Below are 144,179 nucleotides of genomic sequence, written 5' to 3'. Positions count from 1 at the left end.
GCCCATTTACATAGATATTCCTTCCCCCCTTTATTGGATTGTGAAGTTCCAAGTAACTTCATATTTCTTTTTTTTTAAAACCCTTAACTTCTGTGTATTGACTTATAGGTGGAAGAGTGGTAAGGGTAGGCAATGGGGGTCAAGTGACTTGCCCAGGGTCACACAGCTGGGAAGTGTCTGAGGCCGGATTTGAACCTAGGATCTCCCGTCTCTATGAACTTCATATTTCTTGAAGCCTTTATTTAGTACAATATTAAGAAAAAGTAGTTGCTTCACAAATGGTTAATGACTAGGAAGTCACAATTCAATCCAATTTAATTGCAATTCACTCAACTCTTACATGTAACACTGAATGACAATATGAGAGGGGAAAAATGGTTAAATGACATTTCTCTGATTTCAGGAAACTTATAATCTAGTCCATTCCACTTTCTTCTTTTTTTATAGAATTCTTTATGGATATGATGGTTATGTGCTGAGGGTAGGGAATTTAGGTGGGACAGCTAGATGGATAGTACCAGGCCTTAAGTCAGGAAGATTCATCTTCTTGAGTTCAAATTTTATTTCAGATACTTACTAGCTGTCTGACTCTGGACAAGTCACTTAACCTTGTTTGCCTTCCTCTCTGTCAAATAAGCTGAAGAAAGAAATGACAAACCACTTTGGAATCTTTCATAAGAAAACCTCAAATGGGATCATAAAAAGTCAGACAAGACTGAGGGTCCGGGGGTGGGTGGGTTATGCTGTAGAACAACTCCTGGTATAGCTGTTTCTTAAGCCAGTAAATAGGAAAGCAGACTGTTACATAATTTTAAAAAAAGAAACATTTTTTTTTCTTTTTAAATGCTGGCATAAGAGTAATCCAAAGGTGAAGTATTACAAAACTATAGGTGCACATAGAGAAAATATTAGGAAAACCTTCATTTATTTCTGTGGACAATTAAAAGTGCAATAAAATGAACCGGAATTAATACTTAAATCTAAAATAATTTTTAAAAATACATAACTCTAACTAGAAGAAATCAGATAACTAACAAGTAAGATTGTGAACTAATGAAATCTCAAATCAAATCTGATAAAACAAAACAAAACAAAAACCTCATTTAAACTAGTAAATCACGATCAAGGAAAATGTCACCAGAAAATGTTATGGTATCCCATTCTTGAATAAATGTCCGCTTGCAAATAAGTCCAAATGCAGAGAAAAAATTTTCACTTTGGGGCTTACCTATTTTCAGATGAAGAGAAGCTCGGATTAAAAACTGGTTCCTATTTTTTCTCCTTTACTAGGTCTTACAAATCGCTTTAGGGTTGGATTGCTTAAATAAAGTACTGTTTATTTTCAGAAATTCTCTAAGGACTTCTAAATTTAAGTAAACATATTATTTTAGTATTATAAGTATGTGCATCTGTTTGAAAAAAGGTTCATTCTCCTTAAAATGACTATATGTGTAAATGTATAGCAATTATATATATTTATATACATATATTCATGAAAATATATCCTAGGGAAATATTTGGCTAGTGACAGTTAATTTGTTTGCAAATGTGGTTGTTTTTAATGTGCTCAGCATAATCCTGGCAGTCTATCTTGTAATATATTCAAATCTTTACCTTCCATTTGTCTTAGCAAGATGAACTGATTTTCAGCACTCATTTTAAATACATTGAAATGATTTTTTTAACCTTTGCTGTTTCAGAGAATAAACTGTAATTATAATTTCCCTTTCTTTTTGCATACATTTAAGATCTTTGATGTGAGTAAGGTGAAAATTGATTAGAATAAGTGAGATTTACATCACTTGCAATATACTCTCCTAACAGCTTTGCTGAAAATATTGTGATTTCTGAAATTATTTTCCTGAAAAAGGGAATGACTTGGTACATTATCTTATTGAGATGTCTTAACCTCTTCACTTTTCTTTTGGACTAATTTTATAGTCTATATGTAATGATCTATATCTATAAGAATGACTATGGAGATAGATATATACATATATATTTCTATCCACATATATATGCAAATAATATAGATATGTGTGGATATATCTATGTATATATATACATCAATCTCTATATAAATACAAATATATCTTATTTGTGTGGATTAATATATATATTGAAGATAACTTCATAAATACCTTAATGAGTATATATATACATATATATACATTAGAATGCCTGTTCTCATAGCACATACATATTTCTCATATATACACATATATTTAAATATACATAATCATATACACACAAATAAGCAGGTAATGAATAGATAAAAGGTAAATATGAATAAATGAGTCATGTATATGTTTAGGGAGAGAGTACTACAAAAAGTATAAAATGGATATTCTTATGGAAAGTCCATTAGAAATCATATAGGCAGAATTATGACTCAGTGAAGTCTTAGATGGATAAGAAGGGATTATAAATAGGGCCCAAATGATGGTCAAATGGATAATTTTGTAAGAAAATGAATCTCTCCCAAAAGTTTTGCAGTTCCTTAATATGAACTAATGAAAAACACAGGCATTAAAAAATGTGAAAAACTCAGCCTCAATTAAGATTAAAGAAACACTGTCCTAAGATATGACCTTTTGATTCTTGGTTTTGCCAGATGGGTTAGAGGAATGCATACTAGATTTTAATTTTATTCTGCTTAGAGGTTGTGGCTTTCTTCAAAGCAATTACTCTATAGGTGAAATAAAAACTCGAAAGGATGCATTTAGAATGAAAGCCCTGTCCAAAAGCAAGAATATATATTAGGGGAAAGTAAAGACTTCTTTTTTTTCCTCACAATATTTGTCTGATAAAAAATACTAAGTATCTAATTTATCTACTACAACCTAGTAAGTGCTTAGTAAATAATTCTTGATTATTCTACTTACTTAAATCTACTATTTTGGGGAAGAATTTGACATTTCCATCATTCAAATAGCATTTTTTTCTGATGTGCTCTTGTACTCAGTCTTTCCCTATAATTATGGCACTGTCCCTAGTAGATAGAATCTCTATTAGCAACATTTTCCTTCTGTCATTTTTATCTTGCCCACTGTCTTCCAAAATGCAGAGGTCTTGCCCATGTTGAAAAGTCCTTGATCTTACTATCTTTTCTAAATGCTGCCTCATTTCTTGTCTTTATTCCTTTTTTAGATTTCTTGAATGAGTGGTCATTAATTAAGTGCTCATCTTCAATTTTTCACCACCTAATTTACCACTTCAATTTTTTACCATCTAAACCAGCCTTCTCTCTGTGGATTATTTATATTTCATCCTGAATAAAACTGTTGTTTACATGCTATCTTCTCCATAGCCCATAAGCTCCTTGACGTGTCTTCTGTGTTTCTGGGTGTTCCCAGAATTTAGCCCAGCAAGAACTAGGCACTTAATAAATATTTAGTGACTAACTGAAATCTAGCTTCTTGTTTATCACTATATTAATACAGTTCTTTCTTAAAGGTTAAAGGTTAAAGACTTCTCTATAGACAAATCCTATGGATTTCTCTCTTCTTATTGCTCTATAAATTTCACACTGTCCTTTATTTCTTGAAATATTTCCCTTTCATTGATTCTATGACACTGTTCTATCTAAATTCTTCTCCTGGTTCCAAATCTTTTCTTCTTTCCGTTCTCCCTTCTCCCTCCTCTATTTTAATTGTGGACATTTTCCAAAGTTAATCTTGAGCCCTATATACTTATTTTTTTCTGCACAGTCATCCCAAGTGGAAAAGTCATTCCTTCCCAAATCTATAGCTTTCATGTCTATAATAATAACTTCCATATCTATATCTCCATTCATATGCCCTTACTGGGCTTCATTTTCCTCGTCAGTAACATTAGTGAGTTGATATAGATGTTCTCTAAGGTATCTATTCATCCAAAACATTGTATATCCTAAATTGAATATATTATCCCATGCTTAAACACACTATTCTTTCCAATATCTTGTATTTGTCAATAATGCCAACATTCTTCTAGGCATTCCAAACTCAAAATACTTTTATCATCTTTGAATTATTACTCTTTATCTCTCCTCCATTCAATTAAATTGATTAGTCAAACTCTCTTATATTTTGTCCTTACTGCTACCACCCAGAGGGCAGCCTCATTTTGTTTAGAATACAGCAAAGATTTTTAGAATATAGGATACTCTCCTGGCTAGCCTTCCTGACTTAAGCTTCTTTGCATCTTGCCATCTAATCTTTTTTGGACTCTCTTTTTAGCAAATTACTACTTTCAATGAGACTTTCAACAAATCCATGTTTTCGAGTTTCCATTCTAAATTCCTCTGCATGGCTTTCAAAATTCTCTCAATCTGTCATATATAACCTAGCTGTCTTTACCTCCACTGCTTCCCAATTCTTAACCTCTGTTACTCATTTTTTTTTGCTCAACTCATGCTCCATGATCACATCGTGTTCTTTTCCATCTCGATACCTTTTTTTCATGTTAGTCACTTTGCAGAGAGGCAGTGTGACTAGTGAGTTATTCTCAAAGGAAAATCTGTGTTTAATTCCCATCTCTGACACAAAATACCCATATGACTCCAGGAAAAGTCACTTAAACTCAAAGTACCCCAGACAATTGTCTCTTAGGCAATAGACTTCAGAGCACATGTTGCTCATATTTGAGAGAGAGGATTTCCTCCTCAGTAGCTTCCTTTCCCATTTAAATCATGTGTCCAATTAAAAAAAAATCTTTGCTTAGAAAGCCCACTTTTCCCCATTCAGATCATAATATTTTAAGACCTTCTAGTCAGTAAGAAAAATCTCAAGTGAGAAAATCAAGGGAATAGCTAACCTCTTTGCTGCCTGAATTAAAACATTACAGAAGGTTTGGCCCAAGTGAGACTAATAGTTATTTATATTATAAATTTGGAAACTTGCCACCTGCCTAACCTAACATTTCTTTCCTTTTTTAACTTAATGATAGAAGGATTTGAAGATTTGAGAATCCAGAATGATTATACTAAGAAGACAGGGATTTATAACCATTTTAGGGAGTCACAGACCTCTTTGTTAGTCTCAACCTTCTCTAAGAATAATACTTTTAAGTGCATAAAACAAAATATGTAGGATTACAAAAGAGCCTGATTTTATTGAAATAAAATTATTAAATTTTTAAAAAACAAGTTAAAAGATACCCTAGTTAAGAATCCCTACAGTACAGAAAGACTCTGATAAAAGATACAACTGCCTAACTTGTTTCCTGACCCAGATTTGGTATAATCACCATATCAAACTGCTTCTCTGATTGATGTGACTTCTGATAATTTAAATTCTTCTTCCCAGGAGTTTTATCACAATGTATTTATTATCTCTGACTTAAGTTTAAAACAGTTTAACACATTTTAAAGTTTAAAACAGAAGTGTGCCTTCTGGAAGGGAAAGACAGGCATTTTTAGAATAAAATCCTTTCAACATTTTTTTCTTCTTCATGAATTATGTTTTCTGATTTTCTTATTCTATCCAATCAGGAAATCTGAGTTCAAATCTAGCCTCAGACACTTACTGTCTGGGTGATCCTGAGAAAGTCTCTATTTGCCTCAGTTTCCCAGTCTATAAAATTGGAATAATTGCATCGACCCTGAAGGGTTATTGTAACGATCAAATGAAAAAAAAATTCATTTAGCACAATGTTAGGCAAATACGAGTTACAAATGTTTATCCAATTTTCTTTTTTTTTTAAGGACATACATTAAATTGTCCTTTTACTGAGTTAAGTACTTCACAGAACTTTTTAAATGGAGCAAATTTGCAACAATCTAAATGTAATCTGCTTGCTAATTAGGTAAGTCACTACTATGAAGAAAAGAACAAATGAAATGTATTGAGACATCAACTAAATGAATGACTCTATTTAAGCAGAGCTCTTTCTTTGGCCTAAATTCAGATTAACTAAATATTTTTATATTGCAAAAAATATCTATCCTTTTGAATAAAAGCACAATGACTTAGAGATAAGGAGACTGGATTCTATTCTAGGCTTCTATTATTTATTATAAATCCCTGGATCAATTGTGCAAGTTCTCCAAGTCTCTGACTTTTACCATCTATGATGAGAAAACTGACTACTTCTGGCATTGTCAGTCATTCCCTCCTAAAAAAGCACATTTTTTTTATTTTAAACACAGGAATATGGAGATGGGAGTGGTTTCAAAGGTCATAATGACCAACCCCACATTTTGTATATGAATCAGAAATGTTAAGTGATTTGGTCATAAAAAGACATACATGTAGAAAGTAGCAGAGCATTCAAATTTTAAAATATTCAAATCCAAGTTCTCTGACTCTGGATTCAGCACTCTATTCATCATCCCCTGAGGCCTCTACTTTGTTATTACATGGTTCAGTACTCTTATTGCAAAAGCTTTTTCATATTCTCATTTTCAGTAAGTGTTTGAAATATCTTGTCAGTTCTTTGAAATCCATAGATGGCTTAAAATTTATGATTTATCTAATTTGAAAAATGAAATAGACCTTTATCTTTCCTTAGAAATAGCTCAATTCTAAGAGGATTTTAAATGGGCACCATGGGAGAACTCTACCTTCAGCTTAATATTTTAAAACATTCTATAAGTACTTGGAAAAGGGCAGTGACTTATTAAAGCAATGTGATTTGATGATGTGAATCTTGTTCTATAGGTTCCTTTGAAAAGGCATTAGAGATGTTATACTGTCACTGTTGATAAGATATGTAAATTATTCTGCCTTCATTCATCAAGAGATTTTCAAAATGAAAGCACTGACATGGTATCCATTGATTTGACGACTTAAGGAGACTGTCAAAAAGAAAATAATTTGAGTGAAGAGAATTTCTGAAGCCTGAGCTGAATCATCTGAAAAAAAATATTACTTACCATTTTCCCCCCAATGAGGTAGAATAGTGGTTTTGTGTAGTAATTTTTTTTAAACCCTTACCTTCTTTCTTAGAATCTATACCATGTATTGGTTCTAAGGCAGAAGAGTGATAAGGGCTAGGTAATGATAGTTAAGTGACTTGCCCAGGGTAATGTGGTATGATAATTTAAAAAGTGGAATGCAACAGAATTTCTACAAGTCTATATATTATTTAAATTAGTTTGTTTATGAAAAAAGTAAAATCTTAAATCAAATTTCCCCCCAAGTTCACTTTTTATCCTATGACAAAATTGTCACATGAAATTCAAAAGACAAGACTTTAAAAAGTCTAGAGCATGTAGAGCAGTAAAAATGCCCAATTATTCAGGTTATGAAAGAATTTTGAAAGTTAGCATCCATTATGTAATTACTTCATTTGAACACATCTATTAGTGAATGTAAATTTCTAATTTTCAAAGTCAGTGATATCATACCTTCCCTAGAAAATTTTACTTTGATATGTCATAATAGTAAAGAAGACATTGTATTCTCACAATCTATGCTATAGGAACTCTAACTTTCGCACTTCTTACTGGTGCAGTGGATTGGTTGGGAATTAAGAAGACTGATCTTTCTGAGTTCAAATTCAGACACCCTTACAAGCTGAATAATACAGGGCAAATCACTTAACCCTGGTTGCTTCAGTTTCCTCATCTAGAAAATAAGCTGGAGAAGGAAATTTCAAGACACTTCATTGTATTTGCCAAGAAACCCCAAAATAGGGTAAAAAAAAGACTTGGGCACAACTAAAACTGACAGGACAGGAACAGCCACTGAGATAGAAAAATTTTGCATATCATGCTAGAATGGAGCAGTCCACGTAAATTTGGAGGGGCTTACTACCAAGGCTGACCAGAGAATGAAGATGTACTTTGTGGCCACAGGAACTCTGACCTCATACATGGGCTATAATCTGCATAAATATGGGAATATGACAATACAGAAATCATGCATCCATGATGTATTGATACAATCCATGAAGTGTTATATATAAAATGTCTCCCTAACATAGACGCTATGGACAAAAATCACTCAACAAGTTCAAAAATATATACACAGACTATGAAAAGAATTCTTATTAGGAAAATCCCCCAAAAAAAGTGGATTTTTATTTTTGGTCATGAATTATTCAGATCGACTTTCTGTACTGATTTAATTCACTGGATAATTGCTCAATTCACTTCGCCTGTGAAAACATGGTGAATACTTAGATTTCTGTGACCTGCATTTTCTACCCAGAAAAAGGACAAGGGAAAAAGATCTCCTAACTGACTGTCAACATTTAGTAGAGTGCTGCCTTATTGTTTTAACTTCCTTGTGGATTTTTACTATTTTATTTGCAAAATTGTACAGAACCTTCATGCTCCAAGAAACACCTATACAAATCAAACCAATGAATTCGACACAATTTTTTCTTCAATAAATAATAAAGTGATTTTAATCATTAAGCAAGAAAGCTAGAAATACAAAGTAGTTTAGTAAATGAAAAGCTCAAAAATATAAGGAAGCTTTATCACAGGGCTTCAAAATCTGAGTTGTTTGACTTCTCCTAACCTCTTTTTTTCCCCCTTTCTCTTTTCTTCTCTCTTTCTGGCTTCAACCAGAAGGGACCTTTTACTGAACTTGAAAAATACTTTATACCTTCCATTCTTATGACATTCAGAGTCATTGTTTTAAAGTTGTACTCATTCTTTATTTCTTATGTTAGATTGGAAACAGAGGCAATGAAGAGATGGGTTTACCTATCTGCTTTGGACTTGCCACCTAATGTCATATCATGAAAGTATTTAGCCTGGAAGACAGTTCCTCTACATCTCTGCCTCAGAGCGTCTCTTTTTTTCTTATATGGCTCAAATACAACCTCTACACTAAACCTTTCCTGATCCTTCTAACAGTTAGGGAGTGTTTTTCTTTCCAAAATAGCCTTGAATTTAATTTCTTTGTAATTCATTTTATTTGTATCTCTTCTATTGGGTATACCTGCTTCTTTGTCCACTGTATTTTCAGCTTCTAACGAGGTCTGGTATTAAGGTCATGCTTATTAAATGTGTTTTGATTTATATCAGAGCCTCAGTTCTTTTATCCATAAAAATTGGGTACAATTTTATTTTATTATCTACTTAACAATATTGTTGAAAGGGAAGAATTTTGTAAAATTAAAAGAGTCACATAAAAGAATATTATTATTTTCCATATTACTATTCAAAGTAGTGGGGTAACATAGTAAATTTTGTCTACTAACTTAATGTTTGTTGAATGTATAGATTAATATGCTTTCTTGAGTATAAGGTCATGGTTTCTCTTGATTTTAATTTTTGTTTAAACTGTTTCTTCATTTATATATCTTCAATTTATCTACTTTAATATATATGCCTAAAAATTAGCCCGAGTTTCCTCATCTGAAAAATGGGAGTTTCAATATATATATATATATAAAACACCTGCCCAATGACATTGTTACAAAGTTCAAATAAGATAACATATATAAAGTAATCTTTATAGAATTGGTTTTTGTTTGGTTTTAAAGAGGCAGCTTGGTTTAGTGGATAATACCTAAAGTCAGATCTAGAAAGACAAGAATTTTAGTTGTACTTTAGACATTTATGTGCTTTATTAACTGAGCAAGTTACTACTCCTACACAATATCAGTTTTTTATTTGTAAAATGGATAAAAAATAACACCTGTAGAGAATAAATATTGTACATAAGGTGGCATAAAAATCCTAAAGGACTGTACAAATGTTAATTATTATTATCTTATTCTACCTTTGTTCTTTATTTCCATATTGCTATATTTTGAGGATAGCCATAAAATAATAGTTTGAATCATTAATGTTTTTTCTTACAGTTTCAATGAGTCAAAATATCATTATTTTCCTTTACCAACTCTTATCGTTTTAATTCTCATGACACATAGAGAGAAAAACACCACAGAGGAAAAATTAGTATTTAGGGAAAAGTACTGATTAGAAATTATTCACAGTGAATAAGAATAACATGCACTGGATAAAATTAAGCTAAAATATTTTTGTTTTGTTTTGTTTTTTATTGAATAGTGTTATGTTCAAACCCTGGGAAATGTTGATCTCACCTTGATTGACAGGGGAGACAGTTGGAGAAATCAGAATATTCCCAGATGCCGTGAGCCAGGGGAAAAAGTTGGTTGGCCTAAGAGTATAAATACCCCTAACAGCCATCTGGGAGGGGCCTTTGATGACTGATCTTTGGGGATCCTGGATCTTGGACCATTGATCTTTGGGTCGCTGACCATTGGTTATTGGTTCTCTCTGAATCTCCCTAGATCTTTAGGTATCTGAATCATCTTAGCTTTTAGGTATCTGGGCCTGGGTGGTGAATGGGAGGAAGGGAGGTCTGAGAAGAAAAGGGTGGTTTTTTAAGGGTGGAATACTTCCTGAAGGCTGTGAAGGTTAACACATCACAAACTGATAATAAGGAAGCTGAGAGGAAATCATCAATACAGCTGCACCAACAGAGCAGTTTTGGCAGTGGCCAAGATGAATCAGAGGGTGTGTGAAGAACAAAAGCTCCAACTTTACTGAATCAATAGCCTCCAGTCCTGAGGGATTATAGTTTATAGATATTAGCTTGACAGGGTCTCCAATATCCAATCCCCAATCCGTATCCTGATTATCCTTTCCCTAATTAAGATCATAGATAAAGCATTTAATAAGTACCTTCCTGAGTGGTCATTATATCACGACCCTTGGGGAGAAAGAAAAAGCAGTCAGATGAACAACATGATCCAAGGCTAATCAGAGCCCAATATTAATACTTGATCCAACCCCAGGTGGGACTTGAAAGGGTTACCCATCCACCTGACCAGTCGGGGTCCTTCCTGGGCAACTAGAAGGGGAATTGTAACATCCAGCAAGGGTGATTGGGGTTGGTGTTCCCCATCACCAGCAACCTAGAGGAATATAGAGACACAGTTTCCCTCACCAATATCTCTATCCCCTAGGACTTAGTACCCATTTCTTTATAACAATAGCTATTGTTTACTATGGGAAAGAATAAAAAGGAAACACAATAAGAACAAAGTGAATTTAATCAGGAAAATGTGAATGCTGCAAATATCTTCCTGAGCTTCAAAATATATTTAAAATTATAAAAATATTACAAGTATTTATATTTTAAAATGCATATAGCAAACCTTTATCTATTAAAATCATATTTTATAACATCCAGAAAATCAAAATACTACTAATAATGACATTTAATTAAAATAGTTATTATTTCTAGCTACCTAAAATGATTTATCCAGAATTGGAGGTTAGAAGTGGGGAGGGGGGTAGCATAATATAACTCTAGGTGTGTTTTCATTCATATGAGTTGGGACAAGGGTTTATATCTTGGAGGAAAGAGGTAATTGATGATGATGATTCTGCAGATTAAATATATTATTAATAATAATAATACCTAATATTGTATAATTAATGTTATTCTTGTTATCATGATAGAAATGTTAAACAATGTAATATTTATAATCCTCATATCCTGCTAACTGAATTTATTGCATTAATGAATTATTTTTAAGCAGTTTTCCTGTTCCTCCCCATCCATCCACTATAGAATTCAATAAATATTTAGCTTTTATAACTCCAACATAGAAAAGTCTTTTTCTACCCACAGGCAGAGGTTTTTTTTTTTTTCTTCTTCCTACTATTGAAGCAAAGGTAAGTCAATCTCCTTTCATGTGTAAGAAAATTCTTCACAAGCATGGTTTTTGTTCCAATTCTCTGACATTCACTGTTTTTGTTTTGCTTCTTGGCAATGGAGTCTGGCTTTTGGAACCCAACCAAATGCTTAATTAAAAGTGAAATGAATATTCCTTCATATCTCACCTCTTTCATCTAAACCCTAAAGAAAAAGGAGTGGGAAGGTGACAAGATGATAAATTAAAAAGCAGACGGCCTGGACACCTCTTGGGATCTCTGTCCTCTGCAGTCATTCCCAAACCACAGAGCAATGCATCCCTCAAGCACTGCTCTGCACTTTTAGTGCTTTAGAGATGGAAACCAAGCATCAAGGGTTATCCTGTTTGTCAATTCTTTGTATAACATTCAATTCCCTCCCAACTTGCAATTTAACACATTTCTCACAAATACTAAGGTTTGATACCTATCCTGGTTGTTAGAAAATGACAGTGGACATGAAGGCTTGGGTTATATGCCAGGATATGGAATCCTTCTTTCTACTGGAATGCTGTATGTCATTCTGTTGACTTCCTGGGGAAAGTAAATGCAGTTCATCAATTGATCAAAGAACAAATCTATTTTTTTTCTTTTTATGTCCTTCCTTCCTTTTTTCTTTTTTTTCCCTTTGTACTTTTTAAAAACTAATAATTCTCATGTTAGCTTTGGAGGTTATTTTCCTTAATTCAGAGCTGAACATGTCATTTACCTGCTTAATAAAATCATTGGTTCCCTATTAATTCTAGGTTAAAGTACAAATTATTTTATTTGAACTTTCAATGTCTTTTACTTGATCCCATGCTATCTTTTCAGTCTCATTATTATTTATTTCCCCTCCCATAATGTATGTTTCAGCTAAACTGGCCTCTATCCCTCATAGATGGCAGTCCGTTTCTTCTTTCCATGACTTTTTATTGGTCCATTCCTCAAGCCTGGAATTTACTTCCTTCTCAACCCTCTTATATGCATTAATTCCTGGAACTGCACACTTCCTTCAAGAAATGACTCTCTCTTCATTGAAACCTTTCCTAATTACCTTCATCACTGCTTCATTCCACCTTCCCTAACTCTCTCTTACTTATTTTGTATATCTTTATGAGCTCCTAAAGGGCAAAAACTATCTTTTTACCTTTCTTTGTAATCCCTAATGCTTAGAATGGTGTTTGACTTAATGAGTATTTACTAATTGTCTGTGTACAAATATATATATATGTACATATATATATACATATACATAAATAATTAAATTTGCTGTGACCATGAGTTGGAGTTATAAATGAATCTTACATCTTTAAACTGATTTAGCAGCTTTTAGAGCTATCACATAAATTATAGAGTAATAATAATACTTGATATTGCATAGTTATTTTCATTCTTGCTATCATAATGGAAATAGCAAACAATGTAATATGTATAATCCTCATATCCTCCTAACGGTATTTATTGCATTGCTGAATTATTTTTAATTATTTTTAAGCTGTCTTCCTCTTCCTCCCCACTCATCCATAGTCTTTCAGTAAATATTTAGCTTCTATGACTCCAACATAGAAAATCTTTTTTCTACACAGAGGCAGAGGTTTTTTTTAAATAAATTGCATTTTATATTTATATTTATATTTATATCTTATAATTACATAAATGATACAAAGTATTGTGTTACCTATCCTAATGTGTAATTATAATGAATAGGTCATAGGAACATAGATTTCCTGTTCGAAAATACTTTACAGCTCCTCTAAGACAAACCCTAAATTTTAGATCAGGAAATTGAGACTCAAATTGCACAGGTAGATTCAAGCTCAGATCCTATTGGACCCTAGTAAACATTTTTTTTCCTCATTGAGCCACACTCTCCCCTTGTTCCCATATACTTATCCCAGGACAAATTCCCTAAGTTTCATCTTCCACAAGAAATTGTATAATGTGGGGATATGATTGGGGATGCTGACTTTAAATGATCACTCTATTGCAAATATTAGTAATATGGAAATTGGTTCTGAAGAACAATGCATGTATATCCCAGTGGAATTGTTCTTTGACTCTGGGAAGGGGGGAGTAAAGAGGGGAGGGAAAGAACATGAATCGTGTAACCATGGAAAGATATTCTAAATTAATTAATTAAAAAGTGAATGGGCATGTAATGATAAATTAAACAAAAATTTTAAATTAAAAAATGTTAATTTCTGATGAGCAGTTAAGTCAGGGAAGTGGGATATTAAATAATTTTTGAAAAAAAGAATCAAATGAAACACAATGCTTCCTCTTTTAGTTTCTTGATGTGAGAACTATTTAATTAGCAACTACTTAAAATCAGAATATTCTGATTTTCTTGTTTAGGAGAAGAACCAGGACCAAAGGTCAGAGGAATATGTTTTGTCAGTGAACCCTATAAAAAATGAAGACTGAAGCAACAGTCTGCAGATAAAAGACCTGAATCTCTCCTCTTTGTGGACCAAACTCAGACAAGGAGAAAGAGAATAGTTATATATTTACATAAATCATGCATTTTGGCAATGGCACAGGAAAAGCTTTCCAGGGAGGGAGAGCATCTGGAGGAAAGGTAAAGTAATGGACAAATATTGAATAGACTAGAATGGCAAGAATGGGCTCTGTGGGGAGAGTAGTTCCATAATAGAGCAGAGGGGAGAACAGGATTGGAAAGTCTGAGGGTGAGAGGAGGATAGTGTTAAAATGAAGTAACAACAATGTATGTATTATATCCCTATCTTACCATCTACTACAAAACATAATTTCCTATATAGATGCTCAACATATGCATTTCAAATGATATGTGTCTGTGACGTGACATCTGGCATCACTATTACAAAAATAATTGAACAGCTAAAGTGAACTAGCCATAGAGGAAAGTAAATGAAATACTTAAGTCTAAAGGTTTCCCAAAAGGTTAGTCACTGCTATAACTTCTTGTCAATTAACATATTTAACAATTTAGTTTTCTTCATTTTAGCAATATTTGTTTCTGCTTACTCTATAAGATATTTCCTCTGAGAAAATTTTAACTAAAAAGATTTTTCTCTGTTTACTAACACATTTATGTATTTTCTAACCATAAATTGTATGAAGTGAATGTTCAAAAGTTAATTTATTCCACATCTACCCCTAATAATCTGTATTGATTCAAATGGTTTCGTGTAACTTAGGTGGACAGTTTTAATGGGGTCCAAATATTAACTCTGGTAATTGAAATACTTGTGAATGAATTTTATTTAAGTTTACCACTTAGAGAAATTTATCTTCAAGTCATAAATTCAGGTTCCTGTCTACTATTTAAAAAAAATCTTACCTTCTGTCTTAGAATCAATATTAAGTATTGGTTCCAAGGCAGAAGAGCAGTAAAGGTTAGGTAATGGGGAGTTAAACTCTGGGTAACAGAGTTAGGAATTATCTTAGATGAGATTTTAATCCAGGACTTCCCATCTCTGGTGCTTGCTCTTTATCCATGGAGTCATCTAGGTGTCCCTCCTTTCACTATTTTAAGATAAAATGTACATATTTTCTAATTCTTAGAATTCAAAATCTGGGCTTGGCTTATGACAAAACAAATATGTTTTGCTAAGATAAATGCCTTATGAAACACTCTATGAATGAAGAGAAACAAATGTAGAAATGGAGATTTTTGAACCTTGGACTGAATCCCTCATAAGTCCCTTAGTATTTCCCCAAATTCCCTTTAATCTCTTCCATGCCTCCAGGTTTGCACAGTCACATTATGGTTTTATAGTTGGCTGTATCTCCTCCCTCTTCCTCTTTTGCTCTTAGGAGCAGACTGGGGACTGGTTTGCACCTTTTTAGTTAGTGTTCTTTGTTAGTTTATTATTAATAAGGCTTTGTAAAATATTTATTTATTGAATATTAATTTTAAAATCCACGCAAGAAAGTTGAATGATATGGGTCTCTTTTAAACCTATTCAAAAGTGCACCTAGATGTACTTCATTGGTAGAAAGCTACAAGAATGTCATATGTTTTCTAATATGGGAGGTCATATTTTTCTTCTTTTGTTTCAACACATTTTTGTTAAACTTTGGAAGATTTGTCTCCTCCATTTTGATTTATGGTTTTGAAAATTAGGGCTTCTGACTTATAACTTTTGATTTATAACTGTAATTAATATCTACTAACATTAGCCCTTGCTAGGCCTTCAGGCAAAGTCACAGAGAATCTGACATTGGTTCTTAATTCTTTGGAGGAGGGAGTCAGAAATTTAAGGATGAATGTAGAACCTTTGATTTTCTTACAATTCCCTTATTCTCATACTCAATCATTGCTCCCTACCCGTTGGTTCTTCATACTTAATGACTAAATGAGATTTTACTTGAGAAATAAAACTTCTAGGTTTTCAGTTAATTCTTCCCTCAAGGCTCTCAGTTCCTTCTCTAGATTTGCAGAAGTTTGTTTCCATTAATGGAACCAAGATGCTCCCTTCCATTCAGCTTCTCTTTTAAGCTAGTTAAATTGATAATAAAGTTAGGAAGTCATTCATGTTGCAGTGATCTATTTACATGGTTAATATAGTTGTACTAACTTTTAAGTCTTGGGCAGATCCCCAAACTCCATGCTGGCTGCAGAAATGGCAGCATATTTTTAGGGATATCGTGGGCCAGGACCAACCAGGAATAGCATTTTTTGGACAACTAGGAAGGCTCAAGGCTTCTTAATCTCAACAAAGACCAATGTATTCTGAAACTAGACCACATAAAGGCTAAATCCTAGCTAAGGATTAGATCTACAGTCTTAGACCAGATGATGCTTTTGTCGCATATCTAAATCTGATAAACCTACAATCAATATTATAATACATTTATATGACTTGTCTACAAAGCAGGTTAAATCCCAGTATTGATATTCTCCTTCCTAACCCATACAGCACTATTCTTAATAAAAAGAAAAATAAATTATCACCTAGGAAGTTTTTTAAATCATCCTCTTTTATAAAAGTGGTAAATCATATACAATATGATAATGTTTTTAAAAATATACCATGACTTCAATAAACTTGGTGGTTGCTAAGCAATTTATTAGAAAGCACCTTGGTAAGTTTACTTAGCAAACAGTATTCTATAATTCTAAAAGATGCTAGCTAACTCTCATGGCATAGCTAAGAGAGCTCACAAAAACTTCACTAACCTCTATGGTGGTCTTATCCTATATACATTTAAGAAAGCAAAAAAGATTAAATATGATCTCCTCCTTTAAAAAATATATGCTTTGCTATCTATTTGGAAACCATGATAAAAAAGAAAATAGCAGGGGTTTGTTTGCCTTCTTTTACATTTCCAGTGACTCAACTTTAAGGTAGAGACTTCAAGAATAATCTTTGTCTTCTCTGCGATTTTGTCCAAGTTCAATCCTGTTCAAATTCTGTGTACATGTTATTAATTCAACAAACATGAATCAAGATCATATGAAGGCATTATCTCCCCAGTGGCAGTTGGGATAAAAAGATGAAAAAAAATGTCACAGTCCTTGCCTTCAGGAGTTTATAATCCAATAAAAGTATAATGACATAAATAAGCATAATTTTAAAAATGACTAAAATGGAGGACAAGGATACAGCTAGAAAATAGTCTGGAAAAAGACTTCCTTTGTTTGCAATAAATCAATATTTCATTGAACAATTCATGCCATGACTTATGACAAAGTGGTAGTTATGATGGAAAGATTAACCCAATTTCAGAAGCATAATGAAACAAATATTGATATAAAGGTCACTTGGGATACCATTTTTTTTAATTGAATGTCAGGTCCTGGTGCAAGGGAGCCCAGGGGATTTGTGTGTGTCCATAGAACCATCTTAGTTTAAGTCTACAATAATCTATTAAACTCATGCTGATGATGGGACCAACACGAGGAAATAGTCCAATATCTAGGAACACAAAAAATAATTAGGAACAAGAAGCATAATATATTTAAACACTAGATAAAATCTATCTCAAGTTTAGGTAGAGAACAGAAAAGTTTAATGAAATTTTGCCTATAAACACTCTGAAGAAATGAGGACCTGCCAAATAAATATCTCAATGATAAGTATTGGTTGATAGATCATGACTTTAGATTCTATTAAATTAAATTATTAATTTTAATTAAAATTACTTTTTAAATTAAATCCTGACTAATAATAAAATACGTGTTCACGACGAAAAATTCCACACACACCCCAGGCCACCGCAAAGGTCTATCAGCTTTTTTCTGAGACCCAAATGTAATGATTACTATAGAGCAAGCCATTGCAGAGAAATTCATCTAACATACAATGGAATAATAGAGGTACAAAGGCATGTTCAGAATTTAAAAGTTATTCCTTGCTGAGTGTTTGCCATAGCTCTTCGGATTTGCAGAGAACATATATCATAAAATATAAGGTGTTCTGCTGCTAAAGGTTACCAATACTTTAGTTCACAGGCAGCATAGCATGAAAGGTGATTCAAGGCCAATGTCATTTGCAGCATATTTCAAAAGCCTTGGGATAAAAAAGATACCATTCGTTTCTAGTTCCCAGGCAAATAGCTAAGCCACCGCTTCAGTGCACTGTGTTATATACACAACTGCAGAGCCATAGAAATTTCCAAATTGTTTGAGAAGGGTCTGTGTTTTGGGAGTAGGGGGAAGACTTTATTTCTTCCCCTAAAAGGAAAGGGGCCCTAAAAAAAGGAATTTTAAAGAGGTGCCTATGGTCTAAAGAGATGGTCTTAGCAGCTGCATAGTGTAAGGAGAAGGAGAGAGATTTCTTTTTTTTTATTTTAATTTTGAATATTTTCCCGAAGTTACATATTTCATGTTCTTTCCAGGAGAGAGATTTCCACCATATCTACCAGAAAATTTCAAAGCTTCCACACACATCACTGCATTGTTTACTAGAGTGGTTATTATTTTTTAAGCCCTTACCTTCCATTTAATTTTTTTATAATTTTTTTAAAACCCTTACCTTCCATTTTAGAATCAATACCAAGTATTGGTTCCAAGGCAGAAAGGCAGTAAGGGCTAAGATGTGGGGTTTAAGTGACTTGCCTCGGGTCACACAGCTAGAAAATGTCTGAGGACAGATTCGAACCTAGAACTTCCCATCTCTTTGGCTAGCTGTCCACCCACTAAGCCACTTAGCTGTCCTGTGGTTATTATTTTTTTGAGTCCAGTTTAAATAATAAGGTGGTTTCTTTTTTGCTTTGGGTTGAGGCTTTTTTTTTTAATTAAGGTTAAAAAAAACACACAATCCCAACTTGTTTGATTTTTTTAGATATTACTGATTCTTGGACTTATTGAAAGATCTGAGCATTCACAGATTATATTCATGGACCAAATCTCAGCCTTTCCAACCTACTGTACTCTGAAAGTAGCCTGGGACCAGAGAGGATTAAAAACAGATTTGAGGCTAGTTTAAAAGGAATAGGGCAGCCAATGTCCAGCAGAGGGCAATAGATAGTTACTACTAAGTATAAGAGGGAGACCCAAACAATTCCCAGCCAAGGGAGCTCCAAGCAAGAGGGTTAAAGGATCAGCATCTGCTAAGGAAATACCCTTCTTTGACAGGAGAAAGCTCATTACCAAGATCAGAGGGGTTAGAGTCAGATTGACAGGCTGTTTGTGGGGAGCCAGGATGTCGGGTGGCTGGAAGGAAGAAGGAGAAGGATGCCAAGGCTGAGAGCCAAGGAGCAAGAAGAGCAGCCAGGGAGGAGCCATCGGTCATTCAGAGTCATTGGGGCAGGCATTGAGAAATGGGCCATAAAGTCAGCTTTGGATCTAAAGAGGCAATTAGTTCTGGGGAAAAGCACATGAGGACCAGACTGATTTTGAAAGGTGCATTGAAACTTCTTTTACTTGGCTCTTCAGTTTGGATCCAATTAAATACCACAAATTTTGTCCTAAGCTGTAGTTGAGCTGTCTCGAGGCTGGGAGATATATATGTGGGATGACAGGATCACAGATCTGGAATTGGAAGGGACCTCAAAGGTCATCTAGTCTAACTTCTTCATTTTATACCTGAAGAAAGTGAGATGAGAAAATGTATCTTTTTTTTCTTGTCTTCTAAGTTTGATGCCACATTGAATGGAATGGCATCATGAAAAGTAGGCATCCAGTCAAGAGATCATCATCTTTCTATAAGCATTCTTTAAAATAATAACAAAAAAATATCTTTTTTTGTGTTATGCGAAGCTCAATATTAAAACAAAGACCAAACTTCATATGGTTTTTGTCAAGTAGTTTCTATCTGTAATTAAAACTCTTCCCATCTAAATTATTTTGTGACTAGAGTTGTTGAAATATTTAGCTTTTGAGTTTTTCTTATGAAATTATGCATATAAAATATTATTTTTATTATGGCTTTAAGATTTTAATGCAATATTAGTTAAATCATTGTAATGAAATCGTTGAGTTTTTTGTTTAAACATTTAACCTATTGTCCCTTCAAAAGAGATATGCTATTTTTGAGTAGGTAGAGAATACAGTAGAAACATTATATATACATATATATGTCTATACACATATATTATGTGCAAACTCTTACATTTTTATTCTAGTCTTATTTTCAGAGAAAATTGACTTTTCTTTGATAAAATGAGGGAAAAGGTAAGAAATATATTTTGAAAAAGTATTAACATAAATTTTTAAATCATACCTCTGATCCTATGGACTTTTCACATTCTAGTTTTTATTATTGTTTTATCTCAGGATGGCTAGGTCAATAATAATTGAAATTTGGCTTGAAGTAGAATTACCTAATTAGTATCCCATTAAGATTTCTTTCTCAAAGCCCTATGAAGGAAGGCATGGAATGGTCAGGAGATGAGTTTACCAAATACACCAGAGATTCAGAAATTAGGCTTTGTTTTGCAATGTAGGGACAGACAACAACATAGTTACTGAGCGGCAGCAATATAATTGATCTACTGTAAAATAGAAACCAAATACAAGGAATAGCAATAAACTGTTTGGCAAGTACATAATCATCAGTTTTGGTAATTGGTGGACTTGGAGACTAACCTAAATAGAATGGGGGAAAAAAAAAGTTATATATGTATCACAATTATGTCCCAGACTTGTCTTAGTACCTAGCAAAAATTGCTATGCAGGGCAGCTAGGTAGCTCAGTGGATTGAGAGCCGGGCCTAGAGACAGGAGGTGCTAGGTTCAAACCCGGCCTCAGCCACTTCCCAGCTGTGTGACCCTGGGCAAGTCACTTGACCCCCATTGCCCACCCTTACCAATCTTCCACCTATGAGAAAATACACCAAAGTACAAGGGTTTAAAAAAAATTTGCTATGCACTCAGTAGATGTTTAACAAATTAAACAATTTATAGGGGAGTAAGTATATATTTTTGCAATGCTATTTAAGGGAGAAGGATCAAAAAGAAAGAGATCAGTACCTCAGGAGACAATGATAACGGGAAACAGAAACAAGCCTGAACTACTGATAACTTTGCTTCTGAATTTTTGCTACCAAAGAGAATGGCCTTTGGCCAGAAATAAGAGAACAAAAATGGCGTATGGGGTGTTGAAACCAAGCATTAATAGGAAGACTGGATGCCTAGGTACGCTTGATGCATTGAAGTCATCAGGCCCAGTCGACCTATATCCCATGGTGATAAAAGAACTGGTAGATATAATTGTTGACCTACTGTCCATGAAGTGTCAAGGAGAACAAAGGAGGTATGTATGTAGGACTAGAAAAGGACAAATGTTCTTAATTTCAGAAAAGGGAAGAGAGTGAAGTTTCATATAAAGTCTAGTGAGCTTGTCTTTGATTCTTGGAGAAATTTTAAAATATATTTGTAAAGGAGAGGGATTCATCAAGAACAGCTCATGCCCAACTAATAGCATCATCTTTTTGGATGAGGTGACTAGACCACAATTGAAGAGACCAGGAGGCTACTAAAGACATAATTCATTCAGATATAATCAAAGCTCTTGGACAGTCTCTCCTGTTCTTCTTGGATGGAGAGATGTATGTAGTATAGTTCAATGGTTTTTGAATTAGGTGAAAACAGTAGACCTCCTCACAGGTCTCATCACAAGTGTCTCACTCTCCAATAAGTCCCCATCAAGCAGGCAAATTGATTTTCCTAAAGCACATGTCTGATCATGTTATTTTTATATTTCATAAACTCCAGGACTACTGATTCCTTCAACGATCAAATAAATGTTTCCCTCCTTGGCAATTGAAAACCTTTACAATCACTTTGCCAAGCTTTTTTATACAACACACCCCTCTTCATTCTATAGTCAAGACAAACTAGCCTCCTTCCCGATTCTCATATAGGATACATCATGCCCCCATTATGGGCTTTTGCACTGGCTCCAATGTCTAGATTTCATTACCTCCTTCTTTTTTTTTTAACACTCAGGGGAATAACAGAGATTTTACTTGGAAAAACTGAGGTAGCAAAAAAAGAAAGATTAGGGAATTTACTGGCAATGCTTATAGACCAAGCAGAAATTGTGGGAACAGGGTGGGTGGGCTGGCAAGAATGGGAAGGGTGGAATTAAGTTATATAAATCTTAGGTTCTATAATGGGGAAACACCAGGGAAGGTGCCTTAAATATTACTTATGGGCTCACTGGGGTGGATAGGAGACAGGAAGGGAGAATGGGTGAGACTTTACAAGTCAGGGAACCAGGTTTAACTACAAGGGAAAGACCATTGACTGGAATGACAGTTAAGCCTGATGAACTGTCATTCAGTCCACCCAGCCTGGAATAAATACAGATTAATACATACACACAATGAGGACCTAAAATTACTAAAAACACACAGGGAATCAGTTTAATTATAATATGAGGGAATTGGAAAGGGGATTCGGTAAACTATGGCTAACAACCGAGGACTGGAGTCAAAGAGTAAGATCCCGGCTTCTGCCAGGCTTTGACAGTTTGACTAAGGACCTGAGGAAGAGGGCTTGAACTTGGGATCTCACAACTCTTCCAGGGATGTTACAGGACACCAGGAACCAACTCTTCCAGAACTGATGTAGCCAGGTAGAGATTGAAGTCTGTAAGCTGTCCACCAGATCACAGGCCACTTCCCTACTCGGTGCTGTCTTGCAGGATTGATGTCCTCTGCTTTCAATCTTCACCACTCTCCAGGATCCCAGGGAATCAGGGTACAGCTCCACTACCTCTGAGGTCTCCCAGGGTCAGTTACTGCTTGTCCTAAGCACCATGGAGTCCATCTCAGAGAGACAGCAAGCCACTTCCTGCTTCCCCATTCCATGTGGAATTCTCCAGCCCTTCCTGCTAAGTCTCCTGCATAACAACTAAATAATCTTCCTCACAACAATTCAAAAGGTTTTGTCCAAGATAAGGAGTGTCTTTCTCCAAAATTAACTTGTTTTATCCTTGTTTAGAGATAAATACCTAGGTATTGCCTTCCTTGCTAGACTGTAAACACCTTGAAGGTCAGGGATGTTTTCTTTCTTTCTTTCTTTCTTTCTTTCTTTCTTTCTTTCTTTCTTTCTTGTCTCTATATTTTCAATTCTTAGCACATCTATTACAGGGTAGGTGCTTAATGAATACTTATGGACTGACTGATTAACATTCATTGAGTTCCTCTTATATGCAAGGTACTCTGTAAGAGGTTGGGGATTCAAAGAAAATACAAAACATTTTCCATTTCTTCAGAGGGCTCCCTCCTAGAAAGTGGGTTCCATGTTGGGAGAACCTTGTCAATAGGAGTTGGTCTCCCAGTGGGGAGTCCCTAGCTCTAGGACATCAAGGCTCCTGCTAGCAACAGCAGAGACAGAGATCAAGGCACCAACTTGGGGCCATCCAAAGGAGGCCAGAGTAACAATGGAACCATCATTTTCAATCATTTCTGACTGATCTATATTGGGTAACCTTTATCTATTGCACTATACCTTTGGCCTGTTAACCTAGATTTCCAAGTCTTGGATCTCTCTATGATATTTTTTAAGCTTTAAAATTCACTCTTCTATTACTATGTCACTGAGATTTTTGGAAAAGTCAGTTAATTTCTCTGGGTCTCTCAGTTACCTTACCTCTACATAACAATGATGCTGTCTGACCTACTGACTTTGCAGGATTGTTGTGAAGATGTAATGAGATAATGCTTATAAAAAGAATCTTGAAAATTCTAAAGTCTCATACAAATGCTAGCTATTAATATTATAGCTCAAGTGACTCCTATTCTGAAAATTTGACCCAGTTTGACTTTGGAGTCACTTAAGAGCCAAGGAGTATACTGCTTAAAGGTTAGTGATTTAAAGGCATTCTCTTCAAATACCAAGGGAAGTACTTAGAAAAGCAAACATAAGTTTAACCTAATTTTATTTTAGAAGCTGCAAAAGCTGTGCTCTGGGGGATTAGAGTGTCTTACAGTTCAGTGAAATGGACACCAGTAAATCATAAAGTCATAGAGCTTGCGGGAGAAATTATGTCCCTGGAGAAGCTATTTATCGAGAGCAATTCAACCACTAGTACACTGGGACAAGTGGAAAGCTTATGTCCAAAGCCCTAAGCCACTGCTCAAATCTGGATGTTCCTCTTGTTAAGTCTGAGCACTGTTTGAACAGGTAAAAGATGGAAAATTAGTAGGAGAAGGAAGAAAACAACCTAATCCCTCAGAAACAGATATCTCCGGGAACAAGCACATCAAGAATGAAGACATTAAGAAGAGAATCTATTTTTATAGACTTCTCTTGAGAGAAAAGTCGGCTGACAAAATAGACTTCTGTGCCCTCTTGAAACCCAACGTTTGAGAAACAGGAGGATTTGAAATATTAAAAACTTTTTTGCTGATAAATTCAATTTTCTAACAAGTTAGTGTCTAGCTGTACAATCAGTAGAATTATTAAGTAAAATATTAACTTTATTTAAAGAAAAAAGATTAGATCCCTACTCACTCTCTAATACCTAAAATTTTTAATTGTTTTTAAAGTTTCTTTCAAAGTTTTCTCCCATTGACACTCCAACTAAAGAGCATACAGAATGTTAGAGTTCTCGAGAGGTAGGCCATTAACCTTTTCAACACTTTTCTGATTGTTGAAGACCAGGTTTTGGATAGGAGAACAGTCACTTAGATTTTAGAGTCTAAAATAATGATTTCTTAACTTTACTTTCCAAAACATTAGGGTATCTCCAGGTATTCCAACAGTAGTACAATTTTAAAAGTTACATTAATTTTATGTTGGAGGGGATGTGGCAAAATTGGGACACTTGCTGGTGGAATTGTGAATTGATTCAACTATTTTGGGTGGCAATTTGGAATTCTGCTCAAAGGGCTTTAAAAGTTTGCCTGCCCTTTGATCTAGCCATACCACTGCTGGGTTTATACCCCAAAGAGATAATAAAGAAAAAGACTTGTACAAAAATATTTATAGCTGAGCTCTTTGTAGTGGCAAAAAAATTGGAAAATGAGGGGATGCCCTTTGACTGGGGAGTGGCTGAACACATTATGGTATCTGTTGATGATGGAATACTTTTGTGCTCAAAGGAATAATAAACTGTAGGAATTCCATGTGAACTGGAACAACCTGCAGGAATTGATGCAGAGTGAAAGGAGCAGAACCAGGAAAACATTACACACAGAGACAGATACACCATGGCACAACCGAATATAATTGACTCCTCTACTAGCACAATGCAATGATCCACGACAATTCTGAGGGACTTATGAGAAAGAAGCTATCCACATTCAGAGGAAGAACTGTGGAAGTAGAAACACAGAAAAAAACTCAATTGCTTGATCACATGGATCGATGGGGAAATGATTGGGAATGTAGACTCTAAGAGATCACCCTAATACAAATATTAATAATATAGAAATAAGTCTTGATCAATGAAAAAAAAAGTTAAATTAATTTTAATTTTCTTTTTTTTTTAAAGAAAATGTGATTCAACACTTTTAGGAGGAGGGGAATTTCAGAAGGTTAAGCAATCAAGGCATTGCAATTTTGGAAATTATGGAAATCTGCTAATAATAATTATCTATAGTTTTTGTTATCTTGCTATTGAGAAATATGAGCATTCTCTTGAACACATGTTTTAACTGTACTTTTAGGACATTATATTTTTTTTTATAGGTTTTTTTTTTTTTTTTTTTTTTAGTTTTAAACCCTTAACTTCTGTGTATTGACTTATAGGTGGAAGAATTGGTAAGGGTAGGCAATGGGGGTCAAGTGACTTGCCCAGGGTCACACAGCTGGGAAGTGTCTGAGGCCGGATTTGAACCTAGGACCTCCCGTCTCTAGGCCTAGCTCTCAATCCACTGAGCTACCCAGCTGCCCCGACATTATATTTTATATTTAGAGTCCCGGATTCTTTTGGATTCTGAAACCTTCGTGATATGCTTTTGTTATTGTTCTTATTTTATTTTGGGAGTTTTTTAGAGTCAAACAAACACCAGATCTTCTTGCTGTTCTGACACCTGTTACTATTGATTTTGGATATTGCACTATGAAATTTTAGGAGTTCCTATACTAACTAGGAAAATAAATTTTCTGATTCAGACAAACAAGTAATTGCTTTATTTTATTGTATTCTTAGACTTTTTGGCAGCTTAGTGGTTATTAGGAAGAATTGTATGACTAGTCTACTTTCTATCAGAAAACAGGAAAAACCAAATGAAACCATTTAGAAAAACCTCTTTCACAAAATCCCTTTAAAAGATTTAATAACTTATTTGAGGAATTCTATTTTATTTGATGCATTCCTAGCTATATACCACTCTTCTTTGTGCATATTCATTTAACACAGTTTCATATTTATAATCCAATAAAACATTAGCTTATTTTGCAGATTATCCTGTGATTCTCAATATAGAGCAGAAGCCCTGAGTTCAAGGCTGAACTCAGGGCTTCTGCTCTATATTGAACACCCCGAGTGAACACCTGGCAATCATTTCCCTGCCTCAGAGACATCTTTAAAGACCCCTGCTGGGTCAATCAGCACTCCAAGTGTTCTTCTAGTGATCTAAGAGGCATTTAGAAACTCTGTTACCAATTACTATGTAAGTCAACATGCATTAATTGAGCAAAGTTGATCAGGCAGTTTTTCACACTTAAATGGACAATCACACATTCTAGAATGCAAATCACCCTTGCTGTAGTCTGGGGGGGAAAAGGGCTTCTACATGGTGGGTTTTGCTTGTGAACTCTGTACAATTGTTGAACAAATGGCAAACCAGTGTGACTGCTACTCTGCAACATCTCCTATGTTGTTTGCCTTTATACTATTTCTTTTAAATTATGACAAAATTATACAAAATTGTTCATTTAACTCATTTCTTTCAGAATCTATATGGGAAAATTAAAAAATATTCCATGTTATGATTTTTAAATTATTGCTTTTTGTTCAACTTAGTTTATTTTTTCTTTTTTTGTGAATATATTCTATAGAATGATTAAACAATGTGATGGGCAAATTATTTACACAGAGATGGTCATAATTTATATTTATATGTTAACTAATCATTTATAATAGAGGAAGCAAGCTACAGCCAGAAAAAGTCAACCTCAGAATCAGAAAACCCCGAGTTGAAGTTTGACTTCTGATTCAGAGCTAAAGGATCCTGGCAAGTCATTTAACCTTCTCAATACCAGAGACAACTCTCAAAAACTGTTAGTTGCAGACCAGATGCTGATATTCATTACCAGAAGATTTTACTAATAAGAGAGAGATGCCAATATAAACAAAATCACAGTGCAAAAATCAGTGGTTCAAAAAAGAAGTGACAAAGTGCATTCTATACAACTACTCTCTGAGAAATATAGTATAAAGTATGGTTATAGAGTAAGAAGTTTTATATATGAAATACTTAAGATTCAGGAAATTAAATGAATCCTTCTGGGTCACAGAGCTATTAAGAATATTAGGATTTCTTGTGGTTCTTATGGTTTGAAGAATCATTATTTCTATCATAGTGTTACTTGAAAAATATTTATTACAAATAACTGTGGAAATTAATTCAATAGATAAAGAGCAATTTTTTGATGTAGTAGTTATTATCCATTGCTGAATAATGAAAAAGGTTGTGCTTATATCTACTTGTCATTATGAAAAAACAACTGCTCCCCTTCTACTTTCATGTTCTAGGGGGAACAAGTATTTTCTCACTTGGGGTGTTTCAGAAATGAAATTATTTTATATTTGCCCTACAAGATCAGATTTTAATCATCCTTTCCAAAGCATACACTTAGTCACTGTTTTTGCTATTGGCTTTGATAGCTAGCTCCAAATCCATCCGATAAAAAAAAAATCTAAGTAGCTACATGAAAATCTATATGAGGAAAAATAAAACAAAGATTTGCAGAGGCAAATAAAATTTATTTTGCTGAAAAAGAAAAGAGTCTCTGCCTTCCCAGGAAAGGTCATATTCTTAGGTTTCTCTAGGATATGACCATGCACAAATCCTGGGAAACCAGGGGAATCAAATTTTTCAACTTCAAAGTCCCCTTTTTTATTTAAATCAGCTATGTGAGTCAAAGGAATAGATCATACTTGTAAGTTCCATCCTCCCTTAGAAGGTGGAGTTCAATCAGCACACTAAACCCTGTAAGAAAGGAAATCTCTTTCCATTGCCATCTCTCTCCACACCTTCCTTTCTCACACACACATACACAGAAACACAGATGCGTGCGCGCACACACACACAGACACACACACACACACAGAGTATCAGTCTAAAGAAGGGGATAGAACATTTGGCCATGTACAACAGAAATGTGCTGGCAATGCATCCCTCAGTAAATCTTCAGTTCATCTAATAAGAACACAGTATCCCAGCAGGGTAGACTGTTAGATCTCTTTAGCTCAGGAATACTGGGCTTAAGTAGGGTTTAAGGGATTGGTGCCCACACTAAGTGAAATAACAATAGGGAAATCCTGAACAGTAGACTAAGTAAGAAATAAGAAAAGGTCTAAGATTTTGTGGTGATGAGCAATGAGATAGTGGCAGGCTACTGAACTTCCAGACTGGGTGAGATGGGGAGAGCTAGACTCAGCATCATCAAAAAATTAGAACAGAGTAGTATGTAGAAATGATTATATGAGTAAAATTCTAGAAATCTAGAAATTCATTCTAGAAATGAAATGTAAGTAAAAACAAAAGACATTCATGTTTATTTGAAGGTACTAATTGGGTAGTAAAACAAAGCAAGATTGGCATTATGTCTATTGAAATAACACAAGGCAATATTTTTTAGATCCTGACAACACAAAAATATTCTTTCCATTCTCATGCCCACATTGGGAACTTTAGAGACCCAGACATTTGTACTAAGCTTAACTATCCTTCTGGGAGGAGTAAAGTATTAAACCCTTTAACATGAATTAGTTTATCCTACTTCTTTTCCAGTGACAGTAGGTTCTAGGGCTCCTGGGGAACAGTGTCAGCCTGCCAGACTTTGGGAAAGGATCTGCCAAAGCAAATATCCCAACTTCATGGTTTTCCTTTAGAATGAAACTGCCTGAAGATTTTTTTCATATTTGGCAAAATAATTGATGTCTTTTACTACTTAAATTAGGTGATAATTTGTTAATTAGCAGCCTAGGCTCAATCTTTGCCTTCTTAAGTTTTTATTGGAAACTTTCATTTGATGACTTTAACAACTTTGCCATTTGGGAATGGTCCTTTGTAAAGTTAGACTAGAAGTGTGGGTAATCTATTCTCAGAGGCTGCCACTCAGGGTTGTCAGAGTCAAGTACCCCTGACTTCTAAGCCTGCCCTAGAAATGCATCTCTCCTATCCCTGCCCTCAGTCATTGAGCTTCCTTACTCAGTAGAAATCAAAAAATAATTCTGAAGCATTGTCAAGAAGAGAGCACAACATTGGGCTCTCTCATAAGGAAAGTTACAGTGGTCAGTTTCCATAGATGTATGCTGAATTATTCTCTGACAAATTAGTTAATTAATTAGAAGTTCTTTAAAAGGAGAAATATATCATGGTATATGAATTATTTTTAAAATGTCAGACAAACTAGAAATCCATTGTAGATGTTAATTAACAATTTTATTAACATTTACTGAGTTCCTACTACAGTACATGTAGGTTATTCATTAGTTCTAATCATTAAGGGGAATGTGAAAATAAATGAAACATTATATTTTATTTCAAGAAGCTTAAAAACAATGATTTTGCAACAATGATTTGAAATTATTTTATGGTCCTTTCTTTTTACTCTATTGCAGACATTGTGCATAATTGTTTTATCTCTGCTTATTTCACTCTTCATCAGTTCATATAAATCTTTCCATACTTCTCTGCATTCATCATATCCCTCATTTTTTAGAGCACAGAAATAGTTTATTCATTTCCATTACAACTATACTTCAGTTTGTTTAGCCATTCCCTAATCAATGGGCATTTAATTTTTTCTCCAATTCTTTTCTACCAAAAAAGTGCTACTATAAATATTTGGGGACTTTCTTATCACTTGTCTTCTTGGAGTTTAAGTCTAATAATAGACTCTCAGGTTCAGCTTGGATAGCATTTTCATAAGTTTATTTGCATATAAGCAGTATTCTAATTTGCTTCCCAAAATGGTTTTACTTAATCAGAGGAGTTTACAATCTAAATCATGACTATAAATAAAGGGAGATTTGGAAATATCCTATAGGACTGTTCATATTCCTCCTATACTATATGTGGGTGAGAGGAAAGAGAAGAAAGAAGGCTTAAATAAAAGGTTTATTATCATTCCTTTGGAGATATAGGGGATTGTCAAGATTGTGTAGGGGGATGGCAGAAAATATTTACTTCTTGATTCAATATCTAGTCATTTACCTTCCCTTTCTTCTTTAATTAAGTACCTTTTACTTTGAATAAAACCAAGAAAATAAAGAGGGCACCTACTAATGTTATAAGATAGGAGTGAGAAGAGAAGAAAGAGTGGGAACTTCAGACCATGGGTTTTGTGAACCTTGAACTTTTTATGGGCAGGAATGCTCTTGGTGGGAAAGCAATGAGATGAAAGTCTGGGAAAGGATAACCTACATAATTATTTGTGTCTTAAAACCTTCTTTTGATTGTTTGCAGTATTTTCTCAAGAAATAGTACTGTAAATTTTGAAAAAAAATAATTGTTTCAATTTACTTTTCTCTCCCTAGCACCAAGCACATAGAATAGATGTTAAATATGCATTTTCTGAAATGAATTAAAATCAAATGAAAGAAAGTGATTTACTTTGGATACCTGTAAGTTTTAATCAGGCAAGTAGTAGACTGAGTGTCAGGTGTGAAGTCTAGAAAACTCATCTTTCTGAGTTCAAATACGACCTCAGATATTTATGAACTCTTATCCTGGGAAAGTCACTCAACCCAGTTTACCTCAGTTCCTCATCAATAAAATGAGTTGGAGAAGGAAATGGAAAATCATTTCAGTGTCTGTTCCAGAAAAACTGCAAATGGGGTCACAAAGAATCAGATAAGACTGAAACTACTGAAGGACAATAACAACAAGCTTTAAAAAGCCATAATAAAATTCACGAAGATAGGGGGTCTGAGCTATAAGCCAAAGCTTGATTCATAGGACTCCCATACTTCAGAAATGACCCCTAAAGCAAACATAAATACACAGAATGAATTTCTGAGTGAAAAGAAAATAACTTGTCAACAATAGAAATTATTGGATTAAGAAATAAATACATATACAGTGATCCCTTACCTATCATGGGAGTTATATTCCAGAGACGCCAGCAATAGGTGAAAATCCCCAAAGTAGTAGTTTTATATTTATTTTAATATTTGTGTATATTTTAAGGCTTCTCAACCCTTCCCACTCTCCTATAAACCTTTTCCACACTCTTATTTATCTACAGTCACTGAGCCAATCAGTGCCCAGGATACAGAACACAGTGCTGTGGTTGGTTGCCTTTCATTCCATCAGCCAAAAGTATGTCCTGAACAATCACAGGTTGGCGAACTTGCATAAGAGGTGCATTTCCTACTACATTTCCAATCTGTACAGTATGCCATTCATGTGCAAAATCTTGCAATATAGCGAAAACTCTGTGATACAAAATTAGACATATTTTTTAAAAAAAAATCTGTGATGCAGTGAAGCCGCAATAACTGAACCTCAATATAGCAAGGGATATATCATGGGACAATATAGATATAGCAGATTCTTAAAAATGCATTCTTTTCCATTGCTAATAAGCAATTTGTCTCATATTTTTGTGCAGCCAGAACCCTTTACTTTAAACAGAACTTCATTGAAACCTCTACAATAAATGATTTTAAAATGACTTTAAGAATATTGCCTACTGAAAAGAATCCATAGGTTCCCAAGAATTTTATAGCACCTATCTTTGGGGTGGCAAAAATTAGAAACTAGGGGAATGCTTATCAATGGGGAAATGGCTAAAAAAATTGTGATATATGATTGTGATGGAATACTATTACACCATAAGAAATGATGAACAAACTGATTTTAAAAAAAAAAGTGGAAAGAACCATATGAAATAATGAACGAGGAAATCAGGAGAACCAGGAGAACATTATATACAGCCATAGAACTAATACCAGAAGACTAAACCAAGAATGCTACGTCCAGAAAGATAAAACAAAAAAAGAAATTATAAGAACACATCAGCTTCCACAATAAAATCAATCCTTATGAGATGGAGGCAGGGAAGTTGGGAATTGGTTGGGACACCAGTGGACAGGATCTTTTATTAGAAAGGTGGAAAAGTAAGTGAAACATAGAGGAGATACATGATTTCCTTTATATCTTCTTTTTATATGTGAAAATGCTTGTTTTGTTTGGATTTATAAACATTTGGAATAATAAAAAAAGAGTATTCACTACTTGTAGTTCCAAATAACATCAAGTTAATTAAAATAGATTATATTGAACACTGGAGTCCCTTTAACTGATTTTTAAAAAAAATTAACTTCATTTCTTTCTGCCAACTCCTAACTTTCCATGAGGACCATGCCTAACTTACCCAAGCCACATATTCAGGACAAAAAGTCTAGGAAAGTATTTTTGTTTGTTTTTATTTTGTTTTTGTAAATGGAGATAAGTTATGGATGCAATGTAGTCCTTATTGTTGGAGTATAAACAACAAGAGAATGAGGAAAGGGACTCCATTTTTTTGTTTTGGGGTCCCCATGACTTACCACAATATATGGCACACAGTATGGTATTTAATACTTACTGAATTGAACAGAATAGATGGGAGAAAAAATCCAGTGAACTTCTGAGAAATTGAATGGGATTGAATATTTGAATTAAGGATTATCCTGAAATTTCTCTGAATCTATGATTATACCATTTTTGGCACACTTAAGAGGGAAGGGGTAGACAAAGGAGAATGTGGAACAAGGAAACAAGAGGAACTAGTAAGGAAGGGAGGAGGTTATTTAAGATGACAGAAATATAGAATACAGCAAAGAGAAAGAATAATACGAAGAATCCAGTTGAGGCAACACAGGAAAAGAGGAGTCCTGATGACCTCAAACTTTTGCTTCCATTTTACATGAGGCCATTTGAGGCCAAGATGCTCTTCTTGTGACAATCTACTTTTTATCTCCAGTACTGGGGTTATATTGGCAAAAGTTGGGCTAGAACATAGTACTGCAACTTTGATTGTAGTGGACTAGTACTGCTGCTGTTGATACCAATGTACAGGGAAGATTCAATTGGTCTCACTTGTGTAGATTTAGCTCCATTCCTATCCTCTATACCTGGCAGCACCTCTGACTAGAAGGCGATGGGTTTGGAATCCTGGTCCAAGTCATCTCAAAAATGCTGATAAACCTGTAATCACTTTGATAGATAGAGAATGATTTAAACCAGAAAACATAAAGATACTCTATGTGTGTTTGATTTCAGAGGGTTCTTTGTAGAACCTCTTTGAGACAGTTTCATGAAACTGAAGTGATCTATAGAAGAGGAAAACTATGGATTCTGGAACTCAAAAGACCATCTCTGATCTCCATGCTATTCTATAGGTCATTCTTCCATTCCTAGAATGTAGTTTCCCTTAATCACTGCTTTTTATCTTTGTCTAGCTTCTAAAACTACCTATTTCCTCAAGATAATGGGATTCTCTGCTTTCTTAAATATTTCTAGGCAACTTTGTTTGGATCTCTCCTTTTTGGTATCCATCATTAAGAGAGATAAAATTTCTTTTAAAAAAACAGTTTAGCCTAATGCCTGGCACATAGAAAGTGTTTAATAAATATTTATGAATGATTGATTAGTTGATTAACATACAATTGACACTGTATAGATGTTCATTCCCTTTTTTTTCTTTTTCTTTCTTCTTTATGCTGATCCATTTACATGTTTTATTCCTCCTGTTAGAAATTGCAGGATTGTTTCATTGTTGGTTTTGAATCTCTAGTGCCTAGAACAGTAACTTGCACATAATAAACACAATAAAAATTCATTGAATTGAATAAATTGTTTAAGAACTGCTAGTTTATTATTTCCCCCTCAGAATGTAATTTTAAATTAGTTTTATGCCCATTAATATTTGTTACACATTTGGTTTATTAACATTTCTCTAAATTATGTTTTTGGAGATGGGTCTGTCTTCAAACCAATATTCCACAATAGGAAATTTGGAATATTTGGGGCTTATAAATGCTAAAAGTTTAGAACTTCCTAGAAAAGCTTTGGGGTAGTTGATATTAAAGGCAAAATTTATTAAGGATAGTTCCAACTTATTATCATTTGCAGTCTGCTCTGAACCTGATCTTTTGAGATCTAAATATGACTTTCTAAGAACGATTACTTAGAATTCTCTAAAGAATTTTAAGGATTCTGACTTGTGTTACTTTTATGTGTATGGATAGGGAGAGGAAAAAGTAAAATGGGAAGAAGGGAATCAGAATATTCTGATCTTTGTAGAATTTTCAAGAAATAGACAAAAAGCCAATGATGTTCTGAAAATGAATCCCTATGGGGCACTGGAAGGAAATATTTCTTTCCTGAATCATATCTCTCTATCAACACATAAGCAGAGACCCCCTATAGAGACAATTGAATTGCAAAGCCATAATAGTGTATGTTTAATTTCGATGTACCTTGGAAGATCAACCTTGCAGAATATTTGTCTTTAGGATACTTCCAATAATCAAAGTATTTGATCAGGAGAATCTGATGGATGGAATATAAAATTCTACTTTTATTTTCATACCCCAGTGCCTTTTCCTATTTACAAATGCTTGTTACTTCCTATATGGACTGTGAATTGTGTGTGTGTGTGTGTGTGTGTGTGTCTATGGTGTGTTTGTGTGTGTGTGTGTGTGTGTATGTGTGTGTGTGTGTGTGTGTGTTAGTAAGGACTGTGCAATAATGTTATTAAACACCCTTGCATGCTAGTCTTTGAAAATTAAAATTGTCCCAGTTGTGCTGTATGTCTGGCTGCTTTGCTATTGGTGATGAAGGCAGCAGATTCCACAGCACCTCTCAGTGATTGCCAATTAGTTTTTACTAATTAATTAGACACTTTAATAGCACTTCTGCTAGAGCAGCAGCAAGCTCAATAATTGGCCCCTATTAGATCATTTCACATTTCTCAGCATACTAAAACTGCAAACATCTGCAAAGACATTGGTCCTCTTGTTTTGCTAGGTTGATCCACCAATGCAAAACAGTTCATTGCAGAGTAGAAATAAAATCTTGAATTGGATTTAATTATGTTGCAGATAAGGATTTCACATTAATTGCAAGTCACTTGCCAAATTCCATTCACCTCCAGATAGTCAAAGACTAGTTTGTCATTTCAATAGATCAATAGAGCTAATAGGCATAAATGTAGACAAGGTATCAATGTGCTCATAAATTCCCCAGAATAATAGTTACACTTAAAATGTATGCAAAAGCAGATTATAAGCAATGGTAGGTTTCAAAAAATGTAAGACAACATCCTGATTCTACTTCCTAAAGAATCTCTGCCATCTGTCTTCTCCTTTGTCTCCTTTCAGACTCACATTTCCCTTGAATAGACTGGCCCAACAATCTATTAAAGTGTCTGTCTGAATCCAGTTTCTATCCAGTCCAATCCAATAATACAGTCAATTTCATCTTCCTAATACATAGGATAGAGTGCCCAGCCTGGAGTTAGGAATACTTAATCTTCCCAAATTCAAATCCACTCTCAAATGCTTCCTATCCATGTGACCTTGGGCATGCCGCTTAGCCCTGTTTGCCTCAGTTTCTTCATCTGTAAAATGATCTGGAGAAGGAAATGTCAAAACATTCCAGTATCTTTGCCAAGAAAAACCTAAATGGGGTTGTGAAGAAGACTGAAAAATAAATGCATAGCTCTGATCACATCATTCCCCAATTCATTCACCTTCTGCCATTCTCTATTATGAATGAATGAAATTCAAATCCCAAAGACTATCAGTCAAAGTACCCAAAGGCTAATCTAATTTTCCAACATTTTCTCCCTCTATTACCCTCTGAATAACATTGATTCTTGCCAAACTGAACCACGGATTGTTCTCTGAACCAATCTTGATTCCAATTACTCTTCCTATGACTTTGGGCAAGTAACTTCCTTTTTCAGGGCTCCAGTTCCCTTATTTATTAAATAAAAAGATTTGACCAACTGATCTTAAAAGTTTCATTCCAGCTTTGAATTTTATGACTCTGTGATCTACTGTGCAATTCATTCCTACTTTTTTGCCTTTGTTCATACTAGCCTCCCCACCCTGAATTCTTCTCAAATGTTAAATGGAAAAGGTGATAGTGGATGTCTTTGTTTTATCTCTGATTTTATTGGAAAAGAATCTAGTTCATCTCCATTACAGATAACAGCAACTAATGGTTTTAGATATATGTTATTTATCATTTTAACAAAGGCTCATTTATTTCTATTTTTCAACCTAAAATTCATCTCTATCCCTTTAAATTTTACCCATTTTTCAAAGGCCAAATTAAATACCACCCTCTCCTTACAACCTGACCTGATTGACCCTATCCACATCCTGCACTTAGAGAAAGAATCTGTGATTTACTACTTTGAACGGGAAACTCTGGTGAGGAAGACCTTTACCACTGTAGGTTTATCAATGCAGATCAGAACCTACCATGCAACTTATAGTTTCATTTCATTGAGCAGCAGAGCCAAGGATGGGGCTCTCAAGTGAGATAGGACCCAGATTAAATTATAATTGGGAACTATTTATCAAAATAAATAAAAATGCAATAAAATATGTTTTTTTTTTCAGGCAATATATGATAGCAGGGATCCTCAAGAATGGTTTGCTGGCCCCTTCCCTATCTATTTGAGTTTGACATCATTGACTTGGAGCACTGACTGAGAGGTTAAGTAATATCTTCCAGTCACACAGCCAAAGTGTGTGAGACATAGGATGTGGGTCTAGGTCTTCCTGACTTCAAGGCCCTCTTCATGTAGCACAGTAGATAGTGAGCTATTCTGGAATATAAACTGTTCTCTTTTCTAGGCTTAGATTGATAGGAAGAGCTGCCAAGAAGGAGGAAGTGGAGGATGGGGTGTTTTATAAGAAATGAAACACAAGAGGTGAAAATGGAAATAGCCTATCAAGGAGGGGGTCTTAATGACAAAAGGCATTACAGGAGAGGGAGAGGATTTGCAGCTTTAAGCTATCACAATAGGTATAAATGCCCATTGTGCTTGCTTTCTAATAAAACTATTGAATATTTTGTGGTCTACAATAAAAAGCAGACAATTAAATGCTGTAGAAGCATTTATAGAATCATTCATTCACTTGGTTTTATATGTAAATGAAAAGAGCTGAAAGGAATAGATAATAAATATGACTCTCCCATTGACACTACATATTCATTTGCAGGTCTATGTGCAGTATCTGTAGACAATAATGGTTATTGTCACAGCCTCTAGAGAGATAAACCTGCATTATTTCCAACAGCTTGATTAAGAAACTGAAACCTGCAGCTCCTAAACAAGACTGGGATTATGCCATTTATAGGAAACAAGATTTATGTTTCAGAATCCGAAGTTATTTTATCAATAATGATTATGATTCTTTCCTAAATTCACACACACATACACACACACCACTTTTGCCACCAACTCATAAGACTGGGAATTTTAAGAGTAAAAAAGAAGGCATAGTTTAGGCTTTTAAGAACTCTAAGTAAGGGAACAGATACAAAAAAATCTAAGGAAATGGGTAGCCAGCTATTTTCAAATTACTGTAGATACTCCTTTTGGGTATCTCCTTTTTAACTGTGCAGAAAGCATAGGGTTGTTGTAACTTCCAGTCTTTTGCAACTATTCACTTTGTTCCTTAGCTCCCCATTCTGAAGTTTTTTGTAATAGAATTTGGCAAAAATAAAAAATAGTAGTCCTTGATTGAGGGCAATGAAATTCTGGAAACAATGATGTCCAGTAGGTACAACATGAGTGGAAAGGATCAGGAGTTTATGGATTTAGAGCTGGAAGGAACTTCTGAGGCTATCCAGGCTATTTTATAATTACATGATACATCTAGATTAAATAGCAGATAATAGATTTGAAATCAGGAAGACCTGAGTGCAAATTTTATCCAGAAACTCCTAGATGTGTGACCATTGGCATGCCATTTAACTTCTATCACTTGTAAAATAGACAGATAGATAGATAGATAGATTTTTTTATTTGGCTTGAAAAAAATATTAGAAGAAAGGGGAACTAAGTTTAAAACAAGAAGTTTAATGAATAAAAGAAGGGACGAAAATGTTAGAACCTTCTTTAGCAGGTTGGTAGGCCAAAACTTTAAGGGAGTTAATGAGTTCCCAAATCATCTTAATGCTACTAATTTTTTTTCCTACAAAAATTTTTGAATGTCATTTTCACATTTTATAATGGCACTGAATATCAAGTAGCTTCAAGATACCAGGTATCAATTTTATTTTCCATTTCAGTTAAATGTCTGTTTTACAAATCTGATCTTCTGACAATATGTTAAATCACAACTGAAAAAATAATAAAGTGGACCTTTGGGAACAGTGCTAAGGGAATCACTTTAGAAGACACCAACAGAAGCTTTGGTAGTGATTTAATTTCTTGAAGTGATGGTATTTTTGGTCTAGAAAAGAAAAATTATATATAATATTGTTTGGGCAAAAAAATAAGGGATTTAAGAAAAGTCAAGGAAGCAGTTGTAGGAATGTCTTTGCAGTGGAGTCAAACCTATATGCATTCTGTTTTTAAGCGATGGAGTGGTATTAGAAGACATTTGAATATCACTAGAGCATCATCTCACAGTGACAGGCCAATGAAGCATACTCTATGTTCAGCAAAGACAAGGAACCAAGAAGAAAAGGAAACCCGAAGGAAAATAACATTGCAACCTTTTCTATTTAGCTTTAATCTTTGAGCATTTCGAGCAATAGGCAAGGCAGGTGTGTTGACTTTCTATATTCTGCAGACATGTTTTAATATGCAAAATACAAGAGCCAGATTTTTCAAGGTACTAGAGGACCACATTAAAAAACTAAATGAATTATTTTAATGTCCAGATATTTATCATAATGAAAACAAGAGGCAATGTAAAGGAAGATAAATGGACAATGGGTAATATATCAACAAAAAGAAACTATGTAATAGAATTCTATAATATCTAAAACCAATTAGATTTTTTGGTTTTAATACATTGAATCACTCATGAAAAGGAGTATTAGCTATTTTTCAACTTAGTCAAATTGGATGCTTAGGTTATATTGGAAGTCTAGAAGTTAGATAACTACTTTACCCTATACTATCTCAATAATCATGAAAGGGTCAATCATTTGGAAGTTGTGATATAAAAAGCATGAAATGTATGAATAATTTATAAAGGTTTGTCATTTTTTTCACTTCTAGAAAGGAAAGACTTGTCAGTGAAATGACAAAAGAAAAAGGCTTCATAAGTAAAAACCTTAGAAGATACTAAAATCTGGAGTTTGCCAAAGGATCATTTATTCTTTTGTTGTTCATGATTTTTTGTGACTCCATTTGGGATTTTCTAATCAAAGATACTGGAATGGTTTGCCATTTCCTTCTCCAGTTCATTTTACAAATGAAAAATGGTGGCAAACATGGTTAAGTGTCTTTCTCAGGGTCACATAGCTTGTATGTTTCTTAGGCCAGATTTGAATGAGAGAAGATGAGTTTTTCAGACTTGAGTCCCTGTACTCTAGCCACTTTTCCACATACCTGCCCTCCATATTCTTTTGATACTATCAGTTTTTGATACTATCTTTCTCTCTTCCGTTATAGATCTATAATATATAGTTTTGAAAGTACTTCAGGACACTGAGGAGATAAGGGACTTGCCCCATCATCACCTGGTGAGACTGTGGTCAGAGGCAGGATTAGAACCCCATTTTTTGCTTACCTAGAGGTTAATCTTCTATTAGTTCTGCCATTCTCTCTCTCATCTCTTGGGACAAATTAAATAGATATGGATCATATGACAGGGCAGTTAAGTGATTGGTTTAAAGAATTTTGAGAGATATCAGTCTGGAAGAAGTCTCTCATAACATACCAAAGTCTCTCATAACATATCAAACATAACATTGTTCTTGGACAGGTACAGCATTTTTTACAAATGATTTGTACGATAAGAAACACTCATTAAATCTATGTATGATAAAATTTTGGAAGGAACGAAAAATCGCTTCATTCAACAAAATTTCATCATACACCATCTGGACTTCTCAAAAGTATTTGAAGTCAAAAGAATTGTGCTTTGAATCTGGAATGTGGTGGTTACTAAATGTGTGGCTTTCAACAGGCTATTCAGTCCTTCTAAGTCTCCATTTCCTTATCATTAAAATGAAATGAAAGAGAGAGTATAAACCAGAACATCTTCCAGTTCTAGAGAGAGTGTATGGTTCTTTTATATGTTAGACCAGCAGGATCATGGAACTACAGCGGACGAGAACACTGAAGATCATATGATCCAAATTGTCTCACTTTATAAGTATAAAAAGCGAAGCCAAAGAATTTAAGATACTTAAATGAAATATCTAAAATCACACGATTAGTAAATGGTAGAGCTGCTGGGACTCAAACTCAAGTCTTGATGTTTGACTTTCTGTTGTGCCACAAACTTATCACACTTTCCCTTATATTAAGCCTTAATATGGATAGATATAAATGTCTCTATATCATTTGATTGTTTTATTTTTTTTCTTTCAGAGCATTCTGTAACCTGTTCCTCCTGTCTGCATTCCTAGTATCTATTACCATGACTTTGTCATAGTTGTGCACTAGTAAATATCTGTTAAACTGAAGTGGAATGACTTCTATTTTTTTTTTTTTGGCACAATGAAATTGTGAAGCTACCTTGTTTAGTCTTTTATTTAATTAATTTGATATTATAGTGAAATAGTATTGAACCTTTCTCCAATGAAACTTCATATAAAACACATATAACAAGTTTACAAGAGGAATGGGGAAACTTAAAAACTTAAAAAGCTTATTTGGGAGGTTTGGCATATCTTATGTGGAAGGAGGCATTTTAAAAAAAGAAAAGTCTGCCAGATGAAGAATATGTCCATGGAAAACACTGATTTTTTTTCATCAAAAATGGAAGTAACTATGAATTTTGCAGTGGGAACAATTTATGTTTAGGTAAAGAAGGTCATGGAAAAGAGTCATGTTTCTTTTCCTGACCACTGTTTAAAAAAATGGCTTTGAACTTAGAAAAGTCAATTGAGTTTGAGCAGGGAATTGGGAGAGTAAGCAAATTTTGTGCAGAGAAAAACACAGAGGACATTGACTGATGATCAAGGAGCAAAATGCAATTTCGGTAAAGAACTGGTGAGGAAAAAATACAGAAAGACAATTTGAAATAGAGAAGTACTTCTTGATGGTAATATTTAAGTTTAAGGAAGTCTTTTTCATGTAGTAGAGGCTGAAAAAAAGAAGAAAGGGCAGAGGGAGAATGCTAATAATTTGAAAAGTAAGGTTCTTTTCATTTCTATACCTGACCAAGGAGAGAATAAAAGTAGCAAAATTTATTTTGAACATATTTGTGTAAGGGTGGAGCTCCAAAGATAATCCTATTAAATTAAGAGTAAATCATCTTTGATAGGTAAGGAAATCTTTTAATTCCAATTGAATACGACAACTAGAATGAAATGTCAGGACTTTTAGGGTCATTCTTATATAGTTTCCTAGGCTTAAAAGAAGCTAATTATAAAATCTACTACATTGGAATGTGGGATGAAGTACATTAATCCTGATCTTTAAAAGTTTTCAGTTCTTTTATGGTAATTTTCCAAATTGTGAATAAGATTGAACTTGAAAATTGAAATAATATAGAGATCCTTATTGTTAAGCATTAACTCAGTGCTTAATTATTTATAGGGCTATTGTATAAATACATATGAAAATGCTTCAATGGATACAATATTTTAATAAATGGACCATCTTTTTTATAAATAAAGCAACAGAATTTAGGATCAAGACCATAGCAATATGAGTACATTTAGGAGGAATGAGGTTTAAATGAAAATCTGATGCTAGAAAATACAAAAAAGGAATCAAGTAAAAGTTTCAAAGAATAAATTTTAACTGATTTAGACAAAAATTGGATAATCAAATATTTGCCCCCTTGGGAAGATAGTAAAAAGGGGGGGGAGGGAAGGAATTCATGACAATAATCTCTGAGTTTCATTTGAACATACTAGTAACTGGATATGAAAAGAGGGTTGACTTATTTTAATTAGTTAATCAAGGAATTAGAAATGTAATACACTATGTCTGGTTTAATTCTTCAATGAGTTGGAATTTTAAAATATCTGAATAGCATGTATGAATCAGAGTTCTTTGATTTTACATGAAATTCTGTCACCAATTTAGACACAGATGCTATTACAATCTTAGCCTATTAATTCTAGTGAGGACAACTTAAAAATACGCCGACAACATGAAGAAAACTAAGAACAGAACTAATATAATCAGCAAAAATAGATTTCTATCAAATCATCTTTTCTATAATATTTATTCTAATATATACAAGATTTGTGGACTTGGCAACATTATAATTTAGAGTAGCAATTTTAAAAGTGATTTTATTTTTTAAAAAATGAAATTTGGGTAGGGTTCAAAACTATCAAATCTATTGACAAACATACATGTCTACATTAAGGGGAATGAATAAGCTCATAGGAAGTAGTGATTTTTATGGCTCTATTTTAGAAAAGCCTATCTCCAATTTTAAATTAATTAATGTAATTAAAACCATTTCATGTTGGAAATAAAGAACTTAGGCATTAACATTTCATCAATATTAATGTTAACAAAAACTGGACATTATATTACTTGGATAACCTTTTTGAGTTACTAACAATTCTTAGATTTCACTTTGAGACCCAGAAGTCTACCCTGAGGTGATAGGAATTCAAAGAATTGATTTGTAGTTCTAAAGTTTCTATTAAAAAAGAAAAGGAAAGACAAATAGAGGGAAAATTCTTGTTGATAGAAGACAGTTGGAATCCTAAGTTTTGAGTTGGAAAGACTAAGTTTTGTGCCACTTGCACGACCTTGATTAAACCATTTTCACACTTACTATCTTTCTGATCTGTGATTTTGACAGTATTATTCTGAGAACTGGCGACACACTGTTTCTAAAGGAGTTTGGGAAGCAGAGACAAGAAGCATTAGGTGCTTTAAATCTGATTTTGTGTATTATTTTGTACTTTTTTGTACATGTCAGCTTCTAATTGTGATCAAGTCCTTTGGTATATTTCCATTCTCCTAACTAAAATGCAAGCACCTTGTGGGGAGGAGCTGATCCTTTCACATCTATCTATAACAATTCATAATCTATATCCAATAAGCCCTTGTTAATTAAATTATTAGAGAAATGGCATGGGAAAGAGTCTGATAGCTCAAATGGGAAGGGTACCACAATTAATAATTCACTTTTTTCTTCTGTGAACCCCCATCATTTCTAGTATGTGGATTAACATTTATTTTTTTAAAAGGCAAGGGGAAATTAGGTGGTTCAACAAATAAAGCATCAGGACTGGAGATGGGAAGTCCTAGGTTAAAATCTGGCCTCAATAGTGCCTAGATGTATGACCTTGGGCAAGTCACTTACCCCGAATTGTCTAACCCTTACTTCTCTTCTGCCTTGAAACTGATACTCAGTATCCATTTTAAGACAGAAGATAAAGATTTTTTTTAAAAAAAGGTAAGAAGTAGAATATAGTATCTAAAATGTAATATGATTGAAGAAAGATTAACAGTATACCTTGTGGAAAGGAGGAACTTAATAAATATTGAATGGATTGACTTAAATTTATCAATCCTTTAAATAATCTCTTATTTGTAATGTTAACGATATGTTATTGGGTTTCTCAGCAATCTTGCAGTTTAAATCATACTTTCTAAAGAGGAAAAGGCTGTACATTTCTCCCTATTTGTCTTTTCTTTTTGCCTGAATATTGCAAACATCTCAATATTTTTATATTATCTTTTTTTGTTAAGTATTTTTCTTACCACTAAAGTAAGTCATCTTATTTCTTCATGTAGATAGATGATCACATTCCAGATCCTGAAGTAGCTATTTGCTTCTGACTCTGTGGCTTCATTGAGGATTTCCTTAGAAAAGCTGCTGGAGTGGTTTGCTATTTCCTTATCCAACTCACTTTACAGATGAGGAAATCAAGTCAAACTGTGTTTAAGTGAGTTGTCCAGGGTCACACAGCAAGTGTCCAAGATTTCTTTTGTAACATGATATATTTCTTTTTATGCATTTAAAATGTTATTCTGAAAGTCCATTCTCACTAGCCCTTTTGGAGACAATTAAGTTTAGTTGATTATTCTTAGTATAAATAGTTAGATGGTTTGGGGGGTTTAAGAAGACCAGAAGAGCTTCCTCGTGAGAGGAATATAGGAATTGGGTGGAGATTGAGATTTATAGACACGGGGACTCTTTGGATCTTACCTATCTGTTCCCTAACCATAATAAGTAAAATAAACTTGTGTTTTCATATAGTCTCAAGGGTTTTGTGCTTCATTGGCCCTGGAAGGTCCCTAGGTGTTTTTTTTTTTTCATCACCAATCCATCTAGGTCCTTCCCTACCAACATTTCTCTTCTTGGAGATACATTTCTTTTTCCAAGGTGTCCACAGGTTTCATCACAATGCCAATGGAGCCTATTCATTATTAAAAAAAATTAAGATCCTCTGGACTAGATCAACCTACCTGCTTCATAAAGGCTAGATATGCTCAAGTTGAATCCTTCTCCTGATTTTTTTAAACAAGCAGGGGCTATCCTTACCATTGAAACCATAACTGAGAAAAAGGATCAACTGATGAAGTTATTCAAGAGGAAGAGAGGATGCGTCATTTTCAGCTGATTGATTCTTTTGACAAAGGTTTATGGAAATAAATGCTTTTTCTAAGCATTTCATTAGTGTGTGTGTGTGTGTGTGTGTGTGTGTGTGTGTGTGTATTTTCATCAAAATGTCAATCCATATTGTTTTAAAAATTGAAACTACCATTTTAAAATTCCCTTTCTTTCTGTCCTTCCTTAACCACAAGTTAATGAATAAAAGTCTTGTACCCATACATATTTCCATTAACTCTGTCTGCCTCTTTTATAGAATTCCTCATTAACAAAAATTATTTGGTCCACTAAGGTTGTTTTTTTTTTTTTTCAGCTAAAACAGAAAGTAACTCACAAAGGAAGTAACACATTTCCAATGTTGAGGAGTAGATTTTTCCAGCCTAGTTAGTAGGTCTTAAGAAAAACCATACTGAAGACAATGTGCAAATTACATCTAGGAATAAGTTGTCTCACACTATTCAACATAAATTCTAACAAAGCAATAACAATAATTTTTTTAAAACCCTTAACTTCTGTGTATTGGCTCCTAGGTGGAAGAGTGGTAAGGGTGGGCAATGGGGGTCAAGTGACCTGCCCAGGGTCACACAGCTGGGAAGTGGTTGAGGACAGATTTGAACCTAGGACCTCCCGTCTCTAAGCCTGACTCTCAATCCACTGAGCACTCAGCTACCCACAAGAACAATATATCTTGATAATTCATTTGTTGATTAATTTGACCTCAAATATTAAATCTCACATATGATCTTTGTTAAAGGTAACCAATTGGATTTCTCTTAAGAAAGAGGCAGCAGGAGTTCTTAAGACAAAGAAGTTAGATATGGTGAAACATCATTGGATTTGGAGTCTGAGGATCAGGTTTCAAATCCTGTCTCTTTCAAAAATTATGTACTCTTGAGTAAATCACTTAAATACTTTGGAGCTTAATCTCCACATCCATAAAATTAAGAAATTTATTTTTCTCCTCATCTGTAAAATTACAGATTACTTTTTCATAGATGTAGATTCTTATCACCAATCTCCTAGATTACTGCAATAATCTTCTTCTTGTTCTTCATGAAAGAAATCTCTCATGGTCTATTCCCTTTTCTACTCAGCTGCTAAAGTCATCTAAAGGTACAGTTCTGAACATGTCACTGCTGTTCTCAATGGACTTGATTGACTCCCTAATGTCTCCAAAATCAAATAAAGATCCTGTTAGGCATTCAAAACCCTTCATAACTTGCCTCCCTTGCCCTTATATATTCTTCAATCCTGTAACATTGGCCTCCATGATGTTCCTCAAGCATGACATTCCATCTCCTAACTCTAGGAATTTTCACTATCTTTCATGCCTAGAATTCTCTCTCCTCTCTGCCTCCTGGCATCCTTTCTTTCCTTTGTATCACAGCTAAAATCTCCACCTGCTACAGAAAGGCTTTCCTGTATCAATCCCTTAGTTCTCTATTTTCATTTGCTGGTTATCTCCAATTTAATCAGCATCTTTTTTATTTAATTGTTTGCATTTGGTCTCCCCCATTTGGTTGTGAACTCCTTGAGAATAGACACTATATTTCCCCTCTCTTTACATATCCATTGCTGAATACAATGACTGGCACATAGTAGGGACTTACTAAATGTTTATTGAACTGATTGACAAGATTATTTCTAAAATCCTTTTTAGTCCCAAATTTATGATCCTATGATATTTTGCTATATCTGAGGCTTGATATTACCATTACTTTAAGTTTGAAGCTATAATTTACAGTAAATCTTCTCGATTTGGGAGCAGTTGACTACATAACTATAAAATACTGGATACGTGTACAAAGAACAAAATCTAGTGCTATATTCTTCTTTTCCAACTTTTATTAGATCTGATGAAATACATCAGTGAGAAAACTTTTTTAAATACTGATTTTTATTGGCTAGTGTGATACATGCTCCAAGTACAGTTAATCTCTACCCTGTTCAGAAAATTACTTTGAGACCTATTAAGGCTTACCTTCTCCACCCTGCCCTAGTTCCCTAGCCTCCTGGATACCACTGAGACCTCTGGAAAGTTTTTTTTTCCCTTTGAGTTCATGAGAATTTTTTTAAACATTCGAACAAAATTACCTCTAAACTTCTGTCCTGTGGGAATCCATAGGTATTCTCTTTTATGGTTCAAAGAAACACATTATTGTTTTTTGTGGTCAATATATTAATGAAGAAAATAAGCTCACTTTTAAAAGTAGGCTGATCCTTCTTTTATCTCCAACAACAGAGATTTTTTTTTTGCTTGAAAAAGATAACTAGATAAAATCATTTGAATTTGATGACATTTTAAATTCCTTTATGCTTAATGGGATTTTTCTTTATTAGAGGACACTTGGTTGATTGAATTCTTTGGGAAATAATTTTGTGATATTTCTTCTTAAATGAAACAATAAGTCCTACTTAATGCATATTTGTCTTATGAAAAGCATTTACGTATATTTTTTTAAAACTGTGGATAATTTGAGTCCTCTTTGTTACAATACCTCCCTCCCTTTCATGATGTGCCCTTCCCATCTAGGACCCTGGATGACTTCCTGCTTGAGGCTTCTTTTTAAGAAGGAAGCCCAACTGGGAGGGCCTCTGCCCATTACTTTGTTCTCTTAAAACACTTCCCACCTCCTGTAGGATTCAGAGCTCAAGGTTTAGGTCTTCAGAAGAAGGTCAGCATTCTGAGTTGTTTGCCCAGTTATTCAAAAATATTATCAGAAGTAGGGGAAGTTTTTTATGGTTCAGTATGTCGATGGATAAAATTAAATATAAGAATTTAGATAAGTACTCTGTCGCCTGCCATAAATACAAAATCACCGCTGAGTTCTTTGGATTCTACCTCCATATCTTGTAATTCCTCTTTCCTCTCATTTCCTCATTCCCCATCCTAGGAAATACAGGTCCCCCTTAACATTTGCCTCATCTACTGAAATAGCCTTCAAATTAGAGAAGCCTACCTGACTTGCTTTATCCCCCCCTCCACATCATCCTTCATAATGACAACCAATTAATTTTGTTTATGTACAGATATGTGGCTTCTTTGCTCCATCATCTTTGGTTGTTTCATAATACCTACCAAATAAAATTTAAACTCTTTATGGTCTTCCACCCTAACTTGCCAGACATAATAATCTAATAATCCTTTCCATGTAAAATGCATGTAAAATGCACTCTTCACCATCAACTCCTGTGTGTCACATGTGGGATTACACCTTTGCCTCTGATTACCCCACTACCTATTGTCCTCACATACTTACCATTTCTGTCTTTTGAAACCCTCTGAGAGCCAGCATTAAAGCCATACTCCTCATTAAGACTTCTCTGGTTTAACACATATTCCAGGGGGGGAAAGTAGCTGAATTTGAGTGTTATTAGATTGATGATCATCTCTTAATTAAGCCTAGAAGAGTGTTTTAATTCTTCCTTCCAAAGTGTCATATCCCATCACCTTTCTCAGAATGCTATTTGAATCTCTTCCTATAAAAGACCACTTTTCGAAACCCATCAGCCACCCAGAGTTATTGGGCAAGCACTGCCTAAAAAGTCATCATCCTATTGTGTCATTTGAAATTATTGTAAGCCCTGGAAGACTTTGTCTCCCAGGACTCTCTGCTACAAACTTCCCCTGATACCTCCCACTTCCTTTGGCGGGGGACGTGTCAGGGAAAGCATAAAAGGGAAAGTTTGGCGCCTTTTCTCTCTCCAGCAAGTGCTCTACACCTTGGAGGCTGGCTGGGCTCTCTCCACCTGCTAGCACTCTCTACCCTGAACCCTGATCTCTCCCTTGGCGCCTTTTTCCCTTTCTTCCTACCTCCTAGTTTTCCCTAGGTTTTCCAGACCTTTCCCTTTCTAATTAAAATAAAATCCAGCTATTCAAACCCTAAAGTTGCTCTCTGATCATTCATTTGAGGGTTCTGGTCAATTTCCCCCAGCTGGGGCTCAGACCGCCACCTTCTTTTCCCTTCCTCTACCTTCCTCTCTCCTTTCTTCCATCCATCCTACTTCCATCCCTTCACTTTTCACCACACACTATTAAGGGTTAGCTACTCCAAAATGTAGTTATATATTACTCTTGAAACTTATGACTCTCTCACATGATCCCATATAGAGAATGGCATAAACTTTTTCTATCTCACCTTTCTATAAGGTTTATGATGTTTTATTCATGACAACTCTGTGGGAAAAAGGATGTAAATATTATCCTCGTATTAAGGATTGGGAGGAAAAAAAGACAGAACAACGAGATGACATTTTCATAGTTGTATAGCCAGTAAAAGTTGGAGATGGGATTGACCCAAGTGAGCTGATTCCAAGAGGAATGCTTTTCTCTACTTCACCAAGTTGCTTCCTCAAAGTCAAATTTCCTAAATTGCAACCTAAATTTTAGTTTATTTAAATGAAAAAATATTTTAAAAATGTCTTGTAGAGAGCCTAATTTGTTGTGATGCTTTTTTCCTTGCATGGGGTCGGTATATGAATGGTTTTCTCTCTATTTTTTGTTAGAAGATATGCTGGAATTACATGTTAAGTAGGTCTTGTGATAGAACCAGGTTTGTTGAGTAAACTCTAAAGGAGATTTATTTGTTTATAGCCAAGAGTCTCTAAAACTACTCCACAATTCTAATTTATTGTATAAAGATATAGAAGGACTAAATAATTTACCTACATGTATAGCATTTAGTAGTCTTCTCACAACCCAAATTTTAGAAGCTTTGGAAAAGACAGTTTATATTTCAATTCAAATGAAGAAAACTTTATTCTCTTCCCCTGGCTGTTTTCTTTCCACAAAGATAGAAAGCAAAATACATGATTTAGAAACAAGGTAATATCTTAAGGCAAAAGAAAACCAAATTATTATTTTTATAGGAGTGACATAACATATATTTTCTTCAATTGGTTAAAAGCAATTATTTATCTTCATTTCTGAATAATTAAAGAAGAATTTAAGGATACCAGTTTCTAAAGGAATAGAAAATTATGCTTTCCTTAGATATGTTATAAAAATACTATTTAATTCAACAGGCAATGCAAGATCACAAAAAAGTAAGCTGTTTTCCCATGAGAAAATCATTACTAGGATTGGAATGAGAGTTCTGAGATACAGCTTCTGGCTAAGCTGACCTAGTTTGGGCTTTTTATGAGGAGTTTGTCCAGGGTAATTGTGGATTTTTTATGTGAAAAGGCAGCAAGTCTAGGAGGCAGTACAGAAATACTATATATATTTTTGGTTTGTTTCTTTGTTTGTCAGTATCCCAAGGACTACCTGTTCAGGGTCTATGCAGTTCTACCTTTAAGAGGTCTCAGAGCAAGAGGAAATTATCTAGTATACATTTTATAATGGAAATGATGTTTCTTACAGGTTGAGAAAAGAATGTAAAGGGCCATAAAAGAGAAGAAACGATGAAGAAAAAGAAACTGAAGCTTCAAAATAACACAAGAATTTATGTGGCAATATTTAAGTGCTTAGACTACTGGGATTTACCAGGGTGCTTGTTTCTTGGTGTATTGGCAGGGCAGGTTAAGGAGGACAAGTAGGTGGCAGGAAAAGAGAAGTGGCCATCAAATTTTATCTATCATTTGTACTTGAAGGAAGAAAATTATTAGGAAGAATATTTTAATATAATCTGTTATACAGCACTTTTGTTAGAACGAATTCACTGCTGTGTATTACTTCTTACGTTTCCTTTCTTTTCTTAATTGCTAAAATAAAAGCTTCCGGAAGCTTTAGACTTCGCTGTGTACACATGATAAGAAAATATCTGGAAGAAAAGTGAGACTGAGGGGGGGTAGAGTGATATCATGAGGAAAACATGCTGGATTTATATTCAAAAGTGCTGGGTCCAATTTCCAGTTATGACATAGCTGTGGGACCTTGGACAACTCATTGAATCTTTTTGGAGCTTTCATTTCCTCATTCAAAATGGGGGGAATGATGATATTGTTAATGATACTTGTGACACTGTTGGTAATAATTTTCTTATTTACAGGATTATAGTAAATTCTTTGCTAACTATAAAATACTATATAAATTTATTCAGCTGCTTTTATATTTATTGACTGTGTCCATAAATGCTATGCAATGGTAACTAAGACACTTAAGATATCTCTGATACAAGAGAATGGTACTTAAGATTCTTAAGATTAAAGAAAAAAAAGATTCTTAAGATAATTAAGGGAAACCATACCGTTAAACTGATTTCATTACTACATAAGGTAATAACTAAGATATTTAAAAGATATCTATGATGATTGAAGTACCTAAAATATTTAAAGTTCTTAGGATACTTAAAATATAGGAAATAATTAAACTTTACCAGTATTAGGGCAGTGACAGGAGAATATATAGAAAGAGAACAAAAGCAAAACAAAATTAAGAGATAAAAAAGAGGAATATAATGTGAAAAGAGAAAAGAAGAGAAAGTTGGGAGTATATTATCTCACATGGAAAGGCCCTTAAGAATCAGAACAGTGGTGGGGGAAAATGAGGGGTGTCAGCAGAGCTTGAAACATAATCTCATCAGAATTGGCAAAAAGCAGGAATAGCATCTACATTCAATTAGCTACAGAAACCTATCTTACCTTAATGAGGAGGGAAAAGGGTAGGAAGAAGAAGAAAAGGGAGGATGGGTAAAAGGCAGAGTTGTCAGAAGCAAAAACATTCATGAAAAGGGAAAGGCTAAAAGGAGAAGAAGAGAAGAATAAACTGTAAACAAATTAATCCAATTCTCCTTTCATCTTGTTATCTACTTCTCCCATTTCTAAGCAAGTCACACATGCTGTTAATATCTTCCCCTAAGTTTATAAGGGTATTTTTGTTTCTTTATGTATGTATCTTCCAAAATCCCTTGAACCCCATGACCCTAACTAATTAGAAGGGAAACAGTAAATTTCTTCTCCTCTGTTTTATGTTTTCTTTTCACTTGATAGCTTATCATTAACACAACTTCTAGCTAAAGCATACAAGTGATATTTTAAAGTGATATAACATTTTTCAAGTTCCCAAAGACTTTAGTGATAATCTAATTCATCACTTTCCTTTTGGAGAAAGGAAATGAATTGGTTTTTTTCACTACATCAACATAGAATTTATCCAATAAATGCATAAATGTAGATATTTTGATAAAATTGTGTGAAGGTTATTTGGCACTGGGGATAGGCAAAAAGCATATTATTAAAAATATAATAAGTTATATTTACATATACAGTATAGTTATTACAACATATTTGAACACTGCTGCTGAATCATCAGACATTTTAATTCTCTTCTGTTAACTCATTTTCATGGAGGCTAATTATAATAGCTTTAATTTGTCCTGTGTTTTATGGTTCAAAAAAGTACTTTCTTCAGTATAATAATGTAAAGGAGGTTGGGGAGGTATAATTATCCACATCTTACAAAAGAGGAAACTGAGGTGCAGAGAGCATAAATGAATGACTAGCTTGAGGCCTCCCAACCAGAACAAGGACTTAAAAGTCAAGTCTTGAGTCTTACTCAAGTGTTCTTACACTTAAACCATATTGGGTTGCTCTCAGGACACGCCTCTGTTTGGCTTTTGAAATCTGTCGTGACGTAGTCCCAATCTTTTCAGCCTTATTAAACATTAGTTCCTTTACTACACTCTACAGTTCAGCCAAACTTGCGTTCTCTCTGTTCTTCATACAGGATGTTCCCATCTTCCCTCTCTGTGTGTTTGCACCTTATACAATACCCACTACCCGAATAATGGCATGGTCTCCCTTCTAACCTCCACTTCACTTTCTTTCTTTTTAATTAAACCTAAGCACCATTTTCTATATAAGGCCTACTTTGATTCACCTCAATGCTGGTGTCCGTCTCTATTGTGTATTAATTTTTTATTTAATCTGTACATACTTATAATTTCTTCCTTATTAAGATCAAAAAAGTTCTTGCGATCAAAAAGATTCTGTTTTTGGTCTTTGTATCTCTAGCACTTAGTGTAATAACACATAGTAGACACTTAATAAAATACTCAATAATGGGTTGATTAGATAATTATAATAAACCACTATTTTTTAAAAGAAAAAATAATATATGTGTAGTTTAAGCCATTGTAAGTTTGAAATTTTTATGAGAAAATACATAATCATTTGTATGCTTAAAAGGAAAAATATGTTCCTCTACAGAACCTTTCATGTATGATTCCAAGCTAAAATATCTTTGTATGCACATACTCTAAGAATATAAAAAAATTGCCTTTCTTGATTTGTGTTTTCTTTTTTGAGCAATCTTGATATCTCCTCTCCCTCACTCCTTTGTTCCTCTTCCTTTCCTTTCTTCCTTATCATTTGTAAAATGAATCTTTTGTACTAGATAACCTCTAAGATTCCTTATAATTAGCAACTTACAATCCTATAATTTTCACTCCTTTCTTCAGCTCTTCTGGCTTTAAAGAAAAACATGTAGGTTCTATCTCTTTGCCTGCTTTAGATGAAAAGTTGACAATGGGACTTCTGATCTTCAAAATTTTCCCTTATTTCCATTAGAGATAATTAATAATCATAGATTTTAGCCACTATGAACAAAAACTTCAAATGATATATCAAAGGAATAAGTTGATGAGAAGTGATGATTTCAACTTGCCATTTTCAATTGGCATAGTGAGAACATTTTATTTTAATGATATTGATTTTTACTTTTTTTCCTCCTAAATTGTCCTTGATTTTTGAGTATTTGCATTCCAAATCTATTGTTCTTTTTTTTAGTTTCTTTGGTGAAAATTTCACTAAATACCATTTCAGATTCTAGTTTTTCTATGCTGTCTGTTATTTTTTTCTGTTTAGGCCATGAATTCTGTTCTTATAATTCTAATTTTTCTTTCAAACGACTCAGGAACAATGTGTTTTGCTTCCATGTTCTTCTCACAGTCCACAGAGTCCTCCATCTCAGTCTCATCAATTGTTACATCATTTTCCTTTTTGTTGCAGTATTTATTCACAGGTACCTGAACTAGTTTCTTTGATCTGGAAATCATATTTCTTTCAGTTGCTGATGTTTTTCCCTGTGGATTTATCTATTTATATTCAAGGTGTTTGAGTTTTCTTCTTCCTGAGGTCTTTGGCAATTTCAGCTCCAACTTCTCCCCACCATTATCCTGTATTATTCACTTTCTGGCTCTCTCACCTCTCTCCCTTCTGATGCTGGTTTCCTTGGAGGCTCCATCTGAAAGCATCTCAGCCTCCTCTCATGTTCAATTCACAGTACACAAGCTTAGGTTCCTGCCTCAAATATTTTGGATGAACAAAACTGGCTCCAGTTGAATGCTGCTTATTATCTTAAATGCTGAATAGCCATCCTCCCTCTGCCCTCATCACACACAATACACACACACACACACACACACACACACAGAGTGCCCTATCCAGGTGTCTTGTCCTCTTTTCCTGCTCCTGGTGAAGCTTCTTTATGTTTGGCATGTAATTTATTTTTGGGAACTTTGAGCAGTTGAGAAGATCTGGTCCATCATTTGTTTATCACATGATCTGGCAAATCTGCCAATTCAACTTAATTTTAAAAATGTTTCTTAAGCACCTATTCTGTGCAAACCAATCTGCTCTGGGCTAAAGGAGCCAAAAAGTTAGATAAGACCCAGAGTTGTCATGGAGAATATAGAGTATATAGTATCATTTACACAGGTAACTATTATACATAATAATACATAGTATATGCATTGGAAGGATGCATGACCTATGTGAGGTCCAAGAGGAAAAAGGGAGCTGTGGATTGGAGGAATCAGGGAAAGCTTAATTATTTATTTTCTGTGGTAGGGTCATAAAGCTTTTATATTTCATTTCTTTGTTTTTAATTACATAAAGCAGACATTTTACATTATTTTAACTAAAATCTGAGCTTCTTGAACTTCATAGTAATTCTGAAGCTAGAAGAGTTCACAATAGGCATAGAAATATTTTTAATGATGCTTCTGCTCTCTAAATGGGACACTAAGATTCCCTAACACTTGATCACATATTTTCTCCTCTGTCTTCCTGCCTGTATATACCAATGCTTGAGAAAAACAGCGTCAAGAAAATAACTCTCCTCAGACCCACTGATCAGAAGTAAAGGTACTATATCACTAAATGATTCAGAAACTTAGCTAGTCTGGAGAACTAAAGAGAACTGGAAAAGGAATTTTCTATTTTTTGTACCCAGAAGTGTATTTTCTCAAGTATAAAAAGTAAAAGTTAAGTTCAAATGACAGAAGAAAATTGAGCTTTACCCCCAGGTTTACCAAATAACTTCCATTCATCCACTGGACAAATATTAAGTTCACTGTACTCAAGGCACTGATAAGGTGGCTCAGGGAATGACTCTCCAAAGATGTAATCTAATGCATGGTAAAAAAGAGTGCAAGCATATAGGAAGGATCTGTCTGATTACTGCCCTCATCAGTGACTCCTGTCTTCCACACCTCACTTCAGGTCTTCTGCCAACCTGATTATCAGATTTTCACACCCAGGGTCAGATCACCATAGCCCTCTTTCCCACAACTCTTGTGTGGTTAGGGACATATTTTCTTCTATACTAACTTGTTTGCATTCATTGCCCATCTTCTTTGAAATAAATCCCTTTCATCACTAAATCTAAATTCCTAATTATAGAAGCTAGCACAGGGATATAAGTTTTAAAAACTGTTACACTATCTCTAATTTAGGAGTAATAACTGAATGAATTATTGTAGTGACAATAGAAATTAAAGTAAGGTTTTGTATAAATGAGGCAGTGCAAAAGAAGAATTAGTGATATTTATAACTAATTAGATGTGGAAGATATTTTAGGCGACTTGTTGGAAGGCATCCATTTTTAAGCCTGAAGTTTTGGGATATGAATTGCAAAGTTGTAAGGAGGCAAAGCATATCATTTGACTCGAGATAAAACAGTGCATTCAGAATTTTGTAATGATGGAAAACAAAGAAAGTTGGTGACAGTAATCCTGGAAGGAAATGCCTAGGACCAATCCTTTGGATATAAATGTAGAGGTAAAAAGGAAGAAGTCTATGTGAAAGATGCTCTTCAGAAATAAGCATGCAAATTTAGCAATGGAAAAATAATGAACAGGACAATCAGGTGTAGGAATCCATTTCTTAGTGAACTCATAGTGTGATAGCTTAAACTAGATGAATTCAATTGTTTATACTTTATTTTTAATTTCATATTTATGGGAACTCTTTCCATCAGTATAGCTTGGAACCTGTCTATAGTTTAGTAGATGAGTCATAGAAAGAAGCCTAAGGCTATCTCTTCCATATTATTATCACATTAAATGTCAAAGACTGGAAATGAATTCAAGTTCAACACCATACCTACAACTTTCCAGAAATTCTTCATAATATTATATGGACACAAGTGCAATCAATCAATGACTTAGAGGTAGAAAGGATTTTAGAAACCATGTGGTCCAACCTTCTCAGACTAAAAGATGAAGAAAACAGGGCATAAATATGTTGAATGATACATGAAAATCACAGTATAAAAAGTGGTACAGGTGAGATTTTTTTAATCATGTAAAAATACCACTATTTTTACATATGCACATGCTGTATTCTCCTTCCCTAATGTTCTTAAGTGTAGCAGATAACAAAGCTTTATCTAATGGTGAAATATTTGCTTATTTAATTTCACAATTAGGGTCAAAATTTTTCAGCACCATATAAAGGTTCTCAATGCTAGCCCACTGATTTCATATCAAGGAATTCAAAAAATATTTAATTAAATTTCTAGTCATTTAGTCACCATATTGGGAAGACAAACTTTTATGCAGCAGATAACTCTCAATTATAAATAGGCAGATTAAACTTGGGATGGAGAAAAACTATAAATACAATTCTATTTTCATTTTTTAATTGAACACCACAGGGGATTTTCCCTTAGCATCTTCCAACTTTGACTTCCTACCAGCAGATGAATTTTCTACTAAATATTTGGAATTTCACTGACTTTTTTTGAAACCTGAAACTTCCATATTCTATCGACTTTCAAAGATGAAACTTGGTATTCAATAGAGAGAAAAATTATTAGTGCTCACTATCAAGGGTCAAAATGATGAGTGGCTTGATTTCTAAATAGCAAAGAAATTGAAGATTTATCTTCTGTCAGTATGTAATGGTGAATCATTTTTAAGTCAAAACAAGTAAGTTAGAAGTTACTTAAAACAAGAAGTGAAGGCAAAGACAATAAATTTCTAGAAAGGATTCCCTAATGTAATATGAATGTAAAAATAAAATGCAATAGGTAAAAAGAAAAACGAATGTCAAGTGGATAGAAATAAAAAGAAGTCTAGAGGATGAGAAAACTAGAGGAAAACTGTGATTGATATATGACCAGAAGACCTCATTACTTAGAAAAACAAAATAGGAAGTGAGAAAAAATTGGTTAAAACATGACAAAGGATGTGATTTTTTTTCTTTTCTCAGTGAAGGATTATTGTTATTCTTTTCTTTTTTGTAGGAGCCAGATAATGCCTAGTAATATATTGCGATGAAGAGAAGCAGAAAGAGAAATACTAAGTAAAAAAAAAAAAATAGGCTAAGCTATCCTTCTGAACTGAAAACATCACTTTTAGTTCTATCAGTCTTGATATCTCCTAAATGTAATGCATTCCATTATACCAGTTCTTTCAAGAGACATATAGATTTTGTAGAAATTTAAAAGTCAAAGGAATGCTTTCCAACAATTATTCAACTACAGGAAATTCTTGCCCATTTAGATTAGTTATAGAACAGGTTGTTTTGTTAATTATTCAAGTTGACAATCAACTAGACTCTGGTCCCTGCTTCCGATCCTTCAATCTAGAAAGTTTCTCAGCATATATCCATTCTCTATCTACTCAGCAGTCATAAGACAGGGGGAAAAAACATCCACTACCATGTCTGTAGCACTAGCAAATGTTTCAATATAAAAATTGATTTTGTTATCCATGGAAATGACACTAAATTCTCATTACCTTTGTCTTACTGCTGTATACTGAGGACCACTGGACCTTTCCATTTGACTTGAAGTTGAAATTATACATGTTGTTTCTACCTATTAGAAAGTGAGCTCTTTGAGAATATTTTCTCTTTACAACTACAGATCTTAGCATGGTACTTTATGCATTGTAAAAAATCAAGAAGTATTCCTCCCTTTCTCCCTCCCTTCCTTCCTTCCTGCTTGTCTTCCTTTCAACCTTGCTTCCTGCCTTCCTTGCTTCTTGCCTTTCTGTCTTCTGTAATTCAATAAACATGTACCATAAACCTATCCGAAAATATATTTAATATGATATATTTACTGAATATGAGAAGGTACTTCAAGAAAGCTTTTGAAATACTTGAATTTTCAATAAAACTCTGATATCAACTTACTTATTCATCAATTGTTTCTCAGAAATGGAGAATGAAATTTTAAAAAATCTCTTTAAATTTTTTCATTGTTGAATTACAGAAAAATAGGAAAATTTGTTTTTAAAGTCAGAACTAAAATGCATCACAAATATTACATGGGTAGCTAGGTTGTTCAATGGTTAGAGTGATGGGCCTGGAGTCAGGAAGACCTTGTCTCAGTTTCTGCAACTGAAAAATGGGTTCAATAATAGTACCTACCTCCCAGAGTAGTTGTGAGAATAAAATGAGATGATAGTAATAAAGTACTTAGTGCCTGAACATAGTAGGTACAATATAAAGGTTAGGTTAGTAGTTGGTGGTTGTAGTTGCTAGTTGGTTGTTGCTGCTTTTTGGTATTCTTCTTCTTCATGAGCCCCCTATCTTCTATCATTTTTTGGGGTGATTGGGAGCCTTTGGAAAATGCTCATTATTTTGAATACTCAAGCACAAAATGGTAAATGTTTAGGTCCCAGTATAAAAGTAGAAAAGCAGGAATTAGCTAGATGTGAGAAATATCATTGAAAACAAAAATGAAGAATGTACAAGAGCAAAAACTATGAAGAAATGTATTTCCCCAGGTCCAAACCCCCAACATGAAGGGGACTGTAGAAGCAGCTGCCAGATGGCATGCCATTTCCTACTTAACAATTTTGTGAAAGTGTTAGAAAAAACATGTACAATTTTTTCTACATATACCTCAGACACTTCTTGCAAATATTTTATATGATAATAAAAAGTCATATTATTCTTACATGCTAAAAATACAGAGGGAAAATAAACGAACATACCTATTGGGGAAAATGTTCCCTGAGATTTGCTAAAGAATATTACACTGAAGATTGCCCAATAACATATCTTACATAGAGAGTTATTATTCTAAATGTTATGTTGAATATAATACAAGGTGATATATGCATGGTAAGCTATACACTGTTCATATTTCAATGTATAAGCTATCAGAAATTGCTAAAATTGACTTCTCTGGCACCAGTGCTTTGTTTTTCTTTTTCAGCAATAATAATTATACCAATTATAGCATATTTAATTTCTTTAACATATTTCATGAATTCAAATAACTTCATATGGATTCCAAAAGGGAATAGCATGTACTATTCAATTCCTTACTTCACAAAATTATTGAAGAATACTTACTGTCTTTACATTAATCTTTCTCTAATGACTTAACAAATGAAACTACCCTAACGATTAGCCTGAAAGGCACATATCTTTAAGGACTGAAAATATCTGACACAAAACCAAAATTCAGTATTAATTTTATTTTTCCTAGTAACCACTAACAACAGTCAAAAATTAAACAAAAAAGTTTCTAGTAGCAGCACTGTCAGTTATGCTTGAATATTTAATTATGTGAACTAAATAAAGTTTGAAACTCACCAAAGAAACAATGGCAGGATCTTATTAATTAGTTCAGTTTTCTGTTGTTTTTTTTTTCACCCCCATAATCTTAGGAGTTGGCAGATTGTTAGGTATTTCTTTTGTGTAGCATTTTTTTTTCAGACCATCTGAAACATGCCCATGGTCAGATTCCTCCTACATGGGGCAGAAACCTCATGGACAGATTTATTTATTTATTTTTAAACCCGTAACTTCTGTGTATTGGCTCTTAGGTGGAAGAGTGGTAAGGGTGGGCAATGGAGGTCAAGTGACTTGCCCAGGGTCACACAGCTGGGAAGTGTCTGAGGTCAAATTTGAACCTAGGACCTCCCGCCTCCAGGCCTGGCTCTCAATCCACTGAGCAACCCAGCTGCCCCCTTGTGTAGCATTTTCAAGAGAATATGGATTTAATGGCATAGGAAAAGAAGGCAAAAGTGAGAGATGATTAGCACCAGTGGAGGAGGGAATGCAATCACAAATATATTTATTATCGCAGTGCACTAAAAAGACTAAAAATCAGAATACATGGTTTCACAATGAATATTCCCTTTGTGAAGACTCTTTAGAATATATGTATTTTTCTCTTTCTTTTAAAATAATTCATTATGTTATGACTAGATGGGCGGGGAAGAGAATAATATATTCAAAAATTAAGATGGCACAAAAGCAAAATACATCAATTAAAAGAAAATTTTAAAAGTCAATTATCTTTTTCTTGAAATAGAAATGGTCCTGAAAATCTGTAACCTATCCACAGGTATATGACTATTTCAAACTGGACCGAAGGATCTTTTTCATGTTACCATGGCTCATTTTTATTCCTATACTATGTGGCAGAAATCAAGAAATAATAACAATAATTGGTATCTAGAAAGTGATTTCAGTTTTACAGTGCCCTACTCTCACAATAGCTCAGTGAGGAAGGTAACAGAGACTTCTTATATTGGGTAAATTAAAGACACTAGATACTCTAATAGCCAGAAAACACAAGGTCAAAGTTTGGATAATGAATTATTGTGTCATTCATATTAAAAATCAAGCAGTTCCTATTTTTCCTAATCTATTTCCTGGGGGTTTCAATGGTGGAATTAGTACTCCCCATAATAATTAGCACCATTATAATTTTGTACCTCAGGCTTTCAAAGTACTTTCAAATGTTAGTCTGTCAAGCCTCAGAACACCCTAGAGAGTCAGATAATATGAATTTAATAGAACTTGGGTAAAGAGAGGTGAGAGAGATGGTCTAAAAGGTCACACAGTCTTGGCAATTTCAGGAACTCAGGAACTAGGGCTGAGAATGGAAATATTGACTTTCTTGTAAATGACTGTGTATATAATATTTACACATTCTCAGCTTCAGATGATTTCCAGGGCCATTGTACAAGAGTTGCAGCTTCAAAGCTATGAATTTAAACATTTGACTATAACTGAAGGACTTGTTCCCAGAAACAATCTCAGGAGATATGGAGGCCCTTCTAGACTTTACTAGTTTACCCAACTACTTACTACTTTTTGCCCCCATGTGGGGCTTCAGAGAAACTAATAGATGAATGAATGAATTTGACACATGTAAGAATGATAGACAAGTCAGTTTCTTTCTTATTCCCTTCATTTCTTTTTTTATGATCTTTTCTTTCTTTCCAGATTTTTCAGCCTCCTGGCTTTCTTCATACCCATCTATAAATCATGTTGTACTTAGGCTAGGCTACTCCCTAACATCTGCCCTCTTTTTTATTCTCAAGCTAAATAACTCTACCCAGACATATCTTTTCTATGAATATTATATAATCTCCCCGTAGTGATTGATCTACCTCTTTTCATACTTTTACTTCTAACTTTGACTCGATTGATTATCTCATCTTGTCTGTACCCTGAACAGGAGAAAATTGCTGAGTCCTCTTTGGTTAATGTGCTGTTTGTTTGGAGGATTTAATATTTATTATTCAATGCATGCATCATTTTCCAAGGCAAGAAAAAGATTGTCAATTTACAAGAGCTGACTGGTATTCAATCCACAATTAACATTACCTCCTGTAATAGAGGAAATAATGAAAAATTTTTGCTGAACCAGCATAGGAATCTTAATAGACTGCTGTGCTATCAATACAAATGGCATGATCTAATGATAAAGAAAAAAAAAGGAGGAAACCTGAATTGTTGGGACTGGAATTGGTCCTGAAGGGTAGGTCACAAAACTCATGTCCTTATATTCAAACAACGCTAGACTCAAACGATCCAAAATTGTTGTGTATCCAATCCTATTTTTAAAGACCTCATGGGATTAAGAATCAGCATCTGTGGTTCAGAAAATGAATCAGGAAAACACTTTTCAGACATGTGGAAATTGGAAAATGTTTGCCTACTATAGGACAGGGTGAAATTAAATTGAGAACAAATGTAACCTAACCTAGTTATGACCCAATTGATCCTGGACAAGCTCCTCAGAGACTCTTGAACAAGAACCTCAGAAAACTGGGACAAGGATGACTTGTATAAACCACAAAATTGCTGAGGTATCTTTTGAAGTTTTCTAATTAACCTGGTTATTGCTTTATTTATTGTTGTTCTGTTATCTTCTATTGAAAAAGGAAAGAGGACATGTTCAAATGAACCAAATTATTTAATTCAATAAGCATGTACTAAGTGCTTATTGTATACCAGTCTCAGTGTTAGGTACTGATGATAGTAAAAAATAAAATTGTCCTTGTCCTCTAAGAGGGCATATATTCTATATACGTGTATGTTGTGGGGTAAATGAAATATCATATATATGTAAATACAATATAGATGTGAAATAAATACAATTTCTTTTTTTTTAAAAGTGAAGTAGTCACTATCACAGGGGAATTAGGAATGGACCAATCCAGGGATTCCAATAGGCAGAGGTGGGAGAGGGAGAGCATTCTTGGCATAAAGGACACCCTATGTATAAAAACATGGAAGAAAAGTCATGGAGGGGGGCAGCTAGTGGATAGAGAGCCAGACCTGGAGATGAGTGTCCTAGGATCAATTCTGGCCTCAGACATTTCTTGGGTTTATGACTCTATGCCCCAAATGCCTAGACCTTAGTGTTGTTCTGCCTTGGAAATGATACCTAGTATGGGTTCTAAGACAGAATGTAAGAGTTAAAAAAAGAAAGAAAAAAGAGATTGGATATTTTGTACAAGGGACATAAAGTGGGTTTATTTTGTTGTCGAAAGAAGACAATATTGACTCACTATCAGAAGGTCACAGTTTGATTTTTCCCCTCAGGCTAGATAAATATGGAGAGATTTAGACCGAGCCATTCCCATTTTTAGCTCATCCCTGTTTCAAAAATTTATATGCATTCATATGATGATTGGTGAGGGTTAAATGTGCATTATCTGGTTATGAACAAGAATGAAACCTGCTGCCTAGGGACCTATCAACTAGTTTGGCTTCATTAGCCTCATATTTTTACCAAGTAGATGTGAATATTTTGAATTTAAAAAGGAAGAATGCTGAGAGTTGACTTTTTTTCAGAGATTGTCAATTTTGGAAGCTCTAATCTCTAATTATTTAACAGTTACTTGAGGCACCAATTCTTATTCCTCTAGATAATAGTCCATCAAAATTTCTATTTTAAATTCCTTTCTTCCAGGGCTAACAAATCAGCTATGAACATTTTCTTACTCTGAAATTTTCCATGCCTGTTGGAACTCAAGTCTATATTTCTGCTTTTAATTTTATCTTCTCTTTGCCCTCAACCTTCCATTTACATAAGAAAACTAGGTTTAAAATGGTAAATTTAGAGGAAAAAAAACCTGATAAAATGATAGAATTGAAGAAACATACTAATTTAGACTAAAACTTCATAAAATGAAAATATAAGCAAAAATACTTGAAAAGTGGCATATGATTTTTATCAAGTTGAAAATGGCTCTCAATTAACAGAGGCGAGAGTATTTAAATTTCTATTTTAGCAAATATAAATAACACATATATTTTTTTACCAATTAAGTAAGGTTACATTTCTTAGTGAAGTCAAATGGTTTATATGTGGAACAAAATTAAAATCTTAGAGCTGAAGAGGACCACAGAAGTCCTCTAGGGTAACCTAAGCCCAAATTTTGAATCCCAGCTATGACATTCCATATAAAGGTTCATCCAGCCTTCACTCCCACTGATAGTCAATTCTGTACTTGTTTATGTTTGAGAGGAAAAGTGGGGAAAAAAGATGTAGAGATTTCAAACATGGGAGAATAGATAAATGGTGGTACCATAGGGGAAAATATACTAAAGTCAGGAGTCATTGAGCTGAATAGGAAGAAAATGACAGAGAAGACTTACAGGCATTTGTAGGGGCCAGTGAAGTCTACAGGTGAGTTATTAGTCACTAAGCAACTCTATCCAAGTTTTGACAAATGAGAGATAAAAGAACAGAGCTCATTGAGGGCAAGGCCTGCCTTTTGTCTCGTTATTGAATTCTCAGCATTTAGCACATTGCCTGGCATATAGTAGGTGCTTAAAGAATATTCACTGAATTGACCTGAAATGAAATTTAGTCAACACAATGGGAAGCAATATGGTAAAAGAAGAGGAAGGGAGGGAGCAGATGGGGCTATTTTCCTGACATTTCTAAACACACATAAAGTTTCCTGCATCCACTATACATAAACAAAAGAAGCATTCATCAACTTAAGGAAGAAAATTTGTTGCTTTCAAAGACAATTTAATTGGTTTCTTGGCAAGAGAACTGGTCTCAGTCTCAGAAGAACTGATTTTGATTCCTAGCTCTGACAGCTACTAGCTTTTGGGCATTAGGTAAGTCCTTTAACTTTTCTGTGCCTCAGCTCAATTGTATAATATGATTTATGTATTTATGTAATATATAGATAACATAATGTAATATACGTACAATGTAATAACATGATATAGTGATATAACATAAAATATATAATTATAAAATATTAATAAATGTATATAATATTTAGATTATGTAGCTCAGAGGGCCATGTGGATCAAAGAACTTAAAACATTATAGCTATGTAATTATGAGGTTATTATTATTATTGAACACTTACATACATGGAGTAAAAAGGATAGAGAATTAAAATTCAATTATCCAGGGGAGAATTTGGCTGCAAAGGTCTTTTCCATATAGTATATTCCCCAGTTTGCCATCCTCTTTGGCATCAACCTGAGGAAGAAACCTAGGACTACATTTTTTTCCTTTCCTTTGGTAGATTCATAAACTGTGGTTATGGTTACTTAGACTGTCTCAAGAGAGTCAGAACACAGTCATACTGCATGAGCAAGACTGTGATTTGGATTCAGCAGCAAGTTGTATGTCTGAGCCTCCTCCTTCTTCCTTAAGGGCTTCTTTGATAAGGCTTCAGGCATCACTCCCTATGCTGCTTCTGATTTTAATGGCCCTTTTGGGGTGGCAAAAGAGATGTCCAGATGGATTTGAAGGGGTGAAAAGTGAAAGTCAGTTGAATTTCCTTGGTTTAACTAAATTTCTTACTTAGGACTTTTCTCAGACATAAATCATAGGCTATACTTAAAAAGTATAATCTGGATATGAATTTAATTATATATGAGGAAGAGAACATACTGCCACTGAATTTTCATTAATAAATTATTTTCAATTAAATTATACAATTTGAAAAATCTGACCAGGGTAGGGGCTGAGTGCATCACCTAAGAAGGAGAGATACCTGAACTACTATTTCCTTGACAGACCAACAAATATGGAAATTATGATTATAGGAAACATTAGTTACCAAGTTTAGTTCCTTTCTTATAAGAAAGCTTTGGCCCAGGAAGGGGAAATTCTCCTAATTTTTTAAGTTATTGAAAACAAAGGGAGGGAGTTATAAGTTAAATAATTTTCAATACTCTCAAAGAAGCATTAACCTGTTTGTGTTGTATTCAATTACACAAATTCATTTCAACAATAATTTAGTATGTGCTGATAGAGAGAGCACTGGAGGAAATAAAGAAAAAGATAAAATCTCTGCTTTCATGGATATATTTTATTACGGTAATCAAACATAAGAATAAATTATTTTTAAGACATAATATTAAATGATAAAAGCTTTACAGAAAGGGGCAGCTGGGTAGCTCAGTGGAGTGAGAGTCAGGCCTAGAGACAGGAGGTCCTGGGTTCAAACCCGGCCTCAGCCACTTCCCAGCTGTGTGACCCTGGGCAAGTCACTTGACCCCCATTGCCCACCCTTACCACTCTTCCACCTATGAGACAATACACAGAAGTACAAGGGTTTAAAAAAAAAAAAGCTTTACAGAATTGCTTTGTAAGAAAAGACAGTGTGGTAGGAGCTTCTTTGGGATGGTTTGGAGTCGGGAAGACCTGAGTTCAACTCTCCTCAGACTTTTTTTTTTAAATTTTGAGACCCTAGTCACATTGCTTTAATATGTCTGGCCTTCATCTACCTCAACTACAAAATAGGACTTTCACACAAGGTTGTCTTGAGGATTGTGTAAAATAATACAAAGCACTTTATAAACTCAAAAATGCTACATAAATGAATGTTATTATTCCCATTCATCTAATTTTACATTTGACAGTTAAGGTAGAAATGACTCTAATAGAACATTATCCTACTATTTTTCTTTTATTATTTAATGCTTAGTTGGTTATTAGTTTTTTAACCTAATAAAAAACATTAGGACATAAGCTCATCTTCTGCTAGCTCTCTGAAAAAACATCTTAGGGATACTTCTAGAAGCTGACAATGGAACAGTTTGTCGGACTGTTGTTGCTGATTTCTGATTCTGTTGTTAACAGTTATATTACCAACAGGAAACACAGGAAAAGTTTATGGAGTTTGTAATAGATGAATCCGACTTTAAAGGATCCATAAGAATATAGGGAGGTAAGAGAGGCAACATTGTAAATTAGCACACTGAAAGCAAAGGCAGGAGGCAGGAAAATTTTAAATATATATTTAGGGAAAAGATTGTAGCATTTTTATAGGAATGTAGAATGAGTAGAAGTGATTTGCTTAAGATAAGGCTGCAAATACTGAGTGAAATCATATTGTGAGGGGTCTGCGATGATAATAGAATAGGTAATAGGGAATCATTGAGTATTCTTGTCTATGATTTCTCTTTCAAAAGGTCTTAGATGCTGAAAAAGAGGATTTTATATATATGCTATGCTACCATCTAGTGATCAGGAGATTATATTACAGTCCTTTGTATTTGACCAATGTCCCAAAGTGCTCAGCCTAATGCCACTCTGGACATTTATAAGTCAGACAAGAAAGTATAGCAGTCTCTGGTAAGCTGGTAACTAGTTTGTTGTAAACAGAATGATGACAACAAAATCTTGCTGTTTGGTGAATCTCAGGCTAGAATTATCCTGTCAAAAGTATTATAATTATTTTTTGGCACTCAATCTTTAAATGAGGAAATACATCATCATGGTAACATATATGCTTTATATCAAAGCATCATAGGTGTAGAGTTGAAAGGGAATTTAGAGGTTATTTAAATCAACATCAACATCTAATTTCTATCCCTGTGATTCTACATGCATATAGTTCAAAAGATGAAAGGGATTGGAATAAGGACTAGACCTGTGATTGTACTGGTGTAGGCAACTCCTAGATGAGGAAATTCTCTTTACTGATTCCACTAGTGGATATATACTTCCAAATTATAAGAAATCATGTATGACACATGCTAGACCAACAATCAATGGGTCTATCGATTACAGCCATCCTTTAAGAATATATGTGTATATATATTTCTCAAATTCAGAAATGATCAGCCTAATTTTTCCATATTGATGAAAGTTTCCCATTTTGATGAAATTATAAGTCCAAATAAAAAAGTATAATAGATTTAAAAAAACTTGAAATAAACAGGAATTCAGTTTGGTGAATTTAAATTTTGTTAATGTGGGTGCATGATTTTAGACCAGGTTAAATAATTACTTCAGTTTGTCATTTCAAATTTAAAAAATTTAGAAAACAAGTCTTTAAAATTTGGGTTTTCAAAACAGGAATTTGCTCTTTAACAATTCTGATAAAATTGGCATTGCTGTTTTAGGAATGAAAAAGGGTAACCTAAGATTTTGAGCGGATGAATGAAAGGTTTGAAAGACAAGTAGGTGAGAGGAACTGAGAGAAGTGGAGAGGCAATAACAGTGTGGTTGTATTTGATGGAACAAAAATTTCCAGGAAACTTTTCACTAATTTTGTAAAAATGACTTGAATCAAAAATAGAAAGTACTAAACAGTCCTAATTAGGCTTAATGTATAAATGTTGACCACATTTAAATGTCACAGGGTCATAGGAATTTAAAGTGGGAAAGAAACTTAGTGATCATTTATTCTGACCTCATTTTGCTTGCCATTTTTCAACAATTCTCCTGGATTTTGAAGATACCACTTGAAAAGGCTTTCATCTTCTTGAATGTCTTACATCCTTTTGATGAAGGATCTTCAAAATGCAAAAGTGAGACAGTTTTCATTTATAAATAAGAAAACCTTTGTTTTTTGCTGACTTTAAAAGGTAGAAGACCAAAGGGAAATTCTGTTTAAATTTTTAACCTATTTTAATTTTTTATTTTATTTTTTTCTTGCTTAGACCTGTAATTTCATTAGTATAGGAAATTTTCAGAATGGAATTTTTTTTTATGAGGCAGACTGTAAATCACATGTGATTTACAGTCTTCGAGAATTGTCTATAACAATGAGGTCAAGTTATTTGCTCAAGATCACAAAACCAGTATATTTCTAGACAACACTTGAAACCAGGGATCCCTAGTTTGAAGGCTGACCCTGCATCCATGAGGATAGCCTCATTTTTTAATATTAAAAATAGTTATCTGTAAAACTCCTTATATTTTTATTTATGTTTCTGTAAATTAAAAAAAATAAATTCTGAGATACATTCTTTCCCTGAATTCACATTAACAGTTGTATGATCATGCATAAAATTTTATTTGACTAAAGGCATAAGAAAAAAATAATGAAGAGAAATACAGACTATCTGTCAAAATAGGGGGAAAATGCTTTTTAAGCAAAATAGAAATGACTGAGAATTATGCAATACTAATCTTCCCTTGTCCATATAATTGAAAGTTGGTCTTTAAGAAGAATAATAATAATAGAGAAAGATGAAGCTTATAAGCCTTGCTCTAATATATTAGAGGCACCCTCCCACTCTGAGAGAATTAAGTGATGGATTTACTTAAGATCACAAATTAGTTTGGTAGGAAAGCTGAGATGAGAACTCAGAGATCCTCAAGTCTCTTTGTTTAGGCTTTGCAGCCTTAAAGATGGCTGGAGAATAGTCTTCTAAGAGCTATAGTGCTGGATCATTAACTGGGGACAGTACTACTCTGAGAAGGGACTTTCTGTTCTAACATCAGGGGAACTTGGGTTCCCTGAGAACAGTTTCTCTTTCCTTTGCTTTGGACAAGAATTCTCTTAATCAGAAAGAACAAGAGAGGCTTTGTCCTTAAGGAAGATAATAGGGAGGTCTGTTGGGCCAGAAAGGAGAGGTCTTTTTTCCCTTCTTTTAAAATTTAAATCTATTTATTCATTCATCTATCTATCTATCTATCTGTCTGTCTGTCTGTCTGTCTGTCTGTCTGTCTATCTATTCATTCATTTGTTTGCTCATTTATTTGTTTGTTTGTTTGTTTGTTTATTTTTAATCTTATTAAACAATTAAACATTAAAATAGCCAGTTAACTCCCTCAACTAGAGAAGGCATTATTTGACAAAAAGATATATGCATATATAAAACTATATCTTACTCATCTCTATTTATCAGTTCTTTCTAGAGGGGTCATTCTTCAAACAATATTTCTTTTGCTATATATAATGTTCTCTTGGTTTTGCTCATCTCGTTCTCCATAATTTCATGTGGATCTTCCATGTTTTTCCATAGTTAATCTGCTCATCCTTTCTTATGAAAGTAATGAAAAAAAATTCCCTTCATTGAGAAAAAAAGGACAATCTTAGGGACTGAGTCAGTGTCATAATAATGACATGTACAATTTACAAAGTACTTTTCTTACAATCCTATGGCACCCTCATTACCTGTACTATTATTCTCATCACCAGATGAGAAAGCTAAGACTCAGAGTCTCAATGATCCAAATTGGTCCAAAAAACCAATAAGTATTTTACTTAGAATCTGAATTGAAATCTCTTGAATTTAAGTCCACTGTACAACATTACCTTCCATGTCTTTATTGTGCTTTTCTACTTTTAGCCAAGTCCTGTGGTATAAAAAAGTCAGCTTGACCATTGTACAGAGAGTGTTTGGGGTGAATGTGAGATTTTGTGTGGAATTGTGTGAGAATATATGGAGTTCTCTCACCAATGATAGAGGTAAACAGCTCACATGTAATTCAGAGTTTTAGAGAGTTGATGGAGCCGATTAAGTGACTTGCCTATGGCCACCACAAAACCAGAATGTCATAAGCAGGTCTTCAACCCAGGGAGCTCTGACTGCAAAGGTCAGGATCCTATCTATCCCTTACTCCATGCTGTGTCTCCCTAGGATTTATCTGCCAGATTATATACAGCAAGTGCTATTCAATGAGAAAATTAATCATTAGGATAGAACATGGTGAGAATTAAGTAGAAAAGTAAGCAAATTAAAGGTGGGAAAATGCATCTTCCCCAAGGATTTCTGCTCTTAGGATTTTATGAAATATTAAAATGAGGACCAGAATAATGTAAATTGCTCATATTCTGGGGAATAAAAAGCTCTGGATGCAATTGCTCATTCAACTAAAGAAACATTTTTGCACAAAATTAAGCAGATTTGTTTTCATAATCAATCAATAATAGCTAGTTAATATTGATGCATTATAACATGAATAAGTTTATTTTATATAAAATGTGACAATAAAGAAGTGTTTACTATAATATAATTTACTTGTTGGGGAACCTATTTATGTCACCAAGTCACAGCGTACATTCCTTCTATGGAAACCATATGCTTTGGGTTAGACAATCATAGTTTCAGAGTTGGGGGAGGATCTTTGGAGTTAATAGTACAATCTCTCATTTTACAGATGAGAAAACTGAAGCTTAAAGACTGTCCCTCCTGGATAAGGTACCTATCCTTCCTCTCCCCCACATGTCAATTAAATAATTAAAGTCATTCAAGGTCCAACTTAGGAGCTGCCCTCCCCCCGCCCAGGTAAAACAATATTTTTGTTTCAAATTTAGCCTTGTGCTTTGCCTAGAAATCTTATTTGCAGTTTTGACATCCTTCCTCCTATAACAATTATTTGTTTTCATCTCTTTCACCCATGTTAGACCTGCTTTTTTTAGATACTTACAGTATATGCCATTGATATTTTTGTATCCTCCCAGAATGCTGCATGCATGAGAATTTTACTTTCCCCCAACTTTTGGAAATATATCCCCAATTACTAATATTTTAATATTAGATGGAATGCACCCATAAGTAAGGTACAAGTCATCATGATCATGTCAAAACTGGCATAATGAATAAATTTCTGGGGGCTGCCAAGAAATAGCATCCCAGACTTCTAATTAATGGTTAGGTAGCCAAAAGCAGTCTAGACTGGAGAAAGTGTCTCATCCCCCAGACCTGTGCCTGGTTAATATGTATCTTACTTCACTGGCACTACATGGGGATAGCAAAAAGAACATTTGATTCTTTACTAGAAAAACCCGACTTTATACCTAGCCCTTAATGATTACTAGCTGTGTATCCTTCCAGAGATAACTTAAATATTCTTAATTTTTGTTTCCTGATTCTCAAAAGAATATTTACTGTCTAGCCATTACAACAGTATAATAAAAATGTTGAAATAATATCCAAAAATCTAATAAAAATTGCTTTCCTCCTGAAAAATGAGGCCAAGGTTTAAACTGCATTCACCCTTATTACTCAAAGATGTTTTAACCTGTTGCTGTGTGAGTTGTCAAAAAACAACAACAATAAATTTTATAACTTCAGGGTTTAACACTGTTAGTTCTCCAAATGACAAAGAAGTATATTGCAGGGCAGCCATAAAAAGGAAAGACAAGAACTCTTTTGAGAAGCTTCTGACATTACCTATAGGACAGGTGGAAGAAATTATGCCTTTGAATGGTATAAATTGAAACCATGCAGGTGAGAAAGCTAGTTAATGTTCTTTCCTCCCCACTCCTACTTAATGACCTATTGATAAATGGAATCTGAAAGTGAGGCCTGAAATATTCCTTCTAGGAAAGAAATAATCAATTCTTCCTGTCTGAACAAGAACTAAAAGAAAATAAAAGAATTTTGCATGCCAGGGATGTTCATTTTCTCCTTTGAAAAGGACTATTGTAATTCAGAGAAGCTGTAGTATAAACCTGATTATCAGGCTTGTAAATGCAGAGTCCTTGATTGATCCAAATTGACAGTTCATCTCTTCCATTAAAGCCTTCAAGATTTTCAGCCTTATAGTCCAGAATTCTCCCTAATGAACTGACAGTGGTTCTCCTGTCTATTTAATAGCTTGTCAAACCCTGCAGTATGCTTGGGCTCACTATTTCTACTTTTGTCATTGTAAGGAAAAAAAACCCTAAAATCTAAAGAAAATAAAAGCAATCTAATAAGTCCAAGAAGACAAAAGAATTTAAAAAGACATTCCCAGTGACTGTATTCCAAAGAGAGACTTCTTGAAGCTTCTCTGATACATGTATCCATATAATTTTATTAAAATTATGTTCACTTGTTTTAGTGATGTCTGAGTCTTCATGATCCTATTTAGGGTTTTTTTTTTGGCAAAGATTCTGGAGTAGTTTGTTATTTCCTTTTCCAGCTCATTTTACAGATAAGGAAACAGAGGCAAACAGGATTAAGTGACTTGCCCAGGATCACACAGTTAGTAAATGTCTGAGGTTATGTGTGAACTTAGGAAGATGTCTCCCTAACTCCAGTCCCAGAACTTTATCCACTGTACCACCAAGGTGTCCCTAAAATATATATGTGGAAAATGGTTTCTTATGGGGAGAGATGAGGTAAGAAGTACAATTAGGAGGTTACTGTAGTGATATAGGTAAGAGACATTGAGGACCTGACTAGGATAGTATAAGTTGAGAGAAGAGAATTTAAATGAAAGATCATGCAGAGAAAGAAGTTACAAAAGGAGATGAGAATTTCACCAAGACCGTGAGCATGGATAAACAGAAGAATTTGAGTTGGTCCCTTCATCTCTGTAGGACTGTTTACTCATTTGTAAAATGAAGAGTTTAATAATTATTAAAGTCCATTACCAAACCTACATACTGTGAATTGGAAAGTCTCTTTACAAGTCACTTTTTGTTTCTGCCATGGAAAAGTACCACTCTGAGAAAGACATTTGTTTGAACTTAGTTACAATTTCATAAGGATCGCTACGAGATATTACACTTTATAAGAGATGAAGTCCTTGGCAAGAATAATAGACACTGCTATTAAGCCAGAAAAATCTTGAAAACATATGTGGGAATTTTGAGCTTCTGGGTCACACTACTTGAACAATATTATTCTTTGAAAAGTTTTGTTCTGATGCCCTTTCCAACTCATTTAATTCATTGCTGCCAAATAAACCATCCACATTCAAACACAATTACAAAAAAAAGAAAAGAAAGCTTTTAATTCCACTTATTAAGACTTTTCTAAAATAAAAAGGTGTAATGGGGGAGCTTTGGAGAAAATAACAAGTTTGAGAAGCTGTATTATATTTCACCTCAGCCACACTGAAAATTCCACGGCCTTTACACACTTTATTTTACATTCCTTTATTTTTTTTAAACTTTTAACTTCTAGTGTCTTGGCTCCTAGGTGGAAGATGGTAAGGGTGGGCAATGGGGGTCAAGTGACTTGCCCAGGGTCACACAGCTGGGAAGTGTCTGAGGCCGGATTTGAACCTAGGACCTCCCGTCTCTAGGCATGACTCAATCCACTGAGCTACCCAGCTGCCCCCTACATTCCTTTATTTTTAAGAAAAGAGACAATTGATTTTATAAACTGTAGCCCTTGGTAAAATTCAATATTTTACTAGTTTATACCTATAAAATATTTTTCAGTGAAATGATAAGAACTGTTAAGAATGATAAGAAATGTTAAAAATATTCCCAGTTGAAGGCTTTTATCAAAAACATTTTATTTCAAAGTAGAATGCAGAAATAACAATTACGTTTATATAACAAATCAGCAGGAAACTATTAAGTACCTGCCAGATGATTAGAAACATGAATAAAAAGAGGTATAAAACAAGGTCTTTGCTTTCAAAGAGTTCATTAATGGTTAGACTATACTGTGTACTTACCATCCATCTATCTACCTATCGATCAATTGATCTATCTATTGATCTGTCTACCTCTGTCAGATGATAGATAACAAACATGTCAAATGAGAATTATCAGCACTGTTTTAAATGTTGACAGGAGATAGTAATCTTTGAGGGATGGAGATAGTTAAAGAAGCCTTCTCAAATCACCTATATTAAGCAAAGACTTGAATAATAGATGACTTAAGTAGGGAATATAGAAGGAAAATATTTCTGGTAGGGTGAACAGAGTAAAGAAATGTGAAAAAGTGGAAAGATAGGATAAAATCAGTGTGATAAAAGTGAAAACTTGATCTAGAAGTGTTGTGAATTTTTGTTTAGAGAAATAAGTAAGCACCAGATTATAGAAGATCTTACATAAAAGGCTAAGGAGATTGGGTTTTATGCACCAGGCAATGGTAGCCAATTGCAGATTCTGAGTTGAGGATTAATGAGTGCAAAGGAGTATGTGAATTTTATGTGTTAGAAAGAGAGATAATAAATACAAGAAGAATATTAAAAAATATAATATTATTCAATACGGAAAGTGATGAGTCCTTAACCAAGGACTAGTGAAAATGGAAAGAAAAAAAAAGAAAAAGACATATGATCATTGAATACAAGGTTATAAATGATACAATCATGGAAAAATTAATTGACCTTGATGATAGAATTAATAGAGGGGAAAAACAAAGGGAAGAACAAAAGATGATTCCACATCTTGAACATAAATAATGTCTTTTGACAATAATACCTTTGGTAGATATTGGGAAGTAAAATGGGAGTGGATTGGGGTATAACAAGTAAATAACAACTCATGAAAGTCAATTGTTAAATTTTCATTATTAGCATTTACACCTCAAAAATGACCATAGTAGAAATCAGAATTTAATCTATTTTGTTGTTTATTATCTAGATTTAAGAAAATGATGGAAAAATGTGATTGATGTAAAATAAACTTTAAAGAGTGTGTATGTGTGTGTGTATGTATATACACTCATATACACCCATACATATGTACATTCACATACCCCAGAAGCAGATTAAAGTAGAAAGTTAATAAAAAACTGCTCTAATTCCACTATTCCTATATCCCCAAAGATAAAAGAAATAAGGAAAAATCCTATGTGTACCAAAATATTTATAGCAATTCTTTTTGAAATGACAAAAACAAATTGAAACTAAAGGGATATCTATCAACTGAAAAATTACTCAAGAAAATATACCTCATGAATGTGATAACATATTGCCTAATAATAAGAAAAGGAGAAATAGATGATTTTTAAAAGACCAAAAGATTTATATGAATTTATGTTAAGTGAAGAAAATGTATACCTAATATTAATATCATAAGATGATGACTTTTAAGAATTTGATAAACTGAGGGAGAAGAATTTATATAACATTAACAACTTTAAAAACTGTAAGAACTATTAGTAATGTAATGATCATCCATGATTCCAGAGAATTGATGATGAAACATGCTACCCACCTCTTAAAAGAGGGGTAATAGATTTAGGGTGCAGAATAAGTTATAAATTTTTGAATGTAGCCACTTATTTTGCTTGATTATATATATTTTCTACAGGGAATTTGTCTTTTTTTTTCTCCTGTTTTTCTTTCCCATTGAGTTGGGCCAGGGAGGGAGAGAAAACAGATTTCTGTTAATTAAACAAAACACTTCAAAAATAGAGATGGGAGGGCAGTAAGTGTGGAATGTTGCATGAACTTTCAGATGAAGTCATTGAAATGTTGGTTTTTCTTAATTGTTTTACTTTGCTCAAGAGAGCTCTTGCCTGCTGGGGGTAACCTGGAAATATGTATAACCCACAAATAAACCATGTCAATAAAACTTAAAAAAATGTAATGTTTGAGATGTATATGTTCAGAAAAAATATTAGTGGATTTATTTTGATTCTTTATAGTAGTCTGCCAAATTTCTTGCATATAAAGATAAAATACCAAAAGATCAATTTGAAAGTCCTCCCAGGTGATCTGGGGCAGGGCAACCATGGGGAAATACCTAGTCCAATATTTTATTTTACAGAGAAAAAAGTTTCAAAGAAGTGATGACATTTAACAGTTAGTGCTACAATTTGGATTGGAGCCAGTTCTGTTTAAGCAAAATCAATAGTCTTTACTGCTCCATCCTACCTCTTAGTTTTCTTTAGTTATCTCTGTTGTGTCACATCCATTTCATCCATCCTTATGGAGAGGCAAATTGATAAATATACAAAGAGTTACATGAGCGTTGATTTTGATGCAATTTTGCCCCCTGCAAATAATAGGGTTGTAAAGCTAGTTGTTTGTTTTGTTTTCCTGAGGTTAGGATTTCACCAAATATATTTGCAGGTAAGATATTCATTGATGCCTAAGGATAGGAATATAGAAATGCTGGATTTTAGCAAAGAAAGGGACTTTGGTAATAACTGAGCCTCATTTTATGTCTGAGGAGGTGGAGGCTGAGAGAATGCCAAAGTCGCATCAAAGCTAGTTTGTAGCAGAGTAGATTTAGAAGACTTGACTCAATTTGCCCAGTTTGGAATTTTTTACAGTTATATTGCTCCTTAAAAAGTGGTACGGCTATTATTTGAGGGAATAAAAAACAAGTACATTCACTTATAATCTTGAATTCCATTAGGAGTTTTGCTCATTAACAAACATGTGCAATTAAGAAATTAATTGGATTATTGTGATACACAAAATAAAATAAAGAATTGAAAATAATTAAATAAACAGCTATTCAGGTAAAAAATAAGATTAGTAATTCTACAGATCACAGAGAGAACAATAGGCTACTGGTATTGGAAGAAAAGACAAAGAAAAATAACCCTAACACAGTGTAGGGAGAATTCCTTTGTTACAGTGAGAGATGCTTTGAATATTACTTTAGATATGGGAATGTGGTTTTTCTTGTAGTATAGTGAAGTACTTTTTTACTTAGAAATCATATGCCTTAAAAACATTACTTTATCTCTTTCAAATGTATTACCTGTATCTTTTGCCTTAGGCTAATAACAAGACAACTTTATGAAATGATATTGACCAAACTTTAGCAGTCCCAAAGGGGTATCTCTAATCTTTGATAACTCTTCCCTTTGAATTATATTTTTAACATTGAATTGCAACATGGCATCCTGATTCATATATTAAAAATTAGGAAAGTTTCTTTATATCTCCACCAAGCTAAAATATCTGGCACCTCTTTAAAAAAAAAAGGGAGGGGGGAAGTAACTTCATAGTGGGGGAAAAAAAACACCTAAAAGAATTTCTCTTTTCAGTTTCTAAAAATGGCTGCTAAATATAATACTAATTTATTATATCTCCTAAGCTTCCTGAATGGGATACTTCTGAATCTATTAGTGATTTTTAAATTTTTTTTAAATTTAAAATTTAAATTAAAAAAATTAAATTAAAAAAAAAACAACCTCATTCTACACGCAGAAGATTTTGTGTAATATAAAAATGTCCAATTTTCACACCTTTTGATAAGTGGGAAAATCATTTATGTCAGCAGTTAATCCTGATAGATAGCCAATAAGTTTTTATTAAGCCCTACTTCCTTTAAGGAACTGAGTTAAGGACTGGGGATATAGAAAGGTAAAATGACAATCTCCATCCTCTCAAAGCTCCCAGTCTAATGTCCCACCTATGGACAGTACTCATCTTTTAAAAAGAAATACAAACAAAACAAAATTTTTAAAAACGCTCTAAAATACAAACAGTACACATTTCAAAATATGCAAATTTATTTAAAATACATAAGCCATAAGCCATTTTAGACAACACGATTGATTAATAAATCCATAAAGTCTACAGCATCCTTAAAAAAAACCAATAACACTCCATTAGGATTGGCCCCCTCCCATTGTTAAATTAATTTTACAGACATCTAATGAATTTCTTAATTAGACATTATTATTAACAAGAATATAAAATGATTTCAGCATGTCTGACATCTACATGTAATAAACAAAGATGAAGGGCAAGATTTATGCTCTTTGCTTCCTCCCACCCAACCCTAAGCTTTTAATAACATTACAAGTTTACTCCAATTAATTATTCACCTGTCAAAGACTAAATAAGAAACAATCATTGTGTCTATTTGGGGAGGACTTTCTGTTTATTTTGAAAGAAGTGCTGGCTGCTGGCCTTGCATCTATTACTTTCTGTTCTGCAGAGGCTACTGCAGTTCTGAGACTGCATAATCATATGTCTCGTCTCTATTTTCTTCATAGTATCACTTATCTTATGCTACCTACCTCTTCCTCTCCTTTACCTTTCCTGTTGCAAACTTTAAACCTACCATTTGCAGGAAGAAGAAAGATAAATGTCTGAAACTACAAAAGGGAAAAAGAAAAATATCTTGGAACCCGATAAAAGACCAAATGACCCCAATATCTTGGGAGGAAATGGTAGGTAGAGAAATAAAGTGAATGATTAATTTCTCACTATTGACAGCAACATGTATACTGATATCAAATCTCATTACACATTCATGTGCATAGTAATTATTAAAGAAAACATCCTGAATCAAAGCACGCAGCCAATCTTATTAGAATGAATGCCATTTGAATGAACAGTTCTCAGAAAGGTAAACAGTTCCAAGCCCCAGTCTCTAGCCCAAAGCAATTGTGCTCTGTTCATCAACAGCACTGCCAGCAGTCTCTTATTCTGAACAGTGATTGTTGAAGAAAAGGAACAAATATTAAGAGAGCTACATTCCAATTAACTTTGCCACTCACTGCTGTGTAACTATGGTTGCAAACTAAGAAGCCAAGGGGAATACCATATCAGGATTCAGATTTTTTTTCTTCCTTTCTCTCATGCTTTTGAAAGAAAATATTAGGGAGGGAATTATTCAAGAGAATAGAGTAGTCACTAAAATGAAACATCAATCATATATAATTATGTAGTTACTTATAATAATTAATAGTTAACTTTCATATACTACTTTAAGGTTTACGTAGCTTTCTCCACAAAAAGAAAAATCTACTGAGAACACCAAGGTAAAGATTACATTTATAACTGTTTTACATTAAAAAGGTTAAGTATAGATAAATAATCATTTTTGAAATTTCATAATTATGGTCACATTTCAGAAAATTTTACTTTTATTCTTGACCATTCAAGATGCAAAAACAAGGAATGTTAGCAGTGCACTGCGTATACATATTTATACCTATATACTCATATTTCTACATATATGTGTGTGTATATATGTATATATATATATATATATACTATAAATGTAAATTATTTTGCAGTTTTACTCCTTTACATCTTCTTAAGCATAAGACTAGGAATGCTAACATATTTTAAATAAACATATACACATGCTATAAGCTGGCATTTTAAGTCATTTTCATGACCGCACAGCCAGCAATTCTATGGACCAAGATGCAAAGAATCACAGAATCCTAAAGAGAGGTCCCTCAATTACCTCCTAGGTAGGTGATTGTCTAAATTTTTAAGACGGGCTTTGGAATGCTAGTCTCCAAATGCTTTTTTACCACAAAAAAGAAAGTAACTCCATTAAGAAACATATTAGACTTAGTCTGAGGTTTATTTCCAAATTATTAATTTTTTTTAAATAAAAGGAACTAGAAACAAGCAGCTCATACTGCATGTAATCAACCCATCGCATGTAGTTTCTACTATCCTTCCCTGTCATTGTGTCATGAAATGGCAAGAAAACAAATTGTAGCATTTAGAATTAAAGTGTTCTAAAATGTGTCCAGAAATAAAAAAAAAATTAGAATATTTAACATATTTTAGGATTGCTATTCTCGTTAAGGAAGTTAGGAAATATTATAGTTTTTGTCCTTATATACCCCCTTATTATGTCCTTATATGCATTTATATGCCTTCAACAGTTAACTGGATCATAGCTAATGCTTAAGAAATTTGTTCAATGAATGAATGAGAATCTGCACAATAATCGTTCATTGAATTAGTTGATGTCTGTAAGTCATTCCCAAATCTCATTTCTCAAGCATCTACTCTCAGTCTTTAAAAATACCAGTAAGACCAAAAGATGTTTTAAAGCTAATTTTCCAAATCTTAGATCAAGAGCCATAATTATTAATCTGAGAAAATACACTAGTGAAAAGAACTCTTTGGATTCAGTTCTTGGCTGCCATTTGCATACCACAGTGGTGTCCCTGACCTGTTAGACTTAACAAGGAAGAAACATTCATTTATTCCCCTTAAGGTATTCCCCATTTTTTAATTCTGAAAAAAAGAATGCCCTTATCAGGGATAAAACTTCAATAAATACAATTCAGAGTATTCTAAGCTTTAAAACATGAAATTGATTGCACAATAGAGAGAGGAGTTCAATTTATTGACTTGATTTATTTTATTTTTTAAATCCACAAAATTCAATTGCAATTTTCTGAAAGATAAATTATGTACTCTTCATTATTCAACACTTCCCCCCTGGAAACATGAACAAAAGACACTATATCTTTCACTTGAAAAGGTAGTCAAAATTCACTAAATCATCAGAGACCATAGAAGACCTTTACTTATTGTTTAACATGCCTTCCTAAAGAAGAAACCTACTTCTCTGGACTAGATAAATAAATATCAAACGCCAAGTTTCTTTTAAATCAAATGTTATCTCCTATTTTGAGATTAATACATTCAGTGTGATTCACATTCTTTAAAAAAAAGACAAAAACCTTTTATCATGTCCATATATGTCATTTCCCATAGGGATAACAATTGAAGTTCTCAAAGAAATGAAAAAGTGAATAGTTTAAATATAATAGGATTTGGAAATGTTATTAAACACATAAGTCTGGTAAAATAATTTAATCAATAGAGTTATGCTCAAAAAAAGATAAGTACAGCAAAATGGATAAAGAACTGTCATTAGAATCAGGAAGATCTGTGTTCAAGTCCTGCTTATAATACATGTTGAATAAGTGGTGCTTAGCAAGACCTCTAACCTTTCAGTGCCCTCTAATCATAACACAGCTCTCAGATGTTACATGTGTTTGATCTGCATTGATAGAAAGCATTTCCTCTCGCAATTACTGATAAAAATAAAGTCACAGGTTCAGGCTTATACATGTTGATACATACATGTGTTAAAACGTAATAAACCAAATTTATGTAGATAAGGGGAATACAACCAAAATACATTTTTTATGAGTTTTTCAGATAATTCAGTTTTGTACTCACCAGTGAGAGGGTATGTACAAAGAAATCTGAAAGTCGTGAAAAACTAGTGAAAGTAAATTAGTTCTTTTAAAGATGACTTGACACTATCAATAGTGGAGACATTTCATAAACTTTTAGCTAGACATGTTTTGTTTTTTTTAAACCCTTACCTTCGGTCTTGGAGTCAACACTGTGTATTGACTCCAAGGCAGAAGAATGGTAAGGGTAGGCAAAGGGGGTCAAATGACTTGCCCAAGGTCACACAGCTGGGAAGTGTCTGAGGCCAGATTTGAACCTAGGACCTCCCATCTGTAGGCCTGGCTCTCAATCCACTGAGCTACCCAGCTGCCCCCCTAGACATGCTTTGATTATTCAGACACCTCTTCTTGGACATTGCAAATGATGAAACTTTTGTTTTACTAAGACATTTCATGGTTGCAAGAAATATGCAGCATTAGAATATTATTCATGTTGGCTTTGAATTCCTAGTGGGGAGAGAACACTTTATTTCAAATTAATCTTGGTGAATAAATGAGGACATATGTGTCAGTAGTCTAAAATTAAACATAACCTGCTTTATAAAAATATTTCCTTAAAAAACAATCATACTGTTTTCTCTAAAGCAAAATTGAGCAAAGTATTATCTTTCCAAAGTTTCCTATAAGAGTCATCTTTGGTGAAGGACCTGGACAAAAATACCAGTCAAAACTCCCTTTTTCAGTTTGTCCAAAATATTTTGATCTTCATGCCAAGATGACAATTAGGAAGGAAAATAAAATTCTGAATCTGATTTTGTTTATACAATTCATTCTTCATAGGACAAATTTTCTTGGCTATATTTCCTAGAGGCAATATAGAGACAGCATGACAGTGGATCAAAGACTAGTTTCAGGATGAATATGATCCAGGTTAAATTCCTGTCTTTAATACCTACAATATTGGCAGTGTGACTCAGGCAAGTCACTTAATCTTTGATTGACTCAGGTAAATCCCTAAGATTGTAAAATACACAGTAATTGCTCTTATGCATTGATGAATGGAATTTCTTCACTAGAAGTTCTCTAAACTGAAGAACTCATTGGCCTAGACCAGTAATGGGCAAACTACAGCCTGCAGGCCAGATATGCCCCCCCCCCCGCCGAAATATTCTATTGGGCTGTGCAACATTATTCCTAATCTGACAAATACACTGAGTAGGATACAATAGAATTAAACTTTGAAAGAGTTGCCTTAGAAACAGACTGACAGATGAGCATTTCCTTTCCTTTGGCCCCCTCTTTAAAAAGTTTGCCCATCACTGGCCTAGACCAAATATATGTGTGTGTAAATGAATACATATGTGTGTATATATGTATATATATATACATGCATATATATGTTTATCCAAATCTCTCATATATTTTCATTCTTGTTCCCTCTTTAAATAGTTTCATATATTTATATTTTAATTTAGATAATATAAATATATAATTATAGATAATATAAATAATTTAGATGAGATTGCCTTTTTGAATTTGTACAGTTTTTTAAATGACTACACATTTCTTCCTGAAACAAATAGCCTCTATTTTTTTTAATGTTGATCATCTTCTAGTGATGTTTTATGGCTTATAGTCATAGAATAACACAGTCTACAAAGGATAATAGAATTAATGATAGATTTGAGGAGGTTGCAACCCACTACAAATAAGAAACAATGCAGGAAAAGTTATCAAAGAAATGGATGGATGGAGGTAGGGCAGAGAAAATCCATTTCACATGGTGGAAGCAATGATGGACAATTGATGGAGAGCCTAAATATTTCACTGGAAGAAAAGTAGAGAAAGGGCTTCAGTATATTGGGCAGACCTCTTATTGTGAGTTTAGGGGAGAACATGGACATGAGTCCCACAGGATGGACTGTAAGTCTTTTCCAACTCCTCTTAATTCTAGTTCCTTCTCTGTTAATGAGTTTGCATTTTTCCTTGCTTGTCTCATATATATATATATGTATATATATATATACATATATATATACATATATATATTTGTTTGAATGTTGTTTCCTCTATTAAATTGTAAGTTTCCTCAGCAGGGACTGTCTTTTGCTCCTTTTTTCATTCCCCATACTTAGCACAGTGTCTGACATATAGTAGGTACTTAAATGTCTATTGATTGATTGATTGGCATAGATGAGTTTTGGTCTGCACCATTGGATGGACCAACCAAATTAATGAGATCACTTATCAAAGTATAGATGTATCCTGCTAACAACAAATGAGTATGCATCCAGTTCATTCATTTAAGATATATATTTATTATGTATTTACCAGGTGCCTCATATTGTTCTTAGTGCTGAAAATGCAGAGATAATGTTCTCCTTTGGCATACCATTATGAACAAAAGAGCAATATCAAAGAGAGAGATTACAGAGAGAAAGTCACCCAGAAGGTAATTTCTAAAGGTCACTGATTGTATCAAGGCATTTCCACTTATTATCATTCCAGTTTGTTCAGTCAGTGGAATAGGTCTTTGTGGGAAATGCCAGTGACTCCAGTATTATTCTGTCTCTGTGATGGGACTAACTACTGAAACTCCTAGGTATAATTTTTACTGTAGGAGTCTAGAACTCTAAAGTATGATCATTGATATTTATAGACTTTCTCACACCAAATTAAAGAAAAACAACAAAGAATCTTTACTTAGTAAATTGTCAGGATTCCCCCGATGGAGACTCAGGAATACAACTACCTTTTCTTTTTTGTTTCGTTTCTAATGAGATTCTCAAAAAGATGACACAATTTTAAAATTGCAGAGACCATTGCCTTCAGTATTCCTTGCAAGTCATTAACAGTAATCCACTAATGTTTTTATGCTCTTGGTTGTCCTTTGTTACACTGCAAGCTCATCAGGGAACTTGGTTATTTTACTGCTTTTAAGGCAGTCATTTTTGAAGGAGTAAAATCTTTTCTTCATCTTGATACACTTAATAAATATCTAATTATTTCTACTTAAGGGAAAAAAGGAATCAATAGACAGTACAAAATATTATGCTGAGGTTTATTGAGAGGAAGACTTTGTATCTTAACTTATGTTATATGAAAGAGAATAGTAAATACATTGTTCCCACATTTATTTGATTTTTAATTATATTATTCTTGAAAGATGCTTTATTTTCCTACATTAGGATATATTTTTTTTTACTTTTTATAGAGAATTCAATAGTCAGAATAACTATAAGAAGCTCGAATATCCCTAATATTCCATTCTGTGACAAGAATAGTATTTTTGCTAAAGTCCACATGAGATTGCCTACCATCTCAAATAGGGTGAGGGTTTAGGGGGGTACAGAGGGAGGAAGAGAATTTGAAACTGTCTCCTTTGAAAAATATTGGAAATGTAATTGGGGAAAATTAAATTTAATAATGTATTTTTGTTGGTTGATTTGCTTTATGGTCTAGCTTCCCCGATCTGATTGCCATTTCTTTAAGAATTATGATAAAAAATGATATCCTATTCTACCACCTTTAGGTAAAACAGTCTCCCCTGTCCTAAAACAAACAATAAAAGAAAAACTTTTCTTAAAACTATCATCCCTTCAAGCTATGCTAGCTCAACCTGTTTGTTTCTTTTCTTGGCCAAACAACTTGAACTTCTTGCTTCCACTTCTCTCACTTGTTCTTGAACCCTTCAATCTATCTTCTCATCTCATCACTAAACAAAAATTATTCTCTCCAAATTACCAATGATCTCTTAATTTTAATCTTTGTTGATCTTTTCTTAGTATTTATCCTTCTTTATCTCTCTAATGTATTTGATACTGTTGAAAACTATCCTGAAAACTTTCTTCTCTGGGTTTTTCTGAAACTTCTATCTCTTAGTTCTACTCCCACATGTCCCATTGTTCCTACTTAGTGAACTTTGCTGGTTTGAAACTATAAAATGTCCCTTGAGAGTTTCCCAAGTTTCTGACTTAGATCCTTTGTTCCTGCCTCTTCTCCGTCAGAGCTATCACTTGACAAACTGAAAAATTCCTATGAGTTTGACTATCATTTCTATCATGATGAAAAAAATATGCATAAATATATGCATATATCCTTTCATACACCTATATCCCCAGTAGCTTCCCTGAGCCTCAGTCCCAAACAAACAATTGTCTCTGACATTCCAGACTGGATGTCCGGGGGCATTTAGACTCCAAACAGGACCAATGATCTATGAAACAGAACTCATTTCTTTCTTCTCAGACTTTCTCCTCTTCCAAATTTCCCTATTTCTGTCAAAGGCACCACTATCCTTCCAGTTTCTCAGATTCATAAGTTTGATATTATTTTGGAATCCTTTTCTCCTTGACTTTACATATCTTATAAGTTGCTATATTTTTTATCTTCACAATATTTCCCTCCTTTAGCCTCTTATCTCTACTCACCTATCTACCACCTCATCACATCTTGCTCATTGTAACAACATGCTAATTGGCCTTCCTGACTAATCTCCACTCACTGCCATCAATGCGTTACCAAAGTAATTTTCCCTAAACACAGATATGAACATGGGACTCTTCTACTCCAATGGCTTCCATATACTTTCTAGGATAAAAATAAAATCTCGACTTAGTTTTTAAAGCCCTACCCAACTCAGGCCCAATCTATCTTCCTTTTTGTTTTTATATTTTAAAAATTAATTTGTTTTTTGGTTACTTTAAAATTTCCAGGTATCTCCATCCCTCTCTTCTGTACTAGAGAAGGCATTGTTAACACATATACATATATATATATATATAAACTATATCCTTTATGTTTCTATTTGCTAGTTTTTCTCTGGAGGTGGACATTCACAAGGTATTCTTCAAACTTTACATATATATGCATATACATATATATATATATATATTGTTCTAAGTCTTTCATTTTTTTCTTAATTAACCTGCTTCTAATCTTATCTTATCTTTCAAGCCTCATTTGATAATCCTCTCCCTCCTAGATTCTGTGATCTAGGTAAACTGACCTTTCTGTTTCTCACACAACTTGATACCAACCTACATGCCTTGAAAGTACTTCCTTCTACCTCATGGAGTATCTCTTCTATTAAAACAAGAAAACAATAACCATATTCTAAATAGAGATTTTCCTGATTGAATCCCTAAGTGTAAGAGGCCTCCCAACTGCCAAATTACCTTTATTTAACAACTTTGTATATATTTGTACTTTTTATTTGATATTTATGTTGTATAAATGTATATATGTACCTGTTCTTATGAGTAGGGATTACTGCATTATTTATGCTAGCATGTAACATGGAGTATTAGTACTTATTGAATGATTCATATCCTATATCTTCACTGAAAACTATAGAATCCAATTATAGTTACAGAAGTTTAATAGTATAAACATTTAATGAATAATAGATGATATTCTTTTGTTTTTGCTTGTTTCTTGGCCAAATTTGTGACTTTATCAGGGTAAGCAACTATAAAAGACTTCCTCAATGTATGTAGAGTAGCAAGTCATTTGTAGCTTAAAATCTTCAAAATTTGCTTGAGAGATACAAAGAGGTAAAGCAATTTGCTCTGCATTATAGAGCTAGTAGGTTTCAGAGGTAGGACTTGAACCCATTTCTCTGTAATTGTGAACTAGCCCTTTATCCACTGAATTAGATTTACACATGTTACACTCGGAAAAAATTCATGTACTATAGATGTAACATTTTCACTTTCCTTCCTGACTAAATGATAAATGAAAAACTCCTTCAAAGATCAGAAGTGGCAGATGAATTTGAGGCAGTTTATCTTACAAAATGCAGCAGGTCAAGTAAAGCTATTGGCATTTTTTTTTATCTCCTACAGTACTATTTACCCAGCATTTCTGTTTTATTCCAGAATCTCTCTGGTTAAATCCCTACTTTGAAACCTCATCCTGCTATGAAAATATGATGCTTAGTGTTCAGAGGCTTTGCTAGTGAAGTATGAGATTTGGTTTCTCTTATAGAGAAGGAAAATCTTCAAGTCTGCACCAACGATGAGCTGGAAAGTATATTTATTGTCTCAGGTCCAGACTTCCTCAATATAGAGAATATAGTTACCATATTGACCAGAGGGTCATGGTGTTTTTGTCTATAATAAGTCTTTGAGACCATAAACCAGAATTATAGAGGGGCTGAAATCTGCATCAGTGGAGAGAGCAGACACGGAAATGAAATTACGCTTTCTTTAATTAAGTATTCTTAGATCACAGCCTATTTTTCCATGATTTAGACTTTATTATTTCTTTGGTGCAGAAAACTCCCAGTGAGGAAATTATTGCAGTTTACCACTTTAACAGCAGAAGGTCTCAAAATATATTATAATTTTACTTTGAAATGAAAATGTAAATTCTATATTTTCTTTTGCCTTGTGGATTAAAAAAAATAAATGCATTTTGTTAGCTTGGTACTTGGAAGTTATGCTTAAATTTCTTTGGTCTTTCTAGTTTAACAGTTTCTGAGCATAGGCTGGGGCATTCACAAAGAGAGTATGTTATGAGAGACCAAACTTGAACCTAGGTCTTCTAGATTTCAAATCTGATCTCACACAATTGCTTACTGTGTGATCTTAAAACAATTTACTTAACATTTATCTACCTCAGTTTCCTCAACAGTTTTTTTCCCTTAAAAAATTCAACAGAAGCTTCATTTGATTGATAACTTGACAGGGAAAATAGTAACACTTCCCCAAATGGGAAAATAGGCTAATAATATCCACTCCTTCCCAGGGTTGTTGTAAGGATAAAATAAGACAATGTTTCAAAAGTGTGCTTTAAATCTTAAAGGCTACATGAATGCTAGTTATTATTATTACTGACATGTAAGAAATGCCAAAGTCCTATTATCACACTTTCAGTGGATTACATTACTTAAGTCTCTCAAACTTGAGCTAGTATTTTCAGCTCAATTCTGATATACATATACAAGTAGGTAAGTAATACTGAAGTAATAAGAAACTACTTAGTCTTTTTTGGTAAAATAGAAGGTAAGAAAAAAGGTAAAAGAATGACATGAAGTTGAGCTGTTAAAGGTTAATATATATATCCTGTTCAAAGAATTAAGCATTAAGAAGAAAAATTATCTAACTATAAATAGAAATTTCCTGACAGGAATACATCACCTGCAAAGATGTACTAAAAGTGAATGCATTTTAAATTATGACTTAAAAGTCCCTATTCTTTCTATTTTCGCTGAATTATAGTCACTGCTGAAATCCTGATCATGCAGTTATGTACTTCCTTTCAAGTTGACAAATTCTCACTAAGAACATATGGATTTAAGTTTTAAGTCACAGGAAATTAATACTCTACATATTTTGTTACTAAATCTCCCAAAAGACTAAACTAAATTAATAGAATTGAATTAATGAACTGGACAATAATTCTCCTATTCTAGTAATTCATCAAGGTAATTAGGTATAGAAAAGATTTATTAAGTCATCTGCTTGTCTAATATAGCATCATTCACTAGAGAAAATAATTTACTAATTTTAATTGTTTCCACACATGGGAAAGGGAAGTCTAATAGGATTTTTTTTCTCCACAGTCACCTTAAATTTTATCTTTTTGTTCCATTTCATCTCTGCTATTTATATGACCATATTTATCAGTTTAGTTTCCCTCTTTTAATAGTTAGTTTTTCACTTTAAAACAAATAAGATTTTGAAATTATTCAGGCAACAGCAGTAGTGATATTGCTCTCTGTAGAGACTTGTCATCTATTTCTTTCCTTATCGCTCTTCTTTCTTCAGATTTTTCACTACTTTCTCCTTCAACCCTCCCAACCCATTATCTCCCACCTCATCCTTTCTCCCATGCTCCTTGACATTTTCATGGATATGGTTCAGGCTAGATCTTTATTTCCTTTGGAAAATAAAGGTGACATCACCATCTTTCCTAGGTCCAAAATAAGTGGATGCAGAAAAGCAATAGGACTCAGTCATTCATTCCTAAAGATTTGTTTCTTATCCCCCAAAATAAATAAATAAATTGATGAATGAAGGGATTAGTGAAAAAATATTTATTTAGCACACACTATGTGCCAAGTGCTGAGGATATAAATGCAAACAAGACAATCTCTGCCTTCAAGGAGCCTATATTCTAATGGGGAAAGACAACTTATATAAGGTGGAGTGTTTTGAACAGGGAAGTTAGAAAGACTTAATTGGAGTTATATGGTGAGGTGAGGCCTTGTCAATACCCCTGAACAGGGAAGACCATAAATGCTGTAAGACTTACTGTCATTTGCTAGCTAGAAATCACTCAAGTAAACCTAGGTATGTCTCTATTACTAGTAAGGAAAGATGGTTTAGCACAACAAAATTAAATGTTTAATAAAACAGCATTGTTTTCCTTCAAGAAACAGAGTTGCACACATAGTCAAGAAAACATGCAGATAAATTTGGTAGATTATTTTAAATGAAAGCTGTCGTCTTTCTTCAAGTAATATTAGAGATTAATGTAATAGCCTCTCTAATGAACATTCTATATTAATTGGCATATTCTGGTGCCTTTTTAGAGCTGAACTGTCATTTGGTTCAATTCACATATATTTCCTATGAGCTTATTATATTCAATATATCCTGAGTTCTGGAAATATTGAGGTAATACTTAATGAAAATAATCACTACCATTTATACTGTACTTTAAGATTTGGTTAGCATATTATATATATTATCTCATTTGATCCTAAAAATTATCCTCTGAGGTAACTGAGAAACTGAGGTAAAGTGACTTTGTCAGTGACATAAGCAGTGTCTGAAGTAAAATTTGAACCCAGGTCTCCTTGACTTTAACTCTTTTCATTTCCAAATATATCAGACTAAAGTCTCTTGAGCAAGGAAATTACATCATGAAAAACGACTGTTTTGGGTGCCCTGAAGAAAATTAATTTAATATAGAAGGAAAAAAGAAGCAGGGAGAACAATTAAGTGGCCATTATAATAATCCAGGCTGCAAGTAATAAAGGTCCTCTGAGTCACAAAGGTGATAAATGTGAGAGATATTTTAGAAGTACATTCCAGCAGGACCTGTAACAGCTTAAAAATGAATTCTGAGAGACAGAAATTGTTTAAAAATAATTCTGAGGTTACACACTTGGTTATCTAGATGGAGGATGGTGCCAGATTAAAACATTTAATCCACCTCCCATTCCATTTTACAAATAAGAAAATAAGCCTAGAAATGTGAAGTGATCTCTAAATTTCATATAGCATAACTTCAAATGGCAGCCCTGTGATTCAGTTCTAACTATATTCTACAATATGTATAAAGTAGAATATACTATATAACTATATAGTATATTCTACTATACCAAATAGACATTTGATAAATATATTTGCATTGATCATTGCACAAGAAAATTCATCCAATGTAGAGTTGAATAAATTTGCCAAAACAGTCAGAAAAAAAATAACAAAATTAACATTGTCTTCACCCATAGTTGTTGTTTTCTCCCCTTTTGTCTAAATTTACATAGAAATTTACCTAATCTTCAGGCTTAGATTGTTATTGAAGAGTTATTAATGAACAGCCACTATTTCTGAAAAATAAATATAGAAGATTCATGGAAAGAAATCTAAATATATAAAGTTAATTATAATATTTGGGTGGAATTATAAAACTGGAGAACTTCCTGGGATTGAGCATTACTCGTGATTGTATTGATAGTAGTATCCTTTTTAGTGGTTCTAAATTCTCACACCTGAAGACTCATTTGTTTTTTCTTTTGCTTATTGGATTGAGATCAGAACAAAATATTTTTTTTCTTTTTTTTTCTTCTTTTTTAATGAAATAGGACAAATAAAACCACACCAAACAGGTATGATATTATAATTATTTGAGTGAATGACAGTCTGGTAAGTGGAAGTCTGGTAAGTGGTCTGTGAGGAGTACTTCATCAAGAAAGCTCTCTTCCTACACTGGACTCTTTCCAAGTTTATTAACATGTTTTTAAATTGTGAACCCTTTATGGATTCATTGTACTTAAATAGACATATGTTTATTGTGGTATAAGAAATGAAATGCTTCTTCAACAGAAAAAAAAAACTTCCTTGAGAAAGAATCATTTCTCAGGGAGGGAGGGAGGGAGTAGAATGATAAAAAAAAATGTATTTCCATGGGGAAAAATAGTCTTGAGATTCTGGATATTTGAATGGGAAAAGCAAATATATGTGAAATAGAGGTATTTATATATAGACTGTGAACTTGTTAAATTTCTAATTTGCCTTTTTATTTTTCTGTGTCTAGCACAGAACAATGTATATACTGAATGATTGGTAGGTGTCTGTAATGAAATGTGATTTAGCAAATAAATTCCTATTAAATATTGAAATAGCCAAGAGGCAGTGTAACATAATGATGGAGAACTATTCTTAGAGTTAGGGAAGACACAGGCACAAATATTACCTCTATGAGGTAACAGTTATATTACCACAGTGTGTAGATAGAATTCACTCCCCAAGGCTTGTAGGACCCAATCCTCTTAAACAGAATCCCATTTGTGTGCTTAAGCTGTGTGAAAGGAGGTGAATGCATATGTGTGGAGGAAGGTGGGGAGGAAAGAGGATAAAAGTTTTCGTGTGGCACACTCCCTCTCTCTACTTACTGGAACACAGCTAGAGAACCTAGCTGGGAGCCAGGAGAGAGAGTCCACACATGTGGTCAGTTAGTTTAGATTAGGCTTTAATCTGCTTTCTCTATCTTTAGAGATTATTAATAAAACCCTATGGAAAAAATAAGAACCTGGAGTTATTGATATTGATTTAAATTTTACAATAGGAAAATCACTTCTCTCAGTGCTAAAAGAAAAGCTTTAAGATACAGAACAGCTGTTTTATATTAGTGAAATGAGTTTTGATGTTAGATAGAATAATGGACATGCACTTAAAAAAACATTCAGATGATGTTTAGTTGACTAAATATTCATCTGATTTGGAGCTCCTGAAACAGTGAAATGTTTTTGCATCTCATTTTTTAAGAATGAGAGCATTATGGAATTATAACTGATTCTACCCTACAAAAATCTCACTGGTGTTTGAAGATTTTTAAAAAAAAAATCTAAAAAGATAGTTTTTTTAAAAGATTGTTTTTGGTGGAATGATAGTCTTTTTATTTCCTTGGAAAATTAGAGGTAGAAAATATTCTAGAATTAACTAACCTTTAATTTAAAAAAAAAGTTTAGTAAGCTCAGATTTCAAATAACATAAAGTGCTCATGGTTATTTTATGAAGGATGCAATACCAAGACACTAAAAATGAATAGGAATACATTTCAGGATGGTTGAAAGAACAAGAATAATATTTAAATAAAATTTTCCCATCTCTAAAAATGAGAGATGGTCTCTGGGAAAGAAACTGGCATTTCAAAGTAAAGACATTATTGAATCTCTTCATAAAACTGTTTTGAAACATACAGAAACTCCCATTATGACTCATTGTATCATTTAGTCCTTCATGTTTCCCAGAATAACATTTGTCATAATGTCTCATACTATCTATGTTCAATAATCATGTCCCATTATACACATTCACAGCCTGGTAGCTTAGTTACGTATTAACCTATCACTCTTGATAGCTTGGTGGTTGTAGAGTGGGATTTTTGAGTATGTCTGTTTCCAAGTTACCTGCCTTTTCTAATAAAAACACATTTGCAGATGAAACCAATTGTACAGAGTGTCCTTATTTGTATCCATATTTGATATATCTATTTAAATCCTATCATGTTGATGTTGACAAGATAGTCGAAAAACAGCAAGAAAACTTCACGATTTCAGACTAACTTGAAGTAACCAGTGAATAAGTAATGGATCGAAGGCATTTAATGTAAAAAAGAAATAGTTTTATTATTTTAAAGTTGGTTCTAGTAATTAGAATTTATTCCTCCTCCTGAAAAATATTGCCTCTAGTATCTGGGTGTCTAACATGCATCCTCTTTAGTTTCTCACATTCTTCCTATAACATTTTTCACATTATTATTTCTTTAACTTTTTTTTTTCATGTATAACCTAAATGTCCAGCATGAATGATCACAAATTTCAAAGTACTGAAAAATGAACTAATGAACTCCATTAGGACTTTTGAATATGGGACCTTCATGTGTGGTTAAAAATAACGTCAACCGTCTTATAGAGGGACTGAATGAAAGTAGATTTCTTTATTTTGATGATGATATCTTATTAGTGTTAAATTTCAGCATGCATTGGTTGGGTCTTGCAGAAGAGCAGCCTTTTGGAGGTACCAACAGTGAAAGGAAAATCATGATTAATGATTATATAAATACAAATTTATGTGCAAGAGGAATAAGGCATAGAAATCAGCCCTCTTTCTTGAAGGAAATTAGCAAATATGACTGATAACAACCAAAGGATCCAGTTTGGAGTACTGCTAGCCTAAGAGATCAAACTGACTTTGGCATTAACTATTTGGAAACTTTTCAACATTCACTCAAAATCCCAGAAGTTTAGCAATGGACACAATCTCAGAAAGAAAACAATTCAGTGTTTTGTTTTATAGATGAAAAAACTGAGACCAAGAACTTTTTATATGGTTTTCCCAAGGTCATACAGCTTGTTGTAGCAGAGTTCAAACCAAAATCTAGGCTGCCCAGCTTTTAGCTTATTGTTATTTTATTCAAGTTATTTTATTCTTTTCCTGTTTAATTTTCTGCTACAATAATTGACTTATTTATTGCCTACAAGCAATATAATAATTCCTTATATCCACTTTTTTTTCCTGCTGCTTTAAGGCATTTACATTATCCAAAAAGTCAGGAGTATAATCAAGATCTCTCAGAGCCCTCAGGAAAATTCCTAATATTTAGGCAGAGTTTGGCTTTCTGCTTTAATTGGAATTGATATCTCTCTAGTTAACTTGTTTAGTCTCTTTGTGGTAGAAAAAAAAACAAACTTCAGAAATGTTTTGGGGAAAGAACAAAGATGTTTTAAGACAGTGATCAATAGACAGTTTGGTAGGGTAATATTGACAGCCAGGAGGTGCAGAGGACAGAATGCTGGGACTGGAATCAGGAATATGAGTCTTTCTGAGTTCAAATCTGGCTTCAGACACTCGTGTGCCATTGTGGCATTGTTTCTCTTAGCTTCCTTGAATAAGGAAATGGAAAATCACTTCGTTATCTTTGCCAAGAAAACCCCAAAAAGTTGTCTTGGAGAGTTGGACACAACTAAAACTGACCAAACAATAATTGGTAGTTAAGCAAGAGGTTGGAGAACAAAACAGAAATTTTCTTTCCCAATTTAGTTACATTTCCTGGTTTTCCTGGGATCGTTCAAGTCTCTAACTAAAGCTTTACCTTTCATAAGAACCCTTACCTGTACTAGACCATCCCTTCTTATTACTAATGCATTCCTTCTGATATTAATTCCAGTTTATTCTGTATATATCTTATTTATACATAGTTATTTGAATGTTGCCTACTTCAACAGATTGTATACTCCTAGAACATAAGGACTGTTTTTGCTTTTGCTTGTTTTTTTGTTTCCCCAGCATTTAGTGCAGTATTTGCCATGTACTAAATGCTTAACAAATGCTTATTGATTGACATTTCTTGGAACTTTTCCTCAGTCCTTGAGGAAGTGAGTACAAGTATTGTTCTTGGCTCAAATCTTCGGCTCTGAGATACCTGTAAGACTAATGTTGCCCCTTGTTTTTCCCTGCTCTGACAAGAGTCAATCCTACTTTCTCTTTCTGCTTTTGATGTTTTCCCCAAGGCTGAAGTCTTTTGTTTTTGGGGGGTTTCTGGATAAATTTTGGGTGTCTCCAATCCTTCCTCTTCATTGACAGATGCTTGAAACCACTTCTTGCATCAGATTTTAAAATAATGACTTTTGAAATGTTCTTCAATTTTATAAATGACATGTGTATAAATGACCAAGTTTCCAGGGCCAATCCAAACATTTTTCTTATCACTATCACTCTCAGTTCATCCAAGGAATTTTCACAGCTGACTTAAAGACTTTGAGAATTGTTCTCACCACGTAACATATGAGAGTGAAAAATCTTATAGGTAATTAATGAACCATTATTTTCACACTGAAGACAATTCTTTATACATAGTAGGAGGTTGTCCAATAAGTAGATATTACCTAAAATTAAATTTCCTTTGATAAACTCCACTTACTTATCTTTATTCTTCTAGTGATTTTGTGTCCAAGAGAACAATATCTTGATTCCTATCCAGTTTAGATCTACAACCATACACAAATATGTCTGTGCTTTAACCAGTGCCCAGAAAAAAATATAGATATATATGTGTGTGTATACATATAATATATAGATATAGATATATAGGCTTAAATGATAGCATATAATATATATATATATGTGTGTGTCAAATGTGATCCACAGCAAAACTTGACTGAGTTCAGCTTCCTATTAATCAATGTCTGAAGTATTCTATTTCTTAACCTTCTTTGAAACTCTCTTGTAACAATAAAAAGTAGATCAAACAGACACGGTTATTAAAAGTTAAAGGAGAAGAAAACCAGAGTTATTCTGTTTTTCTATTTTTTTCAAGGAAAAAATACAGAAAAAAAAAACCCAAGGACCAAGACCCTCTAGTCAAACAATAAGCAGTCTCCATGGATTGTTCTTATTCCTTCTTAATGTGCATTGTGACAGTATGATGTTTGTGTTTGTTCTAACTCACAGAATTCAGACGATATAAAAACCTAAAAATATATGCAAGAAGAAACTTTATTTTCTTTGTAATAATTTTTTTAAAATTAGAAACTAATGAAAGACAATATACATAACAAAGTCCTACAGGTCATCTACTGCATCTTTGCTTTCCTTTGTGCCATTTTCCAGTTCTTAATATTGTTTTTTTATTTTAAAAAGCGTGGGGCATTAAGTATATGCTGGTGACACTGAAGGTATGGCAACATTGTCTTCTACCTTGGTGACATATAAATGTGATTTCTTATCCTTTTTTTTTCTTCAAATTAAAAACACTGTTCCTAATAATTGACAATTTTTAAAAGATAACAGACCTTGAGTCAGAAAGAGCTTCAAAGGTAATCTAGTACAATGTTCTCATTTAAAGATAAGGAAAATGAGGCCAAGGGAGATTAAATGACTCACTCTGGTCACAAAAGTAGTAAGCTTTTGAGGTGGGAGGATTGTTCTGATTCCAGAGGATCTTTTCCTTTGGGACATGATCCTTCTCCTTTGCCTGGTAGCTAATTATCTCCATCAAGTATCCATCATAGAAGCTTCCAAGTAGTTTGCTAAGAGGCGCAACACATAGAGCACATGTTTTGGAATCAGAAAGACTCATCTTCATGAGTTTAAATCTGGCATCAGATACTAATTGTGTGACTCTGGGCATGTCACTTAACCCAGTTTGCCTCAGTTCCTCATCTATAAAATGATCTGGAGAAGAAATAAATGGCAAGAAATCCCCAACATTGTGTCATGAAGTGTTAGACAAGAAAGTACTTCAACAGCAGCTCAGAAAAGTGATAATGGAAACAACTCTGGATTCAAGTGCCTAAATTCATATTCTGAAATTTTCATTTACTGTTTGGCAAGTTACTTAATCTCTTTGTAAGTCACCTCACTCATCTCTAAAATAAACAATGACCAACATGCAATTTTCATGATAATAAAAATCAAATCAAATCAAATCAAGGTATTAGGAGAGATGATCTCTGAAGTTCCTTCCCACTCTAAACCTATGTACCACACAGTCTCACTAAATGACAAAAGTCTAGATATCTTTTCGCCTCCATACAAGTAAACTTTCTAGAGAAGACCCATTATTCCTAGATCATAGGACAAAAGATATCCAATTCCACTACTAACATCCTTTGCCCTTTTCATAACAGATCTAGTTGACAGTATTCATATCTATAAAGAAAAAGGACCCAGTTCAAAGAGCCTTTCTTCTTTAACTCCATCTTCACCTCCATTGCATTTTTATTTTACCCCCAGAAAACATAAGTAATTAATTCTCAAAAACTACATTAGCCATCTTTAGCAAGTAGAGCATTCTTGTTAATGTAGATTATTTTGCAATAGTGAATGTAAATAAAAACATTATTGTGAGAATTTGAAGGAACCATATAGGTTTCTGATATCACCGTAAAAGTCCCTAAAAGAATTAGCAGATCTGCATATCAGAAGGGAACTGCTACAACTTCTGAATTAGTATTTAAAAACCTGAATTCTGGGGATACTGGGGAGAGGATACCGGGGAGGTCAAAAGACCTCCAAAAGGAGGGCTATTGCAGAATTCCCATCATTTCTTTTCAATGTAATCTCTAACAATAATACATTTACTTGTTAAGGGAGCTCTCTATGTCTAAATAAAGTCATGGGATTTAACAGAAGTGGCATTAAGGGACAAGAAAGAAAAATATATAAATCATTCAGAAAGTATTGGACGAGGAATCATTCAGAAGACTCAGTTTTGAGTAATGCCTACACTGAAAATGTTTGCCTTTAGATCAAGAAGCATACGAGTCTGCATCTGCCACATACAAATCATATGATTGAGCCAATTGCTAGGCAGCATAGTGGAGAGAGCTCTGAGCTTGGATTCAGGAAAACTTACTAGTTGATACTTAATTAGCTGTGTGACTCAGTGGGCAAGTCACTTAACTTTCGCTTGTCTTTGTTTACTCAACTATAAAATGGGAAAAATCAGAGCACTGATCTCACAGGGTTGCTGTGAGGATCAAAGGCAATAATATTTTTAAAGTAGTTAGCACTGTCCCTGGCAACAAGTAAATGTTCAATAATTGCTTGTTTATTTCCTTCTCTTGGTAGAGAAAAGAGAGGGAAAAAACCCAAAATATTATTGGCAAAGAATTAGGAAATTTTATTGTATTTACCTACAGAGAGAATGGATGTGCTATCAGCAATACTCTCCAAGTCTGGCACCTTAGGGCAAAGCTTCAATCATCTCATTATTGTTGCAGCTTAGATTTGAGTACCCAACTTTGCCACTAAGTAATTGTGTGACCTTGAGTGAGTCATCTCAAACCTCAGAGTTTTAGTTTCATTGTTCTGAAGAACAGGGGTGGGAAGAGAGAAGGATTCTGGGGCTAAATGATCTATGAAGTCCCTTCTAGCAACCAATTGGTGAATCAATGTACCTTTTTTCTGTCTCACTTGATCATATCAGTATAAACAAAAATATCTAGAACGGGTAATGAGCCACCAAGGCATAATATGATTCTTATTGAACATTTTCTCTCATTTCCACAAGATTTAATTCATAGTTTAGAGTGCAGTTTTGAATTCTTATGGTCCCAAGTCATGGTTCCCTATTTGTAACTGTTGTCCACTCTTTTGTCAGCGTATGTGTGATGATCTTCCATCATTCCTTCACCCCCAGTCAGTGCCTTCAGCTGCATACTGAGTTAAAGTATAATGAAAAATATTGCCATTGGTGAAGTGAAGTGAAGGTCTTTGCTTGAACAGAATATACAATCAGGCAGGTCTGGCAGGCGAGAATGCTGTATGCTGGCGAAGTAGCGTGTGGAATACCTAAGTAGGAAAGTAACTAAAAAGTGAGACAGTCAGAATGCCAAGCAGCTTCCCTGAAGGACTGGAGACATTGTACTATGCACTGGAAAATGTTTAAACACACATGGTTATTAGGAAGAGGTTTTGAGCTGACATTAACCACTGAAACTATAATTAAAAGGGTTTGTTCTAATAACACAGGTACAAAAGGAAAGGATGGGCCAAAAGAAAACATTCGCTTTAATTTGAGTGATTGTTGCTATGCTCTAATTATCTCATTTGGCAGTCACCAAAGAAATCAATCGATCTTTTAACACATTGCTTAATTATTTAGTGAGTCATACCTTCTAAGCAGCATAATATGGTTCTCAAGTCAGAAAATACAAATTTGTCCTTTCAAATTGATATTTGAAGTTTTTTTTAGCTATTTAGGAATCTTCAATGGGCTGGAAAGTATCTAGCTACTAATGTCGACAGAGGCATTATACTAATTTAACTTTTTCTCAGATTATTTCAAATTACAAAGCATGTTGCAGTAAAAAATAGTGCTTTATACAGAATTGGAGGAGCCAACTCTGTCATTTTACTAGCTAATCAAGGGTAAGCCCTGAGCCTTGGTTTCTTCTGCTAAAAATTGAAAAGGTTGGACTAAATGGCTTTTCCAGCTTAAAATCAATGAACCTATCATCCTAGATCTGAATTCTGAGTTAGGCTAGAATCCCTGTCAATATAATAAAACATAAACAAATCTGGGCAAGGGTAGCCAATTTTAATTAGTGGAGAGACTGAATATTTTGAAAATATATTAATTTTTTAACTTTGATATTTATTTAGTAAGGAATATTAATATCTAAAATGTATCCTTAAGCAGTATACCTTTAGATTTATATTAATTAATGTATAATATTAATTTATGATTAATTTATTATATATATGGATATATGTAAATGAAAATTGAAAACCATTCCTGTAAATGGTTTAAACATTCTTTCAGTGTTCTTTTTTTTTCCTATAGTAGCTTAGGAAACCTATCTCTCTCCCAAACCCCTCAATCCTGCATTTCAATGGTAGGTTATAGTTGAGTTCAGGCTAAATTATTCTCACACTTTAAATAAAATATGTTTTAGTAAATTTGTGCCAGATTCATTTAAATGCTACATCATGGCAAAAACAAATGAAAAAAGAAAAGCAATTGGGGAAGTAATAAAACAAACCTCCTACCAAATCTTCTTGGGGTGCCTCATCCTGGTTGAGGAGACCAATGACTCTCAAAAATGATCCTAGTGAAAGTAGAGCTCTTGCTGGTCCTGCCAACCTGAAAAGGCTCTGAGGATATTTTAGGCAAAAGAAAGGACATATGGAAGCCAAGAAAGTCTAGCTAACTCTGGAAAGGCTTTTTACTTAAGTTTAGGTAATAAAATATTTTATTTACAGAAGTTTCAAAAAGAAAATTAGAAATTCAGAATTTCTGAAGGCTGTCTCATAAGATACTTTGGGAGATCTTATCTGATATTGCTGAAATTTTGCATGTTTAAAATTAGAGATTCATATTTTATATTTAAATAAAGCCCCCAAACAAAAGTTTTTAGCTAAACAGGCCCAACACTAAAATCTTCCATAAAACAAAACAAAACAAAAAAAAACATCTCTTAAGGCTTGCACTTCTCATCAATACAGCATTTACCTTTCATGTTTTTGGTAAGGATCAAATGTGAAAAGATTTGACCCTAAGAAGAGTGTATGGAATAGAATAGGTTCTTTAAAAATTTTTTTTATTAATACCTTTACCTTCTTTCCATCTTAGAATCAATGCTGTATATTAGTTCTAAGGCAGAAGAGTGGTAAGGTTAAGTAACATGTCCAAGATCACACAGTTAGGAAGTATCTGAGACCACATTTGAACACAGGTCCTGGTTCTCAATCCACTGAGCCGTCTAGCTGCCCCCAAAGTAGTCTATTAAAAATTTTTCCCCTTCCTTTCATTTAAAAAGAAAAAAAAATGCTGCATTATACTTGTCTTTGGCCTTATAGGAATCAGGTGATAAAAAAAAAGACAACGGGGTTGCAAAATAAGGTTTTCATCTAACACGGAAGAGTGTTTCATCTTTTTTATTTTTGGTCTCATTTCATTTTTACCATATAAGTCCAAGATATTTTTTATGATAGCATCAATTTGTATCTGATTATTATTTAATACATCTTTCAGATCAGATTTTGCTTACTTGCCAGCAGGTGATTAAAAAGAAAAAATGAGCTAAAATATGGAATAAAATCAAATACTTATAGTAGATACTACACATGCTATATTAGACAAATTTTCATACTCTGGAGTTGTCCTAAATATGTGTTCAGTTTTACAATTTATTTAACAAGAGTTTATCTTCCCTCAAGGAAGTAAAGCTATATAATTACAGTTTTTAAAAAAATGTTTTAGGAATGGAACATTTATTCTTTGAATGTAGCTTCATGACCAGAGGCTAGATTCTTAAAAGGAATATGGTGTTACCCATTTTGCTTTGTAGAAACTGAACAAAAATACTTTATTCCTACTTCTTTTAAGTCACTTTCAACTAAGAACCTATTGATCATTTCAGATTCTCTGAAAATCTTTAGAAAACATTTTCTTTAAAGGCAATTAAAATGTAACTTTGCTGAGTCACATTTGTCTAAATCATTTATCATAAAATTAATAAACAAATATTTCCTGCAAAATTCTCAAGAATATTATGCAGCATAAAAGGTAATCAAAGGTGTAATTCTAAATTAATGGGATTAATTGCAGAAATCCCTTCTTGTAGTCACCTTAGCAGAGGGAAATTCAGGCAACTGGAATTTCTGGGCCATACATAATCTAAAGAGCCAACACTGCATAGTGGAAAGAGCACTAGATCTGAAGTCAGGATTTTAAGATTACACACACACACACACACACACATATATACATACATACATACATACATACATACATACATCTGGAAGGGAACTTAGATGTCCTAGAGACTGACTCTCTAATTTTATAGAGGAGGAAAATTAGGTTTAGGGAGATTGAGTAATTTCCTCAAGATAACACAAGTGACAGTGGCACAGCAGGCTTTAAAACCAATTCTGTTTTCACTGTGACAGACTGACTCCTCCAAAGAAACATAACATTTTTTTTCTTTGATTATTAGTGTTATTAGGCAACTGGCTGGTACAATGAATAGAAGACTGGGTCTAAAGTAAGGAAGATATGAGTTCAAATTTAGCCACAATTATTTGCTAGCTGGGTAACCTTGGGCAAGTCATTTAGCCTGTGCCTCATTTTTTTTTTTTAACCTTGTAGTTCGGTGTATTGTCTCATAGGTGGAAGAGTGGTAAAGGTGGGCAATGGGGGTCAAGTGACTTGCCCAGGGTCACACAGCTGGAAAGTGGCTGAGGCCGGGCTTGAACCTAGGACCTCCTGTCTCTAGGCCTGACTCTCACTCCACTGAGCTACCCAGCTGCCCCCTGTGCCTCATTTTTTAAGGATAAAATGTGGGTAATAATAGAACCAACTCCCAGGGTTGTTGTGAGGATCCAATGAGATAATATTTGGAAAGTACTTAGCATGGTTCCTAGCACATAGTTGGTACTTAATAAATTATTGTTCTCTATCAGTACTTGCTATTAAGGGATTATGATAAATACATAATATAGAGATAGACACATACAAATATTATATCCAAGAATATCCATATAAATATATTTTTTAAACTTTCTACTTTTGTATCCCATTAAACGGAACTGTGGCTGAAACACTATGGAATTTAATTTCAACATCATTGACTTTAACAATTTATTTATTGTATAGGATGAAATGAAAAGCACTTATCAAATATTTACTATGTACCAAATATTGCACAATGTAAGGGATAGAAATAGAAAAATGAGAAAGGCATACTCTCGTGGAACTTACTTCTAATTGGGGGAATAGCATATTCAGGAAGATTGAGTTTCATAATAGTGAGAAAGGAAAGATGCCCAATAAATGATAAGCACCGAGTTTGTGCTCCTCTCTGTGATGGAGGAATCGGAAGCAAAAAGATGGAAGGCAAACTGGCAGGTACGCAAGGAGTACAAAGTGACTTCCTTTGACCAATAAAGAGGAAAGCAGAAAGGGAAGATTTGCTAACTGTAGAAAAGGTGAGGGGACAGATGAAGAAACTCATATGAGACATCATCTATATGTTTTATTGGAATATGACATGAAAATCTTCATGAAAGCCTTATATCAACATGAATCTACATTTCAAATTCTGGTGTAGAATCCTAGTCATCTATGAAAGAAGAATAATTGATCAACCGTCATCTCTTCAATGGGCACCTAAATCATGGGATCAGAAGTTCTTTGATATGGAGTGGGAGGGACCTAACATGTTATCTAATACAAGTTCCTTTTACTAAAGAAAGTCTCAGCTTAAAGAGTCTCAGGTCATTTTTAGGAAGAAAGAAACAGCAACTTATATAGAGAGTGGCCCCAAAAAGGAGAAACTTGTTCCAAATAGCACAGGGTATTAAATAAAACATAGACCTACTAATTCTAAGTGCATCCTATCATGTTAAAATGTATCTTGAAATATAGTAAAAGAACTAGTAAAAAAGAAGCTTTTTTTATTTAAATAACAAAAATAACATTAATAGCTTCTGTTGTATTTTTAAGGTTTACAAAAACTTTGCACATATCATTTCATTTAATATGAGTACATGTTTTTATTATAAGAAGATAATGAAATAATTTCATTTGTTTCTGGTTAGTAAATCAACTGTGTGAATTAATCCAGTCTAATGTATGTTATGTCATCAGCTCTAGACTGGACTACTGAAATAGCCAGATCCGGGCTTTGCGAAGATTGTGGAGAGGAGGTCACTTAGGAAGCTGTTACAATACTTCAGGCTGCAGATGATGAGGGTCTGAACTAGTAGTGGTCCCATGAATGGAATAATGATGGATGACAGAGTTTATATGAAGAGAGTCAATTAATGGGGTCAGACTAGATCAGGAATTCTTAATCTATGTCATGGAAACCTTTGGCAATTTGGTGAAGCTAAAAGAAAATCCTAAATTTCAAATAGAAGTTAATGAGAATAAAATAATATTTTCCCCTCAAAGTTCACTTATTCCTGAAATTCATCCATTAGCTATTATGATATCTATGATCGCAGGTTTAAGAATACTCAGAATAGATCTATAAGGTCCCTTTCAGCTTGACCATTCAATAGTTCATTGAATTTGGTTAATAATAAGAATAGAGATTTCATTTTGTTATATCGATAAGGAGCCTTCAGATTTTCCGAAGCTATTCTCCATAAGTTGAAATATTGTCCCTAAAACTGTAGTATACTATCTGAAAGCTCTCTGAATGGTGAACAAACCACTTTTAGTAGGTACTTTTCTGATGGACTAAATGTTCCCATCAGGAACTTGAAAAATTGAATGTGCCTTCTAACCACATATTTTATACCAAAGGAGGATACTTTTTCACTCGTAGGTATTTAGCTTTGTGTTTCTTGCTCAGGGGCATGGCAACTGACAGAACATTCAAGAGAGGATACTGGTGTTTCATTTTGCATCTCATAAACGTTTTAGCAGATGTTTTGTTTTTTTCTAATATGTTTCTTATCGTTTCTTCCCTTGGAAACTGGAGATTAGGAATTGACCAATTTTGAAACCACTTTTGGTTACATTCATGGTACTATTTCCAGAAAAGAATCCTAATTTGCTCAACTTGCAAAGACACAGAATTGGATGCTGTTGTTCAAAGCCACTGCAAGCCATTTTTAGTAAAAAAAAAACCTCCCTTTACCCCCTTTTCTTTTGGTATTGAAACTGAGAAGCAGAGATTCCAAAACCAGAAAATGCTGGAGGAATGAAATTGAGTGACACCATTTGGAGATTAGAGACATATTGCTGGGCTCTACTTTAGTGCTACTTGGATTCTGTTTTGTAAAGGATATTTGTATAATATGAAAACATCAAAAATTTCTTATTTAATCACATGTGAATTGAAGATTCAAATCAGTAGAATGTAAGCTACTTGAGAGCAGGATCTATTTTATTTTTCTTTGTTTCCCTACTTCCTCGTATGGTTCCTAATTTCAAGTCAGTACTTGTCAAACTGAAGTTAATTGAAATAAATTGGAGTCATTCTTCTTAGATATCATATCACAGGCAAAATGTAGCAGTACACCCACTTAAGAGTGTCTACTTGTCTGTATTTTGGTATTGCTTTTAGTTCAGATATTTCATTCATGTGGAGAACTCCAAATGGGAAGATTCCCGCCATCAATGAAGATCAACAAGTCCTCTATAATTTACAGTTTTAGAAAATTGTCTAGAGATATTAAGTGGTTAAATGACTTCTCTATGGTCACATATGTATCAGATTTAGGAATCAAACTCAGGTTTTTCTGATACCAATGAGTATCCTTTATCTACTGTTTGACTAGGAAGTGTATTCAGGTTTGTCATTTCGATATCATAAAGTGAATATACAAAATGAGTCAATGGTGCTCCTAAATTAAAACATATCCAATTTATTTCCCTTAAACCGCTTAAGTTCATAAACTCATAAATTCATAAAAGATGGAAGAGACCTCAAAATCCATTAAAACCATTTTCCTCCTCTCCCTTTACAGATGAGGAAACTGAGGCCTAGAGAAATAAAGTGAAGTCAAACAGCTTTAAAGGCAGGATTTAAAGTCATGCCCTTATTCCATCTTGGTACTCAGTGGACAGAGAACTGTGCTTAGAGTCTGGAAGGCACTTACTAGCTGTGTGACCCTGGGCAAGCCACTTAACCCTTATTTGGTTCAGTTCCTCATCTGTAAAATGGGGACACACTGGGAAATAAAAGGCAAACTACTCTTGTATACTAGCCAAGTCACAAAGAAGGGGATATGACTGAAAAACAACAACTTGTTTCAGAGCAAGTATCATTCCACTGTATCAGAAAGAGCAAAGCACATTTTAAACTATTTTACAGTTTATGATTTTGATTTGAACCCTGTGACTGTTAGCAAATTACATAACCTGAGACTCATTCACCTTCAGTATAAAATGAGTAAAGGCATCTTACACTCTACCTCACAAGGTTATTCTGAGAAAAATACTTTGTGAATTGCTAAACGTACGTTAATATTATTATTTATAATAGGATCCTATGACTTGGAGCCAGTTATATTAGACTTGGGATGGCTATTTGACTTTGATTTCAGTTTTCACTTTGGACAAGGGGAATCTATGATAATAACCGCTTAAAACAAGTAAACAAAAAAGAATAAAAAGCCTATGTTATTACAGTTTTTAAAAAATCAAATAATCCTATAAGGATCATGAGTGGAAGAGTGATGGATGTGAGAGGTGTCATGAAGGGAGAGTCAACTAGTGAAGTTAGACTAGATCAGTTAGATGAGATTAAGGACTACTTAAACCATATTGTATCATGAACCCCTTGGGCAATTTCAGATGTGAATAGGTCAATTTAACACACTGACAAGTTACCTGTTTACCTTTATCAAAAGATTCAAGTAACCTGGGTTTGAATCCCAGTTACATGGCTGACAATCTGCAAGACCTTATAGTAGCTACCAAAAATCTTCAGGTCATAGTCACTTTATAAATTGAGAGGATGAATCTGGAGGACATCAGAGTCCTTTCCTATTCTAAATATATGATTGCTCCTCAGTTTTCTTAGATTTTTGCCAAATAAAAATATGAAAAAAAAGCTGGGAAAAATCTTTTCCTACTGCAAGGGAGCCAGAGGGAAAATGGTACCATTCTGGTCCCTGGCAGAAGAAACAGCTGTTATATAATTTTGTTATAAAGCTATTTCCTGCTACTAAAGGGTTCAAAATAATATTTACTCATATACTTCTAATTTCATTTATTTATCCATCCGGGCCTAAATAAAAAGCATAAATTAATCTATTCTGAATATGTCAGACAGATAACTATTTTAGAAAAACCAGGAATTAAATGTTTATAAGCATTAAAATTTTTAAATAAAATACCTTTTTTTAAGAACTATAAAATGCATTATGAATCTGAATTTGACAAACTTTTGCTATTGTAAAATAGGTTTTCCATTTTTTTGGAAAGTTGTTTATAAATCAGGAAATTTATCAATGTTCTCAAAAATCACTAAAGGATAAAAGGGGTTAAGTGAAATTGAGGGAAAGGAGAGTTCTAAAATAGAAAAAGACCAACTATGATACATAGATCCACGAAAATTCAAAATTAGCTTCTCTCTCTCTCTCTGTCTCTCTCTCTCTCTGTCTCTCTGTCTCTCTGTCTCTCTCTCTCTTTCCCTCTCCCCCCCCCCCCCGCTTTCTTTTTCTTGCAGAATGCAATGTTGCTTTAGTTTTTCCAGGTAACCACCTTCATGATCTTACCAATGTAGTTTTGTCTTTAAACAACTGGTTCTTCCATGGGACTTTGGAGCTTTACACTTTAAGTCACAGATTAATGAGTGGGTGATAGAGGGTGACAATGTCAAATTTATGGGTATAAGAAGAATTAGGAAAACACAATTCAGAACATTTTCAAAAGACACAAGTAAAATGTCAAAATGGTCAGAAATCAATGTTTTGACCTAAACCACACCTGTAAAATCTCATAGAATACTTCACTGTGGTATACATTCTGTTTCTATCTCTTTTTTGTAAGCTTTCTTGAGGTCCGGTTATAAAACAAGGATCATATTTTCAGATGAAAGTCTGTTGAAAACTATGTATAAGTCAGTTCTGTGACATCATCTAACTTTAATGTAAGATCCTGACAATGACATTCCAATTAGAATGTCCACAAGGTACAGATCTATATCATTAGCTTAAATAAAAACCATATTACATGAGTAAATTGGAAATATTTGGCTGTTTTTACTTCATTCTCAGACCCTCTCTCATTTTCATCCCTATTTACTGAAGCTGCTCCTTTGAAAGGTGACAATGACCCCATGCTTACCTACGTCATTTTTAAAATAATTTCTCGTTCTTTGACTTAAATGAACTACAAAACTCTAGTTTTCCAAAGTAGAAGTTGTAGGTTCATCATGTCTTCCTGTTCTGCTTCATCTTCTATGTACAATATTAAATTAGTTCAACTTGATATGACCAACACTAATTATTTGAGTTATATAGACAAAGAAAAAAGGAAAGAAGAGAAGAGAGTATCATTGAAACCTAGGATTATTGTGACCACAGATTACATAGAACTGTCAGATCTCCTAGGAAGATGGGCTATTGTGAATGTCTCACTTTAGTCCTCTCCCTGACATGTATTGTAAGTACGATGTTAAAAAATGTTAAGAAAACATAAGAGCAAATGTACATGGGTGTGGATGGGTCACTATGGGAACTGCTATCACATGGTCACAAAGACAAAGGATCAGAAGTCATTACCTATATTTTTCCAAAAGACCTATTTCTGTTACTATAGAGCCTTGCTGTATGTTATACACCATTTGCAGGGACCCAGTGATTGATGTTGGATTAGTTATTCAGTCTCCTGAAGGGCTGATGTTTCCTTTTTGTCAAACCAAATAAACACTTATGAAATTCTGAAATTATTCTGTTTGATTAGACATAAGCCTGAATCAGTGGATGATTATAGGAAGGTCATTCCAGAGGAAAGCTATTTCCTCAGCTGTAACCAAGAGTATCTTGTTAGATACCTTCCTGAGAGAAAGAGGGTAACATCAGGTCCTATATGTATGTGACTGTGGTATAAAGATTAAATGAAAAACAATTTATTTTGCATAAAATTCAGGCTTGAAATCATTTTGTCTGTCCATGCCATTCACTGAAGTTCTTCCTTTTTTTCTTCTTGGCTTCATTTCAGACTTACTTTTAAACATAAAAGCAAGAAGATAACAATGAAGACATTCTCCAGCGTCTTCATTCTATACAAAACCATGTTTAAAGTGGGAAAGAAAAAGAAGGTGAAAAGAAGAAACAGGATCTATTGAGAATGCAATGGTGAAGATAAATGTGCCCTATAAGAAATCAAAAAGGCAAATGAAAGAGGATGCAGGAAACAGGAAAAAAAGTTTACTTAAAATTGAAGAGGCAGTGACAGAAGACAAGGAAAGAAAACCAGCAGGAGGGAAGACAGAGAATTGAATATAGCATAATAACTAAAAATACAAAGGAGCAAGAAAACCAGATCGGATGCAGGGAAAAAAACACGCAGCAAATTATAAGTGGAAGGAAGAGAAAAAGATAGGGGAGAAAAAAAGCAAAAACAATTTAATGAAGTGAATACTTCACATAAAATGAAAACAAACAAAGAGCTAGAAAATGAAAACAAACCCTTGGGAAAACTGAAGGAATGGCTCAAGAATGAATCATAAAAAGGAAACATTAGGGATCTAATGAAATGGGTTCTCTAGGAAATGGCAAACAATATATGTTAGAAATTTGGCTGAGCTCCAATGTTATAGATAATTCATAGCCATACCAACCAGAAGTGACATCCACCTCTGCAAGGCCTTGAAAATGGTAGTACCAACCAACTAAAAATTGATCAAGAAGTTTCCCAATGGTTTTAGTTTTAAATGATTATTCTCTTACAAAATGAATAATATAGAAATGTGTTTTGTATGCTAATAATGTATAGCCTAGATCAAATTGCTTGCCAGCTCTGGGACTGGGGAAGGAATGGAAGAAGGGGGACAATCTGGATTATATAACTTTGGAAAGTTTATGTGTAAAATTGTTATTACATGGAATTGGTAAAATAAAGTATCTTTATAATATTTTTTTTAAATCATTACTCCAAAAAAAAAGCAGAATCTAAAAGAGGAGTTGTGATGGTAAAGAAGAAAGACACTGGTCTGAGGAGCAAGATGACTAAATTTTACCTTGACTTTGCCATCAATTATCTGATCTTGGATGAGTCATTTTACCATTTTTGTCCTCAGTTGTTCTATCTGAAAGTGGGTTGGATTAGATTATTTCAAAATTCAGCTATACATAGCATTCTATCACTTTTGATGGAATACTCCACCAAATTATCATACAGGTGATCTGAAACTGCTAGGGCATTATCATATCTTCCTTGATCTATTACAATAGCTTTATAATCTGTTCTTCTTTCTTTTCTTCCCAGCACAATTCATGTCCCACACAATTGGCAAGCTGATATTTCTAAAACACAAATCTAACATATCATTCTCATCCCCTAATTTGATTGCCCTTCAAGGATAAAATATAAAATTTTCTACCCAGAATTTTAAATGCTTTACCATAACATTCAGATGGGCTCCCATAATTTTCAGTCTTTCTTAATATGACTTTCCTTCATGAATTCTCCATTGTATAGAATATGGCACATTGTAGGTACTATAAAAATGATTATTATTTGTATATGTTATTCCATTTTCTACCTGTGTATCTTGGCTTTAATGGTCTACCATGTCTAAGAATGCATTTCTTCCTCACTTCTCTTAAAAGCATAATTCAGGTTCAACCCCTTCCTATAAAAGTCTTCCTTCGTTTTTTTTTTAAAAAAACTATACCTTCTGTCTTAAAATCAATACTATGCATTCCTTTCAAAGCAGAAGAGTGGTAAGGAGTAGGCAATGGGGGCCAAGTGAATTGCCCAGAATCACACAGTTCGGAAATGTCTTAGGCTAGATTTGAACCTAGGACATTCTATCTCTAGGCCTAGTTTTCTGTTCACTGAGCCACCTAGCTGCCCCTTATAAGTGACTTTATTAATCCTTCTTCCTGTACCTCAAACCCTATCTTATAACCACTGTTTCCTTCTTGAAGTTAATTCAAATGTACTTTGTATTTATTTATTTGAGCAGATATTGCATTCCCTTTTCCCCAGTGAAATATAAGCTTCTTGAGAACAGAACACATTTTATTTATTTATTAAATTACTTATTCATTCATTCATTTACTTATCTATTTGATTACATTTATTTATTTTTTGGTTCTGTTTTGTATCCATAGTGAACACACCACAGCATATACTTACTAAATGTTTATTTGATTGAAAAACTGAATCTAAGAGAGTTTAAGATAGGATTGGAGTTTTGGGGATAGATTTTGCTAGCTGGATTTATAGAATGATTATTTTTGATGAACTATGTAATATGTAGCATCTGATAAAATTTAATATGTGTCTATATATGTATATAGCTATACATACATACACATATTTACATATCCACACATCAGATTTTTATTTTTCATAGAAATTTTGGATGAATCATCTAATATATACAGGATCCAAAGCAATAATTTAATGTTTGTGTTTTTATAATATTGGACTTTTGTTTTTGTTTGTATGGCGGTATTATGCATCTCCGTATTACAGATGGTATCCATGAACTTAGCACCTACCCATCTAACACATTTCAAAATTTTCATTTTAAGTACATCAGCAAATGAATTTGTAGGAAATTCCATATAAATCACAAAAATTGTGAAGATCAAGATTCAAATTCAGTTTCTGAATTTTCATAGCTGTGTGACTCTGAGAGTATAATTTACTTTTCTTTGTGCTTCAGACACATCCCTATGACTAATATACTAGTTAGATGATAGGAATTCCTTAGGTGATGAAATCACAGTTTCTAGGATGTGAGCATGTTTGAGATAGGAAAATTCAAACTGAGATAAAACAAAAAAAAATAGTACTTATCCTGGTAAATGATGTCATTGGACCCACCTGAAATAAAGTATGATCTGGGAACAATAACAACAAAACCCCAAAAACCCAGCTCATTTATGTGAGACAAATAAAGTCCCCTAGGCAGCACTTAATGCATTGTAAAAGGTAATTTTCTAAATGGCACCCCTGTGTCCTGGAAGCAGAGGCTACATTCACTTTGATTCTAATTTATCTCTTTTAAGTGAATAGTTTAAGCCCCACAGAGCATTTCCATGCTGGCAAATTGCTAGCATGTTATTGAAAACATTGGCAACTAAGACTGTTGTTTCAGTTTTTTAATATGGCTATGAAACTTCTTTCTCATTTTCACCTCCTCACACTAGCCAACCATATTATTTTCTGCATTACATTCAGCCAAAAAAGACGCAGGAATACTATTTAAACAGGTTTCTGTTGAGGCTGAGCTTATAAGAAAACTATCAGACTGGTCCTACTATGCCAATAGCAGGTTCCACCTTTCCCAGAACTCTCTGACTCTTTCTTTCTTTCTTTCTTTCTTTCTTTCTTTCTTTCTTTCTTTCTTTCTTTCTTTCTTTCTTTCTTTCTTTCTTTCTTTCTTTCTTTCTTTCTTTCTTTCTTTCTTTCTTTCTTTCTTTCTTTCTTTCTTTCTTTCTTTCTTTCTTTCTTTCTTTCTTTCTTTCTTTCTTTCTTTCTTTCTTTCTTTCTTTCTTTCTTTCTTTCTTTCTTTCTTTCTTTCTTTCTTTCTTTCTTTCTTTCTTTCTTTCTTTCTTTCTTTCTTTCTTTCTTTCTTTCTTTCTTTCTTTCTTTCTTTCTTTCTTTCTTTCTTTCTTTCTTTCTTTCTTTCTTTCTTTCTTTCTTTCTTTCTTTCTTTCTTTCTTTCTTTCTTTCTTTCTTTCTTTCTTTCTTTCTTTCTTTCTTTCTTTCTTTCTTTCTTTCTTTCTTTCTTTCTTTCTTTCTTTCTTTCTTTCTTTCTTTCTTTCTTTCTTTCTTTCTTTCTTTCTTTCTTTCTTTCTTTCTTTCTTTCTTTCTTNTCTCTCTCTCTCTCTCTCTCTCTCTCTCTCTCTCTCTCTTTCCTTCCCCCTGCCTTTTGTCTTAGAATCAGCACTGTGTATTGATTCCAAGACAGAAGAGTGGTAAGGGCTAGGCAATGGGGGTAAGTGACTTGCCCAGGGTCACACATCTAGAAAGTATCTGAGGCCAGATTTGAACCTAGGACCTCCCATCTCTAGGCTTGGCTCTCAACCACTGAGCCACCCTAATGCCCCCTATGACTTACTTTCATTTCATGAGAATGGCATATGCTCTTTATATCCCATTTGGGCCATGACTTCTTTCTTTCTGCATTCTAATTATTATCTTATCACAAAGTGTAAAGATGTAAAATGGAGCAAGAAGTATTTGGCAAAAATGAAACAAGAATCAGGAATCATACTCTTGTTTGTTATGCCATTACTGTCTTCCTTGTTATATGCTATTTGGCAAATATGTTTCAGTTTACTTACTACGAAAATGGTAAAAAATAATGCCTATCCTACTCAACTCACAAGATTCTTGTATGAGTTTTATTTTGGAGAAGACTTACTTATGACAGTTTTATTCATCTTATTTTCATGACATGACCAGGCATGAAAGCTTTACTGTTTGGCTGATACATCATTTAGTGGGACTGATAGGTATTGCAGTGGATCAAGCACTGGACCTGGAGTTAAGAAAACTCATCTTCATGAGTTTCAGTCTGGTTTCTGACACTTACTAGCTGTGTGACCCTGGGCATGTCCCTTAACCCTGTTTGTTTCGGTGTACTTATCTGTAAAATAAGTTTGAGAAGGAAAAGGCAGAACATTACAGTTGTCTTCATCAAGAAAACCTTCAAATCGAGTCACAAAGAGTCAAACATAACTGAAAAATAACTGATCAACAATAGTCATTTCCATATTACTTAAACAGGCTTAAATTCAACTATGGCTAATGGAGCAGTCTTCTTTTGCTATTTCTTATTAAATGACTCTCAGTTGAAAATGTCACCTGATTAAGCTTAATAATAAGATTAACCCAATATCCGTTTGGTGGGGTCTATAGAATAATGTTACAGAACTATTACAGTTTACCAGCATGGCTCTCAAAGAACACATTGATGCTATTATTTGGGACTTCAGTGTACAGCATGCTGCTTGCTTAGCCAAATTCAGTTACAAATTTTAGCATTGGATTTTCAATTAAAATCTTTGGCTGAATGTGAGGTTTCCCCTGATGTAGGCTAGTATGGAACTTGGATATTCTCCAGGACAGTCTTTTGCATGACATCCCCAGGCCCTGTTCTAATATCTCTGGCCAATATATAATTGTCCATGAGTATCCTTGTGCTCCCTTGACCAAATACTTGCAAAGAAGAGTCCTCAGCCCACCACAGTTCCTGGATGACCATCTTCAGGACTTTTGGTACTTGTATTTTGTAGATATAGAGATCTCTCCCCAGGCCCAGTGGCTCAAAGTTATGATGTAACATTAGTTTTTAGGTTTCTTTTTTATACTGTACATTCAGGCATATTTAGCTACTGCCAAATAATACCACAATTTTCTCCCTCTAGAAAAGGAATTATATTTGCCCTATTAGCTCTAATTCTATACACATACATACACAGAGTCAATTAACTCATTATACATGTTCTGCATATACTTTCTTCTATACCTAGTGGGCAACAGAATAATCTCGATAAAATCATGCCATGGCCTAATAGTGGTATCCGATTCAAATAGAAATGGATCCCTATGGGCAGCATAATGCTTTAGAAAGTCTCAAAATTATATTATGTATAAAGTGTTGTGTTTTTATTTATTTTTTAAACTATTTCACAATTATATTTTATACTGGTTTCATTGGCAGGAGCTTTGCCAACCCAAGTTTAACACTTCTGGCCTAAAACATATTGTATTGTTGGTCAAAAGGTATAGTTGATGACAATCTCAAACAGACGTCTTAAATGACTGTCAGTGGCTGACCAAGTTTATCTTTGGAATTCCTAACATCTTCTGTGATCTCTCTTTTTGTCCCCTTGTTTTAGGTGAGTGGTACCTTCTTAGTCCATTTCCCTCTAAGAGATTTGGCATTTTAACAAGGATCAACATCTTAAGCTAGAAATGAACCTCTAGCATTAACTCATGAAGTCAGCATTTGGAAAAAGATTCTTGAGTGGTGAGATGGTTGGTATGAATCAGTGCCTTTGAATATACCTGAAACCATGCCATTTATGTATTATTATCTTAGCTATACATAAAGACAATTCAAAATCTTGACAAGATGTTACTTGACACTGTTAATGTGTTTTAGCTGAAAGTAAAATATCCTCTGTGAATTTGCTTTGGGTCCTAAGAACTTAAAGTTAGGAATCATGGGCAAAGAAAGCTGCCCCCACACTTGTCACCCTCCAGAGTAGTGTCTTCTTTGGTAAAGGATCTAATAAGAAGATGCTAACTAAATACCATTAATTATCATAGAGAGAGAAAACATGATTCATTCCTGACCTGAACATTTGCTCTGTAAACAGATCATAAGCTTAAGAAATTAAAAAGCAACACAAAAGTGATGAATTATATTTAGAACAATAATAATGATAATGATATACACATATACGTACATACACAGCAATTTACATAGAGGTCATTATATAGTACAGTAGATAAAGAATTGGCCTCACAGACACAAAGACCTGGGTTCAAATGTTGCCTTTAACACATAATAAATTGTGTGTTCCTAAACAAATAACTTAAACTTTTAGCACCCTGGAAACTCTGAAACTATTGTTTGCAGAGAAGGTACTGATGTGTATTGGTATACCTTCGTTTACCTAGAGGCTCCTAATAGCAGAACTGAATTTAATTCTACTTAAGTGAGTTGTAATTGAGCACATTTTTATAAGAAAAAGTAGCCCAAAGTCTTAGAACTGAAGACAGAAGATTAAGGCTGAGGCAAAAGTAAATAAATAAAATTAAAATAAAAAAGCTCTGGAGGAACAAAAGAAAAGTGAGAAGAAATGGAATAGTAAACAGAAAAAGAGAATAACCTTCACAAAACCAATTTGAATAGTGACAGAAGAGACATAAACAAAGATGCCAATAAGAAAGTTCTCAAGCCACGTTGAGCCAAGACCAAAGCAAAAGGCTTTGGCAATGGAACAAAGCAAATTAATTTTCCAGAAAAGAGTGTTACTTTTTACATTTAGCCGATACTGTGTATGCCCTCCTTTGAAGAAGTTTGATTAGGTGAGGCAGAAGTAGCTACTTTTTTCAGCTTTTGTCAAAGACCAGGTAATTTCAGGGTTGTTATTTCCCATCTATATTGTTGTGAGAATTTACTGTCAGAAAATTAATGTCAGAAAAATACAAGAAATTAAGGAAGTAGCAAAATCAAAATGGCATGTGGAGTGACTGTGAGACCGAGGCAATGTGGCCCCTTGTTTCTAATTCTACTTTATTTGATTAGAATTTAAGTTGACTCCTAAGGACCTGATCTGACTCCTCAGGTCATGCTTTTCTTAATGATAGAAATCTATTACATGAGGCATGACTATTTAGATATTGTATTACTTTATCTCTGCCTAGACTGCAGTAGTAATAATAATCACTACTATTATTAACACTAATAATAAATCATTATACTTTAAAGGGCAAATTCATCTTAATCTGGGGGGCAGGAAAGGCACTTTTGTGTAGAATATTTGAATGCTGCTTTATTTGCTGGGTGATCACAGGCATAGCCTTGACCTCTATTACTTAGTGCTCCCTGGAAATTATGAAACTATTTATTGAACTCAGAATAGAATATAATACAAAAAAAGTGTGGCCATCACCGCCTCCCTGGATCGCTGCAGCACCCACCAGGGGGCGGTGGCGCCCACTTTGGGAATCACTGGTATACACCATGCCACACTGAATCTCTAATTAACAGACTTGTTGTGAAGAAATAAAGCAGTTGAAAATTTGTGAGAAGTTATCATTTAGAAAAAAACTTATATAATAAAACAGACTTTTATTAGGCACTTTTCTTTGGGCAGCTAGAATAGCACAGTGAAGTCAGGAAGACTCATCTTCCTGAGTTCGAATGTGATCTCAGATATTAGCTAGCTATATGACCCAGGGCAAGTCACAGCTCCCTGCTTGCCTCAGTTTCTTCATATGTAAAATGAGCTAGAGAAGGAAATAGTGAGCCCCTTCATTATCTTTGCCAAAAAAAAAATCCCAAATAGGGTCATAAAGAGTCATACATAACAGAAACAAACAAAAAAACAAGAAAAATTCTGTACAGAGCACTGGATAAGATACCAGATGCAAGTGAATATCAGAGCAATTAGGCAGGGACAGGGCTGTTATTTGCAATGCCCCTTTAAATTGCAATATCACCCATTTGGAACAAACACACACATACACAAAAACTAGGAAATAATAGTTTGCTTAGAAGTGCCCAGGTACATTTGAATCTTTCTTTGTAATTTTTCCCCCATTGGACTCTTCCTTTTCATTCCTATTCTACTAGCTCAGCCTCTCATTATTTCAATTATTTTAAGAGCCTCCTCATTGGAATCCCTAGCTCTACCACAAACTGCTATTTTTTCTAAAGGAGACTCCATATCATGTTGCTCCCCTGATCAAACACATCATAATGAATACAGAATGAAAACTTAGTTTATCATTTGAGACACTGAATGATCTGGTCCCAACTTACCTTTCCAGTCTTACCTTGAATTCCCATGTCCCTTAACAAACACCCTATTACCTATTCATTGTCCCCACAAACAGCAGAACACATTTTCACCATTCCAATTATGCCTCCTTTGAATGCTCTTCTCCCTTTTCCTTTTCCCTAGAACTCCTACCCAAATTTTACCTCCTTCATGAAGGTTTCCTTGACAACACCAGCCCATAGCGATCACTCCCTTTTCTAAACTCCTATAACACTTATTGTCTGTACCACTCATGTAACACTTAATTACATACTGCCTTGTGACATTTCTTGTATTGTTGCCTTATATTATTTTATTTCTGTAACCCCCACATTGCCTTGCATGCTGCTCTAAACAGAAGCAAAACTCAAAAAATGTTTTGAACTGAATGAAAGTAACCATTTTATGTACAAAAAAGGATGAAAATAATATTTATTCTATAGGAAAGGGAAGTTAACTTAGTTACAGTATTCATAAAAGAAATGTTTGCATTTTTGATATTTATTTGAATTTGAAATCTGGTCAAAAAAATCAAAACAATCTTGAAGTCAGATATGTTTATGTGGCTTTTACTTTCAAGGAAACACACATCTGAAATTACATCTGTACTCAAGTTTGCATCTTGTTTGGTGGTCATTTATTTTCACATTCATTTCTTCCCTTCAATAAATATGTACTACCTAAGTCTGATAGCTTAAAAGCTTGGCCTCATAACATTTAAGCAGTCTCCATAAATGCTCAGAAAAGGAAAAGAAAGGCCAGATACAATGTATTTTTCCCTTGCAAGAACAAAGTGTATCATCACACAGCTTTAAAAGTGGAGTTCCTTAGTTCAAGTCTTAATAGGTCAAAAGATTTGTTTCCAGCTCTAAATTAGAGTCTAATTTCCTGTTCTGTTGTAGGAGTTGGTGATAATTGGAAATTTCCTATGGTGGAGAAAGTGACCAGAAGGCTGGGCTGAAACAAAGGCCCAACAAAGGAAACCTGAAAAGAAAATCCAGAATCCTGAGCTGAGAAGATTAGAAAAGGAGAAAAAAGGTCTCTTAGAAATGAAGGTAATTTAGAAATGGACATGTTTGTCTTTTAAAATGCCTGAAGAGAATGAGAACACTAAGAAGTTTTATCTTAGAATTATGTATGTTAACAAATGAATGATAATTTTACTTTATGTCTTTCCCTTCAAATGTCAATTAGTCTATCTATCAACATGCATTTGTTAAGCACCTGTCAACATGGAATCTAGAGTTCCCAAACTTGTAGCTTAGTGAGGTATGATGAACCCCAAGTTTAGAAATAGTTTGTAGGTTGAAGACCCCCAATGCTTGTGCTTGTTCCCTGTTCCCCTGGGAATCCACCCTGAAGGGAAACTCAGGCTAGCAGTTGCAGACTGAATAATGGACCCCAGGGTAAATGCTAAATACCCTTTTGTCCTAGGTAGTCTTGCCCTTTGTATCAGAGACCCTGTCCCAGGAAGGCACACCTGGGCAGGAACTATCCTTTAGTATCCATTGTGTAAGTAGCCCCTTCCCCTACACCCTAGCCTCTAGCTATGATCCCTTTCTCTAGCTTGATTGTATCCTGTCAGTATAAAGTCAATCATCTCTCCCAGCCCCTGGATCTTCCCAAATGGTATATAAGTTCCCCAATTTCCTTTGTCCCTAGGAGTGGTCATCTAGCGCTGTGTCACTCCCAGGGGGATCAGGGAGCAGAGTGAAGCAGTGTTCCTTTAGACACTGCACAAGGCGCAGCTCTGCATAAGAGGCCAAGTAGCCCTCATCCCCCTTTCCCTTGATTAAAGAGTGGTTTTATGACTATTTAATAGTCCCGTGTTTTTTCTAAGTTAACACACCTATTATGTCAAAGTTTGGGGGATATAGAAGAAATACAAAAAAAAGTCATAATCTCAAGATGCCCACAGCAGAATAGGTGAAAAATACAAATATCTATGTTAAAATGAGCTAAAATGCTGGACAATCAACATGATTTTCATGGAGTCAAATTCCTTAAAAGCAAAATTTATATCTTTTCTGTTCACCTTATGATGCATGTTTTCTGTCTGTAGTCTAACTGGATAAAATGATGGATCAGTGATCTGTAAGACAGTGATATATTAAAATGAAATGCAGGTATACAGATATATATTAGTCATGTTTTCAATTGATTCCTGGAGAGGCAAAAACAATAATTTTTTGACCAACTTAAAAAATGAACCTTTGTACTCTTATAATTTCAGAACTGGAAAGGACCAATCTACTCAGTCCCCTCATTTTAAAAATGAGGAAACCAAAGCCTAGAGAAATAAAATTGCCTTTCCAAAATGACAGAACTAAGACTGGACAAAGTAGAGACAGGTTTACTGATCCCCACCTAAACTTTTCCTCCTGTACCATTCTGCATCTAAAAGATATTTATTAAGACAGGTAAATGTATGTTGAATATAACAATAAAAACAGCGGAAACAAAAGCTTCAGAGAACCATGAAAATGCCTCCTTGGTTTTTGCATTTCAAATAGTGTGTAGCTGTTCTTTTTCCAGTCTCCTCTTCCTTCCTGTACCATTTGGATGATTGGTTAGGTTGATAGGTTCCCTCAATTTGTTAGGTTGGTAGCTTTATTTCATTATGTCCTTTCCTCATCCTTCACCTTTCCAAGGTAATAAATTTGGAATGCATTTTTTTCCCTCAAAGATTCCTACATCTAAAAATATGGAGATATATTACTGTAAGACCTGGAACATTTTGGATTTCAGATTAAATATTTACAATGAGTTATCAAAGTGTTCATTTTCAAACTATGGTGCCCCTTGAATGTTTATATGCATCTAACAAAGAAACTCAGCAAAACTGAGGACTTTGCTTCTTTTTTTTAAAGTTATTTATGTAAGGTACTTGGTAGACCTTAAATTACTATGCAAATATTAACTATTATTATTTATATACAATAGAAGTTGTTGAAAATATAAATCTTGTATAAATTAATATTTTAGCTTGAAATTTAACAAAGCATTTGATGATCCTAATATTTTATGAATAAAATGGAGAGATGTGAATTAATACAGTTTGGTCAGTTAAAAAAATGACTTAATTATGGAATCCAAATAATTTTGATTAATGGTTTGATGTTAACCTAAAAAAAGATCTATTGTAGATGGAGTATGTTAGTCCTAGTCCTCTAAGCTTTCACACATTCTCTCTCTCTCTCTCTCTCTCTCTCTCTCTCTCTCTCTCTCTCTCTCTCTCTCTCCATTCACCTATTTATCTATATCTTTACTTATATAAATGATTAGAACAAAATTTACAATACTATTTTGAAAGTACAGATTATCTGGGTTTACTGTGACCAGAAGTCCAAAACAGAACTCATCTTGCCATGGAAAGAAAAAAAAATCATTATCTTCAAGTAATTGAATAGTTTTCATGTGGAAGAAGGATTAGAATAGAACCAGAATTCAATCCAATTGGAGGAAACTACATAGAAATAGATATCTGTCCAATATAATAAAGATTTTCTAGAGATTAGAGTTGTCAAATATTGGAATAGGTTGCCTTGGGAATTAATAAGTCCTTTGTTACTGAAGAGGGATTTCCTGGACAACCATCTATTCAACATATTATAATAGGATTATGTGGTTCAGATAGAGGTCAAACTGACTTGAGAAGTCTCTTATATCTCTGAGATTGCATAATTATATTTTTGTCATCACTGATATTAATTAGTAAAAGTGATATACAACTAAAAGTTGCTTATTTTGCTTATATACAACTTTGCAGCAACTAGGAACTTTTGAAAACACTCCTGAAATCATGATTTATGCAGACTTAACTCAAGAAAATCTGTTGATGGAATGGTTGAAAGTGACTAAGATAATTATATTCTAGTCCATAATTTTACAAAAGAAACGAACAAATTTATACTGTCTCTTGTATGTAATGATGATGAAAAATCTCTAAGGGAAAAGTAAGTCATACTAAACAACTTAATCTAATATATTCTCTCCCTAACACTAAAACAGGCTGTTGTTTGTATTTGACTGATAGAGACAATTGAATAAAAAAAAGATTCAAAATTAATATGAATTACAAATATAAGAAAATTAGGCTTATTCCATGATGGGATTACTGATTAAATAGAAATTGTGATTTGTAGTATCATACGTGCACAGAAGTTTCATGTATAAGACAGATAGTGAGCACATTATAAAATCAGTGAAACTGATTCAAGGTATGGCAGCTTAAAGAAAATGAGTTATTTTCTTCTAAATCATGCAGCTGAAGAAATCATATTCATCTGTCAGAGTTAATCAATTCATACATGCACGAGTAGTAGAAAGAACTAAGAAGCAGTGGTCGATACGTCAAATGAAGATGACAGTCTGAAAGTTGTTTAAGATGAGAGTAGTTCTTGAATTATTGCCTCCGTGGGACGTCAAAAACAAAAACGACATTCAGTATTTATCAATGTTTTAAATATTATTCAATAAAATGAAATGCAAATAGGAATTGTGGAAGTTCAACTGATTCCTTTTTGCATGTAATAAGAAAATTTGCTACAGTTAGCAGGTATGTTGCTTACAATGATCATTCTTTTTTTCCCTGTCCTGGAATGTTTTTATAGCATGATAGCTGTAGGCATACTCCAACTGCCATATGTAGAAACCAACTAAAACACCATTAGATCCAAAGTTTAAGACAAATAAGTTATACACAGGATATAAGTAGATAAATGTTATAGCTTACAGATATGCATATGCATATTTGATCATGTATACACACATATATATCCATATACACATATACATGCATGTTTATAAATGCTTATGCATTTGGGATTATCCTCCAGGGGACATAGAGTTAAGCAAATGCTACTTCAATTCTGCAGCATGTATATATATCTATATATCTATATATCTATGTATATGTGTATATGTGTGTGTGTATCTGCAGTTAGAGACAGACACAAACCAACCAACCACATATAGCAAATGCATGTTGTTACTTTCACTTTTTAAATACAGCTGATATTTTCTAGGGGGATAAAAAGGTACTAAGAGATAAAAAGATAATCCTACCACCCTTTCTTGCTTAACGGAGAAAAATGGATATTGTGCAAAATTTCTCAAAAGATGTTTTAATTTGGCACTTATTCATTTCAACCCAACTTTCTGGATGGATAGTACACTCTGGGAAATTACCAACCATTTATCATCGCCAGCTCCTAGCTCACAGGGCCCTAATAACCTTCTTGGCAGGCCTTGCTATCTATTCTTAGATAAATCAAGGACAACAAATACTTTAAAATAACAAAGTGTCACTTTTCATGTTTATTTTTTATGATATCACCATATACCTTATTCAACCTTACTGAATATCATGTATGATATTTAAATAATTTAAACATTTATTTTTCAATGTCATATTTCTTGTTCAATCATTTTTCAGTCTTGTCTGACTCTTCATGACCCTACTTGAAGTTTTCTTGGCAAAGTTACTGGAGTGGTTTGCCATTTCCTTATCCTTTATAGATGACGAACTGAAGCAAACAGTTAAGTGACTTCCTCAGGGTAACACAGGTAGTTAAGTGTCTGAGGTTAGATTTGAATTCAAGAAGATGAAACATTATCACAGATCATAGCTTTAGAGAGCTGGAAGGAATCAAGTCATAGCTAGCATTTCTGATTCTGAATTCAGTGCCCTTCCATATTTAATCTCCAAAATCTCATTTAAAAAAACATTCATTTCTTTACTTACAACTATTTTGTTGTGTTGTTGTAGATGTGATTTCTGTTCAGCTATATGTTGGATTAGATGATCTAGAAGATTTTTGCTTTTTTTAAAACTCAGAGTCTGTTAAAATTATCAATTTTTTGACAATAATATGTAAACTGAAGGAATGCCCATTGCCTCAAAAAGTATCAGACTTTTTCAAGCAAAAACACTTATTAAGTATCCACTATTATGCCAGGTACCTTCAAGAGAATACAAAGTAGTTGTACAGTTCACTCATGAGAGATAATTACAACCAAATAGCAATTCCTTTAGTCCCTATGGCTGTGAAATTCAGCTATCCAAGTGCCTGCTAAAAAAAAAAATCATATGATTCCTAATGATTGCAGTGACTCTGGCTACTGTCATTTCAGAGTGCAGTTATATCAATGGCCTATCAAGAAACATTATAGACAGACTTGCTTTTCTGAGTAAAGTTTGCACTGAATGATCTCTGAGACTCTTTCCAATGCTACATGCTTTGATTTTATGAGATGGGTATAGATACAATTAAAATCGTTTTTATTGGCTACTTAGTCCCTATGGCAGTTGATTATTATGCAAATAACATTTTGTAAACTGAAAGGAATATGTAGTTTTACATTGCTGCTCTTTGTCTTGGGTTTTCACAGAGGACCAGTGACATCATGGGAGGATGTCCACTCAAACTTGAGTTGTTGTTTAGTGAGGCAGGGTAGCACAAAGCCATCAGCCACTCTTTCTTCCAGTCATTGAAGTCCAGTGGAAAGACAAAAATCAAGATGACTGGTGATGCCCCAAGATACAGTGAATGACCTTGGCTTTTTCAGTGTTTAACTGAACTCTAAGTAGTCGACAGGACTTGTTTCAGTCACCTTCATGGACACTGAAACAAATTGTTCTCAACTGCTCATTCTGACCGAGGAAGTTTTCACATGCTTTGGGAAGATATCCCACTAATTGACCTATTAGTTTGAGGCCTGTGGGTTACCCTCAACCTAGTTTAGCCTGTCTTCCAAGACAATTTTACTAAAGCGCAGACACTGGACATGCTACAGCTTTTTGGAGGGACAGTAGAGAATTGGGTGGTAGGCGGATACCAAAGTTGGATCAGTAATCCTGAAAAGGGCTAGACAAACCCTTACACTAGAAATACTTCTCTTTCCTGAACATCTCTTTCTGAACAAGCATTACCATTTTTTCAGATACCAGAAATCCTAATTTTATTAGATTAGAATTAGATTAGGCACAGATTAGAAAGATTTTTGAGCCTGAATTAAATCATGAACTTGTTGTTCTGATGATAGAATGTAAGATCCTTGAATGCAAGGATTGTTTCATTCTATCTTTGTATTCCCAACACTTGCAACAGATTCTGACCCATAGTAGGAGTTTAATAAGCATTTTTTGTTTGTTTGTTAATTTTGTTTTACTGATTGGGTGAAGAAATCTTAAGGGTCAACTGATCTATAGAGACTATATATTCTTTTCCTTGTATTAAGAAAGTAATGAATTACCATAAAAAGTTCCCAAAAAATACAAAACACCCACAAATCCAAGGATTTTATTTCTATAGAAAACTTCAAAATGCCTCTCTTTATCCAGCTATCTTTCTTATGCCTCTGGTGTCTTTGGTCCAACAAATTCAGCAAACACAAACTAAGTAATTACTACATACAATGCTTTGCCATAGGTGCATTATGGCAAGTAAGGGCTTTTTAAATTTTAATTTTTTTCCAGATTATATTTTGGTACAATTTTTAATGATCATTTTCTGACATTTGCAGTCCATTTGCTCTTCCTCTTTCCCATCCCTTCCTCCTCTCCAAGAAGCCAAATAAGATAATATAGGTTGCACAAGTATTGTCATGATCCATATTTCCACGTGAGTCATGGTGTGAAAGAAGACACATATTATCCTAGAGAAAAATTCAAGGAGGAAATAAGGTGAAGAATGGTATGCTTCAATCTGCATTCAGATTCTATCAGTTCATTCTATGGCAGCGAATAGCATTTTTTCATCATGAGTCCCTCAGAGTTGCCCTGAATCCTTGCATTGTTAAAACAAGTTAAGTCATTCACAGTTTATAATTTTATGTTACTTCTGTTAACTATGTGCAATGTTCTCCTGGTTCTTGCTCATTTCATTTTGTACCACTTAATTTAAATCTTTTCAGTGTTTTTTTTTTTTTGTGATCATCTTGTTTGTTATTTCTTGTGGCACAATAGTATTCTGTTACAATAATATACCGCAATTGTTCAGTCATTCCCAAATTGATAGATATCCCTTCAGTTAAAGAAAAAGTTGCTATAAATATTTTTGTATAAGTTGGTCCTTTTCTCCAAACTGATCTCTTTGGAAATCAGATCTAGTAGTGGTATTGTTGGGTCAAAGTATTTAATTAATTAAAAATTAGGGAAATTAAGTATTAAATCAAATAAGGCAACATTCCAACTGTTATAGAGCTGCATCTTAAAGGGGATAGGAACAGAAGGAGAATAAGTGAGTAAAAGCCTTCTGATTTAGAAAAAGGAATATCAGAAAGAATAGTAATTATTTTAAGAAGGATGGAGGGGAATGGTTATTGTAGGGAATTTCTCCAGAAAAAGACACAGAGAAGAGAGACTTGCTGGTTGAGGTAAGACACTGGTAAGTCGTTGGGATTCAATGTAATTGGTTGCTTCATGAATCAATACAAATAATCTGTACCAAATCTTTCTTTGTTTTAAATACAAAAACTGACAATTAGGGACAGTCATCTGACTTGTCCCTAAACTGGAACATCCACATAAATTTTCCTGATAAATATTCAACCACCTTCTATTAGAACCCTTTTAATAAGGGTGAATCCTGTCCCTTTTAAGAAAGTTCATCTTACTTTGGGACAACTCTCCCCATGAAGAGAACTTTCTTCCCAGGCATTTAGATGGAAGCATTACCTCTGCAAATTCTGCCCAGTGTTCCTAGTTCTCTCCTATTTGACCAAGTAAGACAAGTCAATCTTTTTCACATATGGAAGCCTTTCAAATAATTGAAGAGGACTACCATGTGTCTGCTAAATAATCTTGTCTTCACAGTGTGTCCCAAACTCCTTTAATTATTTCTTGTATAAAATGTTTTCTGGCATGCTTATCATCCTTGTTGCCCTCTTAAAGAGATCCTCAAGTGGTCAATGTTATTCCTAAAATGTGGCAAAGAAACCAGAAACAACATTTCAGACATCTGACTAGGACAAAATATATAAGGACTCATTTACTGCATTGTGGACACTGGGCTTCTCAATATGATTTAATATCATATAACTTTGATTGCCTTCCACATCATACTATTGACACTTTAAGATTATGTAGGACATAGAACCCTTGAAAGATTCTCACAGAAACTATTGTTTAGTCATTTCTCTTTCATCTTGTATTTTGGCAGCTGATTTTTTTTAATCGAGGTATACAACTCTAACTCTGTTTCTCCAGGCCATCTTTCTAGACTGTCAATATGTTTTTCAATCCTGTTTCTGTCATCCCCTGTGTTAGTGATCTGTCCTACCTTTGTTTCATCTGAAAATGTGATAAGAATGGCATTGTTGCTTCATCAAAATCAATCAAAGGTCAACAAACAAGCCTGAACAAAGCACTTCAGTTGACACCAGCATTATTAATCACCTTTGGAGGAAACTGTTGATGCTTAAAAAGGGCAGGGAAAGCAACGGGAAAGGAATCTTATTAAATTTCTGAATAAAGGAAAAGAATAAGCTAAAGTTTGTTGTCCCTATATTCAATGGAAACTCATTGTTTTTGTTGTTGTTCTGGTACTAGGGAAGAGAAGGTTAAGGAAATATGGAAGGAGTTATCAGGGGATCATATGGTATCCTTTGAAGAGGGCAAACTCTGAGTAGTAGCTTGGGGGCTACATAAGGATTCTGATTAATGAAAAAACTAAGCCTAAGGGAATAGGATATTTGATGAAGCATGGAAGACATTTACCAAGGGAGGAGGCAAGCTTAGGCATCCAAAGTAAGCTTTGTTTTATTTCATTGTTTTGGCTAGGATTGGCTCTGTGATATGGACATATAGAGAGCATTTATGGAACTGTCAGCAATGGAAAAACAACATTGACAAATCTTTCCTGAGGAATTTCTGGCATATGCACTCAAGACTCAAAATCTCTCTGTCTGTATGGTTTTGACTGCAATGAAAAAATAAATTTCCCTTTCATTTTTCTTTTTTCCTGAATGGGATATATCTAGCACTATTTAGATAGCATTACACAAATTGAATCAATCATGCTTTTTCCAAGAATAATTATGAAAGAGAAAAATTTTGTGTCTTTAAAGAAGTTAATTGCCAGCACGAATAAGATATAACAAGTCAATAAAATTAAAATCCCGTCATTGTGGCACTAATAGATATCACAGGTGACCCTATTCATCAAATTCCCTAACTGCAATTATTACAATTATGACAATTTAAATCATTAAAAACAATAGATTACATATTTAAACAAACTGTAAATCATCAGCTTAACGAAAGGTTAGAAGACATCTTTGCTCTGTCTAATTTGATTTTAGTCCATTTTAATTCAAATTTTGGAAAGATTATTCAGGGTAGAAAATAACAAATAGGTAACTGTCAAGATATGTTAGACCTCACTTTGATTCATACATTATCTATTTCTTTGGTATTAGACATAATGAATTCTCAGTTAACTGTGGCCTGGCCATTTTGTACATTATCAAAGTTGTACAGTTTCCAGTGACTTCTTTCTCTTATGATGATTGGTTTTATTATTTCTAGTACCCTGCCTGTGTGTGATCAGGAAAACTAAGAGTATGAGGTAGCAAAATCTGTCATTTTCAGGTTTTCCAGATTGACATTCCACAACAACTTGTTTGGATATTTTTCTGAATCACATTAGATGCATCATAAGAGTCCCATTGGTCTTGTTTCTATTATTCCTACCAAATAATAATCACAATGTTTCCTAGTATGCTGAACTGTTTTAAAAACAACTTGTGCAAGTATTTATTTAGGCATCTACCCATGTATTGAATCTCTTCCATATTTAAATTGATGTTTATAAAGTACTATGAACTTATCTCTAATAGCCTAACAATTAGCTTTGGCTTGGAGTAAATGATGCATGCCAAGACTTCCTAAGTAATAGCAAACTTACTGCTGGGTATCTATGTTATATCAAAATATAATAAGCCAGATATTTCTATATGAACAGTGATTTTACTTTGGATGGTTTGTCTATATTTATTTTAGCAGATGATATGACATGTGCCAAAATCAATAGAATCAGTCTCTGGTTGTAGCATACAATGTTCAGCCAAAAATGCAATTTATTGTTAATTATTCAAGGGCTGATTATTTTGTGGGAATATTATCCAGTTAACCTGCTCCTTGCCTGATGTCTTTTTTTTTTCTGGCAGTTTCCTTTTTGTAGTGCCTATATGTCAACCTCAATGGGAAGTTTTGATTAAATCAACTACTTACTAAATGTTCAATAACTTTGAGCTTGTGAATTAGTAACTTGATGGCTACTAACATCAGTATTAATCAATGAGTAACTTAAAAGTTCAGAAAAAATGGATAATCAATAAGCATTTTAATCAATGAATAAACATTTATTAAATGTCTACTCTGTGCTAGGTTGGGCTAAGTATTATAACTATGATTACAAAAAGGATCATTGAAATTCTTAGCAGAAAGTAAATAGAGAAAAAGAGAGAAGGAGAAGGTCAAATCAGACTCAGAAAACTAAGGAACTAATTTTTTGTCAGGACTTTATTTTTCTTTTGGTGTGCGGAACTTCACAACTCCCTCCACAGATGTAGATTTCCTGTAATAGTCTCAGAGAGAAGCCAGAAACACTAAGAGGTGAATTGACTTGCTTAGGGTCACACAAGCAATATGAGTCACAGACAACTTTGATCTTTTTTACTCTACAACTGTCTCTTTAATCTCTATATCACACTTCCTTTCATAAACACAAGTTAATTATTTTTATTATTCATTAGCCATTGATCCAATATAAATACTAGTTACTCTCCATTAAACTTTGATTATTGTTATAAGTATTTTAGAATATATAGGTTCTTTCCCTTTTTTCCTGATCATTTTAGTAAATAATCCTAATAGTGGTATTGCTGGTTCAAAAGATATACACAATTTAAAAACTCTTTGGGTGTAATTCCAGACTGTGCTACAAAATGTTTGGATCAGTTTAGAGTTCCAACAACAGGGATTTAATGTCCCTATTTTGCAACATCCCCACCAACATTTGTCATTTTGCCCCTTTTTTTCCAATCTGTAGGTGTGAGATATCTCAGAGTTCTTTTGATTTGCATTTCTCTAATCAATTAATGATTTACAACATTTTTCATATATATATATGTATATATATATATATATATCTTTAATTTCTCCATCTTCATCCAAAAACTGATTATATCTTTTGACCATTTTACATTTAGAGAATGGCTCATATTCTTATATATTTGACAAATTATCTGTATATTTAGATAAGAGTCCTCTATCCAACAGAGCACTGATACATAAAATTCAGATAAATGACAATCCTTGACCACACAGAGCTGATGGCCTAATACAGAGATAAGGTGATTTTTAGAATAATGAGCAAAAAAAATTATGAATGTGTTTGTGATGACTCCAGTTTTTCATATTATTCAGAAAGAACTTTAAAAAATTCTTTCTGCATTAAATGTTTTATCCAGGAATATGTTCTGTCTGATAGTGGTATCAATAGTAACTTTTGCTCCAGAGTTCAATAATTATCATCCATGACCTCATTCTAAAAAATTAAGAATAGATGCTCCCTAGTGCAAATATCAATAATATGGAAATAGGTCTTGATCAATGACACATGTAAAACCCAGTGGAATTGCATGTTGGCTATGGGAGGGGGTGGGAGGAAGAAAGGGAAAGAACATGAATCATGTAACCATGGAAAAATTTTTCTTAATTAATCAATACAATTAAATTAAAAAAAGAATAGATGCTACATATGGTTCTTATTATCCATTGTGGATGCATCAGAATTTTATTTCCTTTATTAGCATTGAGAAGTAACTGAGAGCAGTGTCCCTTCATCATGTGCAAGTATATTCCCCTGTCTCCACTTCCTTGAAATACATTACAAAAGCTTCATTTGACTAGTGAACTAGTTACAGCATTGGGCACACTGAATGGAGGACTAGATCTCATCTTCCTGAATCCAAATATGGCCTCACATTTACTAGCTCGGAACTCTGAGTAACTCATTTAGCCCTGCTTGCCTCAGTTCCATATTCTATATGATGCAATGGAGAAGGAAATGGGAAAGCACTCAAGTATCTTTGCCAAGAAAACCATGAATGGGATAACAATGAGTCAGACATTACTGAAATGACTGAAGAAAAAGTGACTACAAGAATATTTTTCCAATCTTAAAAGAAGCTAAACAGACTGATAAGAAGTTGGAAAGAAAAAGAGCATGAATAAACAGGCCAGTGCTTGAAGGGGATCATTGGAAAGTATCAAGACAGCAATGGAGACTTCAGGACAAATCTAGAATTCACTCATCCTTAAACATTTTCAACAAGAAGACATCTATAAGACTATACTATGAATTATGTCCTCAGTCTAAAACAGGAATATGAATTACAAGATGTGGACAGAGAAGTGATATTGCTGATGAGACAGGAACTTTTCCCAACCTTATCATCATGTGGTTGACAGAGGTAGCCAGTACTCCAGTACACCTCATCCCAAACTATTTTTTTTTAATTTTTTTTTTTTAAATTTTAAACCCTTAACTTCTGTGTATTGACTTATAGGTGGAAGAGTGGTAAGGGTAGGCAATGGGGGTCAAGTGACTTGCCCAAGGTCACACAGCTGGGAAGTGTCTGAAGCCGGATTTGAACCTAGGACCTCCCGTCTCTAGGCCTGGCTCTCAATCCACTGAGCCACCCAGCTGCCCCCGCAAACTATTTTATTAGTGTAATACAATCTCAAGCAGTCATTTCTTTTGGATGCCTGGATAGCATGACTGAAGGATCTGACTACTTTAGAACCTAACTTTGGAATGAATGACACTATGCAAATGAATGATTTTATTATAGCATCATTACCTATTTTATTATACATGTCAATTAAATGTCAGAAGTAACAAAAGAAGTTATTCATATTCATTTTAATTTAATTTTTAATGTGGGGGTGACTTTTATCTATTTTCAATCTGTTGAACTATAACTAAATTTTAGGGCTTTTTTTTAGATTTCTTACCATTGATTTCATGGAATCATGACGATGTTTCTTTTAATTGTCCTTGGACTATTCTGTCCAGTGAATAATAAAATTTATTAACTTGAATATTCTGGTATCTTCTTCCTCCTGGATACCTATTTATGCCATTTCACAGGATGTTTTCCATGAAAAGCAAAACAAAACTGATCATCTGTCAACCTCTGCGGCTTCATATATGCTATCAAAACCAAAACTTTTTGTCAGAACAGCAACTGAGAACTAGTTTCTTTTCCCAGTCATTTTATATGGATACAGAACATGCTAAGGGAAATTGTAGAAGTACCTGGTACTCTTAATTTTCATAGAAGTAATAGCCAACATCTTACATATGTTCCACAATTTGGACCAGTGATATCTTACAGTTCCTTTTCTCAAAGTCCCATCAAGCTATGCTATTCTGATTTCATGACTTTTATGAAACAACAACAAAAATAATAGTATTCAACTCTCTACTAACCCTGTCAAGTCGCTTTTCTGAGAAATATAGAGTTCTATTTGATCACTTTTCTGTTAGAGATTTTGAATTGGATGCCCTGTAGGGATCTCAAATGTAATATATTCAAATAAAAATTCATTTTATCACTATGCCCAACCCACTTCTTTTCCAGTTTATGTCCAGGATATCACTATCCACCTGGTTATCCAGTTCTACAACTTATCTCACTCATCTGTCTCAAAGTTCACTCCCTCATCAGCTGTTGGCTGAACTATAGCAGTCTCTTAATTGATCTTCCTAAAAGAGTCTGATTCTACTACAATCTATTTTTGACACAGATGTTAAACGAATTTCCTAAAGTAGAGGTAGGACCATGTCATCATACCACTCAAAAAACTCTAGTAGTTGCTTCCTATCTTTAGAATAATTTGCATGATATTTTGTTTGGCATTTGTATTGCTTCATGGTCTGGTTCCAGCATGTTTCCCAGGACTCCTTTTAACTCTGTGATCTGGACAAATAGGCTTATTGTAAGCCTCCGTGCATGGTACTTGTCTTTATGTCTTTGAATATATGTTTACCCCATATGTTTGGAGTACAGTTTATTCCTTAACTTCACTTATAATCACTTCCTTCAAACTTCAGCTTCAGCTCAAGCACTACTTCCTACAGAGAACATATGGAGCTCTATCTAGCTCCTACTGCCACTACTACCCTCTACCTATTATGTTACATTTATTTTATAATTATTTCTATGTACATATGCTGTTTTTTCCCACTGGAATAGAAATGAGGGTATTATTTCATTTTTTTGACTATACATGTAGTATAGTACCTGGCACATGAAAAGTACCCAACAAATGTTGATTGATTGTACTGTACACACTCCATAAAAGAAAAAAGAAAAAAATATATCAGATTTCTTCTCTCGTATGATAGGAGAGTCAAAATTTTTTTAAATAGATTTTCCAGATCATGGGAAACTGTACCTCTAACCCCTATGAGGTGGAAGGGATACCTATAGTTAGTTAAAATAGAAAATCACAACCTGGTAAACTGAAGTAAGCTCTTGTCCTACTCTCTGCTATATCTTGCTCCTCACTTCTTTCAGATGAGGGTGAATTTCATAGTCTTCATATAAAAGCAGACTGATTTGAAATACTTGTTCCCCAAATTCCTACTTACTTCTCTGTTTATAATTCCTTTAACACACCATTTTGTTTTTGTGTTAAACTATGTTCATTGAGTGAATCTCACAAAAAATGATAATCACAATCCCCAAATAGAGATGTATCATATTTCTAATTATCAAAACCCATTTGCCTGTTTTAGCCAAAACAGAACATAAAAGTTCATTCTGCTCTGAATCTTAAAAATATTTCCAAAACCCACATATTCATTAAGAAGAAAGGGATAACAAACTCTATTATATTATTTATTTTTCACACATTTAAAACTATGTACTGAATATTCAGCTTCAAAGTTAATTTCTCCTTGTGAAAAAGGCAAGAGGTATCTCAGAAAATACATAAACATCTGACTACCAAGAAACCTATCAGCACTTCAAAGCTCCCTCATAAGAAAATATAAATGGAGAAAGCAAAAGGGATGAGAATAAGAATCAGAGGTAGAAGGGACCCAAGGGGTCATCTAGTCTACATATACTTCATTGCTAATGCACAGCACAGTTTAGTGGAAAAAATATTAGATTTTAATTCAGAGGATGTGCATTCAAATCCTGCCATTACACATGATTACCTATGTGATATGGACAAGTCACATAGCTTACTTCAGTCTCAGTTTTCTCATCTATTAAAATGAAGGAGTTAGATTATATCTTCTTCTGGCTCTAGATTTTATGACTATTATGAGTCTATCACTTCCCTTTTCCTTACCCTGCAAAAAAGGGATTATTCGGTCTACACATAAAGATTTTCATTTTAAAAAGAGCCCATTGTCTTAGATCACGAAGCCCATTCTACTGTGGGATAGCTGGAATTGCTAGAATTTTTTTTTCCTCATGTAAATCCTAAATCTGTTTCTCTGTATTATTCCATACTCTTTTCTCAGGGGTAAAGGATACCAAATCTTAGCTCCCTCTAGCATGATAACCATTAAAATACTTGAAGACATTCAGCTATCAGGGCTTCCCTATGTGTTTTTTTTCCCCTTCTCAAGACTCAAAGTCTTTTAGAAAGTATGGCAGGATATCAAATTACCATTCTCTATATGCTCTCCAACTTATCAAATTATTCACATAGTGCCTCAAGTTGCACAATGTACTATAGACATGTTCTGAAAGGGGCAAAAATAAGCAGATTAAAAAGAAAAGAAATAAGCAATTATCAAGTGTCTACTATATGTCAAGAATTTTACAAATATAATCTCATTTTATCATTTCAACAACCCCACAAAGTAAATGCTATTATGCCCATTTTGTAGTTGAGGAAACTGAAGCAGAAAGAAGTTAAGTGACTTGCCCAGTATCACACAAGTAATAAGTATCTGAAGCTAGATTTGAACTTGACTCAAGACCCAGTGCTCTATCTTTTGTGCCACTAGTTCTTTCTAATTTATCACATTCCTAGTCCAGAATGGGCTTCAAAGGTGGCTCAATGGATAGAGACCCTGGAGTCAGGAACATCAGAATATGAATCTGGTCTCTGACCCTTATTAGCCATATGACCTTAAATAAGTCACTTACTCCTGTTTGTCTCAGTTTTCTCATCTGCAGAATGAGGTAGAGAAGGAATTGGTAAACCATTTCAGTATGTTTGCCAGAATACTTTTCTTCTTTAAGTTCAACCTAACAACCAAACAAAAATAGCCTAAAGTTCTAGATTCTGTTAGCAGTACTACCACTGTGCCTCAATTTCCTCATTTAACAAATAGGGATGTTAGCATTTGGCCTACCTATTTCATAAGATAGCTGTGAAGTTCAAACAAAACAACAGAAATTAAAGAACTATAAAATTCAATAGTTTTTTTAAGGGTAAATGCAATCTGAATCTTGTACTAAGAGAGCATTTACATTTATAATTAAGATACAACTTAACCCATACAAAATTAAGAGCTCATTTAATTATATGGCCTTTATTTACATGAAAGGTGATAAACGAATCACTCATTCTCAATAATCTGACTTTAATTTTTATCCAAATAAATTTATAATATGGGTATCATTTCCAATTAACTAAACAAAAGCAAAATGATAGCGGAGTCCAAAGAGAACTTTAAAGAATAATTTGGAAGACTAAAAGCATTGTGTGAGAAAGTGATAATGAATAGACATTATGAAAAATTGCCTACAACCAGAATTTTTTGGTTTACATACGTCTCAAGTATATCCCAGGTGCCTCATCTACATCAGTGCAAGGAATTTCTGTATGGAAATTTCTGTATGTACTAATGAAATAATAGGTCTTATCAAGAAAAACATTTTTTACAAATTCATATTTCACTAAAACAAGTAAACAGATAGAATGTTACACTATCTTTAAAATGCCCTATTTCATAAAATCTTGTTCATCCAAACTTGTGTATTTGTGGGGCCTTCTAGATGACATATCATCTCCTTTCTCCCTCACTTTACATAAGATATCCCTGCGATTTGGAGAAAGAACATACTTCCTCCAAACCTCTGCCTTTTAGAATTCAGAGTTTTCTTAAGGCTTAAGTGCAATGCAACTATTTACATGAGTGATCTACTCTGATCCTCACCTCAGACTCCTATTCAATAAACTCCATTGGTATTAATGCCTTGAGAACCAAATATAATCTCTCTTTGGTTTATAAATTTCTTCACAATCTTTCCTAACCTTCCTTTCTGATCTTTATAATATTGTTCTCCCTGTAATTTATGTAGATCAACCTTGTTGTAAATAGGACCTTTAATTTCTCAACTGTTTTCATTTTGTGTCCTGATGCTTGGGTTTCACTCATCCCTCAGAGAGTCACTTTAGAATCCCTTATTTTATTCAACTCAGCTCAATCATCACCTTCCTCATGAGGCTTTCTAGTGGCTATTGTTGCCCACATCACCACAAATCCATGGAATTGTCCTTGCTGTGTCTTCTTTGCTCCTAATCCAATGACTTAAATCGAAGCTCTTTTTTCTCTCATACAACTTTCACTTATTTATTGGATTTCTGCAATACCTCCCAATTTTCCTTCCAGCATTCAGGTCTGCCCTTCCCTCATTCATTGCCAAAACACAGCCAAATTAATAATTCTTAAAGTACGAGTGAGATGATGTCTGAAACTCATGGTGACACTCAAGTCACTCTCACAGTGACACACTCATGAAGCTTCAGTGGCTCTCTATTATCTCTAGGAGAAAATATAAACTTTTCTGTTTGATATATACTTGTATATAATTCAGCCTTCGACAGTTTGGATCTGACCTATTTCTCTAGACCAGTGATGGGCAAAGTACAGCCCGCGGGCCAGATGCAGCACCCTGAAATGTTCTATCCAGAGGCATGACATTATTCCCAATCTGACGAATACAATGAGTAGGATACAATACAAGGAAACTTTGAAAGAGTTGCCTTAGAAACAGACTGACAGATGAGCATTTCCTTTCCTTTGGCTCCCTCTTTAAAATGTTTGCCCATCACTGCTCTAGACTATTTGAATACTATCCCCATGCATTATTCTTATAGTTCCTTGTAGGTATCATTCCACATCTTGTCTATATCTCTTTGCTATTCCCCAAGTCTGGAATGCATTCCCTCCCTCTTTACTCAGAATTTCTAGAACCCTCCATTCAAGTTTGATCTCAAATGCTGCCTTCTCCAAGAATCCATCACTTATTCCTCCGATTTTTAGTGTCCAGACCCTGAAATTATTCTGGTATTTATTTTGACCATTTTTCTTCATTTATTTAGATGTTATATGTCTTTTCCCTCCTCAAGTAGAATATACGGTCCTTAAGGGTAGGTGCTATTTAGTTTTTGTTGTTCCTTTTCCAGTGCCAAGCTATACAGCCAGAATATAGTGAGTGCGTAAGAAATACTTGTTGAATTGAGTTGAATGGAATTGAGGAAATGCCAGTTATTAATTGGCTCAAAAAAGCTCAAATCGCGTCTCCATGCAAATGCTTTTGCCCCTTCCCTTTAGGAATATGAATTTAGCTTGCATCTAGGGCAGTCAAGTCAGTAAAACTGCCACTAACCAATAAACATTTTGAAAATATAGGTATTTCTTTTAAAACTGTGGAAAGTATAAATGAGGTTTAAGTCCCAAATCACTGGTCAGGAGCAAGTTTGTATCATCAGTGGGGAAGTGCCATCCACTTTGGTGCACTGTGAACACTCCTATGGCAAGTGTAGGTCCTGCACCTCTATTTACTGGCCTACCTCCTCTTCACTGCTGCTGCTGCTGCTGCTATTGTTGCTGCTGTTCCAGTAGCTGCTACCTGTCTCAGCTGTTGCTGCTGCTGTTCCTGCTGCTGCTGTTCCTGCTGCTGCTGCTCCTGCTGTTGTCATTGGTGCTGATGTTGCCACCTGGACTCCAACATCTGCATGGCACAGCCCTTAGCAGTGTCTATTTGTTCCCAAGCTGGCCAAATAACATGGAAGCTCTTCTGTCTTTTCTAGCTTTGTGGTTCTTCTCCCAGAAACCCCTTTTTTCCCTCCCAGATACCCTTGCAAAAATGCTTTCTGCCATGCACCTTTGGCTCACAGAATTCTGGGAAAGTTAGTTTTTTCTCCTCTACTATTTTTGCTGCAGAATAGTCTGCTTATACCTTTTGCCTTTTTCACTCTTTTCCCTCATAAATGGAGAGTAAAATTAACTCTCCCCTCAACAGACTGGGAAAGATTCCTGCCTGTCTGCTGAGCTAACAAAACAATTTTCATTATAAAGAAACATATTGGTAATAAAGTATACACATTTTATTGAAATTGCCCATGAGTAAATGTTCATGTATACATATTTTATAACCAGTATGTGGCAGACAACTGGGTAGAGAGGATAGAGAGCTGGCCACAAATTCAGAAATTGCTGCATCAGACACATTACTGGCTAGAGCAAATTGCTTAACCCCTTCAGTGCCCTAGGAAACTCCCTATCAGTTTCTAAATTAAGAGAATGTGGTGATCTGCATTGAAAAGTTCCTTACTGGAGCCTTCCAGCATCTATGTAATCTAAAGTGTGATTAAAACAAACCAACCAATGTGGACAGATTTTTGTGCAGACATATATATGCAGGTATTCCCTAAAAAGAGAACTCATTAATAATTTCTCTCTGAACTTCAACATATTTGTGCACCATTTATAATTCAAAAAAGTTTTCTTTTTATTTGATACAGTTCTACTCAAACTCAAATAAATGGTTCCATGGACAAGGTAGTGAATCAGCTAGTGAGGATAAAATTATGAAAATGCATCAGTCACTATCCTCAAAGAGTGAATTCTTGTGTTTGTAAAGGGTAGATTTTCACACAGATACATATTTACAAGCTAGAGTGTCATGCCAACAAACAAGAGAGACAGAGAAAAATTCCCAGGGAAATTTGAGGGGGTGAAGATCAATGAAGTGGAACCTGTGCTGAGTCTTAATGGAAGAAAAAGATTTTGAACAGAGTGAATGAGGAGAAATTGCACTTCAGGTATGGGGGAGGGGAAGACTTGAATGAATGCACAGATGGAGAAAGTTTAATATTGAGTTTGGAGAACTAGTAGCCTGTGTGAAGGAGAAAGTGTGAAATCACACTGGAAAGGAAAAGTGGAATCAGCCAGTAGTAATTGTTAGAAGACCAGGAGATAGGAAATGTGTGTGTGTGTGTGTGTGTGTGTGTGTGTGTGTATGATTTTAATCTGTGAAAGGCTCCTTAATTTTTTTAACTTAAATTTATTTGTTACATTAATATACCTCTTTAACTCTGTCCATCCATCCCCTCCACTCATTAGAAAAGGTATCATATTTATACTCTGTCTTCTTTCTATTTATCAGTTCTTTCTCTGGAGGTGAACAAAAACAAGCTATTCTTCAAAAACTTTTTTCTGTTGCTCTACATAATGGTCTCTTGGTTCTGTTCCAGTTAGAATGTTGGTGTGACTTGCTCTGCAGATAGTGAGCCTCTATTAACTCAACAGCAATGGGTTGGGGAGGGCTGAGATGCAAGCCCTGCCTAGATTCAGTTTCCTCTTTGTAAAATTTGAATTTACAAATTTACATTTACAAATGCCAGGGGGCAGCTGGGTGGCTCAGTGGATTGAGAGCCAGGCCTAGAGACTGGAGGTCCTAGGTTCAAGTCCGGCCTCGGACACTTCCAGCTGTGTGACCTTGGGCAAGTCACTTGACCCCTATCGCCCACCCTTACCACTCCTGGGCTAAGGATGGTCCCTAGCCCGGATGAAAAAGGAGGAGGATTGGGCATGGGGCTAGCAACCCCACCCTGTAAAAACTACATCTGCTAAAAAAACTGCAACCTAAAGTATGGGCAGCTGGGCTAGCTCAGTGGATTGAGAGCCAGGCCTAGAGACGAAAGGTTCTAGGTCCAAATCCGGGCTCAGACACTTCCAAAGCTGGGTGACCCTGAGCGACCCATTGCCTACTGGTTGTGGCCCTATGCTCCTAGAATGGAGTCCCAGGATAAAAAAAAATTTGAATAATAATAACACCTACTTTATAGAGTTATTATAAAGATCAGTTGAGATAATTTATTAAAAGTGCTATGAAACCATTAAATCTGCTAAATAAATGATGATAGCATTCTGGGAAGGTGGCGGATTAGACAGAGAAAATCTTAAAACCTCTGCACCCTTACACACAGAGATAGAAAACAATGCGTTTTGAGAAGAAAGAGGAATAAATCTAACAAAGTAACAGAGCAGGGGGAATCATACTACTGCATAACTAAAAAGGTATGCCAAGAAAAAGGCTTCAATTCTTGAACTGTTGGGTCTGAGGATATAGAAGGGGACTCTCAGGACACCTCCCCCATGTGCTGTGTGGAGTCTCCAGCAGCCCCTGAAATTCCAGGGCCCTGGAGAGAGGGCCTTGCTGGGGCTGGACTCGGGGAGTTGAGCACAGGCACTGGAGAGGTGACTGGAGGAGAAAAGCAGAAAAACACAGCAAAAACACCTGGAAGATGGTGGCTTAGAGAGAGCCAAACCTCAGACTGCAGACTACTACTTGGCTTCCTCACACCAAGATAGAGAACAAAAGGCTTCAAGAGGAAAAAAAAAACAAATCAAACACAAGGATAGTGCAGGGGGACCACTACTGCTGGACAGCTCAGCTCAGCAAAAATGCTCCTTCTTTTTCCCCCACATTTTTTTCTCCTTTTGAGGTTTTAGCCTCAGGGCAGATTAAGCAGTACAGACTAATCCAATCAAAACAGGCTAAATACCAACAATTGGACAGACAAGAAGTCTTCAGAGGGCAGAGAAAGTAACTACAAACCACAATTGCCAGCTGAGGAAAGATCTTTCATCAAAGATCATTAAATACATTTGCTCAAAGTAACAGAACGGAAAAGGAAAAAATATGAGTAAAAAACAGAAAAAGAGAAATGAAATGACAACTGACAGCTTCTTTCAAGGAAGTGAAAAGAGAGCAAATTAAATAGAAATAGAAGAAGAGGAAGAAGTTCCAGCAAATTGGACACAGGCTTTGGAAGATCTCAAAATTCAATTGATTCAAGAACTTTAGGAACTTAAAAGGCAATTAAGAGAGGTAAGAGAGGCTGAAGACAATTTTAAAAGAAAATACATGAACTAAAACAAGAAAATAAAGTCTTAAAAGCCAGAATTGGCCAGCTTGAAAATGAAGCAAGGAAGGCAAAAGATGATCTACAAAGAAAATCAGACCAGAAGGAGGATAACCAAAAAGCAAGGGTTTGAAATGAAATTCAGTCTTTAAAAAACAGAACTCAACAACTAAATAAATGATGATATTTAATACTCTCTTTAACTCTGTGAGAGAGTAGGTGAAGGGTTATCCTACATTTTCTATTTGATAGTTAAGAAATCTGAAGGCAACATATTCTAGTAAACAGCATAAACCTATAGTCAGGGAAGAGCTTGGAGGCTAACTTCAAATCCTATTTCTTCTTCTTACTTGTTTACTTACTAGTTACAGCCTTCTTTGAGCTTTAATTTTCTTCTCTGAAAAATGGGAATAATATACCTGCAGATCCCATTTCATAAAGTTTTTGTGAAAAGATATGTGTAGATGAAAGCTTTTCAAAAATCAATATGCAGTTTAAATGCCTCAATTCTCATGAAAATGACTTGAGCAAGATTATAGAACTTGGATAAGATCCAATGATTTTATCTCGTGTTATTTCCTATGTGCCACAGATGGGAAGGAAGGACAGAAAGGGAAAAGGCATCTATTAAGCATCTACTAGACACTATGCTAGAAGTAGATCTTATTACTATTTCTATACTCCAGTTGAAAAAACTGGGAAGACAGAGGTTAAGTGACTTGGCCAAGGTTACATAGCTATATAAGTATCTGATACCACCTTTGAACTCAAGTTTCCTGACTCCAGACTTTGGGTCCTATCTACTACATCACTTAGCTGCCTATGGTTCTATTAGAATGCTAATCTGTCCATGGTTCTTTTCCACTATATTATAATATAAACCTTCTGTAATGCAAAACCGCAATGCAAAACCCTGCATTACACTTCTCATACATTTGTTGTTTTACCATTTCTGCTATATTTGCTGTTTCAATGATATTATGTGTTTCTTTGCTATTATAAGTTCTTCGTACAGGTCTGAAATTCTGCATTTGATTTAGAGGAAAGGGACAATAGCAAACTAGAAAATGTCAAGGTGAAAGTAGAAGCATAATGGTAAGGAATCTTGGAAACATGAGCCATATAAAAAATTATTAAGGTCCATGGGAATTTGGGCATGGAGGAGAGAAGGCTAGAAGTGAGGACATGATAATAGCCTTTGTCCATTTCAAAATATGTGACTGGAAGAGAAATTAAATTTATTTAACATGAATTTGTTGGGGGAGGGAGAACCAAAGATTAAATTGGTATAATTTTTGAGGAGGAGACATATTTTAGCTCAGCATAAGGGCTCTCTTTTTCACAAAAATGATAAATATTTTTGGTAGAAAGATATTTGGTCTGCCTTGCAAGTGGGCTGGTAGCCACTGGGAGCTAAGATTATATTATCAATGGACAGGAAAATAGCGTAGTGAATTAATTCATACACTGTGAGGTTGGACTAGAACCCTAAAATTTACTCAGAGTTTTTAGAATTAATTTATCAAAAGCATTTTAAATATATTCCTTCATCAAACAGTAGTTTTGTCACAATATGTCAAATAAGATAAACTAAATGATAATTTTAAAGTGAAATTTCATATTCTCATACCAAGAGTTAGAGTTCAGAGTACAGAGAAGGACAATTAATTAAAAATTCTAAAACTCTTAAAGCTCTGGAAAGAGTATAGATTTATAGCTAAGAAGAATGCTAGAAAGTAGCTAATTCAGCCCCTTGTAATTTTCCAGATGAACTGAGCTCCAAAGATTAAGTGACTTGTTAATAGTCACACAAATAGTATAGAAGCAGAGCCAGGATTAGAACCAATGTTCTCTGAATCCAAATCCAGTGTACCAAATTTAGGACTGCTTCCATTGTTCTGTGTTACCTTTCATGAAAATATGGATTGTGAAGTCACATCTAAAAATACCTTGATTTGAAATTCTTAGAGAAGAAAAATATGGTATTATATAAGATAACGAAAAGCTAGAATTAATAGAAACTTATGAATGAATGGGCGTAGCAAGGTGGCAGAATGGACGAAGTGCTGGGCATGAAGTGAGGAAGACTAGAATTAAAATCTGACCTCTGACACTAGTTGTGTTACTCTAGACAAGTTACTTAACCCTATTTGTCTTGGTTTCCTCAACTGTAAAATAAGGTATACAAGGAAATGACTAATCACTCCCTTTTGGCAAGAAAACACCATATGAGGTTATGTAGAGTCAAATACAAATGAGAAATAACTGAAAACTGAGAGAATGACTGAAAATGATACAGAAGTAGTGTGAATGAGAAGAGAACTTGGGATAAACAGTAGGAGAAATATTAATACATAGGGTGATAAAGCAATAACAGGGAATTCTGTGATCTCATTTATGATATCATAGCCACACATTCAAATAAAACAAATTCAAAACAACCCAAGTGAAAAAAACTTTCAATTGTGATCATTAATGTTCTGGAGATTTCAGTGTACTGAAAGTGTTTTCCATTTCATTGAGAATATAGGAATGGAGAACTATTGCTAAACTTTAAATAAACATAAGCCCCTGGATGTAGAATGAAGGTGGTGGAATATAGACAGCAACAAAGTGGAACTCTCTCAAAATTTCCCTCCCAATAACTTTAAAATAACTCTTCAAATCATATTCTGGAACAGCATTAACAAAAGGTCAGAGTGAGACATTTTTCCAGACTAAGACAATTTCAGAGGTCAGCAAGACAATTTTGTGTCCCTGAGGTAGGAGTCATCTCAAGAGCATTCATAATGTCCTTGGAGGCAACTGCAACAGTGGCAGCACCAGCTTTATGATCTCTCACTCCAAAGAGATAGAAAGAGGGCCAGACAACTGTTCAGAAAAAAAGAGATGACGAATGATCTTTTGCTGGTATTTAAGGCACCTGATGCTAATTGACAATTCTACTGCCCTTGGGTCACAGATCTGGGGCAGAGAGAAGTGCTTATAGTTGGGTATATAAATCTATCCTACACAGTAGGGAAACAGGAAGGGAAGAGGATAAGAAATATGGAAGGAAGGGGATAATAAAAGGAAGGAGAGGTTAAGAAAGATAGTGGTCAGAATAAAAACCAAATTTTAATGAGGGACAGGATAAAAAGAGAGAGGAATATAAATAGGAGAAAGTAAGAAAGAGGGAAATACACAGTAATTATAAATGGCAAGAATGGAATGAGGTCACTCATAAATCAGAAGTGAAGAACAATGGATCAGAAACCATAAACTAACAATATGTTGTTAATATGGATGTTTTGCATGATTTTACTTATATAATGATATAATTTTGCTTGCTTTCTCAATGGAGGGGAGGGAGGGAAAGATAGAATTTGGAATTCTAAATTTAAAAAAGAAAGTTTAAAATAAATAAATTGTTAAATTAATATCAGTTATTATTCTTAGCTGTTAATGTGTCCTCATAGGTGTGTAGTTGTCAAATGCTTTCAATACATGCCTAGAATGCATTTCCTTCTCTCTATTTCTGAGAATTCTTTCCTACCTTAAAGACTCTAAAGTGTAATTTTCTATATGACACCCGTATTGACTTCCTCAACTGCTAATGCCTTTTTAAAAACTAAAATACTGTTAATTCTCTTAATATTTACTCTGTATACACTTATATGAGGTCTTATAATTTCCCCTAGACGGTAATAAATTCTTTGAGATTAATGATTGTTTTATTTGTTGTTTGTGTTTCCCAACTGGCTAACATGGTGCCTGGCATATAATATGTGCTTATTAAGTGATTGCTGATTGAGTCTCAACATAGACAGTAAGGCAGTATATTCCCAGCATTAAAACAATTTTTTTAAATTTTAAACTGAGTGACAATGCTAAAAACATTAAAGCTTTTTCACATTTTCTAAGATGCAATCAATTTCTAGGATATTTAATATTTACTTTAAAAAGACTACATTTTATGTTATAAATACTGAGTTGAAATTAATTATGGATTTTTAATTACTAGAATTTTCTTAAAGATTCAAG

This window comes from Gracilinanus agilis, chromosome 3 (assembly GCF_016433145.1).
Source record: "Gracilinanus agilis isolate LMUSP501 chromosome 3, AgileGrace, whole genome shotgun sequence".
NCBI lineage: Eukaryota > Metazoa > Chordata > Mammalia > Didelphimorphia > Didelphidae > Gracilinanus > Gracilinanus agilis.
The sequence above is the reverse complement of the archived record's forward strand: the minus strand, read 5'-3'. Positions refer to the sequence as shown.